The sequence below is a fragment of the Telmatherina bonti genome, assembly GCF_933228915.1.
Source record: "Telmatherina bonti genome assembly, chromosome: 22".
Taxonomy (NCBI): domain Eukaryota; kingdom Metazoa; phylum Chordata; class Actinopteri; order Atheriniformes; family Telmatherinidae; genus Telmatherina; species Telmatherina bonti.
In genome coordinates, this window is record NC_136631.1 from 4277926 (window position 1) to 4422104 (window position 144179).

Genomic DNA, 144179 nt, shown 5'->3' on the forward strand with positions numbered 1-144179 from the left:
ACATCACACGCTGGAAACTGGATAATAAACATCCCGCGCTGAAAACTGGCAATTAATCACACACCAGAAACTGGATAATAAAAATCCCGCGCTAGAAACTGGATATCAACATCACACGCTGGAAACTGGATAATAAACATCCCGCGCTGAAAACTGGGAAATAATCACACACCAGAAACTGGATAATAAACATCCCGCGCTGGAAACTGGATAATAAACATACCGCGCTGGATACTGGATAATAAACATCCTGCGCTGGAAACTGGATAATAAACATCCCGTGCTAGAAACTGGATATCAACATCACACGCTGGAAACTGGATAATAAACATCACGCGCTGGATACTGGATATCAACATCACACGCTGGAAACTGGATAATAAACATCCCGCGCTGAAAACTGGCAATTAATCACACACCAGAAACTGGATAATAAACATCCCGCGCTGGAAACTGGTAAATAATCACACACAGAAACTGGATAAAAAAACATCCCGAGCTGGAAACTGGAAAATAAACATCCCACACCAGAAACTGGATAATAAACATCCCGCGCTGGAAACTGGATAATAAACATCCCGCGCTGGAAACTGGATAATAAACATCCCGCGCTGGAAACTGGATAATAAACATCCCACGCTGGAAACTGGATAATAAACATCCCACACCAGAAACTGGATAATAAACATCACGCGCTGGAAACTGGATAATAAACATCCCGCGCTGGAAACTGGATAATAAACATCCCACACCAGAAACTGGATAATAAACATCACGCGCTGGAAACTGGATAATAAACATCACACGCTGGAAACTGGATAATAAACATCCCACACCAGAAACTGGATAATAAACATCACGCGCTGGAAACTGGATAATAAACATCCTGCGCTGGAAACTGGATATCAACATCCCGCGTTGGATACTGGATGCCAACATCACGCGCTGGAAACTGGATAATAAATATCCCGCGCTAGAAACTGGATATCATCACATGCTGGAAACTGGATATCAACATCCTGCGCTGTAAACTGGATATCAACATCCCGCGTTGGAAACTGGATGTCAATATCACGGGCTGGATACTGGATAATAAACATGTCGCGCTGGAAACTGGATAATAAACATGTCGCGCTGGAAACTGGATAATAAACATGTCGCGCTGGAAACTGGATAATAAACATGTCGCGCTGGAAACTGGATAATAAACATGTCGCGCTGGAAACTGGATAATAAACATGTCGCGCTGGAAACTGGATAATAAACATCTCGCGCTGGAAACTGGATATCAACATCCCGCGCTGGATACTGGATATCAACATCCCGCGCTGGATACTGGATATCAACATCCCGCGCTGGATACTGGATATCAACATCCCGCGCTGGATACTGGATATCAACATCCCGCGCTGGAAACTGGATGTCAACATCATGTGCTGGATACTGGATAATAAACATCACGCGCTGGAAACTGGATAATAAACATCCCACGCTGGATACTGGATATCGACATCACGCGCTGGAAACTGGATGTCAACATCACGCGCTGGAAACTGGATGTCAACATCACGCGCTGGAAACTGGATAATAAACATCCCGCGCTGGAAACTGGATAATAAACATCCCGCGCTGGAAACTGGATAATAAACATCCCGCGCTGGAAACTGGATAATAAACATCCCGCGCTGGAAACTGGTAAATAATCACACACCAGAAACTGGATAATAAACATCCCGCGCTGGAAACTGGTAAATAATCACACACCAGAAACTGGATAATAAACATCCCGCACTGGAAACTGGATGATAAACATCACACACCAGAAACTGGATAACAAACATCCCGCGCTGGAAACTGGATATCAACATCCCGCGCTGGAAACTGGATATCAACATCCCGCGCTGGAAACTGGATATCAACATCCCGCGCTGGAAACTGGATATCAACATCCCGCGCTGGAAACTGGATGTCAACATCACGCGCTGGAAACTGGATAATAAACATCACGCGCTGGATACTGGATATCAACATCACGCACTGGAAACTGGATGTCAACATCCCGCGCTAGATACTGAATAAACATCCCGCGCTGGATACTGAATAAACATCCCGCGCTGGATACTGGATATCAACATCCCGCGCTGGAAACTGGATGTCAACATCACGCGCTCGATACTGGATAATAAACATCCCGCGCTGGAAACTGGATAATAAACATCCCACGCTGAAAACTGGATAATAAACATCCCACGCTGGAAACTGGATAATAAACATCCCGCGCTGGAAACTGGATAATAAACATCCCGCGCTGGAAACTGGATAATAAACATCCCGTGCTGGAAACTGGATAATAAACATCCCGCGCTGGAAACTGGATAATAAACATCCCGCGCTGGAAACTGGATAATAAACATCCCGCGCTGGAAACTGGTAAATAATCACACACCAGAAACTGGATAATAAACATCCCGCACTGGAAACTGGATGATAAACATCACACACCAGAAACTGGATAACAAACATCCCGCGCTGGAAACTGAATATCAACATCCCGCGCTGGAAACTGGATATCAACATCCCGCGCTGGAAACTGGATATCAACATCCCGCGCTGGAAACTGGATGTCAACATCCCGCGCTGGAAACTGGATGTCAACATCCCGCGCTGGAAACTGGATGTCAACATCCCGTGCTGGACACTGGATATCAACATCCCGCGCTGGAAACTGGATGTCAACATCCCGCGCTGGAAACTGGATAATAAACATCACGCGCTGGATACTGGATATCAACATCACGCACTGGAAACTGGATGTCAACATCACACGCTGGATACTGGATATCAACATCCCGCGCTGGAAACTGGATAATAAACATCACACGCTGGAAACTGGATAATAAACATCACACGCTGGAAACTGGATAATAAACATCACACGCTGGAAACTGGATAATAAACATCCCGCGCTGGAAACTGGATAATAAACATCACGCGCTGGAAACTGGATAATAAACATCACGCGCTGGAAACTGGATAATAAACATCCCGCGCTGGAAACTGGATAATAAACATCACGCGCTGGAAACTGGATAATAAACATCACGCGCTGGAAACTGGATAATAAACATCCCGCGCTGGAAACTGGATAATAAACATCCCGCGCTGGAAACTGGATAATAAACATCACACGCTGGAAACTGGATAATAAACATCCCGCGCTGGAAACTGGATAATAAACATCACACGCTGGAAACTGGATAATAAACATCACACGCTGGAAACTGGATAATAAACATCCCGCGCTGGAAACTGGATAATAAACATCCCGCGCTGGAAACTGGATAATAAACATCCCGCGCTGGAAACTGGATAATAAACATCACACGCTGGAAACTGGATAATAAACATCACACGCTGGAAACTGGATAATAAACATCACACGCTGGAAACTGGATAATAAACATCACACGCTGGAAACTGGATAATAAACATCACACGCTGGAAACTGGATAATAAACATCACACGCTGGAAACTGGATAATAAACATCACACGCTGGAAACTGGATAATAAACATCCCGCGCTGGAAACTGGATAATAAACATCACACGCTGGAAACTGGATAATAAACATCACACGCTGGAAACTGGATAATAAACATCCCGCGCTGGAAACTGGATAATAAACATCCCGCGCTGGAAACTGGATAATAAACATCCCGCGCTGGAAACTGGATAATAAACATCACACGCTGGAAACTGGATAATAAACATCACACGCTGGAAACTGGATAATAAACATCACACGCTGGAAACTGGATAATAAACATCACACGCTGGAAACTGGATAATAAACATCACACGCTGGAAACTGGATAATAAACATCACACGCTGGAAACTGGATAATAAACATCACACGCTGGAAACTGGATAATAAACATCACACGCTGGAAACTGGATAATAAACATCACACGCTGGAAACTGGATAATAAACATCACACGCTGGAAACTGGATAATAAACATCACACGCCAGAAACTGGATAATAAACATCACAGGTTCTGGTACTTGTGACCTTTTTCTAGAGTTAACCTTCTGCTGTTAACCTTCCCCAACACACGAGTTTATATTTAAGAATTCGGTAACTGCATCATCACGATTAAGGACTTTTAAAAAAGTTTATGAATAGTCATGCAGTATTTTTTTTTTAACATTTCATCACTTTTTTTTCATGATTTTACTTCACAAATGAAGACAGTTGAGGTGGATCTAGTATACACAGTCTATCATACTCAGCTCTGCTGCTCACGCTTCTCTTTTCTTGCTTTATGTGTGACATTTATTTCCAGTTTAAATCCAGGTTGCAGTCCAGTATAAACTCTTCTCCCTCAGCAGGTTATTAATCATCTGCAGGCTGCAATCAGCTGATATTTGCATCAAACCATGAGTGTGTGTGTGTGTGTGTGTGTGTGTGTGCGCGTTGGAAGTGCATTCAGACTAGTGCAGGCATTCTATTCGGCAGTAACGTGGAATAAAAGTCCTTAAATGAGAATGTGGGAAAGAAGGAAAGCGAAGCGTGCAGCAGCCGTCAGACGAGCGGAATGACAGACATCCTGGCGTCTGTTTCAAGGCCGGTTACAGAGTATTTTTCTGCAGCGCTGCAGGGTCAACTACAACATATCATTATCTTTGTTAAGAATTACCACAGCCAGGAGATGAAGAGCAGAGAGCCTGACAACCTTCATATTAAAACGTGATGGGAGTGACATTCAGCGATGGATGACGATAACTTTTTTAGGTCAACTTCACACACGCACACACACAAACAGTCATTAATTAGACAACACCCTGCCATGGGCTCAAGACGTCTGTTTGAAAAACAAAAGAAAGGAAGGAAGAGTATCTGTCTCCTGATGAGGCCCGTACCTACGAGCTGACAGGCCCGCTTTGATGCCGCCATCCCCCTCTTCGCGCCGCGCTCCACTTCTGCTGAGGCGTCTGCGAAGAGAGACGAAGGCCTTTGTCAACATGAAACGGAGGCATTAAGTGAGCAGAGTCATCTCACATATTGTGACTGAAGACATCATAAGAGCGAAAACCTCCTCGCCACACGTCAGGGAGAAGAGTTCTGCTTTTTAAGGCTGTAGAATATCTGTTCAGAGAACCTGAGAGCGTCAGTCTGCACATCAGACCTGCAAATATTCATGTAAAAAGACAAAAGTAGCCTCCATCACTTCGAACACTTTCCACTTCAGGAGATAAAAAGTCATTCAGGTCTTCAGACAACACGACACACTGCGCCTTGTTTACGAGACCACATCGTAAACAGATGTGGCCCAGGTATGGACCAGATGTGGCCCAGATTAACAGTGTTGACTATGAGTCCAGTATGGTCCACATCACCACCACATGTGCAAAAATCACCACACGTGTAGCTTCGTGTAGCTTCTTTAGCCATAACTCACAACCAGGCCAGCAGCTGGATCTGGGCCACATCTGGACCAATGTCAGCTAACCTGTGCCGTTAGTGAACCGTATGCACCGGATCTGGCCCAAACATGACTGATGTCCTGGTAGCAGCTCTGTGCTGCTGATTATGCCAAGGAGGAAAGTAGGGGTGGGAAAATCGAATCGAAAAATCAGAAATCTGGATTTTTTTCTTCACAAAAAAAATAAATTTTTTTTGTTAAATAAAAAAAAATCGATTTGTCAAATAAATAAAATTATTGCACTATAAAATTTTGGTCATTTTTTTCGTTTTTATTGATCTTTTTACTTGTAATATTGTGCATGATAGCAGCAGAATGACGGTCTGGCTACTGTGTTGTTATTTCCTCATTGAAATGAAGAAAAATGACGAGCAAAAAAAAGTTTTACACATTTTTTTTTTCTTTTCAATCTACAAAAATCAGTAACATCGGAGAATTGTGAGAATCGCATTTTAAATCGAATCGGCACCCAAAAAATCGGAATCGAATTGGGACAAAATCACATCGTCACAGCCTTAGAGGAAAGACATCAGCAATGATTATAGAGAAGCGCCTGCATCGGTCTGGGAAGAGTTTTCATTTTATTTCCAGACTAACTGGACTCCATAGATCTGCAGATCTACATCTCAGGCTCTCCAGGTCTCAGTCAGCATGTTGAAGTTCTCCAGAGTCCAGTTAGAAAGACCGTACCAGAACGTCTCGTTGGAAAGGTTGCAGGAGAAAAGCCAACATGTCGGGACGGTGCAGGTTAGCAAAGCGGCACCAGACTTCAGGAACGACATCCTGCTTCCCAGTCTGGATTTGTTTGTTGCGATTGTTCATTTTCTTTATCAAACTGCTTCTAGTTTCTGCATAAACTTCTGTTCCTCGTAAAGGAATAACTAAATGTGTGTTCATGAAGAAAAGAAAACAACTGGCATTTTCATGTTGACCCACTGCCGTACAGGTATAGATGTTAGCTAGCCTGCGCTGTTTAAGCTAGCCGTCTGGTTTATTAAACTCACAAATAACTTCTGTCATCGAACATTTCCGATGGAAATATGTTTATTTTAGTTCTCGTCTTTGATAGCAAATGCAGCACAAACACCTGAAACACGGCAAAGGCGGTATGACGATCTGGGCTGGTTCTGCAGTCAGAGTGGACACGAACTCCTCTGGATACTAACATACCGTATTTCCATCAGGTTTCCTGCAGATGTTCCCCATCAGGGCAGATACTGACTATCAGAAGGGTCTGAAGGGTCATTCGCTCGTATGACAGCAATAACGTTCATTTCTGATGCATCTGCAGAACCAGAACGTGCTTCTGAACGTCCTGAAACAACCCCCCATCCACATAGCGGCAACATGCTCAGTTTGGTCGCTCGAACTTTCACCGTTGTCTTACTTTATACGTTTATGTTGTGTAGAAGTTGTTGAAAAAGTAAAAACCAATATTTCCAATGTTACATTTTAATGCTGATATCGGCCGATATTATCGGACATTTCTACTTTGAACATCTATTTTTATTAGATTTGCTGGTGTCGTTACTCGTGTTTTCTTCTTATTGTTATTAATAACTTATTTTCACTCATTTTTGCTACTTTAAAGAGGTTTTTCTTCCACCTCCCAGTCTGGAAGGGACTCATCTTACGTGTAACGATAAACCACTCTACATCTTGATTGACGAACACCCCGGCAGGCGGTGTGTTCCTGCAGAGCTTGCAGGCTGCTCCTCTCTCTAGTTTCCTGGTGGTCTGGCCTTAAACGAGCACGTTGTAGTAGAACTGATTTGGTTTAGAGCCGCTGCACACATTTTTACATTTGCACACAGACAAGAACTGAATATAAATAATTTCAGCAGAAGAGAAGCCAGAGGTTAATCAGGCATCTAAGTTAGAGCCTAATTCGTTTTGTTTCTTTCAGCCGCCGACCGTCAGATCCACAAACTCACATGAATTATTTCAGCTCGACTCGACTTCAACTTCTCACAAACTTTAAAGTAAAATGAAGCCTGGTGACAGAAAACGGTTTGTTTTAATCGGAAACGAGTGAAATTTCCCCGAGATCAGATGTATTGCTGGTTGCCATGCCAACCAACAGCCTCCAGTCATGGCGTGGCGGCGGCTGCAGACTCATCTCAGCCCAGCGTCTCTTGTCAGATTAGTGACTGTAAAGTGGCCACAGGAGGTGACGAGGCTCCGCCAGCAGCATTAACCGGCCACTCACAGCCAATTAAAGCGTTTGCTTTGACCTCAGGGGCCAGGACGGCGCCGTCCTACCGCCCCCGCCTCACACCACTGTCCTCTTTGGGGGTTCTTCATTAAAGATGAAAAGTGGTGGATTGATCTCTAAGGACACTTTGGACCCACAAACGAGCAGCACATGTGTGTAAACAGGCAAAGTGAACAATGCAAAGTCAGTTGTGTACCTGTTCTTCCATGATGTCCACAGCGGCCTGCAGGTGGACGCAAACAGGATGTAATTAAGCACGTTCTGCAGCCACGATTGCATCAGCAGGGTTGCATCACTACGACAACGTGTGTGTTTGTGTGTGTGTGTGTGTGTGTGTGTGTGTGTGCTGAGGGTGTGTTACCTGCAAGCGACGACATGAATATGCAGTGTAAGCATCCACCAACATGATGCAACACCACCCAATCAGCTGGAAAGCATGGCTGCTGAGGGGAAGGAGGTGCAGAACCCTCAGGTCAGAAACAGACAAATATCCGCATTTATTCATCATATTTAGTTTTCAGACTCCGTAAGTTTGGATTTTAGACTCACTTCCACAAGATTCCTCTTCAGAACCATCAGAGGGCTTCCAGTAGGCTGCCGCTGCCCTGCCTGTTGAAGAAAAACATCAATAAAAGAGGACAAAGAGCCTTCGTTACAGTTAAACCATATTCAGTAAATAAACCCAACCTGCTCTCCGGTAGACGTCAACTTTCATTTTTTTTCCCCCATTTTGTTAAGATATTCAATTATCTTCTAACATAACAGGTTTTAACAAATTATATCATACATGCATATACATTTTTAGCCTCATAACAATCACGTGTTGTCATGTTTTGGCATTCTCAAGGGCTGCAGTCCGGCAGGTGTTTCCCTGCTGCAACGCACCTGACACACATCAGCCTCCATCAGTAGAACTTGACATCAAACTCTGCTAATTAGCCATTGATCTGATCCAGGTGTGTTGAAGCAGGGAAACCCTGAACACCTGCAGGACTGCAGCCCTCCGGGACCGGCGTCGCCCGGCTCCGGCCCGGGACCTCCCCTCTGGTTTTGCAGCTCACCTGTAATCGTCTGCAGAGGTGGTTCTAGAGGTTTCTGGGACCCTCGGCAACATTTCACAGGGTGTGTAGAGCTTTGTCTTCTCTACACACCACTGCTTCGTCTGGCTGCGCAGTTTTACTGCTTTTCTACGTTTCTTGCACACAGACAGAAAGTTGCTCCATGATAAACTCTCTCCTGTTTGTCTCCACCTGTAAGGAGAGTCCAGCAGGTGGAGGAGGAACGTTTCTGTAGCGGGTAAAGCCGGCCGCCATTCCGAGCGTTTTCCCGCCATGTCGTTTGGCTAACGGTCGTGTCGCCGCCATATTGGGTGTGTTTCCGCTTCAGACCAAACGCGTTTTGAGCGTCAAAAACACTTAAAACGCTGAACGCTCGACACTGGTCACTAAACTGCCACTTTTGTGTCCGACGCCCAAAACGCTCCCAACGCGTCTGCCGCTTGTCTGGAACGAGCGGCAAACGGGGCGGAAATGAGAGGGGGAAAGGCGGAGCTTTCCTTCCGGTCAGTCTGAATGATGGCGGTGCAGTAGAGAGATGGCATGGTTTTATTTAATAAATAAAGCTAGAGAAAGTCGTCGTAGGGCAGTAATAGTCACTGTTAATGCAACAAGAGCTGCACCCAGCAGAGAGCCCCCGCCGCCCCCCCAAACAAAGCGTTGCTAGGCAACGTGTCCTGCTACATTGCCAAATCAGTAACATTCAGCTTTTTTAGCAAGCAATGGTTATCCTAAATACTACACGGAGTAATGGCATCTAATGCAACAGTATATACTGAAAATACAACAATGCCTCCAGAATGTGATTGTTTCTTTTTCATTATATACACGGGGCTACCGATGGAGGCGGAGTTCGCTGCAGCTGAAATCAGCCAGAACTGGCAACTCTGACAGGGTCAGTTAGGGTCGTTAGGACAGCAACGTTTCTGCAAGTAGCCTGCAGCTCTTGTTAGTGGAGAGAACTGCACCGTTGAGGATCATTATGACTTGTTTAGATGCATTTTCAGAAGGCCAGCGGCTGCTTCACGAGCCGCAAGCCAAGAGTCAGTGAGCCGCATGAGGAACGCTGTCGTAGGGCGTCTCAGCCCCGTGTCTGGGTTCACCACAGGAATCCTCCTGGAGCTGCCAGCTGATCGCTCTGATTGTTGACGCCGCGTCAAGCGGCCAAAGTTAAGATTTTCCATCTCTGGCTTTCGACGCGCGTGAACCTAAAAAAAAAACCTCCTTAAATTTTCGGGCGTTCCGCTCAAAACGCGACGCGACAAAGCTCGCCGCCTCCTTGCCGCGCCTCCACATAGACTTTACATGGAAACCTGCCGCTCTTGACGCTCAAAACGCGTTTGGTTGTGTTTGACGGGGACTGTTTTCACCACCGCCAACCTGCAGCGGGGCAGGTGTGTCGTTGGAGGTGAAGCTGCAGCAGACGTTGGTGTATCTGTTGTCATGGCGATCCTAACCCACTACTTCCTGAAGATGGTGTCCAGATGAAGCTGTCTAATACCAGCACTTCCTGTGGTCATAGACTGGATCCTGGTGTGGATGAATCAGCAGCTCCAAGCCAGATGTTGTTTTAGGGTGGATTTAATTAAATAAAAAAAGGGTTGGAGTTGTTTGGGTGGAACAGGGAGGAGAGAAACAGGGAAGACGTTTCGTTTTGCTTTTGGCCACGAGACGGTTTCCAGAACTGAAATCTGATTTGGTAGAATCAGATCGGAACTTTCTGCATTTCCCAGTAGGACTGTTTCATGGAAGGTCTCACCTGCTGCAGGTGCGTCAGCCCTCAGAGCGACCGGAAACACCTCTGCAGACGCATAATTTACACCACGTAACCATGGCAACGGCGTGAAGCAGGCGCTTCTTACTTCCTCTCTGTGAGAAAGTCACATGATCACATTTATAAGCGTCATTAAAAGTTCATGAGTGAACAAACGCTCTCACCCATGAAACACAAAACAAGCAGGAGCAGATAAAAAGCAGCCTGTTGGTCGCCACCGGCCTCTTTGTCCCAGAGGATCGTCCCTCAGACACCTAACACTCCGGGAAACACTCGACCTTTTCAAATATTAACACACTTCTCCTCGTTTTCTCCAGGTTCAGTTGCTGCACAAGGCACCAACGGGAAGAAGCTGTTGTCACGTCTGTGTGAAGGAAAATCTCCAAACTGCAAATCCAGACCGTTGGTCGTAAAGAGAGTCAGAAAACATCTGGTAGATTGTTCTGATTTTTAATAAAACATCTACAAACTTTGTTCATGTGTCGGTGAAGGTGCTGATGACACAGATGTTTCTGCAGTAGCTGCTTAATGCTGCGATCTTCATCTGAAATTTGTTTGATAGATTGCATTAACAGGTGACCAGAAATGATCCCACAAACCTCTGCTTTAAAAGTCCAGAAGCAAACAGAAATGTTTTCCATTTTACAGAAATCCCGATGTTTGGTCTGAATCGGCAGAAATCCCGATGTTTGGTCTGAATCGGCAGAAATCCCGATGTTTGGTCTGAATCGGCAGAAATCTCGATGTTTGGTCTGAATCGGCAGAAATCCCGATGTTTGGTCTGAATCGGCAGAAATCCCGATGTTTGGTCTGAATCGGCAGAAATCCAGATGTTTGGTCTGAATCGGCAGAAATCCCGATGTTTGGTCTGAATCGGCAGAAATCCAGATGTTTGGTCTGAATCGGCAGAAATCCAGATGTTTGGTCTGAATCGGCAGAAATCCAGATGTTTGGTCTGAATCCAGATCTCCAACCTTCCGATCACATTTCTGATGGTGTTGGATTTCAGCATCTGGCAGCTGAAGCAGGCTCCCCTGTCACAGTTCATGTATACAATGGTTATATATAAAACATGGCAGCAGGGAGCATTCAAACAAACTTTATGAAAAAATGTAATTAAAAGAGACAAAACTCAAAGTAGAACAAACAAGTTTATTTTAAAAAACAGCTAAATAAATCTGAAACAGCTGATTTCAGTAGACCCGCAAAGAGAACCTGATTGGGTTTAGTTCTGGATCTGGGACAAGGGTGAAGACCTGAGGACTGGGGTCCCACGATCCAGGTTCAGCCCGGGGTCCTCATCTGCCTTTTGACATCTTCATTTGATGTTTGGTTTGAAATGGGACTTTTTTTGATGAAACATGAAATATTTGGACAAAATGTGCCGTATTTAGATTAAATGTGACGCATTTAGAAAAAATGTTCAATTTTTAAGATGAAATGTGACGTATTTAGACTAAATGTTGCGTATTTACATTAAATGTGATGTATTTAGACTAAATTTGACTTATTTAGACTAAATATGATGCGTTTAGATAAAATCGTTTATCGAGTTTTACGTTTTTTTTTTCTTATTTTGTTTGTTTTCATTCTAGTTTCTGGATCTTTCACCTGTTTTAATGTTTTGCTGGATCGTATCTGGAAGACGACCTGCCTCAGCGCTTCGATGGAACACCTTTCCATGGCTGACACCTGGAAACGAGCCCCAACAGGGAGCTGAGAGTGGACGCCTGCTCGCCGAGCTCGTGGGTTACCCGTGTGTGCGCAGGACTCGGACATGTTTGTGTGTCACGCGGATTCGGTGTAAGTGTGTGTGCTGTTAACACAAAGATGCATATGCATGTGTGTGTACAGCATGTGTCCCTTCTCCCGCAGGAGTCCCTTCAACATGCTCCTAATGAAGTCCCATGGAAAGCATGTGGAGGGAGGCGTGTGTGTTTGTGCATGCGTGTGTGCACTGCCCTTGTTTTTCTCCCCAGTCGCCTTTTGAGCCGTGGCCTTAATTGGGGGCCCGAGTGTCCAATTAACCACGAGCTGCTTGGTATGACGAACACGCAGAGGCCACATATGATGTTTTCATCCCAACATGTCCACCCGACCGCGGGGTTAACACGTCGGTTCAGGCTTCACACACCTTTCCCTGGAAGAGGAGCGCTGTGCTCCAACCTGTGCTCACCATCCTGCATGTAGGTCACATGCGAGGCAGAGGCAGTGGGTGGAGGAAGAGGACATGCGGGGAGAGCGAAGGGGATGCTCGGGAGTCCCTCGGTCCCTACTTCATTAAAACCAAATAAAAACGGGGGGTCATTTATCTCTTTTCCTGCAAAGCCATAAACACAAATAGGCTGGGTGTTGTCCTCCCTCCTCAGCCGGGGGTGTATATCACTGCAGATAACGCCGGCCTGTGATGATAGCTTGTATTCAATTGGAATGTAAGTGAAATTTTAGATTGCTGATATAACTGGAGGGGTGTGGAGCTGGTGTGTGTGTGTGTGTGTGTGTGTGTGTGTGTGTGATAGAGAGAGAGGGAGATTAACCTGCATCTTCCTTTCTTATTTTCTTGTCTGAGACAACATTAAATCACTGCTCCCAGTCTGAATAATAAGCGAAGCTGCTTTTCATTCTGCATTCAGAGGTGTGAGTGATTCCAGCTGCTGGGTCACAACGCTGCAGACGAAGGCAGGACTGGGACACCAGTACCACCAGGATTCACACCAGTTTGGTGTAAACACAAGACTCTTAGTCTTTGATTAGTTTTACTTTGATTCACTTGTTTTCAAAGAACAAGACTCTTGTACGTATTATATTTATGTATTATGTATTTCTTAAAGCGGTTCTATGATGCTATGTCTAGATTTCTGAGCCGTCTACAGTGTTATAGTGATGAATCCTCACCAGACATGTGAGCGGAGCTGGTTTTTTTTATCACCTAAACACATTTCTGAGTTCTTCAGCGTGCTCTACATTTGGTTTCCATGGCGACGGAAACGACTGGTTTTAGTGGGGTTTTTTTTACTTTGAGATTTTAGTGACGTCCCAGGGGAGGGTCTCAGGGATTGGTCATCTTCCCTAGGTTGTGCACGTTCACGAGAATAAAGCCACACCCACTTTCACTGCTCAGTATACCTACTCCTAGCAGCTGACCAATCAGATGCAGCCTGCAGGACAGAGGGCGGAGCTTCCTCTGTTGGCGTGTTTCTGGCTGATCTGAGAGGATCAATACAACATGAAAGAAGAGGTTTGTAAAAAATGATAATTATTTCTTGTCCTTATGGACTTGCAGATTAAAATAAATTAGACTGAAAGGTGCATCATGGAGACACTTAAAGTAAGGACTAACCGATAATCCATTAGACGGTTATAATGCACAAGGCGGAGTCTAGAACACCACGACGGGCAGCAGAGTCCATTATAACCATTTAATGCACGGATCTGAGTTGTTAAACCACCGCAGTCCCACACAGTAAACATTTATAACAAATGTTTATTTCTCTTCACAAAACTTGTTAAATATGCTAAAGCACAGGAATTATAACATGTTGGCCTCCATGTAGTTTTTATGTGAAACAACCACGGTCGAGCTACAGCTCGTTTCTCTCAGTCACCTGTTAGCTGATCGGAACCAGTTGATGAAGGCGTTGCTATGGTGACTATAACGGAGTGATATTACAGTGATTTAATAATGCAGCCAGTTAGGATTAGAATTATTACTGACCAAGTATAATACAACATTAACAGAACCATCTGCAGGAGTTTGGTCACTCAGGCTTCTTCCTGTGCAAACTTTAAACCATGCTGGCTTAAACTTTCGAATAAATACGAAGGATTTCAGTTTTGGCTCCTTCCTGGTCACCCTGACATCTGGAAGAAACGCTGATCGAACCAAAAACACATTGAGTCGTTTTCAGTTGATTCGGTTCACCTTCATGCCCTCAGTGAACTTGTCTGGCAGACGTGTCGCTGAGGTGTCAAACATGTCATCTAGAACATGTCGCTGATAAAATCATAAGGTTTAAAAAAAGCCATATTTATATAACGTCCATCTGGTCAAAGTGTCTTGAATCAAAATCAGACAAAGACTTACTCTGTGAGAAATCTGGACCTGTTTGGATAAACATGGAGCTGCTTATTAGACCAGTTAGCTGAAATTGGATCATTTCTCACGGCACAGTTAAAAACACTGAAACTATGATGGAAGGTAGATTATTGCTGATATGAGATCAATCTGGAAGGTAAATCTTTACACACCTCTGGGCTGGACGGACTGGTTTCTCCTAAACTTCCAGAGAAGTTGGTCAAACTATTGTTTCATCTCCTGTTTGAATGGAGAAAACGAGAATCAGTTTTAACTCCAGGAATCTTTCACACAGCGGAACTGATTGCACATTGATTACAGAGGCCATAATTAACTTTGCATGTTAGCTTAAAGCTTCATTCATCAATATGAACAATAGGTTCAATCACTGCGTGAAATGTGGAAGTGGTGCTTCGTTAATGCTCGCCGAGTTGAATTGTTTTCCTGTTTTCAGAGTGGAAAGCTTCTCCTCCTTCTGGCAGGAGAAATAATTACAACGGAACTACTTCTGTAGTTAGCAAAGGATGCTAATCTCGGTCGCTAATGGCGCCGTTAATGGTTAAACAGATGCTCATTGGTGGACCAGACCGAGACCACACGGCTAAAAAAAAATATTTTCCTGAATCCAGAGCATTCCTGAGCAAATATCAGGTGTGTCTGCATACAAATTTACTCATCTGGAAGTTAAAACGCTGCAATTCAAAGTGTTTTTAATCCCATTTTAATCTGAGGGGCGTTTAATCTGCTGTGTTTTACAGTTCAGGCTAAAATGATGTGATTCTCTCCAGGAACAACCTACAACGTCCAAACATCATCCAGTTTAAGAGGAAGTTAAACAAAGGTTGCAGCCAGCTCCAGAAGTAAACTTGGATGTCTTGTGTGAGTCTAATTAGCGAGGATGGTTTGCTTTGCTCTGCTGCTGCTTCACGCTGTGATTTTGGCTGATGAGACGGCTGGATTTTTCTGGGAGCTGTTATTCCCATCCATCTTCCTGCTTATCTGCAGTCTAGAGCAGCAGAGGAGCGGAGGTTAGCTGGCGAGAGGCCTGTTTGCCGTCCTGGGAGTGCAGGCTTCAACCAACACTTGTTAAACCAACGACGAGCTCGTAGCTCGTTTTAATCATCATCATTCACACGCATCACGCTGAAACCTTTGGAAAACTCCGGTTACGACTGTAAAGCACTTACACAGCATAATATCTCTAGTAAATGTTGGTTCACCGTCGATTGGCTAAATAATCTAAATTTACTTTACCCCGGAGTAAGTCCCAGAACAGGCCTGAGCCTCTGTGGCATGTGCACATGGACACGTAGCAGACACATTTAGAGCTGAAATGAACAAAAATTTCCTCAAAGATGCAGCTTAATGTTGCTTTTTGCTCAGACTTCCAGATGATTCTGAAATATGGTGGCCCTGAAGTTCAAAACAGGATAAATTAAAACACGCGACTCTGTGAACCTACCGGATCCGATGGCGCCATCGTCCAATCAGCGATTTGTTGTTGTGTTATTCAGTTTGTTAATGTGGTTTGCCGTTAAGGACCACCATACAAACCAGTAGCACTAGTATCACAGCATCCCACCAGTGTTAATAAAGTAGCAAAGCTACTTTTACATTAACAATATCGCCAAACATTAAACGGATAAATCCGATTAATATTAAACGAACACCATGTCTGTTTGTCAGCAGGAAACCTGAACAGGTGTGTAGGATGCGTTCTTATAGCCAATCTCAACCATCAATCGATGTATTAGTTTCTAATCGTTTATATGAGAACGGCTGATGTTTCAGATGTTAGCGGCTAACAGAAGCTTGTTTGTTTGTTTTTAACGTTGGCAGTCTGACACAATGGCAGTCTGTGTCCGCCTGATAATAAAAAATCAATAACTCTGGATCACATTTCCAGAAGGCTGCAAGATATACAGCTTTAGATGATCATTATGCTTCTGAGTCTGTTTCTTCCTCTGCGGGTACGGGAGCAGGAGTCGGTTCTTCCTCTGCAGGTACGGGAGCAGGAGTCGGTTCTTCCTCTGCAGGTACGGGAGCAGGAGTCCGGTTTTTCCTCTGCGGGTACGGGAGCAGGAGTCCGGTTTTTCCTCTGCGGGTACGGGAGCAGGAGTCGGTTCTTCCTCTGCGGGTACGGGAGCAGGAGTCGGTTCTTCCTCTGCGGGTACGGGAGCAGGAGTCGGTTCTTCCTCTGCGGGTACGGGAGCAGGAGTCGGTTCTTCCTCTGCTTGTACGGGAGCAGGAGTCGGTTCTTCCTCTGCGGGTACGGGAGCAGGAGTCCGGTTCTTCCTCTGCGGGTACGGGAGCAGGAGTCCGGTTCTTCCTCTGCGGGTACGGGAGCAGGAGTCGGTTCTTCCTCTGCAGGTACGGGAGCAGGAGTCCGGTTCTTCCTCTGCAGGTACGGGAGCAGGAGTCGGTTCTTCCTCTGCGGGTACGGGAGCAGGAGTTGGTTCTTCCTCTGAGGGTACGGGAGCAGGAGTCGGTTCTTCCTCTGTGGGTACGGGAGCAGGAGTCCGGTTCTTCCTCTGCGGGTACGGGAGCAGGAGTCCGGTTCTTCCTCTGCGGGTGCGGGTGCAGGAGTCCGGTTCTTCCTCTGCGGGTACGGGAGCAGGAGTCCGGTTCTTCCTCTGCGGGTACGGGAGCAGGAGTCCGGTTCTTCCTCTGCAGGTACGGGAGCAGGAGTCGGTTCTTCCTCTGCAGGTACGGGAGCAGGAGTCGGTTCTTCCTCTGCGGGTACGGGAGCAGGAGTCGGTTCTTCCTCTGCGGGTACGGGAGCAGGAGTCCGGTTCTTCCTCTGCGGGTGCGGGTGCAGGAGTCCGGTTCTTCCTCTGCGGGTACGGGAGCAGGAGTCCGGTTCTTCCTCTGCGGGTACGGGAGCAGGAGTCGGTTCTTCCTCTGCAGGTACGGGAGCAGGAGTCGGTTCTTCCTCTGCGGGTACGGGAGCAGGAGTCCGGTTCTTCCTCTGCAGGTACGGGAGCAGGAGTCGGTTCTTCCTCTGCAGGTACGGGAGCAGGAGTCCGGTTCTTCCTCTGCAGGTACGGGAGCAGGAGTCGGTTCTTCCTCTGCGGGTACGGGAGCAGGAGTTGGTTCTTCCTCTGAGGGTACGGGAGCAGGAGTCGGTTCTTCCTCTGTGGGTACGGGAGCAGGAGTCCGGTTCTTCCTCTGCGGGTACGGGAGCAGGAGTCCGGTTCTTCCTCTGCGGGTGCGGGTGCAGGAGTCCGGTTCTTCCTCTGCGGGTACGGGAGCAGGAGTCCGGTTCTTCCTCTGCGGGTACGGGAGCAGGAGTCCGGTTCTTCCTCTGCAGGTACGGGAGCAGGAGTCGGTTCTTCCTCTGCGGGTACGGGAGCAGGAGTCGGTTCTTCCTCTGCGGGTACGGGAGCAGGAGTCGGTTCTTCCTCTGCGGGTACGGGAGCAGGAGTCCGGTTCTTCCTCTGCGGGTGCGGGTGCAGGAGTCCGGTTCTTCCTCTGCGGGTACGGGAGCAGGAGTCCGGTTCTTCCTCTGCGGGTACGGGAGCAGGAGTCGGTTCTTCCTCTGCAGGTACGGGAGCAGGAGTCGGTTCTTCCTCTGCGGGTACGGGAGCAGGAGTCCGGTTCTTCCTCTGCAGGTACGGGAGCAGGAGTCGGTTCTTCCTCTGCAGGTACGGGAGCAGGAGTCGGTTCTTTCTCTGCGGGTACGGGAGCAGGAGTCGGTTCTTCCTCTGCGGGTACGGGAGCAGGAGTCCGGTTCTTCCTCTGCGGGTACGGGAGCAGGAGTCCGGTTCTTCCTCTGCGGGTACGGGAACAGGAGTCCGGTTCTTCCTCTGCAGGTACGGGAGCAGGAGTCGGTTCTTCCTCTGCAGGTACGGGAGCAGGAGTCGGTTCTTCCTCTGCGGGTACGGGAGCAGGAGTCGGTTCTTCCTCTGCGGGTACGGGAGCAGGAGTCGGTTCTTCCTCTGCGGGTACGGGAGCAGGAGTCCGGTTCTTCCTCTGCGGGTACGGGTGCAGGAGTCCGGTTCTTCCTCTGCGGGTACGGGAGCAGGAGTCGGTTCTTCCTCTGCTTGTACGGGAGCAGGAGTCGGTTCTTCCTCTGCGGGTACGGGAGCAGGAGTCCGGTTCTTCCTCTGCGGGTACGGGAGCAGGAGTCCGGTTCTTCCTCTGCAGGTACGGGAGCAGGAGTCGGTTCTTCCTCTGCAGGTACGGGAGCAGGAGTCGGTTCTTTCTCTGCGGGTACGGGAGCAGGAGTCGGTTCTTCCTCTGCGGGTACGGGAGCAGGAGTCCGGTTCTTCCTCTGCGGGTACGGGAGCAGGAGTCCGGTTCTTCCTCTGCGGGTATGGGAGCAGGAGTCCGGTTCTTCCTCTGTGGGTACGGGAGCAGGAGTCGGTTCTTCCTCTGCAGGTACGGGAGCAGGAGTCGGTTCTTCCTCTGCGGGTACGGGAGCAGGAGTCCGGTTCTTCCTCTGCAGGTACGGGAGCAGGAGTCGGTTCTTCCTCTGCAGGTACGGGAGCAGGAGTCGGTTCTTTCTCTGCGGGTACGGGAGCAGGAGTCGGTTCTTCCTCTGCGGGTACGGGAGCAGGAGTCCGGTTCTTCCTCTGCGGGTACGGGAGCAGGAGTCCGGTTCTTCCTCTGCGGGTACGGGAGCAGGAGTCGGTTCTTCCTCTGCGGGTACGGGAGCAGGAGTCGGTTCTTCCTCTGCGGGTACGGGAGCAGGAGTCCGGTTCTTCCTCTGCGGGTACGGGAGCAGGAGTCCGGTTCTTCCTCTGCAGGTACGGGAGCAGGAGTCGGTTCTTCCTCTGCGGGTACGGGAGCAGGAGTCCGGTTCTTCCTCTGCAGGTACGGGAGCAGGAGTCGGTTCTTCCTCTGCAGGTACGGGAGCAGGAGTCGGTTCTTTCTCTGCGGGTACGGGAGCAGGAGTCGGTTCTTCCTCTGCGGGTACGGGAGCAGGAGTCCGGTTCTTCCTCTGCGGGTACGGGAGCAGGAGTCCGGTTCTTCCTCTGCGGGTACGGGAGCAGGAGTCCGGTTCTTCCTCTGCGGGTACGGGAGCAGGAGTCGGTTCTTCCTCTGCAGGTACGGGAGCAGGAGTCGGTTCTTTCTCTGCGGGTACGGGAGCAGGAGTCCGGTTCTTCCTCTGCGGGTACGGGAGCAGGAGTCGGTTCTTCCTCTGCAGGTACGGGAACAGCTGAACAGACGTTTTAACATGAATATAAATATTGCTGAGCCCCCCCCCCCCCCCCCCCCCCCCAACCTCTGACCTCTGCAGCCCAGCGATGGAATCGACCTCCTAACCGGACGCCGTGCCGCCACCTTGGCATGCAGCTCGATGTGGATGTAAGTGGGTTACCGGCTACTTCCATCAGGCTCCGCGGGGTCAGCCGGAGCACAGGTCTCATGGAATGTCCTTTTTGAATGACATCCATATTTTCTGCAGCCTGGGAGACGAAGGGAGGGGGGAGGGGGGGTTCGGGGGGGGGGGGCTGTGAATCCTTTGGATTTGAACTCCAACTTGACCCCTGACCCCCGTCTCCCTGGCTCAGATATCAAAACCCTGAACCATCTGCCTCTTACTGGGGGGGGCAGCGCCGAGCTGGGGGTTAATATCATACACTTAGGGAGCAGAATACAGACGGCAATTATCTGCTATTCTCAGACAGAATCCTATTATTTGATCCCGAGTCGTGACAGATGGACAGGGGGGGTCACATCCTCCGCCATACCTCTGCAGGGCTGGGAGGGGGGGGGGGGCATAATGGTGGGAGAGGGCCAAGAAGGCCACGAGGAGGCCAAGAGGGGGCACGAGAAAGTAGGAGGTGGAGGACAGAAACCTGAGCCTCCATCATCTGTCCATCCATCACAATGGGAGAGGAGGCGATACATAAAGGAGGAGGAGGAGGAGGAGGAGGACCAGCTGCTGGAGTCCAGGTCTGATCCTGATCCCAAACATGGCTCCTCATGTTACACATGTTTTACATCCGGACTTTAATCAGAACCAGATTCCTGAGTAAAAACAGAAGACCCGAACCAAATAGGTCCGGTCCAGATGGAGGTTTTCCTTCCTGGTCCTGGTCCAGATGGAGGTTTTCCTTCCTGGTTCTGGTCCAGATGGAGGTTTTCCTCCCTGGTTCTGGTCCAGATGGAGGTTTTCCTTCCTGGTTCTGGTCCAGATGGAGGTTTTCCTTCCTGGTTCTGGTCCTGATGGAGGTTTTCCTTCCTGGTTCTGGTCCCGATGGAGGTTTTCCTCCCTGGTTCTGGTCCAGATGGAGGTTTTCCTCCCTGGTTCTGGTCCAGATGGAGGTTTTCCTCCCTGGTTCTGGTCCAGATGGACTTGCTGTATCTGTAACAGAAGACTTACAGTGTAAATAAAGCTGAATTGAACTGATATAAATTATTCCAGTCAAACAGTTTTTTAGGTTTTCTGCGTATCTTTCGGTAAAATGATGAAAATAAACATTTAGTTTTCTTCAGATAACCAGCGCTGAACTAAGTTAACTAAGTTAATCCCAAATCGGCTGGTTCTGAGGCGGCGGTCTGGATGTCGTACAAACGCGAGGCGACGGCCGCGTGGAGCCCGACTTAAATTAATCATCAACATCCTAAACTTAGAGCACGATCTGATTCGGTTCAAAGAGTCCCCAAATCCATCACTCCCGTGTGCGCACACACACACCGAGGCAGACACACACACACACACACACCGAGGCAGACACACACACACACACACACCGAGGCAGACACACACACACACACCGAGGCAGACACACACACACCGAGGCAGACACACACACACCGAGGCAGACACACACACACCGAGGCAGACATCTGAGAGCACGTCCACCGAGCTGGATCTCCATGTAGTCGCGGCCCAGGAGAGCTGCTTTACAGGCCAGAGAAGACTCGCTCATTTAATTCCTCCTATCAGCGGCATCAGGGTGCGGCTCGCAGCTCAAATGGAAAGTGGGATGAAACGTGCGCAGGCATCGAGCGTGCACGGAGCTGCTGGGCTTGTTTGTCTCACGGCTGCATGGAAACATTAAATATGCAGCGATTCCTCCTCATATCTCCTCGTCCGGGCAAACCGTGAAGATCTGTTGGAGGAAAAGTTAAATATTTATTTAAAAAATCTAGTTTTAGTTTTTTGTTCCGTTAATAAATGAGGCGTTTGACCTCTTCATGTCACATGACTCCATCAGTCAGGTCCTACCAGATGACCTGCTGGGTGGCGTCCAGCGAACGCTTCACCGTCTGAGGACGCGACGGATCTGTTCCTCGGCTGACCGCAGCTCTGATGTTCGCCAAGCCAAAGACTTCCACCACAACCTTGTTCTGCGGCCCCCGCGCGGGACGTTGCCCGAGGCTCCCCACCGGCCCTCGGTGTTTGTTGAACGAGCATGACCTCCCCACGGACCGCCGACACGCTCCTCCACACGTCTGAAGCGGTCCTCCTCTGAGCAACGCCAGCTCGGTGGCGGTCAGAGAGGGCGCCGCCTGGGGCCAGTCTACCAGCCGGACGCTGTCGCTGCTTCCCGACATCAGAAGGCGCTCCCCCAGGACGCACTGACCCCCCCCCCAACATGTAGTGTCTGATGGAAGATGAAAGATGGATGAAAAGAGCTTGACATGAGATAAAGGAGACGTTGAACCTTTTAGTTTGGTTTTTATCAAAACGCCTCGCCAAACCTTCGCCATCTTTACTTCATCCCGGATTTATTCTAATATTTAGTCATAAACAGCTGATTCCCGTCACATCCAGCTGCTGATTGCTGAATTAATATGTCCACAACTTTATTTCCTGTCTCCCAGCGCGGCGCCCATTAGTCGCGGTAAAACGGAAGGTCTCCGCCGTCCGCATGGTCGTAGCGTCCCGTCGATGGAATCCATCCACGGTTGCCATGAAGCGTTGTCGGGGTGCGATGGCGAGCTTCTGCAGCAACGTATTCACCATGTAAAAGGGCCGACAGAAGCAGAGCGCCGCGCTACACGTCCAGGTGGGCGCCCACGCCGTTGCCCTGGGCAACACTCGGTACTGTTGTTTAAAACAAGCGGCATTTTTGCCTGCTAGTGTGTGTGAGGATGGATGTTTTCCTGAATTGCACGACTCTGCCAGCAGAAGTCAAACTAAAGGCCTGCGGACCACACTCTTCTTCTTCTTCTGTAGCCGGGTTTCATCACCGGGAGGGTCTGAAGAAAGCAGATCAGCGGTGACACCCAGCAGACGAACAACAAAAGGGAAAAGGAGCGAAGAGTTCCACCGCTGCTCTGAAAAGAACGATGAAATTAAATGTGTGTGTACATTTTATCATGTCTGCTATCGGCTTTGAAAATTGCAGGTAGCTGAGTGTTTAACATTCTCTTGTCAAGCAGCGTCCTGCTGGGACAATAAATGCCTGTCCAGTTTTGCTCACAGCGGCGGCTGCAGATTACAAACAGCAGGAGGACGCCGGAGTCTGAACACAATACCGATAAGGACGCCTGTCTTCGGCTGGCTTCTCCTCGCGCCAGCAACCCGCTGCTTTCTAATATTTACACACAACTAGAACTGCAAATGTACCGTAACTTCGCCCACACCTGGAACCTGTCTGCATATTTTTGTGTTTTTCCGTGTTTTGGGGGGGGGGGGGTCTGTTATTTCCACAAAAAGAGGAGCTAAATTACAGAGTGAAATTTCTGAGTTTAGGGGGGAGGTGTGGATGATTGCAACGGCTGGAAAGTTTTTCTCCCACTCTTTGGGTGAAATGAAGGCGTAGTGCCTGGTGGAGGTGAGGGAGGAGGGTGAAATGCAGATTTATTGTGGAAGCTGTGACAATTGAAGAGGCAGGGAATGCAGAGAAGACGCAGGAGGCCACTGACACAGCACATTATTCACAAGCGCCACACAAAGAGCTTCATGTGATTTACATTAAAGCACAATGAAAAGAAAAGTTTTGGTTTTAGATGTAATTCTGCAGAAAAAGGCGGTGAAATGTCAGAAATACACGTCGGCTCTTCTGCAGATCAGATAAAACGCTGGAAAATGGCTCGATTTACTGATTCACTGTGTCGCTTTCTGTCTGCAGACCTGAGAAACAAACTTCTGACTGTTCCAGGTCTGTGGTTCCTGGAGGCAAGCCGACCCGACGGTGGACAGTCAGTGTCCGTCGTTCCTCTGGACCGTCTCCCAGAGCGCTCACTTCAGTGAACACGTCTGATCACAATACGATGTATCGATTCATTGGTTAACGGCTTGATGTCTGCCAGCATCATCAGTTCTGTCTGGATCAGTCAGAATATTGCAGGTAATTTAACCATTTAAAGCTCAAACCAGGCAAAGATGGGGAGAAAAGTCAGATTTGAAATCTGCTAAAGTCTTAATTTGGCTCTTTAGATTCATTTCTGTTCTCTTACATATGTAAGTGTCGCCGCTGAAGTGATGGAAAGTTCAGCTTTTTTCACAGATTCGGCTCTTTTGACTCGGTTTACTGAGGAAAGTTGGCTCCAAAATGGCTTTTTTTGTTTTATTTTGTACCTTTCCTTCAGTCTAATTTAGCAATTATGACCAATTCATTAAAAAGCTTTTTTTTTTTTCTTTATAGGGGGGTTATTGGGAATCTTATTATTTATTTTTGGAAAATATGTTAAATGATTGAATCAATATTGTAATAAAACATTTTTTTTTACAGTTTTCTTTTATGTTAATAAAAAATAACCTTTCAGCTTTAATTGAACATAAAACTTCACCAAGTAAAAAAAAAAAATCTTGGACATGAATTTTTTTGCGTTTATTTTGAAAGAATCGGTTGTTGGAGCCGACTCGTTTCTGAACATCACATCATTACTTCACGTTTGGTGTCAACCACAGAGTTTTGTGCCGTTCTTAACATTTTCAGGTGCTTTTTCTTCTGTGGTTTCTGTGTTGTCTTCTTTATTTCTGGTTTGCACCTTTCTGGTGTCCGCAACACAACTCAGCACTGCCCCCACCATGTCTGGTGGTGTTGCTCCATTTTCTGCATCAAGTGACAGATAGCTAAGCTCCTTGAAAAGGGATTAAATCCATCCGTACACGTACGTATCAGTCTTGTGTGCCCAGCACAAATGGACCATTAAACAAAATGTCTAATTAAGTATAAAATCTACCTTTTATTAGTGTGTATAATATGTATAAATGGCTGTAGTGCACCAGGTGTCCACCAGGGGGCAGAAGATCAGTAACAGATTGTTTACAGCACAAAGTCTGAACCATAAAGCGGTGGTGGATGGGGTTGGGGAAATGTATCGGGAAAACTCCGGCATTGGATCTCCTCCAGCCATTCTGTATGCTACAATGCTGGACAGGACAGGGTGAAAGAAAAGAAAAGAATATTTCATAATGTAATAAAGATAAAAATGCGCGTTGTACGATTCTGATTTTTCTTGAAAGGAGTCAAAGTATCAACATGGAAGCATGAACGAACAGTATTGTTCCGAGTAGGAAGATGAGACTGTTCTGTCATCAAAGTGTAAACGGCCAAATCCGACATATTTCTTCAGGTAACTGCCATCATCGCAATTATCACACAAAAAACAGGATTAAAACGTGAATTTCTCTCACAGTGCCGATATAGATCTGATTCATTTAGTCTTTTTACATCTGAAAATATGGAAAGAGCTGCAGCGTTTCGGGCTTTTTAGCACCTTCCGTTGTAAAGACGGAAGCAACGCAGTCACAACGTGAACGGAACAGACAGACAAGAAGGGTAAACGCAGTGAAAGCATAGACTGTATGTAGAAAGATGGGCGGAGCCTCCGTGACGTCACCTGTAGGTTTCTGAAGAGCTGAATTGAAGCTCGGTGGGCGGTTCCTACCATCACCATCTTGGCAGGGACATGCGTTTCGTCTCGCCCAGAAAATATAAATATGGGCAAAGAGGTGGAGCTGAGAGGGGGGCTGTGAGCGTCATGGTGGATGATTGACATCTAGCGAACTCCGAGCTTTCTGTAGCTAAGAGCTAACCGAGCTAACCCGGAGATAACCGGAGCTAACCAGCTAACGGAGGTAAGCGGGCTAAAGCTAAGTCACGTTGTTAACCTGCTAAAAACCGCGGTTGTTCTACGTTCTTCTGACTTGAAGCGGGAGATCGGTACCTGTCAATCAAAAGGACACGCCCCTAAATATCCCAAACTTCGTGATCAAATTACTTTTAAACGGAGTTAGAAAGAAATTCACTCCCCCCACAGTTGTCATGAAGGTAAACCTGACCTATTAAACCTACACCAGGCTGTAAAGATATTTATTTCTGCTGTAGACGTGTTTATTTCTGCTGTAAACGTGTTTATTTCTGCTGTAAACATGTTTATTTCTGCTGTAAACATGTTTATTCCTGCTGTAAACGTGTTTATTTCTGCTGTAGACGTGTTTATTTCGGCTGTAAACGTGTTTATTTTTGCTGTAGACGTGTTTATTTCAGCTGTAAACATGTTTATTCCTGCTGTAAACATGTTTATTCCTGCTGTAAACGTGTTTATTTCTGCTGTAAACGTGTTTATTTCTGCTGTAAACATGTTTATTCCTGCATAAACATGTTTATTCCTGCTGTAAACATGTTTATTCCTGCTGTAAACGTGTTTATTTCTGCTGTAAACATGTTTATTCCTGCATAAACATGTTTATTCCTGCTGTAAACATGTTTATTCCTGCTGTAAACGTGTTTATTTCTGCTGTAGACGTGTTTATTTCGGCTGTAAACGTGTTTATTTCTGCTGTAGACGTGTTTATTTCAGCTGTAAACGTGTTTATTCCTGCTGTAAACGTGTTTATTCCTGCTGTAAACGTGTTTATTTCTGCTGTAAACGTGTTTATTCCTGCTGTAAACGTGTTTATTTCTGCTGTAAACGTGTTTATTCCTGCTGTAAACGTGTTTATTCCTGCTGTAAACATGTTTATTCCTGCTGTAAACGTGTTTATTTCTGCTGTAAACATGTTTATTCCTGCTGTAAACATGTTTATTTCTGCTGTAAACATGTTTATTCCTGCTGTAAACATGTTTATTTCCGCTGTGAACATGTTTATTTCTGCTGTGAAGGTGTTTATTTCTGCTGTAAACATGTTTATTCCTGCTGTAAACATGTTTATTCCTGCTGTAAACATGTTTATTCCTGCTGTAAACATGTTTATTCCTGCTGTAAACGTGTTTATTTCTGCTGTGAAGGTGTTTATTTCTGCTGTAAACATGTTTATTCCTGCTGTAAACATGTTTATTCCTGCTGTAAACATGTTTATTTCTGCTGTAAACATGTTTATTCCTGCTGTGAAGTTGGTCTTTTTAACATGGGAGTCTATGGGGATTTGCTCTGTTTTGCAGCCCCTAGTGGATGAAGGGGGAACTGCAGTTGTATGCACTTCTGCATCGGCTTTATTATTTTTTTTACCACCGATTTAAAGTAAATCCAGGACAGAAGTGATGATGACACCAAATTGTTGATTCTGGTTCGATCAGACTGCAGTAATCTGATTACTCCCCGGTCTGGGATGTTCCTGGTCATGGAAACGTGCCGCTTTCACCCTGGTTTTCCTCAGTAAACAGTTTACCTCTCCCTGTGGATGAAACCCCCCCCACCATCATGCTGCCACCACCATGCGGAGGATGTGAGGCGACAGAGCGCCACTTAGAGGCCAAAATATCTCCACATTAATCTCATCATACTGGAATTTATCCTGCATTTATCGCCTCCAAGAAGCTTTGAGGATTTTTTCTTCATACGTGTACTTCCTAATTTGCGGTATGTTTTAGTCCAACACTTACTCTCTTCCTTGTGTCAGACATCTTCTCTGCTCCTCGTTGCGTCCCTGGAGGCCGCCGACAGGCCAGACGTCACGCCACACTTCCTGCAGGTCTTTCCTTAGCAAAGATGTGAAATGTTTGTTTGTTTGGAGGCGTCGGGGTCGAGTTGGTTGCCTTCGATCCGACCAGCAGACACGCCGGCCGGCCGCTCGCCGTGCGACAGGAAACCTGAACTTGGAAACTGATCCAACCTGCAGGAGAATGAAGTATTTCTGCTGAACTGTCTACGTCCCTGCAGACAGAAACATGGCAGCATTACTTTTCCTTCAACTTCTGGACTCTGTATGCCCCCCCGTCTAAAAACACTGACAATTGTCACAAACACAGGAAAGCTGCTGGGGGGGAAAGTGTTATCGAGTTATCGGCGCGTTGGCATCCATATTGTGGAGCAGCGGTTAGCCCACCGCTGCGAGGCGTTCACGCTCCGCCGCTCTCCAATCGGACGCCGACACACAGGTAACACACTGCCCACCAGTTACACCCCCCCCCCCCCATTCCATTTGCTGCCATTATGTGCCACGGCCCCCCACTGAGGGCCCGCGGCTGTGGAGCCCCCGAGGTCAATGAGTGGGAGGGGGGCTGGGATGTAGTGGGGGCTCTTTACTCCTGAGGAGGAGGAACAATCGATGACGAGCCCCCAATCGCTGCGGGGGCCCTCGGAACCCTCACAACACCAACATTAGTGGAGGTGTCCTTCTCCATGGGGAGGGAGGGTGTGGGGGTTTTTTAGGGAGTTAAAGAGGGAGGTGGGGGAGGGATGTGGGACAGCTGGTGGAAACAAACCCCTGATGATGTGACATGTTTGTGTTGCCATGGAAACCAGAGAAAAAGGTGAACTTTGAGCGTGCACTCATCCCGTCTTCTTTCAACGTGAACATCAGAGACCCGGTGGGGGTCAGGACCCCTCCCTCGGGACCGCCTGGACTCCCCTCAAGCCGCTCGGTCCTGATGCGGAGCAGACTTCCTGTTTCCTGGTCGGTGCGCCTGTTGGAGGCGGTTCGGCTCCAACGTTTCTCTAAAAGCTGCAGAACTTCATGTTGTGACGACAGATTTCTTCCACATGATTTTTATTTTTTAACATATTTATATCATACCACCGCCCAGCGCGGCCCACCTCCACCCACCACCGCCCAGCGCGGCCCACCTCCACCCACCACCGCCCAGCGCGGCCCACCTCCACCCACCACCGCCCAGCGCGGCCCACCTCCACCCACCACCGCCCAGCGCGGCCCACCTCCACCCACCACCGCCCAACGCGGCCCACCTCCACCCACCACCGCCCAACGCGGCTCACCTCCACCCACCACCGCCCAGCGCGGCCCACCTCCACCCACCACCGCCCAACGCGGCCCACCTCCACCCACCACCGCCCAACGCGGCCCACCTCCACCCACCACCTCCACCCACCACCGCCCAACGCGGCCCACCAACGCCCAGTGCGGCCCACCACCGCCCAACGCGGCCCACCACCGCCCAACGCGGCCCACCAACGCCCAGTGCGGCCCACCACCGCCCAACGCGGCCCACCTCCACCCACCACCGCCCAACGCGGCCCACCTCCACCCACCACCGCCCAACGCGGCCCACCAACGCCCAGTGCGGCCCACCACCGCCCACCTCCACCCACCACCGCCCAGCGCGGCCCACCTCCACCCACCACCGCCCAACGCGGCCCACCTCCACCCACCACCGCCCAACGCGGCCCACCTCCACCCACCACCGCCCAACGCGGCCCACCTCCACCCACCACGCCCAACGCGGCTCACCTCCACCCACCACCGCCCAGCGCGGCCCACCTCCACCCACCACCGCCCAACGCGGCCCACCTCCACCCACCACCGCCCAACGCGGCCCACCTCCACCCACCACCTCCACCCACCACCGCCCAACGCGGCCCACCAACGCCCAGTGCGGCCCACCACCGCCCAACGCGGCCCACCACCGCCCAACGCGGCCCACCAACGCCCAGTGCGGGCCCACCACCGCCCAACGCGGCCCACCTCCACCCACCACCGCCCAACGCGGCCCACCAACGCCCAGTGCGGCCCACCACCGCCCACCTCCACCCACCACCGCCCCAACGCGGCCCACCAACGCCCAGTGCGGCCCACCACCGCCCACCACCGCCCAGCGCGGCCCACCTCCACCCACCACCGCGGCCCACCATCGCCCAGCGCGGCCCACCTCCACCCACCACCGCGGCCCACCATCGCCCAGTGCGGCCCACCTCCACCCACCATCGCCCAGTGCGGCCCACCTCCACCCACCACCGCCCAACGCGGCCCACCTCCACCCACCACCGCCCAACGCGGCCCACCTCCACCCACCGCGGCCCACCAACGCCCCACCTCCACCCAGCGCGGCCCACCACCGCGGCCCACCTCCACCCACCGCGGCCCACCAACGCCCACCGCGGCCCACCAACGCCAACGCGGCCCACCACCCACCGCTGCCTCGCACCACATTTGGCACACGGAGCTGCATGTTTTCAGACTGCAGGAAGAAGCTGGACATCCAGTAACATCTTTTATTTCAGTGAATAAAACTTGTGGAGGACGACTACAGACCAGAAGCACCAGTTCTACCAGCTGTGGCTCAAACTGGAACCAGTTTCATTCCTCGTCTTCCTGCTGGGAAGAAGCTACAACCTGCTGGACAGTAAACCAGAGACATGCTGGAGCTGACCTGCTCCAGCATGTCTCTGGTTTACTGGCAGGGTGGAGGAGTGTGGAGGAGGATGGAGGGCATTGGAGCAGGGTGGAGGACGTTGGAGCAGGGTGAAGGACGTTGGAGCAGGGTGGAGGACGTTGGAGCAGGGTGGAGGACGTTGGAGCAGGGTGAAGGACGTTGGTGCAGGGTGAAGGACGTTGGTGCAGGGTGAAGGACGTTGGTGCAGGGTGAAGGACGTTGGTGCAGGGTGAAGGACGTTGGTGCAGGGTGAAGGACTTTGGTGCAGGGTGGAGGACGTTGGAGCAGGGTGGAGGACTTTGGTGCAGGGTGGAGGACGTTGGAGCAGGGTGGAGGACGTTGGAGCAGGGTGGAGGACTTTGGTGCAGGGTGGAGGACGTTGGAGCAGGGTGGAGGACGTTGGAGCAGGGTGGAGGACGTTGGAGCAGGGTGGAGGAGGGCGGGGATGTTCATGGTCTGGCTCTCTTCCGGCCTCTCTGGGCGAGTCCGGGAGACGTCTGGGTTCCCATCTCCACCAGTCTGGATTTGGGGTCTGCCCGCCTCCCCGTCTTCGGGGTCTTCCGGCGTCCGGCGGCAGCTTTGGGACTTTTCTTCACCCCGTTGGCATCTGCAGAGGAGACCCCGGTTAGACGGACCAGCAGCAGGTCAGACGTTCAGTGGGAGGAAACCAACCTGTCTTCTTCTGGACTCGTTTCTTCTTGACGGGACTTCCCTCCGTCTGGCTGTCCTCCGCTTCGGCCGCCGTCTTCTTCCTCTTGGTGGTCTGCAGAAATGAAACCTCCCGTTAGTAACAGATCTGTTACTAAGATAAGTTACGGAGCTTCTTTCCCCCATTTTGACAACAGCTACGTGTCGCCGCCGCGGCGAACAGATTGGTGGGATGATAAACAATAACCAGGATGGAGGCCGTAGCCTTCCGACGGGAGGCGAGCAGGACCCCGACGGGGATGATGGACACTAACCGGGAAGAACTTCTACAGACTGATCTGGTAAACTGGGATACGCTCAGAAAGGACGATCGGACCTGTAGAGGTCCAGGTTCTGGAGAGGATCCGCCCCTCCATCGGACCCTGGTTGTTGGGTCATGTGACCTCAGCCTGTTTTGCCTGTTTCCATGGAGACCTGACCCGGTTAATAGCAGGTTCTGATCCGTCTCAGGTTCTGGATCAGTTTTCTTTTGATGCAACAAACAGAACAAAAGATGCAAACATCCTACAGATCCAGTTTGAACCGGTTCTTGGTGGCGTCGACATGTTTCTGGTTCTGAGTTCAGAGAAAGGGGACAACCGGACCGGGTCGTGATCGGACCTGAACAGCAGGGAAGACGGTTCTGTTGGAGGCCGGGAACTCCAGCCGGCCGTCATCTTTGGCCTTTATGGCCTTCAGCCCGTCCTGCAGGATGGAGCGCAGCTTCTCGTACGGCGGCTTGTCTTTGTAGCCGAGACGCTTCACCTCCTCCAGGAAGCGCTGCAGCTCGTCTGAGGAAACACCACGACAGCAGGAGTTTCACACCACGTGGAAATGTGCCGATTACAGACAGAAACGGCGGTTTCTGGCGCCGCCGCTGGCTTTTTACTCACCGGGTTTGTCCTGAGAGGAGAAACACTCGGACAGAAACTCAGAGATGTTTTCTTGACTCCTGTCAGGAGAAAATCAATCAGGAAATTCTTCCCTTCATGCAACCGGAGGAAAGCGAGTCTCTCCTAGCAGAGACGTGTTCCTCACCTGATTTTGGCGTCTCGGACGTACTGCGGGTCCTGCAGCCGGTCCTCCCAGGGCAGCCGACCACACAGCCACTGCACCATGCAGTAACTCAGGATCTCCAGGTCGCTCCGCCTGCAGGCAGCTGGAATCAACACGGTCATCATCAGACACAGTCACCCCCCCACCTGGGCCTGGCGACCCCCCCAAAGCCATCCTGGAGCCACCAGCTCTGACACCTACACACTCCTTTGTGGGCGTCGATGCTCGTGAACTCGATAGTGCCGTCGTGACATTTCTTGGGGTCTTCCTTGTAGTCTTTGAGGACCCCGTCAGGTGCGTACCTGTAGGCCAGCCCATAATCCACCAGGTACACCTGCCGGGAAGCAGAACCACACCTGCACGTTACCACGGCGACCATTAAGAAGATAAATAAGTTTTGAGTTTAAACCCCGACGGGCTGAAAAGGCTCTTTAACAACAACGATACATTATTAATCTACCAAATGCAACGTGACCCCGCCCCCACCAGCTCGGCGTGACCCCGCCCCCACCAGCTCGTCCTGACCCCGCCCTCCCCAACTCGTCCTGACCCCGCCCCCACCAGCTCGTCCTGACCCCGCCCCCACCAGATCGTCCTGACCCCGCCCCCACCAACTCGTCCTGACCCCGCCCCCACCAACTCGTCCTGACCCCGCCCCCACCAGCTCGTCCTGACCCCGCCCCCACCAGCTCGTCCTGACCCCGCCCCCACCAGCCCCGTGTGACCCAGCCCCCACTAACTCGTCCTGACCACGTCCTCCCCAACTCGTCCTGACACCCCCCCCCCCCCCCCCCCAACTCGTCGCTGCTTTTCGCACACACCCTTCAGGCCTGAGTCTAAGAAGCGGTACGACTTCGGTACAACAATCATGTCAGCGAACACCGGCAGCGTGATTTAACCCAACTGACCTGGTCGGGGTCGGCGTGGCTCAACATGAGGTTTGACGCCTTGATGTCGGCGTGCACGTACTCGTGTTCGTGGATGAACTCCAGGACGTCCAGCTGAAAGAGGACAGTAGTCGGAGTGAAACACACATGAACCCAGAATGAGGCATCATTGATGTGATGGCTGCCTCTGCTGATCGCTCTGAAACCATCCAATCTTCCTCCTCGTCTTCCTCTTCCCGCCGTCCTCACCAGCAGTGTTACGTCGAGTGTCAACGGAACCTCGACGGCTCTGCAACCCAACATGGACGGAAGGTTGAGACGCAACCAGTGGCCGAACCGCCACGTTTCCTCTGGACCAGGTTCAGACCAGTCTGGCCAGAAGAGCCAGCGATGGTGACGTAGCTAGAGTGACGTAGCTATGGTAACGGTTCGGAGCCTCCTATTGGACCATTCAGCTGGAAGCTTCTCGTGTCTTCGACCAGATCATCAGGATGAAGCAGAGAAAACACGAGAAACGACTAAAACAGCTGGAGGACGGCGGGAACCATCATCTGCCTGCAGGACCAGTCCAGGTCCAACCTGTTCCAGACTCATGTGGTCTGACGAGTCCAGGTGGACCCTGATCCAGACTCTAGGTCTGACGAGTCCAGGTGGACCCTGATCCAGACTCCTGTGGTCTGACGAGTCCAGGTGGAGCCTGATCCAGACTCCTGTGGTCTGACGAGTCCAGGTGGACCCTGATCCAGACTCCTGTGGTCTGACGAGTCCAGGTGGACCCTGATCCAGACTCCTGTGGTCTGACGAGTCCAGGTGGACCCTGATCCAGACTCCTGTGGTCTGACGAGTCCAGGTGGACCCTGATCCAGACTCCTGTGGTCTGACGAGTCCAGGTGGACCCTGATCCAGACTCCTGTGGTCTGACGAGTCCAGGTGGACCCTGATCCAGATGGGCATATCAAGGTGAGACATGAAGCAGATTAGGAGCCTGTTGGAGGGGGTGGGGTGTCTATGACCTGGTTTTGCTGCAGGACTACCGTGGACCTCATGTGGACGTGGACTCCTGCTCCGTCTCAACAGAAACAAGGATTCTCTGCTTTCCCAGATCACATCACAGGACCGGACTTGTTGCAGAAAGTCCACATCTTACCGCAGTTCCTCACTTCCTGGTTTAAAGTTTTCCTCCTGAGCTGCTGTGAGACGTTTACTGTGACTTTTATTTAACGGTTTTATCCAGTTCTTCTGGATCTATCCTGCTGAGCCGCTGAACCCTGACCCTAAACCAGTTTCTCAGAACATGTGGAATCACAACCAACCAGACGGAGACCGAGCTGCAGGACCAGTTTTCTGGGGAGCTTCCGTCCGCATTCCTCAAACTTCTTCTGCAGGTCGATTCCAAGTCTGTCGATGACCATGAAGCGGTACCTGTCAGACACAGAAAACACCTTCAGCTCTGACAGACATCAAACTCACCAGCAGCCGAAACCAACCAGCAGATCCACAGGGCCGGTCCCAGTCCAGCAGATCCGCAGGGCCGGTCCCAGTCCAGCAGATCCGCAGGGCCGGTCCCAGTCCAGCAGATCCGCAGGGCCGGTCCCAGTCCAGCAGATCCACAGGGCCGGTCCCAGTCCAGCAGATCCACAGGGCCGGTCCCAGTCCAGCAGATCCACAGGGCCGGTCCCAGTCCAGCAGATCCACAGGGCCGGTCCCAGTCCAGCAGATCCACAGGGCCGGTCCCAGTCCAGCAGATCCACAGGGCCGGTCCCAGTCCAGCAGATCCACAGGGCCGGTCCCAGTCCAGCAGATCCACAGGGCCGGTCCCAGTCCAGCAGATCCACAGGGCCGGTCCCAGTCCAGCAGATCCACAGGGCCGGTCCCAGTCCAGCAGATCCACAGGGCCGGTCCCAGTCCAGCAGATCCACAGGGCCGGTCCCAGTCCAGCAGATCCACAGGGCCGGTCCCAGTCCAGCAGATCCACAGGGCCGGTCCCAGTCCAGCAGATCCACAGGGCCGGTCCCAGTCCAGCAGATCCACAGGGCCGGTCCCAGTCCAGCAGATCCACAGGGCCGGTCCCAGTCCAGCAGATCCACAGGGCCGGTCCCAGTCCAGCAGATCCACAGGGCCGGTCCCAGTCCAGCAGATCCACAGGGCCGGTCCCAGTCCAGCAGATCCACAGGGCCGGTCCCAGTCCAGCAGATCCACAGGGCCGGTCCCAGTCCAGCAGATCCACAGGGCCGGTCCCAGTCCAGCAGATCCACAGGGCCGGTCCCAGTCCAGCAGATCCACAGGGCCGGTCCCAGTCCAGCAGATCCACAGAGCCGGTCCCAGTCCAGCAGATCCACAGAGCCGGTCCCAGTCCAGCAGATCCACAGGGCCGGTCCCAGTCCAGCAGATCCACAGGGCCGGTCCCAGTCCAGCAGATCCACAGAGCCGGTCCCAGTCCAGCAGATCCACAGAGCCGGTCCCAGTCCAGCAGATCCACAGGGCCGGTCCCAGTCCAGCAGATCCGCAGAGCCGGTCCCAGTCCAGCAGATCCACAGGGCCGGTCCCAGTCCAGCAGATCCACAGGGCCGGTCCCAGTCCAGCAGATCCTCAGGGCCGGTCCCAGTTCAGACAGAAAAACGAGCCATAACTCTGGTCAGAGATCAGCTGATGGTGACATTTGTGTTTCTTCCAGTTTGCAAAATCATCTCAAAGTATTAAAGTTCTGAACCTTCTTAAGCCGGATCAAACCGGCATTAAAAATGCGGCGACTGAGTTTGTGGATCAAAACTCATGAAGCAGAATTGGAATAAACATGTTCAGGCTCCGTTTGTGGCATTTATAGGAGCTGAGATCATAAGAAAAGTCTCTGCAGGGTTTCCTCCATAGACCATATATAGAGATGGACGGAGTCTCCGGAGGTTAAAAGTGAAGCCTTGCAGAAATACATAAAACTGCAGTTCCCCCTTCATCCACTAGGGGCTGCAAAACAGAGCAAATCCCCATAGACTCCCATGTTAAAAAGACCAACTTCACAGCAGGAATAAACATGTTTACAGCAGAAATAAACATGTTTACAGCCTGGTACAAAAATCCATTTTAGGTTTAATAGGTCAGGTTTACCTTCATGTGGGGGGAGGGAATTTTTTTCTAACTCGCCCGTTTAAAAGTAATTTAATCTCTAAATTCGGCATTTTTAGGGGCGTGTCCTTTTGATTGACAGGTACCCAATCTCCCGCTTCAAGTCAGAAGAACGTAGAACAACCGCGGTTTTTAGCAGGTTAACAACGTGACTTAGCTTTAGCCTGCTTACCTCCGTTAGCTGGTTAGCTCCTATTATCTCCGGGTTAGCTCGGTTAGCTCTTAGCTACAGAAAGCTCGGAGTTCGCTCGATGTCAATCATCCACCATGACGCTCACAGCCCCCCTCTCAGCTCCACCTCTTTGTCCATATTTGTATTTTCTGGGCGAGACGACGCGCATGCCCCTGCTAAGATGGTGATGGTAGGAACCGCCCACCGAGCTTCAATTCAGCTCTTCAGAAACCTACGGGTGACGTCACGGTGGCTCCGCCCATCTTTTTTATACAGTCTATGGTTTCCTCACACCACCAGCAACTCAGCAAACCTACAGCACCTGAACGCAACGCGGAGAAAACATCCAACTGCTGGACAAAGTGCAGAAGAAGTGGGAACTGGTCGGTGCAGACGGAGCGGTAACAGAGCTGATGTTGAAACACGAGTTTAAACGAAGGAAGTTAACAGCAGGTGGTCACATGAAGAACACCTGACGCCAATCGGCATCAAGCTGAGCTAAATGTTTATTGGACATCATGATTTTGCTCTCAGGACGAAGTTGCTTCAGAAACAACAAATCAAACTTCAGATTAGCTTTTCTTACCAAGCTCATTGGCAGCTTCTGACGGCCTGCTCATACAGCTGACAGCGTGAAACACCTGAACGAGCGACCAAGTGTGAAACATGAAGTTAGCTGTTAGCATTCTGCTGTAAGTCCTGCACGCATCCACCGAACTGAACAGTCAATTAGAGGAGAGCTTTCCCACAGACCTGAAGCTTGTTCACCACATTAAATCAGAAATGTCTTACCTTTTCCCTCCTTTATCGTGCAGCCCAGACCCCCAGTACCTGGGAACTCCCAGGTGTTTCAGCTTGTGAGACTTCATCCAGCTCTGGACTGCAGAAGAAGAAGAAACTGATCAGAAATTTTCTGGAAGTTAATATCAGAGCAGGGCAGCTTAACGCTAACTCCTCACGCCGATCAGAAGGAAGGAAACACGCGTTACGAATAGAGGAAAATGTAGTAACTGTGTAAAACTGAGGAAGATTAACTCTCCTGGCCTCATATGCAAAATGATCTTTTACTCACAGGAGCGAGTTAGGACATAACTAGCATCTTCCAAACTATTAGGTGGATGCTAGTTTCGCATGGTTAAAGGATCCCAGTTTGACAAAGAAGTCATTCACATCCACCCCTTTAGTACTTAAAACATTTAGTTAAATTCTATATAAGCTAATCAAACCCCTGCGTGTTTTAAGGGCAATGAATAAGCATTAGCTAACAGAGGCTAATCAGGCCACCGTATTTCTTGTGTAGGAATGACTTAGCATTAGCTAACAGAGGCTAATCAGGCCACCGCATTTCTTGTGTAGGAATGACTTAGCATTAGCCATCAGAAGCTAATCCCCGCCACCATGTTTCTTGTGTAGGAATGACTTAGCATTAGCCACCAGAAGCTAATCCCCGCCACCATGTTTCTTGTGTAGGAATGACTTAGCATTAGTTAGCATATGCTAATCAGGCCACTATGTGCTTCCATTGGAGGAAGGGTTTAGCATTATCTACCAGAGGCTAATAAGGTCACTATGTTTCCTGTGTAGGAATGACTCAGCATTAACAAGCATATGCTAATCATACTACTAGGTTACCTGTGTAGGAATGACTTAGCATTAACAAGCATATGCTAATCAGGCCACTCTGTTTCCTATGGAGGAATGGCTTAGCATTAGCTACCAGAAACTAATCAGGCCACTATGTTTCTTGTGTCGGAATGACTTAGGATTAGCTAGCATATGCTAATCAGGCCACTATATGCTTCCATTGGAGGAAAGACTTAGCATTAGCTACCAGAGGCTAATGAGGTCACTATGTTTCCTATGGACGAATACTTTAGCATTAGCTACCAGAAGCAACAATCACATCACAGGGATGATCAGGATGATTTTGTATCCTACGAAGGGATTCCAGGTATGTACCTCGTTATATCAGAACGTTATTGGAAAATATGTCCATGTTTAGTTGTATTATTACGACAGCATTGTTAGCATGTATAATAACACACAAATTTGAGGCTAAAGAATAAAATGTGTTTTTTGTACTTTTATCAGTTATTTTGTAAATATATGTTTTTTTTTAGGTTAATTGGTGAATATAAATTGTCCCTCGGACTGCGTGTGAATGGTTGTTTTTGCCCTGCGATGGCCACCTGTACAGGGTGTACTCTGCCTCTCGCCCAAAGATCACTGGGACGGCTCCATCTCCCCTGCGACCCTTAATCAGACTAAGCAGTTCGGAGGACGAATGACTGTATTCTTTTGTAATTATGTGGAAACAGCAGAATGTGGACCTCATGTGTAAATTTAAATAAAACCAGACGTTACAATCATTTTGCAGACGGCTGCTTTGACTTGGAGGATGTTGTTTGGAAGTAACGCTACTCGTACCTGAGGACAGTTTTTGGCTGCTGTACAACATCTGGGGAAGAATGAGTCTGAAATTTGCAGCATGTAAAGCAGTTTGGTTTGTACACACACCGATACACGTGCGTGTGTGTGTGTGCATGTTGGAGGGCGGCTGGCCAGCATGGCCGCCAGCTAATCTTCTGCTGGGACAAATATTTACCAACAACGTGAGACTCCACCATGAATAAACCATGAGTCGCTGGTTCCTTAGTAATATAACAGTTAATTGTCAGGGGAGATTGACATTTGGATTGTTATTATATTAAATGCAAAGCTGCGGCCCCAGGGCCAACGGAGGTGCCACCAGAAGCGCACCCCCCCCCCCCCCCCCCCGAGCCTCCGCTGCAACACTGTGTTTTTAATTAAAAAAGTTGTCCTCCATCTTGCTTTCCTGCTGGGTTGCGACGACAGAGCTGACTTTGGAGAGGACACCAGGACTCACTCAGATCTGGTTTGGCAGCTCTCATGTAGAAATGCAGCTCAGAGAACAGCGGCCCGTTGTCGCTGGGTTCCTGTGGACAGAACAACACTCGGTGAGAACTGGACCTACAGGTGGCGCTACGCAAGCAGCTCTGCAGTCTGACCTCAGATCAGTTCTCAGTTTTCTGCTCTGGAAACAAATCAACAGGAAGTCTGGATCACAGTCAGCTGATCAGGGTCGTCCATGTTTCTGTTCGTTGCCTGAACTTTAACCCCCAAGCTACAGATTCTAGACCACTTCCTGCAGCTCCAAGAGGGGATCCTGAGGTGTTCCAGACCAGCTGAGAAGCTGGGTCTTCTCCAAGTCCTGCTCCAGGTGGAACATGTCCAGAACACCAGTAGATCTGGGGTTTGCAGAGTCCACATCACTGCAGAGGCTGCACCGACCTTCCTGTTGATTTTACTCCTGAACAACCCCCCCGACATACAGGGATTCCTCCACTTGCCTCAAGACCTCATTCCCAACCCGGAGAAGAAACTTCACCCTCTTCCGGTCTCAGACTTGGAATTCGCTGAGCGAGACAAGCGAACTGGAACACCAGTCGTACTGAACAGCTGTTATCACCCAAAGGACTCCTTGTAGGATTCCCTGAGGGACACAGCTGAGACTCTAGACCACAGGTGTCAGACTCCAGTCCTGGAGGGCCGGCATCCAGCAGGTTTTTGTTGTCACCATGCTCCAACACACCTGACCGAAATTAATAAATAGGTCGACAAGAAGCTGCTGGATCCATTTGATTTGAATCAGCTGTGTTGGGAAGGAAGGAAACAACAAAACCCTGCTGGATACCGGCCCTCCAGGACTGGACCTCACTTTAACTCCACTGCCTGTCCTTTCAACACTCCCCCCGCCCAGCAACACTCTACATTTAACTTCTTCAAATTTTCATGCCAAGCGGGTAGAAAACAGACCAGGAGCTTCTGTTTTCCCTGAAACTTCTAGAAAATATGCAGAAGAACTGAATAAACTGAGCTCAGGTCAGTCAAGTGGTCCTTCTGCATCCGGACTGGTGGGAGAAGATGGTCACAATGTGGGAATACCTGAATTTACAGCTGACCAATCAGAGGGAACCACCAGAAAGTCCAACATGTCTGCTCATGTACCTTTAATATGATCACCAGTTGATGAGGTTAAACTAAACCCCAAAGTGTTTAACAGCAGAGGTTAAAATGATCCAGTCTGCTTCATCCTGTCAGAACAATGTGGAACACGGAGGAACATGGCGTGCTGGACTTTCCAGTCCTGCTGGTATTTACAGGAAGGCCGTTTATCTGGCAGTGTTTGTGAGACGTGAAAAATGTTTTTGTGTTTGTCTTACCACTTTGATGACGTACGGGGCGTCAGCGCCAACAGGCTTTTCTGAATTCTGATCAGCTGGGGAGGAAACAGGCGGAGCATGAGGCGTGTGATGAACGATGACGTGAACGTCTCAGGTTGGGGTGTTCTTACCCAGATAGATGAGCCCAAAGCCGCCGCGGCCAATCGGAGAGCCGAGCTTCCAGGACTTCTTTCCGGTGTCTGTCAGGACTTCTCCAGGAGGAAACTCCTCGGCCAGCTTCCTCTTGGCAGGAGCTCTGCCTTTCCCTGCCGCCTTGGCTTTAGGAGGCATCTGGAACGCCACACAGTTCATCCCGTTAGCCACGCATCTTTACCGATAAAAGCTGCTACGGCCTCATTCAGACTGAAAGCTGTTTTCTTCACTAATAGAGCCATGGTTTCCTCATCAACAACTGATCCACCAGTTTAGTTTACTGGTTTCACCACCAACAACTGATCCACCAGTTTAGTTTACTGGTTTCACCACCAACAACTGATCTACCAGTTTAGTTTACTGGTTTCACCACCAACAACTGATCTACCAGTTTAGTTTACTGGTTTCACCACCAACAACTGATCCACCAGTTTAGTTTACTGGTTTCACCACCAACAACTGATCCACCAGTTTAGTTTACTGGTTTCACCACCAACACCTGATCCACCAGTTTAGTTTACTGGTTTCACCACCAACTCGTTGAAGACTTGTCATAAAACCTCCGTAACAAGTTATGTTTATTCAGATTATGAACAACCAAAGAAATATAAAAACATCCAGACATCTTCACGTCGCCTCAGACGTCGTCTGCAGTGACGTCATGACGTAGCGTCCTGAAGCAGTTGGCAGTGACGTCATGACGCCGTGAAGGAAACGCAAACCGGTTCTTAAACTCGTGACGCATTTACTTCACACAAAGTTACGTTTATGTATTCTTTTGTCATTCTTTTCTTACCTTTACAAAACACTAATAAGAACATTTAATAAATAAAGAAAAGGGAGAAATTAATTATTTACCGAAACAAGCTAACACCAGCAGCAGCTTTCAGGTTTTTATGAACAATTACAAGAAGTTTCATTATTATGAATCCAGAGCACAGGGATGGATGCAACTAACAGACTCTTGACATAAATAAAACATATTAATCCGCAGAGTAAGATTACTTAAAGCTGTTTTTAGGGTGAACTGAAGGTTTGTTTAATTCCTCCGTTTTGTTAGCTTCCATGCTAACTCAGCTGCTTCTATAAACCACATAAACTGCGGCGTTACGCTTCATAGCTACAGTATATTCTAAATATTTCTGCCTTTCTGTGTTAACGCGCATTAAATGAAAAGGTATTTCTCACCGCTTCTTGGTTGTTTTGTAGTTTAATTCTGGATAAAATTATAAAAATGTTTCAGAACCAAACTTCCCGCAAACACACCGGTCCGGAAGTTGCGTCACCACAACCCTGCTGTTCTATTGGTCGATCACAGTGCGCAGCCGCATGAGCGCCATGCTGCATTCGATGCAAGTCGGAATTCTGATTTCTAATAAAAAAAGACCGATAAAACGTTGCAAGAAGTCTGATTTTAAAAGCCAGTTCATCCATCTATTGCATTTAGTTTTCATGCTCATTGCTTTAAAAGCAGATTTTAAAAGTAAGTGTCATATTTCTTCTTTCGTTTTGGATTATTAATCATTAAATCGTTAAAAACAAAAAGAGCTGTAGCATTTTTCATCTTGTCAGTCTCTTGAGGAAACTGAAATTAATGTCGTTTTAATTTTTTATTTTTAGAGAAAAGTAGTTAAAAGAAATTAACTTAAAAAGCTGCAAACCCTCATCTTTTTTTTTTTTCCCCCCAGTTTTTTACACCTAAGTGTTAAGGGTGGTTTCACCTTTGGCTCCTGAAGGCATCATTTTTAAGTCCTACTCCAAACCTCTCTTTATATACAGTCTATGCTCCAAACAGAAGGATGAAAAATTTACTGCAAAGCACATTTATTTACACATCACATTACATGTAGAAGGATATTTAAAGTTCTTTGCTAATTTTGAGCTGAAACATATAATGTCAAATCAAAATATGCATCCATGAAAATGAAATGAGTGAAAAAGGAAATCTTTCCTGAATGTTGTTGTAAATGATAATGATGTGCAGACTTACCTGATGTGAACGTGTCATTTGATACAAACATATTAGGTTTCACTTGCAACCTGCTGCACAAATTCATGAATAAAATATTGCTTCAGTGTCTTGTCTATCAGGCGGCAGAGAGCTGGGTCTGTTTGCTGCACACACTCTTGCATCCAGTCAGCAGAACTTCATCTGTGGCCGTGACTCCACAGAGGAGCTAAACTGACCATTTTACATCTTTTTACATTGGTGGAGAGATGACACGCTGTAGCAACAGCAACGAGCAGATCCAGGACAGCGGAGAAAAACCAGGCAAAGGCCAGAAGAAGAGAAATAAAGGAGGCAAACATGTGTCGTTCCCTCCAGATGAACAGATAGTGTCCGGCTTTGCAGAGCATCAGGAAACTGAGCGAGCAGGTACCGTCCACTGCTGACTTCATGATGATGCAACTTGTTTATATTTGTTCTAAGAGAGAAACTATGAAGCACAAGATGTCGCTGCATCCTTCATACTGAAGCTTCATGGTAATAAACTATGAAAACAAAATGACTTAGGTCTTTCATTGGGTTTTTCCACCCAGTTTTCCAGGTTTTTTTAAAAATACTTTTAAGCTACAGCAGACTCTGGGTTGTTAAAGTTTTCACACGAGCTGGTTCAAGTTTCTGGACAGGCTCTGCATTATTTATGCATTAACTGAAAACCTGCAGCTTTCTCTCATTTTAAGCCAGTTCCCCTTTTGCTATTTCTGTCCAGAGTTCTTCATTTTTAATCCAGTTAGAAGCTCTTATAGAGAATAAAAATATGCTGGACCTCTGGCGTCCACGTTGAAAGTTCAGTAGGTTAATATCCTCACCCTGTTGGCATGACCAGGAGAAAATCCAACCTGTGGGAGGTTCTGTGATCAGGGAGGGTGTCAGAATGGAGGTGCTGCTCCTGCAGACCAGAAGGATCAGCTGGAGCAGGTTTGGGTGTGTGGTCCACATGCATGATGAGTGTTGTGTTCTTTCAGCTGGCGGCTCCACCAGCCTGACGGAGGTGATGTTGGCTTACCAGCAGAGCTGCAGCAAGCACCAGGTGCAGCCCATGGAGAGAGTCCTGCAGCAGCTACAGGTACGAATTGCTGCAGATGTTTCTGGCTTTGGTCACAAACGAAGTCTGGGAGTCATGAGAAAGTGTGTGTGTCTCCTCTGAGCGGGTTCTCATCGGATCTCCTCCACACGCACGGATTGTTATCTGTTTATCTGGTATTTCATGTCGTCATGGAAACATTTATCAGAAAAGTCCCATGAGTCCTGGATTATGACTAATCGGATTAAAGGCCGAAGATTTAATCGGAATAATTTGCACTGCAATACTTTTTACCGAATCAAAATCACGTCTTTGTTCACATCAGTGACAAACTTCTGTCCAGAGATTCTTAATGTTCCGACAGAGACGGATTGGACCAATCAGAGACGGCGTGTTGACAGTGTCACCAGAGCTGGTGGCGAGTTATGCAGGCGTCACCGTCGCTGCTGCTTTATTCAGACTTTGTATCACCATGGCAACCATGGCAGAGCATCCTCATGTCTTTTTCTCTGCTTCTGCAAGCTAGCAGCTGAAGAAGATCCTCAGATTGTCCCACAGACATCCTAAAGTCCAGGACCTGAAGCAGCCGCGGTCCCGCTTCAGGTCCTGGACTAAACCAGGGTCTGGAATCTGGAATCCATCTTTGCTTCTGCCACCTGCCTTTTTGTTTTAGAGTTTTCATTTCGTTCTTCCATTTTATATATCTTATATATGTATATACACACACACACACACACATACATATATATATATATATATATATATATATATATATGTATGTATGTATGTATGTATATATATATGTATATGTATATACATATATACATATATATATATATATATATATATATATATATATATATATGTATGTATGTATGTATATATATATGTATATGTATATACATATATACATATATATATATATATATCTATATATATATATATATAGATATATATAAGAATATTTGATCAAACGTGACTTTTGACACAGACGTGAAATAATTTCATTCACATTGTAAAATGGACGCTTGATGTCTGAACCTACATCAGAGAAAATTGCTTCAACAGAAATGTGTGTAAGTCAGCAGCTCTGTTCATAAATAGGCGTACCATGCAATGACATTACGGCGCTCCACAAAGAATCAATACGAGCAGCAGAAGCTGTCAGAGCCGACTGCAAAATGCTCCTTTTATTAAAACAAAGGAATCGGTGCTCGCTCTCAGATGCAGGGAAATACTGGGAGCATCACACACACCCTGACTCAGTATGCAGACTTAAGAGTGTGTTTATACATCAGTTAAATGATTTGGTTCCAGCAGCCTGCATCTGAACACTAACAGCATCTCCACTCTGAATGAGAGGCTGAGAGCAGCTTCACGGCTCCGAATGCAGATAATTCACAGCTGGTAACATGACTGATTCTGCTCTCTCTGTTGTCAGAGGTCTTCATTCTTCAGCCGCCTTACTTAAAGCATCACTCTGGCGTTTCCAGAGGTCCACCGTCCGACTGGAAGAAAAGCATTGTCTCCTGCGTCGGTTACGTATGAAATGTATTTAGTTTTCCAGGAGCTTCGCTGTTCATCACATGAAGCAGAAAACAAAGCGACGCCACCAAATCCACGGTGTCGAGTTGTAAAGCTGACTAACAGCCAGCAAAAGGAACAAACCAGAGAAGAAGAAGAGGAACAGGAAGATAAAGCAGAAACATTGTAGCTTGTTTTTATTCTTCTTCTGGTGTTTTTGGACAGGGAATTTATAGAGATGCATTAACGTCAAAACACAGAAGGGAACTCCAAAGTCAACGCTGCCCGTAACCACGGAAACGTAAAGGACACGTGGAAGTGTGAGACAGGCGATGTAGGACGTAAAGGAGCAGAAATGGATCCTTAGGCTGAAAACATCGGAGCTTGTATGCCGTACGGACTGGCGACCAGTCCAGGCGTACCTGCCTCGCGCTGCTGGTTGCTGGGAGAGACTGCAGCTTCCCAGCAACCCTGAACTGGACTTATGATAAAAAACAGATGAATGGATGTTTGATTTGTAATTTCTGCACATCCTCAGAAATGATGCACTTTACAAGCTGTATTACACAAGTCACCACTAGGGGGAGTACGTACCAACCTGACGGGCGTTCAGTCACACAGTCGACACAAGGAGAAGTGAGACTGTTTGATCCGGTTTACAGGAACCGTGGTGCCGTTTGGTGCATGGTCCGGTCCGTTTGGAGGACTCCGGTGTGGGCCGAAGAAGTGAACTGAGGGGTCTTGGTCCTGTTGGTGCGCAGTGTGAAAGCAGTGACCCCCGTTTGGGAGTTCCAGCGGAGCAGAGACCTGTACGTGTGCTGTGACTGGGTGGAAAACTGAAGTGGGCGTTGTTAACACAGAAATAAGTTGTCACCTCCACATCTCTGCTGCTGTGAAAGGTTCAACGCGGCTGAACGGACAGTTTTTTAACCAACAGCTGAAGGCCGTGGTGGGAAGTATGAAATGTTTACATGTCAGGTATGAAGACACAAACATCTCTGCATTCTGCCTTCTCAAGTCACAGACACCCCCGCAAACGAAGCTTCCCGTGGAGGATGTACCGAGCTAAAGGCGAGCTGCAAACCCTATGGAGATGATGACAAGGTGCAAGAACCTGTCTCTGGAACTCGACAAACGTCCTTACAGGCGTTCAAAGATACTGCCCATGTCAGCAGTTTCTCACACTGGCAAAAACAGCAAGACGTGTGTTTCCGGGGTCTTACGTACCATCTCCATCATCACTTCGACCTGTCAGCGAACCAGACACAAACCCATTGTCGTAACTCACGAACACGTCGGTCGGCAGGCTTGAACCAACCAGGAAGGTCGGAAAGCTGGATGTCCATGTAACTCTGTAGAGATACCAGAACATGAACAGAGATGTTGATGTTTGACTACTGCAGTCGAAGAGAAGTCACGTTTTCACGGCTTTACGTGAAGAAACACCAGCAATCTACTGAGTTCTATCAACCAGTGAAATCCCGTCAGACCAGCAGGAAAATGGCCACTATGCCAGATGTCCCGTCTGTCCCTGTGTTTGGACTTAAACGGGACGTTTTCTTTCTGTACAAGTCGCCTTCGGACGTTTTGGACCAGACGTTCCATGAACACAACAGATAAAAGAGTATTTTCCTGAGTCCAGGTGAGAGGAACAGAAACCGGTTTCAGTCTGTCGATGGAGAGCAGCAGGTCTCTGACGTCCCGCTGAGGCCTGGTCGTCGGCTCCGTCTAACGCCTGGACGGGAAGGCGGCTGGAATCTGCTGCTGGTTGAGGAATGAAACCATCATCAGCGTTCACTGAGACAATACGATGCAGATCAACTTCTGGAGGTCACCGACATGCAGGAATTCCAGAAAGCGTCAGCAACTCGCTCCAGTCTGCGTTCTCTCCGGCGCCCCCCAGAGGAACCCTGCAGTAACACATCCACTACACCAGCTTACAAAGCAAGTTTGTTCTCATCCTGATGGTCTAACTGGAAACTGGACAGTGGTCCGATGATCTGAAGCGGTCCAAGTCAGCCTGCAGGATCCGGACTCCCTACCTGAGGCCTGAGGCCTGAGTCCTGGGAGCTATCAGCAGTTTCTGGATATACCTTCACCCTGCTGGAAGGGATCTGGGCGTCCTTCTGCAGGACTTCCGACATCTTTAACTCTCTTTTTGCCTCATTTGGTGGCAAACGAAGAGAAACGCTTAAACCCCGCCCTCTCTGCAGCTGTAATGACATGCAAGCGTCTCTTCATTCTCAGCTGAAATATGACAGATGGAGACGAATGTGAAGTCCTCTCAGATATTTTTCTGTCAGACTGGCATCAGAAATCCTTCGTTTGTTTTTCCATGCAGTCCTGTTGCGTTGCACACACACAGCCTCACGCAGCATTAGAACTATTCTCCCTCCAGTAAGTTGAAACACACAGTTTGCCATTTATAATTCATTTTATGTACATACTTACTTTACTTGGACGAGTCGTGTTAGAGCCCCGCTCTCCACCCCCGCCCGCATAAATTTCACTTGAGATCAAGGGGAATTATTTGTGGAAAATTAGAGACTTAGCAGTGCTTACATTAAGCATACAGCCGTATTATCTCCGAGGTGCTAATGAACGCAGCTGCATTGGAAGCTAATGTAGGTGGTCCTCCTGAAAGAGTAAAATATGTATGTTAAGCATTAGCTAAGAGGGGCCATATTTAGACCAAAAGGGCTGCATGCCAATGAATCTGTAATAAGACGATGCAAATCGAAAAGACAAACGCCTAAAGAGCAAATTTATTAAATTAGGTCTTTTAAGATGAGGGCGATTCCCTGGAGAAGCCACGCTGAAGACTGTTTAAACCTTTTTTTAAGCACCCGTGGGGCCCTTAGCAGCGCTTTGAAATGTTGTAAGTGGATAAAACCGCGTTGCTGCTGGAGACATCTTCACAGGAGCGGTAAACAATGTTCGGTTGGAGCCGGCGGAGATCTAGTTTCACTGTGCAAACCGAGGCTTCAGCAGCGTAACGGAGACTCTCAGAGCGGCTCCTGAATGCAGGAGGAACTCACTGTTTGGGAAAAGGAGCTTCTTTTAAACCTTCATTCCCTCCTCGGCACGTTTTTTCTGTTTTTCAGCCGTGTTGCAGCTTCCTGCGACGCTTCCTTCTAACTTTGGATCCTTTTCTGTCTCGTCTCTGAGATTCTGTTGATTCATTTCCTACGTTTGGTGACTGACTGTCTGCGCTCGAAAACAAAAAAAAAAAAAAACAGATTCGTGATAAGTTTATAGACATGAAAGTCTCAGAAGTTTCTCACGACACAAAAACATAAATGGAGTCAAATCGGTTTTGTTGCAGATCTTTGACTCATGCTAGTGTGTAAATACAAATACACAGCCCTCTAATGTTCATTATGGGAACATAATTCAGTTGTATGTAATGAATAAGGCAGTGAGTCAGATATGCAAACAGGCATTTAAAGGGTTAAAATCCTAAAAATCATTAGATGTTTGGTATTTCTGAGCAGGACAGAAGTTTTTTAAATAATTCATTAATAGGTGGAAAAATACTCAGACATGAAGATAAATTTTATGAAGGAGAGTTTGCTGGGGGGGGGGGGGGGGGGGGGGGGAACAGAAATACGAGGAAAGACGAGTTTTGGCAGAAGAAGCAGCTCATCGTGTCCATGTTACGCATTCCGGCCAGACATTTGGAAACAAGTCCGAGAAATAAGACTGCAGTTAAAACCAAACCAGTAGGTCTGCAGGAGAAGACCACTGGTTCCACTGGTTCCACTCAGATACTGAAGGAGCTTCTTTCTTCACACATGTCGGGTTTTTTACAAATAATATTCAGCTGATCTGATGTAAGTACATCCAAGGCCGATACCAATACAGATATCCATTTTTCCTGGCAATCTCTCCGTCATTTATGGATTTTTCCTTTAATTATTAATCACAATTATGATCATAATTAAACAGAACACAAAGATTTTTATCAAATGAAATATTTTAATTATCAAACTGGAGGCAGAAATTTATATTTGTGAAAAAATTGAAGAAACAACAATGTAAAAAAAAATCTTATTTTATTCCCTTTAATCACACAACTCCTTGAGAAAATAAATAATTATTAAAAGTTTGGGACACTTTGCTGTTGAATTTAATGTGAAAGTGTCCCAAAACTTATGATCACAGATGTAAATTAGCTAAATGAAAGTAAATCCGACTTTTGGTTGATTCTTGAAATTAAAATCTGATTCTTACCCCGCTGGTATGGATGATACTTAATACACAATACCATCGATATCTGGAAGGATCCGGCCAGCCTTCATGTCTGCAACAGAAATCTGTCAATGTTTCTCAGGATGTTTGGAATATTTTATCCATCTGAACTGGTGATGGACCAGTGGGAACGTTTTCAGCTGCAGAGGAAGTTTTTCCTGTCAGTTGTCTGAGTGCTTCCAGTCTCATCCTTTCTCTCCTCTTCCTCCAGTCAGGATGATGTTAATGTTCAGACCAAATCCAGTTTCTCCAGATGAACTTTTCATGATTTCAATAAGAAGATTTTATTATATTTATTTATTTTATAATATTTATTATATTTATTTATTTTATAATATTTATTATATTTATTTATTTTATAATATTTATTATATTTATTCAGAAATATCGTGTTATTAGCAGCGTGTCTGCTCGCAGGGTCTGACTGGAGAAACAGTCCACTTCCTGTCTTCACACACGAACATGTTTCTGCGCGACGTCGCGGCTGAGGTGTGTGTGTGTGTGTGTGTGTGTGTGTGTGTTTGCTCATCCCGCTTTGTTTGGCGCCTAAACACAGATAACGAAGGAGCAAACTGAACCAAGTCCAAAGAAAAGATGGATGGAAATGGTTTGTTAGTCTGAGGGGATGGCAGAACTTTGCCAGGAGCAGAAGATTGTGGATCAGGTCCAGCGACGGCCCAGACCGTCCCCCGTCTCTGTGGAGACCGCTTTGAGTCCACAATGCACAACTTCAACACAATTATCTGCAGTTTGGGGCGTAAACGATGCTTTTAACTCCTTCTTGGCAGTAAATGTAGCTGATGAACTGTGTTTTATTGTGTCAGAATGATGAGAAAACGTTCCGTCATTCTGCTGGATGTGCTAAAAACTCCAGACTTCTACTTTCCCAGCCTCCAACACACAAAAGGATTCCCGGTGAAAGCGGCTTGAACTGCGGGTTGGTATTCTTTCCGTGATGTTTGGAGAGTAAGCTCGGAATTAGCTGCATGTTGGCAAATCTTCTAATGAATAGCTTAGCGCTTGTTTCCCTTGCAGATTATTCAGTTGAGTGGACTGAGGAGAAATCAATTACCACAACTTAACTTTCATTATTTATCCCACAGCTGAGCGGGAAAATGGCAGCGCTGTACGCCTTGCTTACGTTCAGGGTCAGATTCAAGTCCCGCTAATGTTATTTTCCCCTCCGAGGCAGGAAGGCGGGGGCGGGAAAGGAGCGAACCCCTCCAGGAAGAAAAAGACAAGAGAAAATCTGTTTTTACAGACCACCGCTGCTTTCTCAGCTCTTTTGATTAGCATTAATGTTGCACTGCGGAAGTCTGTCGGCACAACTGTTACAACACACATACACAGAAAGCCTCCCCCCCTCCCCCACAGCCGCCACCCGCCTGGGTGACTCTGAGGGGGAGACTTTCTTCTTTTAAATTAAATGCATGCTGATTGTTATTGCGGCGCCCCTCCCTCGTGTGGAACGGTGGAGGTAAATGTCACTAAGTAAGAGCCACGCTGTTTTCCTCGCTGCATGCAGAATGAAAGCAGGAAAGCCGGAGAACAGGCAGGAAAACCGGACAAATGGCGACAACGTCCTACAGGTGGAGAAACCGAGTGCTCCTGTCTCCATGGAGCAAACTGTGATGGTCATGTGACCCTCCAGCTGGTCTACGGAGGTTTTCCAGCGTTTCTATCCGTCCAGGAGGTTTACAGTCCAGACACAACATGTAGTGTTTATTCAGAGACTCTAGATGGTAAATCCACCGTTATTTATCACATCTTCATCACCATCACTACCATGTTGCTAAGAGACCTCTATTTCCACCTGGACATGATGATGAAGACACTTCCTGTCAGACTTTCCACCAATCAGAGAGCTTAAACTGACGGTAACGTCCAATCAGGAGCAGCCAAAGATCAACAAGTGATGAGAAAAGCAGGAAAATAATGATCCTCTATGGCTGGAATAAAGCCAAGAAGACGTTTGGGATGCAGCTGAGGTGGAGGTGCTGCAGTGAGGACAGCAGGTAGATAGTAGCAGGAAGAAGTGTGGAAATGTGGTTTTAGCCTCCGAACCCTGAAAGCATCATGTCTGCATGCTGACTGGGAGTAAAAGGATGGTGTCGTGTAAAACTTGGTGTTTTAAGGGTTAAAGCTGCTGCAGAACAGCAGAAAGAATAAAAGCAGTCTGTGTGTGAAAGAGGCTCTAATTAAAATGGGAACAGTTGCAGTTAAACTGGGAGGCATGTGTGGTGCCGTACTGGTCGGGAACTATTAGGGAGAATTGAATTTGCACGCTTGGCTGAGCGCACATGTAATATGGCTGCTTTTTTTTTTAAATAAGCTGCATCATTTTCCAGGCCTGGACTCGCCGAGAGGCTCCGTCACCACAATGACCACAATTTAAAAACAGCGTTACATCTGTCAGCTCGGGGAAATGATCTGCTAATCATCAGCTTTTCCTCCTAATGCCGCACATCCTCCGTTCCACGCAGGGTGGAGGCGCCTGGACGCGCTGGTGCTCTGCATATGTTTCAATAACACAAATATGATCGAAATGATTATTAGTCTAATCAGTGTGTCTTTATGAGCAGAACTCGTGACTATTGTATTAATAATAACAACAGCTGTAATAATGATATTAATACTACTACTACTAATAGTAATAATAATAATGACATTATTATCATAATAATGATAACAACAATAATATTAATAAATAATAATAATAATAATAATAAAATAGCTTTCTGTGAATAAAGCTTTTTCATAATAATGTTTTCGCAGCTCGGCCTTTTAGTGGACGCTTTAATTAACAATTAAACATGAAAGATGGTGGAAGTTTATGCATGGCGACATTTGGCGATGTTTGGTGGCGTTTGGCGGCATTTGGCGATGTTTGGCGGCATTTGGCGACGTTTGGCGGCATTTGGCGATGTTTGGCGAGGTTTGGCGGCATTTGGCGACGTTTGGCGAGGTTTGGCGGCGTTTGGTGGCGTTTGGCGACGTTTGGCGGCATTTGGCGACGTTTGGCGGCGTTTGGCGACATTTGGTGGCGTTTGGCGGCATTTGGCGAGGTTTGGCGGCATTTGGCGAGGTTTGGCGGCATTTGGTGGCATTTGGCGATGTTTGGCGGCATTTGGCGACGTTTGGCGGCATTTGGCGGCGTTTGGCGATGTTTGGCGATGTTTGGCGGCGTTTGGCGATGTTTGGCGGCATTTGGCGATGTTTGGCGGCATTTGGCGATGTTTGGCGGCGTTTGGCGGCATTTGGCGATGTTTGGCGGCGTTTGGTGGCATTTGGCAATGTTTGGCGGCATTTGGCGATGTTTGGCGGCATTTGGCGACGTTAGGCGGCATTTGGCGACGTTTGGCGGCATTTGGCGATGTTTGGTGGCATTTGGCGATGTTTGGCGGCATTTGGCGATGTTTGGTGGCATTTGGCGACGTTAGGTGGCATTTGGCGATGTTTGGCGGCATTTGGCGATGTTTGGTGGCATTTGGCGATGTTTGGCGGCATTTGGCGATGTTTGGTGGCATTTGGCGACGTTAGGTGGCATTTGGCGATGTTAGGCGGCGTTTGGCGATGTTTGGCGGCGTTTGGCGATGTTTGGTGGCATTTGGCGATGTTTGGCGGCATTTGGCGATGTTTGGTGGCATTTGGCGACGTTAGGTGGCATTTGGCGACGTTAGGCGGCATTTGGCGATGTTTGGCGGCATTTGGCGATGTTTGGTGGCATTTGGCGATGTTTGGCGGCATTTGGTGATGTTTGGCGGCATTTGGCGGCGTTTGGCGGCATTTGGCGACGTTTGGCGGCGTTTGGCGATGTTTGGCGGCGTTTGGCGATGTTTGGCGGCGTTTGGCGGCATTTGGCGATGTTTGGCGGCATTTGGTGATGTTTGGCGGCGTTTGGCGGCATTTGGCGATTTTTGGCGGCATTTGGTGATGTTTGGTGGCATTTGGCGATGTTTGGTGGCATTTGGCGGCGTTTGGTGGCATTTGGCGATGTTTGGCGGCATTTGGCGATGTTTGGTGGCATTTGGCGATGTTTGGTGGCATTTGGCGGCGTTTGGTGGCATTTGGCGATGTTTGGTGGCATTTGGCGATGTTTGGCGGCATTTGGCGATGTTTGGTGGCATTTGGCGATGTTTGGTGGCATTTGGCGGCGTTTGGTGGCATTTGGCGATGTTTGGTGGCATTTGGCGATGTTTGGCGGCATTTGGCGATGTTTGGTGGCATTTGGCGATGTTTGGTGGCATTTGGCGATGTTTGGCGGCATTTGGCGATGTTTGGTGGCATTTGGCGATGTTTGGTGGCATTTGGCGATGTTTGGTGGCATTTGGCGATGTTTGGCGGCATTTGGCGATGTTTGGTGGCATTTGGCGATGTTTGGTGGCATTTGGCGATGTTTGGTGGCATTTGGCGGCGTTTGGTGGCATTTGGCGATGTTTGGCGGCATTTGGCGATGTTTGGTGGCATTTGGCGATGTTTGGCGGCATTTGGCGATGTTTGGCGGCATTTGGCGATGTTTGGCGGCATTTAACTCATAAAGAATAAGAGCCTGACTCAGGGAAGATGAAACCGGAAAACATTTGGTGTATAAAATCTCTTTAACTTGCATAATTTAGCTGATTTATTCTGATGTAATGAGACATTAATTTATTCTGAGAGACGAGAATAAAGAGTTTTTAATAAACAACTGAGATAATATGTGTTAATGACAGACTTACTTCCGGCATTAAAGTCCTGCTCCGGGTGGGAAAGATGAGTCAGCAGATTCCCGTTATGGACTGGAGTACTAACCAAACGGAGTGAAAGGGTTAATCAGCAGACGTTGAGTGGGAGGGATGTGACACATAGATCCGTATTTCCTCCGTCTGCCTTCCATCCAGCTCCACATGTTCTGCACCGTGTGCGGTGAGGAAGATTTTTCTCTTCATCATGCCTGCAGGTCCAGTAAACACTGGTTTCTGACCAGTTCCACTTTCAGCGCCCCAGCAGCCGTGATGCAGAGATGCTCCTGTTATGTCAGCAATCAATCAACCTGATTGATCCAAAGCGGCTCATCCTGACAGCTGCTACAGTAGAAAACACACCAGGTTGAAATTCAAGCTGCAGTTCCATCATTTTATATAAAACCGTAATCATGTTTTCATCTAAAGTTCCTTTTTCCTTTAGATGCTTTTAATTTGCTGATGTTCCACGTCTTCTTAAAGCACTTCGAGACAAAACGCTGCAAAATTCTGCTGCACAAATAAACTTTAAATCTGAAAAATAAACTAAAACTGTTCAATCTAAAAGATAAACTGCAAGTCTGACATTACAGGTAAACATGTGTCCTGGAATAAACGTCAAAATAACGGAATCACAGCAACCGTTTCATCATAAAACACAGTTGTAGATTGAAATTAAAGTAAATAAAAAGGTTACATGTTAGTATTTTTATATATATATTTCTCTCTGTGTGTGTGTGTGTGTGTGTGTGTGTGTGTGTGTGTGTGTGTGTACAGTCATCCTATAATGTTTTCGTCCCCTTTTATTAAAGACTGAATTTACAAATCAGTCAAAAAACTGGAGACTGAAAACGGAATAATAACTAAAAATGTATTCAATTATAATTTAGTGATATAAGAAGCAGTTGTTTTCATTTAACTGAGCTGAATAAAAACAAACAAACAAACAAGTCGGTCCTGGAAGAATGAGAGCATTTTTCTGATTGTCAGCAGGACAAAACCCCGTCAGCAGCTGCAGAAATCACCTGACTGGAAACATCACAGGATTTATCAACAAACTATTAGTTTATGAGTCACGGAACATTTATTATTTTATCATATTTGTTTGATTTTTAAAATATTATTTCTATTAAACCAGAATTTAAAAATCATGTAATGATCTTTATAAAATTGTATTTATTACTTTTATTCAGTTTCATCTTATTTCCCAGCAGCTGCTTTACTGGGAGGACTGGAACGACCACCGTATGGATAATAAAATCTATTTTATCTGTTTTGCTGACTGAGGACACTTGTTTCAACACAACGGCAAATAGAAAGAAGGCAGCCCCCTACACACACACACACACACACACACCTGTCAGAAAAACAACATCCCAGTCAGTTTCAATCTTTAATCTTTTTAACCCTAAATAATAATAATCATTATCAGATTTTATGTCATCTTATCAATAAGACGACAAACATACAATCAACATCTCCTCTGTAGAAAACATTTTAATATGGAACTAAATGAATATAATAGTCATTTCTGACAACAATACAACATAATAATAATATGATAATATTATCCATGTTATGGTAAATAATAAACCATATTTATAATAATTAATTACAGTGATAATTATTCATATTAATAACTCGTCTACTAAACAGCAGGTCTGATATAAATCTGCAGATTTAATAATAATTAACCTGCAGTTTCAGTAACTTTATCACCTCATCTGAAAAAAGACTCAACACACACACACACAGACACACACACACACACAGACACACACACACAGACACACACACACACACACACAGACACACAGACACACACACACACACACACAGACACACACAGACACACACACACACACACACACAGACACACACACACACACACAGACACACAGACACACAGACACACACACACAGACACAGACACACACAGACACACACACACACACACACAGACACAGACACACACACACACACACACTCCAGCTCCAACGTCTGCATTATTCCTGACATGAGCCGTTTCAGGGCAGAGTGTGTGTGAGACGGCGTGGCGGGAACAAACGGACACACAGCGGCGGTGACGACTCCATTAGAACCCCATCTTCCTGCTCGCGTCTCTTTGTAAATGAGAAATGAACTTACTCATTTCGTCTGAGCTCTTTCTAGACACTGCAGCTTTAATTGCTAATTGTTAACAGCAAATGAATACATTTGCATATTAATTTGCTCCCAATTTACATTTTTAATTTGCCGCCTTCAAAGAGTGTGAGATAAAAGGTTGTGTTATTTTAAATAATTTATCCTTCAGTGCAGAAAAGATGCAGAAAAAAAACGTGGGGGTGATTTTAACCCCCGAGAGCGCCGAAGCGCACGCAGCAAATTCCTATAAATATATATATTAATACATCTCACTAATTTACAGTTTTTGTCAGTTAATTAAAGGGGCAAAGAGGAAAAATGGTGCAATCAGGCAGCTTTAACTGTGCAGAGAAACGCACCAGAGAGGATGGGGGGGGGCATCTCGTCCTCCTTTCACCACCACGAAGAAGAAGTTCAGAATTCATTCAGATGAAAAACAGCTGCTGCTGTTTTCATGTGAGGAAGAGGAGGAGGAGGAAGAGGAGGAGGTGTGTGTTCAGTGTAGAGAAGATCAGGTGACACGAAGGCGTCTGGGCTGAGAGAGTGTAAGGGCTACGACCCGGGTCGGAGTGGCCCTGAGCAGAAACACGCTCCTCCCGCCTGTTTGGCAGGAAAAGAATCTGAAACTGTGACTGAAGTTCTGTAGTTTATTCTGCAGGTTTGGGGCCCCCTGCTGGACCCCCTGAAGCAGCTCAAACCTCCGCTGCTTGTCACACACACACACACACACACACACACGCCTCCTCCGGTGATTGATGCAGTCAAATTAGATGTATGTGGAACGCCGAATGAACACATCCACTGATGACCAGCTGTTTCTAATTATTATACACTGGTTAATTAGGACGCCGTGTCGCCATCAACGGCGGCGGTAAACGCTGTGAAATTCATAATTCATACTCTGCCGTCCAATGAGCCTCCTTGATCAAACCCCGACAGCGTGGTGTGGATGGAGAGGCCGAGTGTGTGGGCGGCTGCTGCTGGAGCCACATCCTGGTGTGTGTGTGTGTTGATGCCTCTTCTCCTCTCTCAGCAGGGTGTGTGTGTCGGCGGCGGCGCTGAGCGTCTGGATCTGAAAGGTAAGCAGAGCTTCTTTATTAGACACAAAGTTCCACTCTGCAGATCCACGGTGGAGGAGCCGAGCGCTGACGGACGACGTTCCACGACTGTCTGCAGTTTCGACTCCGTAAAACATGAATTATTTCCATGTTTATCGACTCAGCAGCGGTTTGACTCCAACGTCTCGCCGCACGTTTTTCTTTGAAGAGGGGATTTCCCTTTTTCACTGTTCCTGCTGCTTAACGCTCAGGGTCACGCGCACGATCTGGGGTCACGTGCACGCTGTCACATGCACGCTTAGGGTCACGCGCACAATCTGGGGTCACGTGCACGCTTAGGGTCATGTGCATGCTCAAGGTCATGTGCACAATCAGGGTCATGTCCACACTCTGGGGTCACGTGCACAATCAGGGTCACGTGCACGATCTGGGGTCACGTACACAATCTGGGTTACGTGCACGCTTAGGGTCACATGCACACTCAGGGTCACAATGCACGCTCAGGGTCACGTACACACCCTGGGGTCACGTGCACGCTCAGGGTCATGTGCACGATCAGGGTCACATGCACACTCTGGGGTCATGTGCATGAGTAGGGTCCAGTGCATGCTCAGGGTCACGTGCACGCTCTGGGGTCACGTGCACAATCATTTGTTTGCTTATGATCAAAATTATTTCCAAACTGATTTTTTGGGTCATGTGCACACTCAGGGTCACGTGCACGCTCAGGATGGCGCATATGCTCAGGCTTCGCGTCAGACTAGGGACTTAGATCACAGGATTTGATCTTTTGGTAATTTTATGTAAACAGTTTTTATGAAACGTGATTATTATCATAATAACTGTTAGTTGTTATAAACTAGATGTAAACTAGTTGATCATGTCTTTAAAGCCTCGTGATGAATGATGTCAACTGGTGCCATGTTACGTGTTTATTAACATGCTTTTTTCACGTGACAATAAAGTTTAGATTTATCTGAAGAGTTTCAGGACGAAACTTTCTGGAAAAACCGGATGATCGCATGTAGATCGCTCACTGATGTTTTCCTGTCTGCCACTAAAAGAATCAGCTTTTTTTTCTTCAGCTTTTTCTCTGATCATTTTGTCGTTAAATCAGAGGAAATGTAGAATCTGCAGCAGCAACAAGAAAACGTTTTCGCCTCGCCACGTCTTCACTAAAACCTCTAACTTTGTTGTGTTTCACTTCAGCTCCACGAAGCTGTATGGATAACGTCCACATGATCACATGATCAGTCTCGCTGTTCTGGACGTTTTGTCATGTTTTTATACACAGAATTTTATTGATTACAAACTGCAAAAAATATTTAGAAGTGGACAAATTCTGACAGTTTATTTATTAAATTACTTCCACACAGCGGTGTGTTGGAGCAGAGATTTATATAAAACCTGCAGGACGTTACACCAAGCTGCCGGTTTACTTGCTGCTTTACCTGCACAGGTAAGTCATGTGATGACGCGGGAGGGGGAGGAGCATCGTGTGACGGAAAAACTTTAAGTCTGGGTTGTTTCTGCAGTGCTGGTAATCGTGCTTTACCAGCTACGTCTATAAAGCAGCAGGGCGCCGCCAAAACACTTGATACTAGCGCTCACCACTAGGGGGCAGTAAACGGCGTAATAATAGGGACAGTGTGCTGGTCACGTTATGTTTCTGAGGCGTTTCGGTAAACGATACCGTCTGTTGTGAACTGCTTTGGTTCTTGTGTTCATGCTTCTGTTTGCATTAGCGCCTCTACGTGCAAGTCAGTTTTGTAACTCTCACATATGACACGTTAGCTCACGTCAACAGTAGCAGCTTTGTGTTCGTAGCGTGCCAAATGAAGGCTAGGTATCCTAGCAACAATATGCAGAAATGCATCCTGCGGAGAGGAGAGGAGCGAGAAACAAGTTTTTCTTGGTCAAGTTATCGTCTACAAGAAGCTTTGTCGGCGACGGGGTGGAGATTATTGTTGGGGGGGGGGGGGGTTTGTCCCTAGCAGGGTGGGTCATGCACATAGACTGTACATAAAAAGATGGGTGGAGCCTCCGTGACGTCACCCGTAGGTTTCTGAAGAGCTGAATTGAAGCTCGGTGGGTGGTTCCTACCATCGCCATCTTGGCAGGTCGTCTTGCCTGGAAAATACAAATATGGGCAAAGAGGTGGGGCTGTGAGCGTCATGGTGGATGATTGACATCTAGCAAACTCCGAGCTTTCTGTAGCTAAGAGCTAACCGAGCTAATCTGGAGATAACAGTAGCTAACCAGCTAACGGAGGTAAGCGGGATAAAGCTAAGTCACGTTGTTAACCGGCTAAAAACCACGGTTGTTCTACGTTCTTCTGGCTTGAAGCGGGAGATCGGGTACCTGTCAATCAAAAGGACACGCCCCTAAATAAGGTGAACTTTGAGATTAAATTACTTTTAAATGGCGAGTTAGAAAAAAATTCACCCCCCCCACAGTTGTCATGAAGGTAAACCTGACCTATTAAACCTAAAATGGATTTTTGTACCAGACTGTAAACATGTTTATTTCTGCTGTAAACATGTTTATTTCTGATGTAAACATGTTTATTTCATCTGTGAAGTTGGTCTTTTTAACATGGGAGTCTATGGGGATTTGCTCTGTTTTGCAGCCCCTGGTGGATGAAGGGGGAATTGCAGGTTTATTCACTTCCGCATAGGCTTCACTTTTAACCGCCAGAGGTTGCTGTTTGGTCGTGCAGCTGACAGGTTCCACATCTTTAATTCCTACATTTTATACGCTGTCACCACCTCCACCAGCGCTGCATTAAAGCCACCTGCTGTGTGCAGCTCTGCTCGGCGATGTGTCAAGATGTCTCCCACCGAGTCCACGAGGACAGAATCACGTCGCTTCATTGCCTCGGGAACGAGAAAAAGTCTCCCTCTTCGCCGCAGACAGAAGAAGCTTCAGAGATGGATTGGAAAGTGGGAAGTCTGCTCACGCCTCCTCGATGAGAAACAGCCATCCATCCATTTTCTATGCGTCTCAGTCCAATCAGGGTGGCAGGGAAGGCGGAGCCTATCCCAGCAATCATCAGGCAAGGTGGGAACACCCGGACAGGCCCCCAATCTGTTGCAGCACAGCTAACTAACCGTCAGATCGCTTTGTGCCGCAACATGGCGGCTTTACCAACGATGTGACATTACTGAGAACGGTCTATATGAGGGATGACCAGCTATCGTCTTCGACGGCCACAATCCTGTAAGTGTTTCCCTGCTCCAACACAGCTGTGGGAACGGGGACAGGGATGGGGACGTAGCCATGGAGGGGGACGGGGACGTGGGCGTGGACGGGGACAGGGATGGGGACGGGGACGTGGAGGGGGACGGGGACGTGGGCGTGGACGGGGACAGGGATGGGGACGGGGACGTGGAGGGGGACGGGGACGTGGGCGTGGACGGGGACAGGGATGGGGACGGGGACGTGGAGGGGGACGGGGGCGTGGGTGTGGACGGGGACAGAGATGGGGACGTAGCCATAGAGGGGGACGGGGACGTGGCGTCTGACTGGAAAAGCGAGACACTTCTGTTTATTAGACCATAAATGAGTTTTCCACGCCAGCATTAAACGCGGCGCAGACGTGAAGCGCGGAAACGAGATGTTGAGAAAGTTGTTGACCTGCAGCCATCTTGGAGCCCGTGCATACGCCTGGATGGGCGTCGCCGCCGTCACGCGCTGATGACATCTGACTCGGGGTGTCGCTGGCGTATTATCTCCCCCACGCAGGGCGGATTAGGACGGCTCTTCCTTCCACCCCTCACGCCCTCTGCCATCGCTCCGTTTACTGATTATTGTTAAAACAGAAGGAGAAAAAAATCAGTTTGGAAATAATTATGATCGTATTTATCATCCCCCTTCTTGGTTGGGGAGATAAGCTGTAACCCAGGAGACAGAGCGAGGGGGGGGGGGCTCTGGGAGTCTGATCAGTCACACTGTGACTTCAGATCAGCAGTAATCTGATTACAGAGAGGTAAGCACTAATTAATCACCCCTCCAGAACAAATCGCTCAGAAGCAGAAATATTGATGTTTGATTCCAGAAAAACGATTAAAAACTCAGTTTAAAGTAGAAGTGATGCAACACGAGCCGCCATGGTGTGTCAGGTGACGTGAAGGAGCCTTGTGATTGGTCAATGCTGCATTAAGGTTCTGTCAGACTGAGACCCACCTGTCAGAACCAGAACCAGGAGGGAAAACCTCCATCAGGACCAGAACCAGGAGGGAAAACCTCCATCAGGACCAGAACCAGGAAGGAAAACCTCCATCAGGACCAGAACCAGGAAGGAAAACCTCCATCAGAACCAGAACCAGGAAGGAAAACCTCCATCAGGACCAGAACCAGGAAGGAAAACCTCCATCAGAACCAGAACCAGAAAGGAAAACCTCCATCAGGACCAGAACCAGAAAGGAAAACCTCCATCAGGACCAGAACCAGGAAGAAAAACCTCCATCAGAACCAGAACCAGGAAGGAAAACCTCCATCAGGACCAGAACCAGGAAGGTCTATGTGTTGGACCAGTTGTGGTGGAGAAGATCGGAAAGAGGGTCAACCAGTAGCAGAACTCAGATCCAGGATCCTGCTGGGATCCAGGAACCAGACTGGGTTCCGGTTCTGCTTCCTGAATCCGGACTGGGATCCGGTTCTGGTTCCTGGAGGCTGGACTGGGTTCTGGTTCTGGTTTCTGAAACCGGACTGGGTTCTGGTTCCGGATCCTGGAGGCCGGACTGGGTTCTGGCTCCGCTACCTGGAGGCCGGACTGGGTTCTGGTTCCGGATCCTGGAGGCCGGACTGGGTTCTGGCTCCGGTTCCTGGAGGCCGGACTGGGATCTGGTTCCGGATCCTGGAGGCCGGACTGGGTTCTGGCTCCGGTTCCTGGAGGCCGGACTGGGATCTGGCTCCGCTACCTGGAGGCCGGACTGGGTTCTGGTTCCGGATCCTGGAGGCCGGACTGGGTTCTGGCTCCGCTACCTGGAGGCCGGACTGGGTTCTGGTTCTGGTTTCTGAAACCGGACTGGGTTCTGGTTCCGGATCCTGGAGGCCGGACTGGGTTCTGGCTCCGCTACCTGGAGGCCGGACTGGGTTCTGGTTCCGGATCCTGGAGGCCGGACTGGGTTCTGGCTCCGCTACCTGGAGGCCGGACTGGGTTCTGGTTCCGGATCCTGGAGGCCGGACTGGGTTCTGGCTCCGGTTCCTGGAGGCCAGACTGGGATCTGGCTCCGGTTCCTGGAGGCCGGACTGGGTTCTGGTTCCGGATCCTGGAGGCCGGACTGGGTTCTGGCTCCGCTACCTGGAGGCCGGACTGGGTTCTGGTTCCGGATCCTGGAGGCCGGACTGGGTTCTGGCTCCGGATCCTGGAGGCCGGACTGGGTTCTGGCTCCGGTTCCTGGAGGCTGGACTGGGTTCTGGCTCCGGATCCTGGAGGCCGGACTGGGTTCTGGCTCCGCTACCTGGAGGCCGGACTGGGTTCTGGCTCCGGTTCCTGGAGGCCGGACTGGGTTCTGGCTCCATTACCTGGAGGCCGGACTGGGTTCTGGCTCCGGTTCCTGGAGGCCGGACTGGGTTCTGGCTCCGGATCCTGGAGGCCGGACTGGGTTCTGGCTCCGCTACCTGGAGGCCGGACTGGGTTCTGGCTCCGGTTCCTGGAGGCCGGACTGGGTTCTGGTTCCGGATCCTGGAGGCCGGACTGGGTTCTGGCTCCGGATCCTGGAGGCCGGACTGGGTTCTGGCTCCGGTTCCTGGAGGCCGGACTGGGTTCTGGCTCCATTACCTGGAGGCCGGACTGGGTTCTGGCTCCGGATCCTGGAGGCCGGACTGGGTTCTGGCTCCGGATCCTGGAGGCCGGACTGGGTTCTGGCTCCATTACCTGGAGGCCGGACTGGGTTCTGGCTCCGGATCCTGGAGGCCGGACTGGGTTCTGGCTCCGGATCCTGGAGGCCGGACTGGGTTCTGGCTCCGGTTCCTGGAGGCCGGACTGGGTTCTGGCTCCATTACCTGGAGGCCGGACTGGGTTCTGGCTCCGGATCCTGGAGGCCGGACTGGGTTCTGGCTCCGGATCCTGGAGGCCGGACTGGGTTCTGGCTCCATTACCTGAAGGCCGGACTGGGTTCTGGCTCCGGATCCTGGAGGCCGGACTGGGTTCTGGCTCCGGATCCTGGAGGCCGGACTGGGTTCTGGCTCCATTACCTGGAGGCCGGACTGGGTTCTGGCTCCGGATCCTGGAGGCCGGACTGGGTTCTGGCTCCGGTTCCTGGAGGCCGGACTGGGTTCTGGCTCCGGATCCTGGAGGCCGGACTGGGTTCTGGCTCCGGATCCTGGAGGCCGGACTGGGTTCTGGCTCCATTACCTGGAGGCCGGACTGGGTTCTGGCTCCATTACCTGGAGGCCGGACTGGGTTCTGGCTCCGGATCCTGGAGGCCGGACTGGGTTCTGGCTCCGGATCCTGGAGGCCGGACTGGGTTCTGGCTCCATTACCTGGAGGCCGGACTGGGTTCTGGCTCCGGATCCTGGAGGCCGGACTGGGTTCTGGCTCCGGATCCTGGAGGCCGGACTGGGTTCTGGCTCCGGATCCCTGAGGCCGGACTGGGTTCTGGCTCCATTACCTGGAGGCCGGACTGGGTTCTGGCTCCGGATCCTGGAGGCCGGACTGGGTTCTGGCTCCGGATCCTGGAGGCCGGACTGGGTTCTGGCTCCATTACCTGGAGGCCGGACTGGGTTCTGGCTCCGGATCCTGGAGGCCGGACTGGGTTCTGGCTCCGGATCCTGGAGGCCGGACTGGGTTCTGGCTCCGGTTCCTGGAGGCCGGACTGGGTTCTGGCTCCATTACCTGGAGGCCGGACTGGGTTCTGGCTCCGGATCCTGGAGGCCGGACTGGGTTCTGGCTCCGGATCCTGGAGGCCGGACTGGGTTCTGGCTCCATTACCTGAAGGCCGGACTGGGTTCTGGCTCCGGATCCTGGAGGCCGGACTGGGTTCTGGCTCCGGATCCTGGAGGCCGGACTGGGTTCTGGCTCCATTACCTGGAGGCCGGACTGGGTTCTGGCTCCGGATCCTGGAGGCCGGACTGGGTTCTGGCTCCGGTTCCTGGAGGCCGGACTGGGTTCTGGCTCCGGATCCTGGAGGCCGGACTGGGTTCTGGCTCCGGATCCTGGAGGCCGGACTGGGTTCTGGCTCCATTACCTGGAGGCCGGACTGGGTTCTGGCTCCATTACCTGGAGGCCGGACTGGGTTCTGGCTCCGGATCCTGGAGGCCGGACTGGGTTCTGGCTCCGGATCCTGGAGGCCGGACTGGGTTCTGGCTCCATTACCTGGAGGCCGGACTGGGTTCTGGCTCCGGATCCTGGAGGCCGGACTGGGTTCTGGCTCCGGATCCTGGAGGCCGGACTGGGTTCTGGCTCCGGATCCCTGAGGCCGGACTGGGTTCTGGCTCCGGTTCCTGGAGGCCGGACTGGGTTCTGGCTCCATTACCTGGAGGCCGGACTGGGTTCTGGCTCCGGATCCTGGAGGCCGGACTGGGTTCTGGCTCCGGATCCTGGAGGCCGGACTGGGTTCTGGCTCCGGATCCCTGAGGCCGGACTGGGTTCTGGCTCCGGTTCCTGGAGGCCGGACTGGGTTCTGGCTCCGGATCCTGGAGGCCGGACTGGGTTCTGGCTCCGGATCCTGGAGGCCGGACTGGGTTCTGGCTCCGGATCCTGGAGGCCGGACTGGGTTCTGGCTCCATTACCTGGAGGCCGGACTGGGTTCTGGCTCCGGATCCTGGAGGCCGGACTGGGTTCTGGCTCCGGATCCTGGAGGCCGGACTGGGTTCTGGCTCCGCTACCTGGAGGCCGGACTGGGTTCTGGCTCCGGTTCCTGGAGGCCGGACTGGGTTCTGGCTCCGGTTCCTGGAGGCCGGACTGGGTTCTGGCTCCGGATCCTGGAGGCCGGACTGGGTTCTGGCTCCGGATCCTGGAGGCCGGACTGGGTTCTGGCTCCATTACCTGGAGGCCGGACTGGGTTCTGGCTCCGGATCCTGGAGGCCGGACTGGGTTCTGGCTCCGGATCCTGGAGGCCGGACTGGGTTCTGGCTCCGGATCCTGGAGGCCGGACTGGGTTCTGGCTCCACTCATCCGGTCTGAAGGTTCTGCAGAACCAGCAGTAAAGCTGTTGGGAAGGTGTGACCCGGTTGAAGCGGGTCTTCCTGTGGCGTTGGCGGTAAAACGGGTCCTCTGGACTCTCGGCGCCCGTCCAGTTTCCGGATCGTAAACCGGATCGCTTCAGCAGATGTGTTTCTGCAGGACGGAAGCGAAGCTTCTCTCTGGAACTTTCTGATTTAGTGTCGGGACTTTATGAAAAGGAAAACACATCAGGTAAAGTCTGATTTCTCCGCTTCTTTCAGCGCGGAGGTTCTGCCTGTTAGCAAACAGCTCCAATTATCTCCCGTTTGATTGCTTTTCTCCATCAAGGTGAGCGATTAGACCACCGCTCCTGTGAAGCTCTGGAAGCCGTCCTGAAATCGCTGCACTTTGATTTCATCAATCTGCAGGCGGCCCAACTGGAGGAAAATGTGAGTTTTATGAGGAAAACTTATTTTCTTCATCTTCGTCTTCCAGTTGCAATACAGTTTCATATTCAGGCCTCGCTCGGATCAGATTAGAGGCTTTTTTTTTCTTCCCAAAGAAACTTCATAACGTTTCTGTCAAATTTAGGCCTTGCTTTCGCCATCTTTCCCTCCACAATGTTCTTTCTGTTCCAGGGAGCCGTGTCCTTGCTGGATATGATTTTGTACTATGAATCTACAACACATCTCGACATTTCTGACAACAGCAGTCTGGGAACGTCGGCTTGGAGGGCCCTCGCTCATTTGATAAAGCAGGTTGGCTGACGCAGGGGAACGGTAATCTTTTCATGTAGGCTTTCTCTCTGGGATAATGTTCATCCTGCAAACTGAGTTTGTGACACATTACATGGCCTGAAGATGCAGGGCCGAGCAGACAGGGTGAGAAGTGCTCGCACCGCGAGCTGGCAGACGGCGGATTACCGGCGCAGATAGACGGATGAAAACTTGCAACCAGGATCAGGGAGCCGAGTTCAGGCGAGTCGTCATGCAGGCTGGAGCCGTCCAACGTGGTCTTCAGCAGCAGTTCTCCGTCTTTCTGAGGGTCTTTTATTCAGCTTCTCCAGGCAGAAAACAGCGATGATGGAACGTCGACACATAACAGAATATTTAATCATTTTCCAACCTGCGGGTCCAGATCCGTCTTGTTTTAAAGGACACGTAGAGACAGAGACTTTCTGTCGTATGAACGTTTGGATGGAAACAGCTGGAGCGGAGATGTGGCAGGAAGCAGCTATGAGTCTCGGACCGCGTCCGCATGTCGTCGGGTTTACATGAAACCCAACATCTTCCCCCTCCGGACAGATAAATAAAAACAGTCCACACATAAATCCATCACCGCGTTGTAGAACACGTCCATCAGCAGATCAAACCTGTCGTCTCACACCTCTTCTGATTCTGTTTACCCACAATGCCGAGCGCTGAACTCACAGTCCACTTGGCTTTGCAGTCCATCACCTGCTAATGTAGGCGCAGAGTCCGGTTCTTAGATCCGAAAGCGAACTTTCCAGGACTTTGGCGTGAACACGCTCGGCGTGATAAAAGTCCGACAACGTGACGTTCAGGTCCGAGTCCAGGACCAGTCCCAGATTTCTGGCCTGATTGGTGACACCACCGCTGGGACGTTTAGGGTGGGGGGGGGTTCTCTCCTCGTATATTTCCTCCCGATATATCCGGGTAAAACATGGTCAAATAAAAATACGGGACGACATCGGGAAACGATACGGTAGTTTCCCGGCCAAACAGGATACTTTCTGTTCTAGAGTCATTTATCAGACGCTTTTATCCAAAGCGACTCACAGACACGCTCATACCCAGATAGGCACATCGGGGGAGACTTGGGGTTCAGTGTCTTGCCCAAGGACACTTGGGCAAGACACTGAACAGTCAGGAGAAGTCTGGAATTGAACTCCCAACTTTCCAGTTGCCAACTGGGAGCGACGTTGCAGAGGCAGACACTTGATAGAAGAGCTTTGGGAAGTCTTGGAGAATCCTGGAAAATCCTGGAGAACTCCTGAAGGCGATGCTGAGGGTCGGTGGGAAACATTTTAACTCATTTCAACAAGAGTGAATTGATATTTTAAAAACTTGTCATCAGTAAACGTTGATTTGCGTCACCGCGGGAAGAGATGTGCATCATCTCCGGTGTCCGCCAGGGGGCGACGTCACTACGAAGCCTGTACGGTAGGGAAAGGTTGGGACCCCTCGGGGCTCAGATGTTTGTATGATGGAATATGTGTAAATAAATCCTTCCTAACATGAATGTCCGGTCCATCATGTGTGTTTCAGAGTGTGTGTCTGTCCAGGCTGGATGTGTGCAACGTGTCCCTGGCAGACTATCCGGTCCAGTCTCTGTCCAAAGCTCTGCTGACCAGCCGGCTCACAGCGCTGCACCTTCACAACGCCCAGCTGAGTGGGAGGCCTCTCTACACTCTGGGTACGGCAAACACACACACGCGTGCTTCACATGAACCTGCACAGGATGTGTGTGTGGAAGCATGGTGTGTGTGTGTGTGTTCTGCGGCCAGCAGGACCAGATTTTGACCTGTGACCGTCTCCGCAGGTCTGGACCAGGATTAGAGGCCTAATCTCTCACTTGTCACTTTACGCTCTGCTGCACATGTCTGTAAAGGCTGTCGCAGCCAGGACACACACACACACACACACACACACACACACACACACACACACACACACACACTCACGCCTGGATCCCATAAACATAAATTCGTTTAAAGCAAAGAAACTCTTCCTCTTCGTCCTCTCTGACCGTCATTGATCAGCTTCTTTACATCTTCAGCAGCCGGTGAGGAAGAGGAGGGAGGACGGGGAGCGTGGTGAAGTGGGGGGGCGGGGGCGTGATGCTGGCTGAGAAGGTCATGTGACCACAACTTCATTTAATATAGAAACTGACTAGTTTGACAAGAACCGGCTCTTTTAGCTTCTAATTTAGACATTATAAATGTTTGTATTTGTTTTTTTTATTCAATGTTTTTATGAAAAAAGCCAAATTTTTTATCTTTGTATAAAAATAAAGTTTAATCGAACCTGTAAATGAACAACTGGCAATCACAGCTAATAAATCAATAAATAAAAGCTGAAGTTTTAATGAAAAATATTTGTTTACCGCAGACGGTAACTGTGATATAATTTAGTCAGGTTTTTTAGTCAGGTTAGTTTTTTATAATATTTCACACGACAGCAGCTGAAACAAAGTGCTGCACATCAGTAATAAAGAGTAAAAACATAAGTAATACAATAATAAAATACAACTAAAATGGAAGTAAACGAAAGAGTCCCGTAAAATCAATGTCTTGTGTTTGAAACATGTTTTATACGTGGAGAATAAAGGGGTCTTTATGTACGACAACATGTTAGAAGATATAGGGTTTTCTTTTGGTCAGGCAGGGTAGTGGATGACTATCATATAAGTGTTACCCAGCCGGTTTTCCTTGAGGACCCCATCATGTACAAACTAAAAGGCCATGGGCCCCCCTCCCCAGCCCGTGCCGAACCGATGCTTGGTTTGTTCTGTCCTTCCATGAAGCCAAAGTGAAATTGACAACACAGTATTTTTGTTCTTAAAGTGCGGACAATGTGTGGAGAATATTTACTGGCTCTGAATATTTGAAGCCCCAGGGACCCCCATGCTCTATGGGCGATCCCCTTGGGGGGTCCTGGACCCCAGGTTGGGAACCACTGTACTAGAGAACAGGGTTAGATCTGGTTTCCTGTCTTTTTGTCTGTACCGCGCCTCTTCCTGCCTTCTGACAGTCTGCCCTACTTCCGTCTTTTAAATAGCTTTACTTCTCCAGTGATTGGCTGCATGATGTGCCCATCAAACGAAAGCCCCGCCCCTTCCATTACTTAGATGTGAGTTGATATGAGAAAAGGTAACAACTCGCATCTCTTCCCGGTGATGAGACGCTTCATATCCATTCATCACGCTGATGCTAACAACCTGCTAAATCTGGTTGCTTTAGTAACTAGCGTGCTAAAGCTAACTGCATTAGCTTGATTCTGAAGGTCCATTTCTGCTCCCTTACGTACGTAAATGTGGACATCCGTTTCAATCGTCGTCATACGTCTCCATCCTCGTGCTTCCAGGCATCTTTTACGTTGCTATGGTTAAGTCAGTTCATCCACCAGGGGGCAGCGCTGAGTATTGACACCGGCTGGTAGCCGTAGTGCATGCTATAAAGTTGGTTACAGAGATCCAAAAACACCAGAAGAAGAACAATAACCTCAGTTTATTTTGCTGTATCTTTGTCAGGTGCTTTTTATTTGGCAGTTTCTGCATCGTCTTCTCTGGTTTGTTCATTTCGCTGGTTGCATGTCCGCTATAAAACTCAATCATTCCCAGTGGTGTTGCTCTGTTTTCTGTGTCAAATGACACAGAAAGGTCCAATGGCATGGACGAAACTGTCCGTCCATCTGCGTATCGGTCTTCTGTGTGAGTTATAAACGGGCTTTAGGACTGGGCAGCCTTCCTCACACACACGATCAGGTATGGATTTAATGCGTGTATAATAACAAATGTTTCTGTGTTGGACAGTTAAGATGAATTCTGCGTACATGCAGAGCAGTGATCATCTACCTGGATGAGTCAGCCAGGTGTCAACGCTGTGCAGGAAACGAGCCACTTCCCTTTTGGAGGGGCTGAAATGAAAGTTTGGGATGCTCGGACTTGTTGGTCAGAGTCCAGTCCTGCAAACTAATCAGGAGAATAAACCCCATGATTAAAACTTTGTTATTCTGAAGCCATAATGTGTTGATGCCATGCTAGCTGGGCCTGTTTCTGTGGATGAGAAAATCAAAGCAGTCGTCTCCTCTCAGCTGGGAGCAGAACAGACCCAAATGGACTCAGTGTGCAGCCCACTCTTCCCGACAGCAACTTGTTCCCTCAATGTTTTCAGCTGCTTCCTGGATCTCTTTGATATTTCAGACTCTGCTAAACCCCCTCCTCCTCTTCTTCCTCCTCCCGCTCTCTACCCCATCATCTCTGCCTTCACCGAGCCCACCGCACACCCCCACCCTTCCCGCACAGCGGGGGTCCCAGCTGAGGATCATTGCCTTCGATCTGAGGGGCTTCTGATTGCAGGATTGGGCGCTCACGGTGGAGTCGACCGGATCAATCCCACCGATTCCACCATTTGGTTCCCACTGGGCCTGATGACAATGTTGGCATTCCACATGCAGCCCGACAGGCTTGATCAAATCTGCAGCATCGATCTGGGTGGAAGGGCAGCAAGGGTCCAGACAACGCCAACATATCTGAACCACAGCACCGTACAAGTTACACAAAGGCCCAAACAATACCCCCGACACACGCATGAACACAAACACACGTGAACCGTCATGAAAAGATGCGTTTAAAAAGAAGGTTCTGGCATTTGTGCTGAAGAACGGCCGCGTTGTTACTGGAATAACTGCAGCAGCTCCTGCTGCGCTGCCATTTTCCTTCCCTGTAATAACTCAGACTCTCACAGAGAAGTTTGAGGAAAACTTTCACATTGTGTGGCCATTTGTCTGACTCGTGCAGCTACTACTGCGCCACTCTGACGACCACATTTCATCCCATTCTCTGTCGCTGAAAGAGACAACAGTCCTGAACATTTGCAGATCTTCTTATTTAAGCGAGCGCTAACGACAGCTAATCTGGCCTCATCTTCATCCCGTCTTTTCTCTCAGACCTCCACCATCGATGGCTGATCTGGCATCGTCTTCTCCTGTCATGAGCACCATTGTAATGTTGGGGATCGTATCTGAAAAAGCTTGGGGAAGGCTGCGTTAGAGATCGGAATATATTCTTACTTCCACGTCTGAGAAACAAGTAAATCTGTATTCTCTGTATTTCTGCTGTGTCCTTGTTAGCATACTTTATTTTATTAGCTAACGGTTGTACATTTCCCATCAGAAAAGTTGGAAGAAATTATTTAATTTTCCTATTTTCTCTCTATCTTGCTGCTGCCCGGCATCCTTTTAAACTTGTTTGGGGTTTATTGTGTTTTGTCACTCATTAATTTGCTTTTGAGGAGCTTAATCCGTTGGTCTCACTGGGTCACCATGATCATAAACAGATCTAGATACAAGTCTGAAGTACGAAGCAAAACCTCGAGCCTCAAAACCAGAGGGAAAAATGATCGGAAAGGTGGCGTGTATTAAAACAAAGTAACCTAAAATATCTAAAAATGCAGTCGGATCATCTGATGTAGTTCGATCTGCTGCCACCTGGTGGTGCATCTTAAAAAAACGTAGGAATAAATATTCCTCATTCATATATCCTGTTCTATTGTTGAAAAGAGTTTTAATTTCTTCTCTTAGCTTCTGGTTGCATCTGCTTCATGTTTTCCTGCCTTCAGTTGGAGCTCTGAGGACGAACAGAACTTTGCGGGAGCTTCATCTTTCCAACAACCTGTTGAACAGCTACCAGGACGCCTTGCACCTGGGAGACCTGCTGCGGTACAACAGCACCCTGCACACCCTGCAGCTCAGCAACAACGCCGTCGCCGATGCTGGTGAGGTGGCAGAAGCTTCATTCTGGTTCTGAAGTTTAACGGAGAAGACAGAAACTCAGATGATTGACTGGTTGTCCAGGTTTGGAGGATTTGTGTGACGGTCTGTCCAGGCAGACCGAAGGCCTGAAGGTCCTACTGCTCAGGAACAACCAGATCACTGAGAGAGGCATGGAGCACCTGGCCAAAGCTCTGGTGAGGAGTGTTCGTCAACGAAGCCACTTATGTCTTCAAATCAAATCAAACTTTATTTATAAAACACTTTTCATGCAATGAAATGCAGCAGGAAGCACTTCACAGGTTTTTAGGCGGTAAAACGTTGACGCTGCCTCTGAAAACATTTGGAAAGAGTGATCTTGTAGACGAGCTGATACCTGCTTTCCTCTTTGGTTTCTCATTCAGACAGTTTCCCTCCTCGCGCCTCCCATGACAACATCCATCCCTTCCTCCCGATGAGCAGCTACACCTTCCTGTCGTGTGTGTGTCGGTTGTGGAGGCTAGAAATTAAAGGCCTGCCTTCTGCGCTCGCACTCCTCTGGTGACTCTGCAGCGCTACCAACAGAAGGAACAGAGTGCTTTAATAACAGCCTGATGGGAACGGGGATAAGTAGACGTCCTTGCAGGCCATAATGATGATCATTAGAGCCGAAGCTGGTCATGTTGAATATGATGAAGAGGAGGGCGGTTATTAACCTTTCTTCCTCTCTCCTGGTGACTTCTTGTCTCTTGTAGGAATAATCCGGCCTGCATGTCGGAGTTTAGGAGGTCATGTCCATGTTTTCCTCCTGTTGCTGTGCAGAGATCTCCTTTTCATGCGTATTTCTTTGAAGACATGCAGTGTTTCTGGTGCTCTCACTCCCTCCTCTTCCTCCTCAGACGTCTCCCTCCGACCCCCCCGTGGTTTACGTTTGACAGCTCTCAACCATGCTTGACTCTCACACACTCTCAACCACGCAGTCGCCTCGTTAATTGTCTGCTATTATCCCTCGTGCATATCCATCCGGGATGCTCTTCCTCCTCTCCTCGCTGCAGAAGCTTGTCGCCTTGGATGTGGCAGGGTGGCGGTGATGGGGGGGGGGCGGGGTTCTCAAGTGTGTTTGTTGTCACGGTGGTGCAAATGAAGAAGACGCTCGGCGGGTCTGTCAGCCGCTGCCTTGGCTTCTTTCCACCCCCGTACTCCGTCTCTGCAGAGCAGTGACCAGAGGAGTTTAACAAGGGTGGCGAGGCGAGAGGGGGCCAGGAAGTAGGTGGGTGACGTGAACCCCCCCCACGGCTTCATGCACCAGCTAATCAACCTTCAATGCTAATGTGACTCAGGAGACAGAAACAGAAGTTGTGTGTGTTTCACATGAGAGGAAACACTCTGAGAAGCAGAAATAATCTGTCTCTAAATCACTTCGTTCACACGGTTCTCCTCAAGTCCTGATCCGGTCCCAATCCACCTGACCTTATCAATCCTGTTCTGCAGCCAGTTCTGAAGGTCCTGCAAGTCCTGGACCTGGGGGAGAACGCCCTGGGGAACGAGGGGATCCAGGTGATCAGGGAGCCGCTGATGGTGAACAGCTCGGTGCTGCAGCTCGGCCTGACGGGAACCAGCATCACCTGTCAAGGTACAACAGCACCGCCTCCTGATGTCCTGCAGATGTCCTCATTATCCGCCCATATCAGCATCAAAATGTGATAACGGAAATGACCGATTTTTACTTTTTTAATGACAACATATCAAACATCAGACTATTCAGCGGCGTCTCATCAGAACGTCCAACTCCGAGACGTGTCACAGAGTTTTTTTCACGTTTTCATTCGTTTGGCAAAACTCGTAATAAATCCTGCGGCTTCCTCGTGTCAGAGCCGACCTCGAACGTTAAGTTGAAGTTGGACAAGCAAAGACGTCCAAACTGGCACCAACCAGACGTCTAAGTTACCTGACAGGGTGTGTGTGTGTGTGTGTGTGTGTGTTTAGAGGGTGGGGGTTGAATATTACACCTTCGGATTACTGGATATTGTTAAAAATATTGAACATTTCTACCTTTCATATAAACAGATTCATTTAGTTTCAATCATTTGCAGTTTTCCATTATTTTAATGTCTGTCTGGAACGTTTTCCATGAGTCCAGGACGGATCCGGAAAGGAAGGTTTCTAGCAGCAGGTTTGAGTTACCTTAGTGTCAGAGACCACAACGCACCTAAACTTTCCCAGCTTTAATGAGAAATATAACCTGAAGCATTTCAGTTTCTAGCAGCAGATGTCTGAAGGTTTTGGGTAAAAAACAATCAAAGCTTCAGCAGAAAAACACAACCCCACAGCACGACTCGGCCACCGCTGTGGCCACTGATTTCATGATGTAACTGTGGCTAAAATGCTCAAACTATAACCTCATTAGACTGAAACACATTTTCCCATCAGGCTTGGGTCTTTACCTCCCGTGGGGTCACCATCTGCGGGAGGAGCCGTAGGGGTCGGGTGCAATGTGAGCTGGGCGGCAGCAAGGGGCGGGGACCCTGGCGGTCCGATCCCCGGCTGCAGAAGCTGGCTCTGGGGACGTGGAACGTCACCTCTCTGGTGGGAAAGGAGCCTGAGCTTGTGCGCGAGGTTGAGCGGTTCCGACTAGATATAGTTGGACTCACCTCGACGCATGGCTTGGGCTCTGGAACCAGAACCCTCGAGAGGGGCTGGACCTTCTTCCACTCTGGAGTTGCTCATGGTGGGAGGCGCCGAGCAGGTGTGGGCATTCTCATCAGCCCCCAGCTTGGTGCCTGCACGTTGGGGTTTACCCCGGTGGATGAAAGGGTAGTTTCCCTCCGCCTCCGGGTGGGGGGACGGGTCCTGACTGTTGTCTGTGCTTATGTGCCGAACAGCAGTTCAGAGTACCCACCCTTTCTGGAGTCCTTGGAGGGAGTGCTGGAGGGTGCTCCTTCTGGGGACTCCATTGTTCTGCTGGGGGACTTCAATGCTCACGTGGGCAATGACAGTGAGACCTGGAGGGGAGTGATTGGGAGGCATGGTCCCCCCCCTCTGAACCCAAATGGTGTTTTGTTGTTGGACTTCTGTGCTCGTCATGGATTGTCTATAACGAACACCATGTTCCAACATAAGAGTGTCCATATGTACACCGGGCATCAGGATTCCCTGGGCCGCAGTTCAATGATCGACTTTGTAGTCGTATCGTCGGACCTGCGGCCACATGCCTTGGACACTCGGGTGAAGAGGGGGCGGAGCTTCAACTGATCACCACCTGGTGGTGAGTTGGCTCAGATGGTGGGGGAGGAAGCCGGTCAGATCTGGCAGGCCCAAACGTGTTGTGAGGGTCTGCTGGGAACGTCTGGCTGAGTCCCCCGTCAGAGCGAGCTTCAACTCCCACCTTCAGCAGAGCTTCGAACATGTCCCGAGTGAGGCGGGGGACATTGAGTCTGAATGGGCTGTGTTCCGTGCCTCTATTGCTGAGGCGGCCAGCCGGAGCTGTGGCTGTAAGGTCGTTGGTGCCTGTCATGGCGGTAATCCCAGGACTCGTTGGTGGACACCAACAGTGAGGGATGCCGTCAAGCTGAAGAAGGAGTCCTATCGAGCCTTCTTGGCCTGTGGGACTCTGGAGGCAGCTGATGGGTACCGGCGGGCTAAGCGGCATGCGGCTTCGGCTGTTGCCGAGGCAAAAATTCGGGCATGGGAGGAGTTCGGCGAGGCCATGGAGAAAGACTTCCGGACGGCTTCGAGGTGATTCTGGTCCACCATCCGGCGGCTCAGGGGGGGGGGAAGCAGTGCTCCATCAATACTGTGTACAGTGGAGATGGGGACCTGCTGACCTCAACTCGGAACGTTGTGGGTCGGTGGAGGGAATACTTCGAAGACCTCCTCAATCCTACCAACACGTCTTCCCATGAGGGAGCAGAGCTGGTGGACTCAGGGGTGGACTCTCCTATCTCTGGGGCTGAAGTCGCTGAGGTGGTTAAAAAGCTCCTTGGTGGCAAGGTCCCGGGGGTGGATGAGATCCGCCCGGAGTTCCTTAAGGCTCTGGATGCTGTGGGGCTGTCCTGGCTCACACGCCTCTGCAGCATCGCGTGGACATCGGGGGCAGTACCGCTGGATTGGCAGACTGGGGTGGTGGTCCCCCTTTTTAAGAAGGGGGACCAGAGGGTGTGTTCCAATTACAGGGGAATCACACTCCTCAGCCTCCCTGGTAAGGTCTATTCAGGGGTCCTGGAGAGGAGGGTCCGCCGGATAGTCGAATCCCGGATTGAGGAGGAGCAGTGTGGTTTTCGTCCTGGTCGCGGAACAGTGGACCAGCTCTATACCCTCTCTGGGGTCCTGGGGGGGGGCATGGGAGTTTGCCCAACCAGTCTACATGTGCTTTGTGGACCTGGAGAAGGCATTCGACCGTGTCCCCCGGGGGCTCCTGTGGGGGGTACTCCGGGAGTATGGGGTACCGGACCCCCTTGTACGGGCTGTCCGGTCCCTGTACGACAGGTGTCAGAGCTTGGTCCGCATTGCCGGTAGTAAGTCGGATCCGTTTCCGGTGAGGGTTGGACTCCGCCAAGGCTGCCCTTTATCACCGATTCTGTTCATAACTTATATGGACAGAATTTCTAGGCGCAGCCGAGGTGTTGAGGGGATCCGACTTGGTGGCCTCAGGATTGGGTCCCTGCTTTTTGCGGATGACGTGGTCCTGTTGGCTTCATCTGGTCGTGATCTCCAGCTCTCACTTGAGCGATTCGCGGCCGAGTGTGAAGCGGCTGGGATGAGAATCAGCACCTCAAAATCTGAGACCATGGTCCTCAGCCGGAATAGGGTGGATTGCCCTCTCCGGGTCGGGAGTCAGGTCCTGCCTCAAGTGGAGGAGTTTAAATATCTCGGGGTCTTGTTCACGAGTGAGGGAAGGATGGAGCGCGAGATCAACAGACGGATCGGTGCGGCGTCTGCAGTAATGCGGGCTCTGCGCCGGTCTGTTGTGGTGAAGAAGGAGCTGAGCCAGAAGGTGAAGCTCTCGATTTACCAGTCGATCTACGTTCCTACCCTCACCTATGGTCATGAGCTGTGGGTCGTGGCCGAAAGAACGAGATCTCGTATACAGGCGGCTGAAATGAGTTTCCTCTGCAGGGTGGCCGGGCTCTCCCTTAGAGATAGGGTGAGGAGCTCGGTCATCCGGGAGGGGCTCAGAGTAGAGCCGCTGCTCCTTCGCATCGAGAGGAACCAGTTGAGGTGGCTCGGGCATCTGGTCAGGATGCCTCCTGGACGCCTCCCTGGTGAGGTGTTCCAGGCACGTCCCTCTGGGAGGAGACCCCGGGGAAGACCCAGGACACGCTGGAGGGATTATATCTCTCGGCTGGCCTGGGAACGCCTCGGGATCCCCCCCGCAGAGTTGGCAAATGTGGCTGGGGAGAGGGAAGTCTGGGCTTCCCTGCTTAGGCTGCTGCCCCCGCGACCCGACCCCGGATAAGCGGCAGAAGATGGATGGATGGATGGCTTGGGTCTTTTTCATGAGAAATTCCTCCCTCACCAACCAGACCAGACAAATAGAGACGACAGGACACTGTTGTCACATGTAGGACAGTCAGTTTTGGAGGTGATTTCAACATCAGGTGAACTTATTGTAGTTTATTTAAGAGTCTTTTATCAATGGCCGATGTGTCAACGAGACGTTGAAAGTTTCATGTAGAAAATAAAATGTTACTCCAGTGGAATGTTTGGTGTTAAATCCAGACCTGTGGAGGTAGAATGAGCCTAGGTCGTGACACTCCTCTCTTCTGGTGAAGGTGCCGTGGCGCTGGCTGAGTTTCTCGCTGAGAGCCGTCACCTACAGAAACTGGACCTCCGTCAGAACCAGGTGAGGCTCGGAGGCCTGATGGCCCTCAATCTGGCCCTGAGGATCAACTGTTCTCTGACGGCTCTGGATGTGGATGCAGTACCTCCACAGGAGCAGGTAGGTGGCACTGCAAACACATTAAGCTCGAGCATGTCGCGGTTGGCTCTTCAGCAGAGAAATAGTCCAGGTGTGTTACACTGAAACATCTCAGGTTTGAAGCTGGACTTCACTGAGCTGACAAAACATCAGCCAATCACAGGGCAGCACTCAGTAATGTAGGCATGTGGAAAACCACAGGAGAACGGGAGATTCTCATGGTGATGAGGTGGAACGGGAGATTCTCATGGTGATTAGGTGGAACGGGAGATTCTCATGGTGATGAGGTGGAACGGGAGATTCTCATGGTGATGAGGTGGAACGGGAGATTCTCATGGTGATGAGGTGGAACGGGAGATTCTCATGGTGATTAGGTGGAACGGGAGATTCTCATGGTGATGAGGTGGAATGAAAGATTCTCATCATGATGAGGTGGAACGGGAGATTCTCATGGTGATGAGGTGGAACGGGAGATTCTCATGGTGATTAGGTGGAACGGGAGATTCTCATGGTGATGAGGTGGAATGAAAGATTCTCATCATGATGAGGTGGAACGGGAGATTCTCATGGTGATGAGGTGGAACGGGAGATTCTCATGGTGAATAGGTGGAACGGGAGATTCTCATGGTGATGAGGTGGAATGGGAGATTCTCATGGTGATGAGGTGGAACGGGAGATTCTCATGGTGATGAGGTGGAACGGGAGATTCTCATGGTGATGAGGTGGAACGGGAGATTCTCATGGTGATGAGGTGGAACGGGAGATTCTCATGGTGATGAGGTGGAATGAAAGTTTCTCATCATGATGAGGTGGAACGGGAGATTCTCATGGTGATGAGGTGGAACGGGAGATTCTCATGGTGATGAGGTGGAGTGGGAGATTCTCATGGTGATGAGGTGGAATGGGAGATTCTCATGGTGATGAGGTGGAACGGGAGATTCTCATGGTGATGAGGTGGAACGGGAGATTCTCATGGTGATGAGGTGGAACGGGAGATTCTCATGGTGATGAGGTGGAACGGGAGATTCTCATGGTGATGAGGTGGAATGAAAGTTTCTCATCATGATGAGGTGGAACGGGAGATTCTCATGGTGATGAGGTGGAACGGGAGATTCTCATGGTGATGAGGTGGAGTGGGAGATTCTCATGGTGATGAGGTGGAATGGGAGATTCTCATGGTGATGAGGTGGAACGGGAGATTCTCATGGTGATGAGGTGGAACGGGAGATTCTCATGGTGATGAGGTGGAACGGGAGATTCTCATGGTGATGAGGTGGAACGGGAGATTCTCATCATGATGAGGTGGAACAGGAGATTCTCATGGTGATGAGGTGGAACGGGAGATTCTCATCATGATGAGGTGGAACGGGAGATTCTCATCATGATGAGGTGGAACAGGAGATTCTCATGGTGATGAGGTGGAACGGGAGATTCTCGTGGTGGAACTGTGATGCTTCATGTAAATATGGAGGAAAATCTTTCATGAACGTTCCCAGTAACAGTTCTGGTGGGAAAATCGGGTCCAAACTGCTAAAAACTGACAGTTTTAGTTGGAAGTTTAGTATAAAAATGTGAAATGATTAATAATGGTTTGAGTGAACTGCTTTGAACATTGTGATGCGTGTGTGGGATGGAAACACTCCTCGGTGTCTCAGTGCTTCAGTGATGAGCTGTTTTTAACGTCTCCACCTCTGATGGCTGCAGAGGCCCGAGGAAAACGATGCCATAACTTTAATACGTGCCCCTGCTGGATTCTCCGAATAATTACCCACACTTGCCATCTGTTTGTCATGATTTTATCTCTGCTAACTTATTTGCATATTAAAACAATAATTAAAATCTCTGAGGACGGGGATGCTTACTTTAAAATGAACTCTGAAGGCGATCCGTGTGCAGCTTCCAGACTTGTTTTATTTTTGTTTGTTTGTCTGCATGTTGTTTACACGATTAAGCCTGATTCTTATGAAACGTCTCCTCTGGCTAAAGTCAGCCACCAAGATGTGCCAGATTCTGGAGGAGCGGCTTTGAAGAGCCACCGTGCCTGTGCGAATGTGTGTCATTAAAGCTGGGATTTCTTCATCTTCCTCTTCTTCAGTGGTTTTCTGCACGTGCACATCAGCGTTTCTGTCTTCGTGCTCTCCTGAGCTGCAGAGGGATGTGATTAGCATTTCCACCGTTGTTGGGAGTTGGTGTGGCCGGGAGTTTGAAGGGAATTGTAAAAAGGGAATTTTTAAGCTGCGGCAGATGGGATTTGTCTTGGCGTGGCGTATCCAGGTGGGAGGAGTGATGATTGTATTAAAAAGCAAATCTTTCCATCAGAAAGCAGCGGGTGGCCAGATCAAGTGCTCCCGCTCCGTCACATTTCCCAGGTCGCAGAGGAATACCTGGAAATAAGTGTGTGAGGGATGGAGGGGGTCGCTGTGTGTCGGTGCATGTGTGTGGTTTTACGGCGACGTGGGGGGGGCATTGAGGATGCGCATATTTAAGAGGCGAGAAGAGAGGTGGAAGGAGGGGAGGAAATCTGGGTCCTCTCGTCTTTGTTTACACGAGTTGGATTTTTCATGTCTGTTGCCACACTGCTGCATTTGATCAGTGGCCTGTTTGCTGTTAATTATTAATTATTTATCCGTTTAAAATATTCATGCAGCCCGGTCCTGGTGGAGAGGCGCCTTTTCTGAGGGGCAGCTTCTCTCTGTGGCCCCTGCATGAGGGACTGTTTATACATCCTTATCAGGGGAGCAGCTAATGAAGCGCAGTCGCTCGGCCCGACTGGCTCCTCGTCAGCGCTCGGACGGCAGAGACGCCTGTTTGTCTGTTTGGTGCTTAAATATTTGGCTTTGGATTTGTGGGACCCGGCGTTCCTGTCAGCTGCTCTCCAGCAGAGGAGCAGCAGATAACGATGAAGAGCGTCCTCTCCTGAATGTCAGGTGCCGCCGGCTGAGCGGAGGGATGTTTGTGCAGGAAGCAGACGCAGCAGGAAGGAGGTTGTTGTTTCAGTGCTCATGTGGAAGTTCAAGGTTCAAAGTTCAAGACATCTCCATTGGTCTGATATCAGTGAGGTGATTGTCAAGGTCATGAGTTCACCTTCCAGGCCCTTCTCATCGACGACCACCCTGAAACTAGCAGCAATGGCCGCCATTCACCAACGTTCTTCACCATTTACGTCCATTTCTGCTCCTGTATGTACATAAATACATCCAATACATTCTTTTACGTTGACATGGTTGTTTCATTGGTTCATCATTTAGGGGGCAGTGCTGACTTCAGAGTTTACTTCTGCGGTTTGATACCAGTTGGTATTAGGGCTGCACGATTCTGGATAAAATGAGAATCACGATTTTTTTTGCTTAGAATTGAGATCACGATTTTCTCATGATTGTTTTCCAATATAAATATTTATTACATGTATGACCGGTACATCAACTTTGCAACATCTGACACTGAACATAAAAACAATAAATGTCTTTCTTGTCTTCTCTTACACACACAACCTTAGAATCATTTTAATAGGAACATTTTTGAACAATATTTTTTTTGTGCATAAGGTGATGAGAGGTCGGTATGTTTCTTAAAATATAAACAGGAGGGTTGGACAGGAAGCTAGAAACTTCACACAGCAGTCCTTTGGTTAAATTTGATATTCTGACATTTAACAATGGAGGACAAAAGTGATTTATGCAATGTGGGTCTAAAGGAATTCAGAATCTACTTTTATTTTTAAAGCGATAGCCTATTTCAATGGCAAAATAAAAGAAAAACTTAAAAAAAAACCCAACAGGAAAGAGTTTATTCATAGTACTAAACATATTTAGGGTGGTTTTGACTCACCTTTTGTTTTTCCCACAACATTATTCCTCTCTCCTACAACGTCCATTACATTACAGCATATGGACAAATATGCAAATTAGGCGATGATGTCATTCAGCGACTTCTAGAACAGCCAGTAGCTGCTTTCTTTACTTTGGACCAGCAAAGTGACCCAAAAGTTACTTCATTTTGTTGTTGTTTGTTTGTTTGTTTTCTGTAGTTTTCTTACTTTTGGTTTGTTTTTAGTCAAAGTAAAATATGAACATATGTTGGCAAAAACATAACTTTTAAACTCCTGACTGGACAGACAGTTTAAACTGGACATTAACAATCTAAATGGACCAAACAGAGACAACACAAATGATGTCAGTTTACATCCCACTCTGTAAGCCAGGGTGGGATTTGCACATGCACTATTCATTGTGACTGTGCACGTGGACTTGTGCAGCCTGGTAGTGCTTTACGATGGGGAGAGGCTCCCACTGCTCGTTCCTGACTGTCACTGCTAAACAATATGTGCTTTCAAGTCAGTCGCCAAAACACCAGAAAAGTCTCTAGTAACTCCAGTAAAAGTCGCTAGATTTGTAGCTAGTCGCTTTTAACAAACAAAAAGTCGCCAGATTTAGCGAGAAAGTCACCAAGTTTTTCTTACCAGCCGGCATCTGCATCACGTGGTATAAGGATCCACCGTTGTCATTTGTTGAGGGAGAAAGTTTTGCATGTTTTCATGCAGGTCATGTCCCAGGTCAAAATGCGGTACATTCGTGGTCTTTTTTTTTTTTTTTTAAATCGTTGTCATTTGAAAATGAGATCGTATACGAGTATGAATCAAGATCACGATTCTTTAACGATTAATTGTGCAGCTCTAGTTGGTATTATTATTATTATTATTATTATTATTTTATGTTCAGCCCTTTGTTCAGCATTAGTTGTTAAAAAGTGCTTTTGTAGATAAAAGGTTTGGCTTGGCTTGGTACTGATACACTACTACAACATTAGCACACCAGAAGAGGAACAAAACTATGATGTCTGATCTGTTCTCTACTTCTGCGTCTTCTTCAGGTGCTTTTTATTTGGTGGTTTCTGCATCATTCTTCCTGTTGCTCTTCTTCTCTGGTTTGCTCCTTTTGCCAGTTGCGTATCGACTGCATGGCTCAACACCGCCCCCCGTGGTTTCCAGTAACATTGCTCCATTTGCTAAGCTCCTTAAAAATGGACAAAAAGTTGATTTCAACCCATTAAATCCCTATTTATCCTATTTAATCTAGTTCTTTTTTGAAACCCAGAACATTGTTTTACATAAACTGACACTTGTCTTCGGCTTCCCGGAGGGTAAAATAATACCACAATGCGCTATAATAATTCAGACATATCACATCCTGATAAGCAAACAACACTTTTACACATTTTAAGGAGAAATATATTGTCCTTATTTGATCTTGTCTGGTATTTTTATCTGGTCTTTACGAGCCACCTGAGATGCTTCAGTCTGACTTCGATCAGCTCGGTTGACCAGAATTCACCTCTCAGGTCAGTTTGTGATGTTTGACTGTGGCGGTCACATGACCGGCTGCTCTCAGCTCTGTGCGGCTGACTGACATGAGATGGGGGGGGGGGGTCTGGGAATGTTTCTGGGCACCCTTCCTGTCACGGTCAGTCCCAGCAGGGTGGCTGGGTGACAGGACGGCCTGACCATGCATGTAGTCGGTACTCGGGTTTCAGCTCGCATCATGATGACACGGCTGCTCCGGGGAGAAGCAGATGGATGACAGCAGCCAGGCAGAACGGAACTCCGAGCAGCTGCAGGGAACAGAGTTCACTCTGCTCCTGGATCGGCCAATCGGCTGCCGGTACGGTGCGGCTCAGAGGGCCGAGCCACTGGGGAATCCACCGGGGGAAACGCTGGGAGACGGTGGTTTCAGCCAGGCATGCAAACATGAAAACTAACATGGAGTCTGGAGACAAATCAGAGTAATGGTCAGAATTATTCTGCGTTTTGCATCAGACGCAGCCAGAAAACAGAAGTTGATGCTTCTGCTTCGTTTGGCTGAAGTTCAGCAGAACATCTGGGTTTAAAAGGCTCTTTGTTCCCCAACCAGTCTGACTAAAGGAAGCAGCCAGAACACGTTTCACAAACTCAGAAAAAGCTCTCAGATTACGTACTTATTCATGCAACTTGTACTACAACTCCTCACAATTCACTGAAAGGGAGCAGATGTAGCGACTACGGGTTTAAAGTGGGAAATTTCTGATGTTTCATCCTGTAAATGTGACAATCTTTAGAAATAAGGAGGGCAAAGTGGTTTTTCCACTGCTGTGATGAGATAAAGCCTGTCAGATTTTTACAAAAGCGCCAGTAACCAGAAAACCCCAGAGAGGTCCTGCAGCCAGGAGCCCATGTTCTGGTCCTACATCCAGATGGATCCACCATCAGCTTCCAGATCCGTTGAGTCGTGGTTATTATTTCATCCAGCAGGAGGCAGAACACATGCAGAACGTGTCAGAAACCGATTGTATGAAATATGATACAGAGTCTGCGGTTTTACAGTCTGATTCAGATCGATGATACCAGCTCTAGTTTCACTCATCGATACCAAACCTTGCAGTCCTGCCAACTCCTAGCTACCTCACCATGAGCCTGGGGCGTCCATGGGACCAGGCTGCAGGCCGCTGTCCACGTTCAGGACCCGTTTGTCGTGAAACTGCTTTTATATGACCCAAATGTCACCGTGTGATTGTTCAGATCCAGTCATGGAGTCCATCAGTGGTACTGGTCTTCACTTCAGACCAGGACCAGAACCCTCCTGGGGCTGGTTCTGACCTTTAGCCCAAACTAAACTCCAAATTCTTTCCCCAGCTTCAGTGAGGCGTTCACAGGCCGTCTGAGAAGTCAGACAAGCTGATTTAAATCAGATCAGACAGAAACGCCTCCTCTGAGCTGCAGGTTCGAGTCCTGGCGCGTGATGACGCTGCAAACCGCTGTCCCACCGTGCCAAACCCCCGTTCCTCTGAAGCACAACACGTCCGCTGGGTCCACTTCTCGTCCCGACGTCTCTGAAAGGGACGGAGCTGGATGAGTCTCTCCAGCACACGGGGAGGGGGGGGGGGTGCTGGAGGCGGCGGGGGGGGGTGATCCCCTGTCTCTCTGCAAACATAACAACAACTGCAGCAACACACTCCTCGCTGCTCTCCTGATATATTTTCAGGCAAAAACAGGCATATTTGCCAGCTGTGTAATTTACTGCAGCTCTCATTTGCATATTAAAGCCTTAATTAGCCCCTATGAGCGTGTGTGTGTGTGTGTTTCTGAGTGTGTGTTTCTGCGTGTTTGTGTTGGGGTTGGAGGTGTAGTGTAATCACTTAGATGAGAAGTCAAGGGAAGAGGAGGCTGGGAGGTCTGGATCAGGGTCGGAGGGGAGCCGAGTCACTTCCTGGATCTGCTCTGAAGGAGGCGGAGCCTAATCGCTGCGTTTCAGCTGGGTAGAAACCGGAAGTTAAAACAATCCTTGCTTTTCTTAACATTTACAGTAAAGTCTGAAGTGACATCTGTGAGGGTACCTCTGTATTGGAGAGCTGGATGGAGGTTTCTATGGTAACTGGAGTTGATCAGCTGGTGATGGATGACGGTTCTGGACTGCAGGTCCGTCTGATGGTCGACAGATCACTGAGTCCAGATTAGTTTTATAATATTCTGACTGTAGGAGGAGAAACCTATCAAACTCGATCCTATGAACACATCATGGATGCTGATTTTAAGCCAAATCATCGTCATTTGTCCCCAAACAAAGTCCTCCAGGCCCCAATGTCCTGCAGGCGTTCGATGTTTCCCTGCTCCAACCGGATCCAGATCAAATTGATCTCTGACAAGTTCTGCATCAGTCTGCTGTTGACTCACTCAAGCCAGGTGTGTTGAAACCTCAAATACCTGCAGGATAGTAGGGCTTAGGGATCCCTGGTTAACTTTATAACCGGTCCTAATGGGCCCCCAGTCCCGGCGCCATTAGGACGCGCTACAGCCTGAAAACGTTGAGAAAAGACATAAAAATCACTAAGTTTTTGGTGTTTTTAGTCTAAATAAGTCAGCGTGTGTTTGTCTTTTTGAACTTCCCGTCGCTGTCTTCGGTTTCGTCATGGTGCGAATCAAACGAAGCCTCCTTGAACTGTGAACTTTATCAAACTGAGTTTTTAAAACTCGGCAGCTTTGCTGACACTCGTCATATCGGTGAGGAGGCTTTTCTCAGTGGTCATAGCCCAGTAAGTCCACATTCCCCACTCAGACATGCACTGCACCCGCTCAAACAACTTGGCATAATGACCAAAACACTGCGAGCTCTGCAATTGAGATGGGCCTCCTCTGCATAAGAGGGGGCGTATGTATATAAGCCCAGCATAAGTGGGGGTATTGGATCGCATCGCCTTCCAACGGGCATGTCCTGAGGCGCTACGCTCAAACAGTCACCCACCAGCAGCTGGCAGCCTCTCATCTGACTACCATGAAGCCCATGCATGTCTGTCTCTCTGGCTCCCTTCATCCAGCAGCCACATCCTTTCACTTCTGAATGGCGGGCTGACTGCAGAAATTGCCCCTGTCCACCATGTGCACTGAATATTTAGCTATGAATATGAAATATCTTGGCAAGACTTCAACCACCTTCAAAAGTGAGAGCCCCTCCGACTCTCTCAGCATTCAGTCCAGACACCCCCCCTCAGTCCACCCCCGCTTCCTTCCCTCTCCTGAATCGATCATCCCGTCCTGTATGGAGGGATGTCAGAGGAAAGGGGGTGACTGAGCCTCTCCGGTTGGGCTCTAAAGTCAGCAGCTGAAGGGAAACCTCCAGACTCTGAGGCTCTGTCGATGATGAGGCGAGAGCTGCGAGGGAAGAGGCTGACGGAGTGAAGGAAAACATGACGGCTGAGGAGTTCTGCTCTTCGCCTCCTTTCCCTCCATCTCCTTCCTGAAGTTTCCTTTTCCTCCACCTGATCAATACCACATAGTGTTGATCAAGTGTTTGGTTTTCTGAGAACAGTAAAAGTTTAAAATGAAGTAAAACTAAACTTCTCCTTCCTTCTGATGAAGCTGACTGTCAGGCAGAGAGGCGAGGAATCAAACGCCTTTCTCTCCACCGACCGCTCGTCCCTCATGACCAGGTGGTAACAGGCTGCCGACTTGCATCTGTTTCCACTGAATAGTGTTTAGCCCATAGGAAAAGGTTTGTCCGCAGAACGAGGTATCCAGGTGGTTGTTTCAGGGTTTTCCATGGTGATTCTCCAGGGCTTTTCAAAGTCCTTTTCCCTCATTTTTCCGTCTAATCCAGTTTCTCCGTTTGCTGTCAAGGATGGAGGTTTGTTTTTTTTTTTTTTTAATCTTAAATTATTTGTAAAAAGATTTTTGTCTCCTCCTCCGACCTTTGATGCTGCGTCATCTTTACTAGAAATGAACTGGTCACTTGACCCCTACGTCAGATCTACTGGCTGTAAACGTGAAACAAGGACATGTCAAAAAGCAGAAAATGGATGAAGTCTTGTCAGAATTTGTTTGAGAAGGAAAACAGAACCTCGGTTCAGGTCAGACTTGGCGGAACGTTTCTGAGGTCCCTCAGGGCTCCACGTTGGCACCGCTGCCATTTTCACCAAGTGTTGCGTTTGGGTTGTAAATAATCTCTTTCTTTGTTTTGGTGGTGATGTTTGTGTCCATTAAAGCATCAGAAACATGATAAAAGTGCTCAGATGTGACTGAGACTTGGCTCCGTCACTTCCAACATCGTCGTTTAGCAGCTAAACACAAACTTGTTCTTTTCACTCCACTACAGAACAGCTAAATGTCTCATTTGTATTGCTGCTGTATTAAACTGTTCAGATTATAATTTATTATTACTTTGTTTAAATATATTTACATGTCATCAAAGCACCATAGTTGAGCTTTGTTTTCAAATGTGTTTCGTGGATAAATTGGACATATTTTTCTGTAATTTGTGTTTGACACAGAACCAGCGCGCTTTAACATGAATTCATTTTAATAATAAAGTTTATTTGTGCTGCATTAACTGCTGCGTGGTCCACACATAAAACAATTAAAGTTTCATTAAACAAACATGGTTTTAATAAAATAAGAAATAATAAGAAATTAGCTCCCTAGAAATGATTAAATACAGAAAAACCCCAGAAGAAGAATCAGATTTAAGCTGCTGTTCCCACTCATCCACAAACGCTCCTTTAGCCTCAGAAATGCAGACTCAGCTCTTCTGCAGGAGGTTCGGATCATGTGACCAAACGGCTCAGGCAGGTAAAGAGTCCGAGTCGTCCAGGTGTGAAACATCCTCCGGACCCTGACCATGAGGGGTGGAACGTTGTTTCATCGGAGCCGGAAGCCTGCAGGGAACTCAGCATCACCAGCTGAAAGTCTCAGGCTGATATTTACGGTTTCAGGAGATTTTCCTGCCGTCTGCTCCGTGGTGATGGGGCGATGAAATGTGCTGAAGCCTGTTTGTCTTGTCCAGAACCAAAAAAAAGAAAAGAAAAGAAAGGAACGTGTGGTTTCCTCTCAGGAAACCACACGTGTCCCGCATGTTTGGAATGATAGGATGGGATGAAGAACATGAAACATGAACATACGTGTTCTTCTCATGTGGAAGTCGGGCTTTTCTGTCCTGCAGGCTACAGGACAGAAAACATCCTGCTGAATGAGCAGAATTTAGCCCCTGATTCTGGCATCGGTTCTGGATCAGACTGCTGGTGAACAGACGGACCGTTTGGACCCAGCTGAAGGTTCTGGTTCTGCTCTCAGTTTGACCTTCTGCAACAGCAGAACCTGCTGCATCTTGCAGCAGAAAGCCTCCACGTGTCCGCCACCTCCCGTCCCTCGTGTCCCACATCCACCCCTCCTCCAGCCAGACTCTGGACCCGGCCCCATGGAGGGGAGGTAATTGGATTTGTTGTCACTTCCTCTGGCTGGCAGGCCCGGCCTGTCTGCTCCGCTTAGTGATGAAGACATCAACATGACAGGGACCCTGGGAGAGGATCAGCTGGAGTCCTGGACGATGCTAATAAAGCTGTGGTCATGCCACCACCACGATGCCACGGCTGCAGCCAGCTGTTACCCGGACCACCTCTCCTCCGGTGCCGCTGGCCGCTCCGCAGCTTGTCGACCGGGTCACGAGGAGGAGGAGGAGAAGGAAGGGCAGCTTTATTAAAGCAGATGTCACCCCCCTTCGCTCTGCTGGAGAGGTCACAGAGACCCTCTCCAACCCCTCCTCTGTGGTTGTGGGCCATGTTGGCACCGTGTCACGGCATTCCCCGTGAAGCGCCGCGTTGCTCGACATCTTATTAAAGCGCTGACGGGAAGCCAATCAGAGCGGAGCTGGGTAGTTCAGGCTTCACTGCAGCTGTCCCCTGCTTCACCTTTACTCAGACACTGATTCTGTCTTCAGTCTCCGTCCACTGAGCCATCAGACAAGACGAAAACCGCCACGGAACTACCGTCATCCGGATGAAGAGAATTACGTAAATATTTGGTTTTTATTCTCCAACCAGCCTGAAGGAGACGAGCTTCTTGTCTGCTGGTTTTACACCTCAGGGCGTCACGTGTCCACTGTGGGACCAAGGTTTAGTCCAGATTTCTCCCAGAGGGGCTCAGCAGCTCCTGAGTCCATTTAACACTGATTACTGTAGTAGCACACCACTAAACCAGCTTTCCAGGATCCTGGAAGGACTTTCCAAAACTCTTCTATAGATGTTTCTGTTGTTTGGTCCGGTCATCAAGGTCCATGTTCTGGAGAAGATCCGTCCTTCCATCGGACCCGTAGAGGTCCTGGTTCTGGAGAAGATCCGTCCTTCCGTCGGACCCGTAGAGGTCCTGGTTCTGGAGAAGATCCGTCCTTCCGTCGGACCCGTAGAGGTCCTGGTTCTGGAGAAGATCCGTCCCTCCGTCGGACCCGTAGAGGTCCCGGTTCTGGAGAGGATCCGTCCCTCCGTCGGACCCGTAGAGGTCCTGGTTCTGGAGAAGATCCGTCCCTCCGTCGGACCCGTAGAGGTCCTGGTTCTGGAGAAGATCCGTCCTTCCGTCGGACCCGTAGAGGTCCTGGTTCTGGAGAAGATCCGTCCCTCCGTCGGACCCGTAGAGGTCCTGGTTCTGGAGAGGATCCGTCCCTCCGTCGGACCCGTAGAGGTCCCGGTTCTGGAGAAGATCCGTCCCTCCGTCGGACCCGTAGAGGTCCTGGTTCTGGAGAGGATCCGTCCCTCCATCGTACCGTAGAGGTCCCGGTTCTGGAGAGGATCCGTCCCTCCGTCGGACCCGTAGAGGTCCTGGTTCTGGAGAAGATCCGTCCTTCCGTCGGACCCGTAGAGGTCCTGGTTCTGGAGAAGATCCGTCCTTCCGTCGGACCCGTAGAGGTCCTGGTTCTGGAGAAGATCCGTCCCTCCGTCGGACCCGTAGAGGTCCTGGTTCTGGAGAAGATCCGTCCCTCCGTCGGACCCGTAGAGGTCCTGGTTCTGGAGAAGATCCGTCCCTCCGTCGGACCCGTAGAGGTCCTGGTTCTGGAGAGGATCCGTCCCTCCATCGTACCGTAGAGGTCCCGGTTCTGGAGAGGATCCGTCCCTCCGTCGGACCCGTAGAGGTCCCGGTTCTGGAGAGGATCCGTCCCTCCATCGTACCGTAGAGGTCCCGGTTCTGGAGAGGATCCGTCCCTCCGTCGGACCCGTAGAGGTCCCGGTTCTGGAGAGGATCCGTCCCTCCGTCGGACCCGTAGAGGTCCCGGTTCTGGAGAGGATCCGTCCCTCCGTCGGACCCGTAGAGGTCCCGGTTCTGGAGAGGATCCGTCCCTCCGTCGGACCCGTAGAGGTCCTGGTTCTGGAGAAGATCCGTCCTTCCGTCGGACCCGTAGAGGTCCTGGTTCTGGAGAAGATCCGTCCCTCCGTCGGACCCGTAGAGGTCCTGGTTCTGGAGAAGATCCGTCCCTCCGTCGGACCCGTAGAGGTCCCGGTTCTGGAGAGGATCCGTCCCTCCATCGTACCGTAGAGGTCCCGGTTCTGGAGAGGATCCGTCCCTCCGTCGGACCCGTAGAGGTCCCGGTTCTGGAGAGGATCCGTCCCTCCATCGGACCCGTAGAGGTCCCGGTTCTGGAGAGGATCCGTCCCTCCGTCGGACCCGTAGAGGTCCCGGTTCTGGAGAGGATCCGTCCCTCCGTCGGACCCGTAGAGGTCCCGGTTCTGGAGAGGATCCGTCCCTCCGTCGGACCTGCTTCCACTGATCTTCATTCCAGTTCTTGGGTCATGTGACTTCAGCTTTTCCTGCCTTCTTGACAGCTCCGTTTCCATGGAGATCGTTTCTGATGAAGCGTCGGCCGACAGCAGGCGGATCAGCTGCATCTCTCAGGTCCCGGCTCTGGTCTTTGCTGGACTTCAGTCCAGGACCAGTTTCTTGAATCCACCAGCTTGTTTCTGCTGAAATCTTGTTTTCTGTCGGGTCTTTGCTGGTTTGGGATGAAGATAAAAGCATCTTTGTGACAAAGATCCAGTTCAAACTGGTTCTTCTTTAAGTTGTCTGTCATGTTTGGACACATTTCTGGTTCATCCGTTGAGTTGAGCTTTTTTTTTCTGCCTGAATGACTCACGACATCACACACACTTCATTTGGTTTAGCCCAAACCGTCTCATGTTTGTGTGGAGTTTCTGCCTGATTTCAGTGTTTAGTGGACTGAATCTGACACCTGTGCAGAACTAATGAGACAGAAGTGAAAACAAAGACAACTTCTTCAGTCATCACGTGTGAAAGTAGAAATGTGAGAAGTTAAACTGTGTGAACAGACCAGGTTTCTGACAGATCGACACAAAAACATCTGAATTCCAGAGGAGTGCTGCGGGACTCTGCCATCGCTTCTGCACCCACAATAAATTGCAGTATGAATAATAAATAGGAGACATTTTAGTGTTTTTCATAAAGCCGGGGTGCTGCTGTCCATTTAATGTCACAGCTGCTTTATTAGAATCACAGAAACAGAAGAAATAGTCGGCTGAACGTGCCGCAGATATTCACATCAGTTCTGTTGCTGCTGCGCATCATATTTCACTGTGGGGAAGATAATCAGGTTTTCTTTAAAATGTGGCGATACGCGCCATTTCATCCCTGTTGCAGCAGCAAACGTCGTCTTCAGGGCTTTTTGCTGACCTAACTGTCTTTTATCATTTAAAACAACAAAATGTTTTGCTCTTTTCCTTATTTTCATTATAAAATCCTTCTGTTTAAAAAGAAATCTGTACATTTTCTGGAATTCTTATGTTTTCATAAAGGAAGACATAAAAAAATGTCAGGATATTCAATCCTAAGAACAAACATCTAAACTAAACTTATCTCAGGTCAAATGTCAAGATCAGCTAAAGAAGTGGGGGGCGTGGGGAACATGGGGGATGTGGGGAACATGGGGGATGTGGGGAACATGGGGGATGTGGGGAACATGGGGGATGTGGGGAACATGGGGGATGTGGGGAACATGGGGGGCGTGGGGAACATGGGGGGTGTGGGGGGAATGGGGGGTGTAGGGAACATGGGGGATGTGGGGGAAATTGGGGGTGTAGGGAACATGGAGGGCATGGGGAACATGGGGGGTGTGGGGGAAATGGGGGGTGTAGGGAACATGGAGGGCATGGGGAACATGGGGGGTGTGGGGGAAATGGGGGGTGTAGGGAACATGGAGGGCATGGGGAACATGGGGGTGTGGGGGAAATGGGGGGTGTAGGGAACATGGGGGATGTGGGGAACATGGATGGCACGGGGAACATGGGGGGTGTGGGGGAAATGGGGGGCGTGGGGGATGCTGGGAACACGAGGGATGTGAGGAACGAAGGGAAAAGTGGGACACGCTAGACGTGGATCTGGGACAGGAGAAACTACCGTATTTACATAGAAAGACTTAATGACGAACGAGATGAAAGCGTGGAAATCAGCAGCCAGAACTCAGGTGAGCAGGAAGTAGGACGAGCTTCTACAAATCAAACAGGAAGTAAAACTAACTAGTGGAAATTAAACAAGAAGAAGGAATCTTCCAAACCCAGGGACACGAGGAAAGAACAGAAGAAAACAGAGAATTCCAGCAAACAAAGGCTGAATCCACAGATCAGAAATATTTAAAACATGGCAGAGAACTGATGAAATGCAGTCTTTCCTGCTCCGGCTGTGTTCTGGTTACAAACTTCTCTCCTCCCAGGAAAATGTCGGCTACAGACACCAATCAGACCCCTTAGTTTAAAGATCTAAACAGTCTATAGTCCTGAAGTCAAGTTATTTTGTCAGAATGGATCTTAAAGTTCTTTATCTCGAGCAGGTTCCTCTGCTGCGGGGATGGATGCTGGTTGGGCTCTGCACTCTGCTTTGTCCTCCATGTCTGATTACTGGTGGGGCGGGCGGCTGTCATCCATGTTCTCCTGGAGCCTTTGCTCTGCAGCTGTGGGGCTCTAGCCGGGTTCTTCCTTTGCCACATAGTCTACCCTGCAGCGGACTGGATTGGTTGGTTGCATTGGTCTTGGGGCTGTCTTGGTCTGCTTCTGATCCTCGGAGGGGGCGTGGTCACATGATCAGACTCGCCACTGAACACAAGTTATTCCTCACATTCTCATGTTCACGCACTCAGGTTTAATTACAGCTATAGGGAGGCTTCTGTTATGCTTTTCTTCTTTCCATTGTTTCCCTTATGTTTCGTCATGTTTTTGTTTTTGTTTTGTTTTGGGGTTCTTGTTGCTGATGTTTCAGGTGCTCTTGATCATTGCCTGCTTTGATTTCTTACAGAGTTCACCGGAAGTTTGTTGGGAGATTATTTAACTCAATAAGCATGTAAAATAGTAAGAAATAAAATATTTAAACTCTCAAAATGTGATTTTCAAACCACATAGAGAGTTTTTGACTCAATTTAAAATTGATAGATGTTTTTTATTCTTGGAGAAAAAACTTAAAATCAAAAGAATTCTTGTAATTTTTTAAGCTATAATCAGCCTTTATTCCCGCAATCTTTTCTAATGATGCATCAAGCCTGAGACGACATGCAGGACTTGTTAAACGTCTTCACACTCTGATCCGGATGTAGCAGCGGCCATTTTCATTTCATTTCCAGTAAAAATCTCCACCAGCTTTAAAACCAGGGGAGATATTTTTCTACCTTTACTGTCGTCTCCCTGCAGAGCAGTCGTCACATCATTGTGCTGCTGGAGTTATTTTTAAGATGTGACCTCTATATTTAATTAACTCAGAAAATATGGCAGCAGGTAGCCAGGTAACAAAGACGTGACATTCTGATGCAGGATGAGTCTGCAGAGAGAAGTGATCCTCTCATATAAGGAGAACTTTTTGATAATCACCAATAAAAAGACTCTAATCAGAGCTAGTTATCAGTACAGATGATTTCGTTTAACTTCTCATAAACCAATCACTTTCCTTCCTGGTTCCCTTTAGAGTATGTGGCTACAGTTGATCAACATGAGCTGGAAGCTGAGGGTAACACTGAAAAAAATTATGCTTCTTTCACAGCTAATATTCATTGTTAAATTAAAAAAAAAAACGTAGATTAAGCAACTGAAACGATGAAGTGGCTCAAAGGATGAAGAAGTAGCTCATGTTTTCTTTACAGAGACATGTTTACTGACCACAATATTGCACTGGTGACGGTAATCCTCTCCCTGTTACCATGTTCTAGAAAGGCCTCTTTACACAGCCTGCAGTTGGGGTCTTGTCCGGTATTGTACACCCCGACTTCTAAGACTTTCCTGCTCACTTCCTGTTCTTGTTGAGCCATGATCAGAGTCTCTATGCTGTCTTTCACACAAGTCTTCTAAAAAACTAGTGCTGTCAGTCAATTGAAACTTTTAATCCCAATTAATCTCAGAGTTAACTCGCAATTAATTGCATATTAATCACAGATTTTGTATATGTCTCTAAATTGGCCATACATGCATATATATGCACACAAAACCCTTTGGCATAGCACTCTAACACCACTTTAATTTAGAAACAAATGAATAAATGGGATTAAATATTCTGCAGGCTCCAGCACCACTTTTAGCTTCTTCGGTTTATCCAGATCAGCTGCTGAAAGGTTTTTGTGTGTAGAATTATCAGGACATTTTTAAAATATTCACCTCTTTACAATGTAGAAATCTGAACAGATGAAAAAAAAAATGCCCACAGTGGCATTTTGCCTGCAAGTAATTAAAACAAACCTTGTGCTACATGAACAATTACATAAGTATATAAATATGATAATACGTCAGTAATGGCAGCCTTATGATGTCCGAATGTCCACTTTAATTCCTACATAGTGCTCTATGTAGTGCTCACGTCATTTTCTAGGGGGTGTCTGAATGTCCAGAGAGAAAAAAGTAGTACACTGAAAATGACATGCAATGCATCTTGAAAAGTAGTGAGCATTGATGATCACTAGACGGGTCAATATAGACAAACACAATTCCTTCTGATTTAAATCAAGCACTGTTTCTGGTATCTTTGTGTCCCATGGACTGTGTTGCAGGTTTCTTTTGGTTTTTGGGGTCTAGTTTTAGAGCAGAAACCCAATCAGTACACTGACTGGTCTGCAACCTCGGTGCAGAGGCGGGCCAATCCCGGCCGGCAGCTTTGGGATGCAGCGTGTTGGACTCGGTGCAGGTGTGCCGTGTTCTCTGGCAGCTTCACACAGAAACTGGAAAAGCGTCAACAACATCCAGCTTTGTCCTGCAGCCAAAACAAGCACTTCTACCTGCGTTGATGTTCAGGGTGGGGTGAGGGGGGGCACTTATAAAAGTGTGAAGATCAATTAAACAGAGTTAAAGCGCTGCTGGCCGGGGGTCTCTGTGGTGGTCTCCTCTGATAATCAGCAGCCCTGGGCCCTCTGTAATCTCTTGGAGGAGTGTTCGCTTTCACACGCCGCCGCTAAAGAGAGGGATTAGAAAGTTACACCGCCTGATAAACACGGCGGGGGGGGAGGAGGAGGAGGAGGAAGAGGAGGGGGGGGGGCACCATGAGGCCAGAGATTCTGCTGGAGCTTCACTTCAGAACAAACCAGCAAAATATGTAGAAAAGCAAAAGATACACGGTAAAATCAGACAGACGAACAACGGAAACATGTTTGATACGAAGAAACGTGGAGCACAGAAGAGTCTGGACTAGAAAAGGTAGAAGGATGATGATCTGACCTGAACCAGAACCTGAGAGATCCATCTGGACATGCAGCTGATCCATCTACTGTTGGCTGAAGCCTCGTCAGAAACGGTCTCCATGGAAACGTGGCTTCAAGAAGCCAGAAAAGGCGGAGGTCACATGACCCGAGAACTGGACTGAAGATCCGCAGAAACAGAATCCTCTCCAGAACCTGGACCTCAACGGGTCTGATGGAGGGTCAGACCTGGACCGCAGCATTACTGAAGCAGTGTGGATCATCTGGACAGCAACGGGAACAAAAGACACAAACATCCGGATAAGAGTTTTGGAAAGTCTTTCCAGGATCCAGGAGAACTGTTCCTGGAGAGCTGATTTATTGTCAGTTATTCAGTGTTCAAGATCAATTATTATTATTATTATTATTATTATTATTATCATCATCATTATTATTAATATTATTATTATTACTATTATTATCATCATTATTATTATTATCATTATTATTATTACTATTATTATTATTATTATTATTGCAGGTATTATTATTATTATTATTGCAGGTTTCATGTATCTACACAATGTTTATATTATTTAAAGCACTTTGTATAAAACAAGCTTTATAAACAAAGTTGGATTTAATAAACAGCAGGAAACATGTAAAACCTGCAGCTGTGGTTCTGACTCAGATTCTGGACTGAGGACTTGGGGTCATCAGTCTGTAAAATCAGAACCGGTTTTAATCTGGTTCTGACTGATCCATTTGTTTATTTCAATCTTCATCTCTCCTGAACATGTTTCCTGTTAATAAAAACCCGGCGACTCTGGTTCTGATGCGTTGCAGTAAAACTGGACCAGCTGGACTGAACTCCAGACCAGGACACTCTTCATGTGAAACAGATCCAGTTTGTGAACGTGCTGAACGTCTCCGTGTTACATCAGATTCTTTGTGTCGTTGCTTCTGCATCCTGCAGACTCCACAGCCGAACATGAAAACACACTCCCTCTCACACACACATTTCCACACCGTGTTGCTGCAGCGATTCGATGAACAACAGCGACATCTTCAGTCTGAACGGTGCAAGTCTGCAGCCCAACGCAGCGGCTGTGTGTGTGTGTGTGCGTGTGTGTGTGTGTTGATAATTACTGCCATTTACAGAAAGACAAAAGGTCTCGCTGAATGTGCTCAGAGTGCACGCATTAACATTTTCAGCAGCGTGAAGCTTCGGTTGTCCTGATGCAGCTGGATGCAGAAAATGTCCTGAAACTGTTGCGAAGCAGCTGCCATCAAACCACCGAGCAAGAAAATGAAAAACAAACCAACAAACTGAAAATGCAGAAATTAATTCTTCTGCTAATAAAATCTGTAAAATAAATCTCACGAAAAATTCACATTTTTGCTTCAGTTTTTATTTTTATTCAATCAAATATTTTCATCCATTTAAATATTTTTATCCAATATGTTAATCTAATAACATTTCTCCATATCTGCTTATTTATTTGTTGTTTTCTCCTGCGTTCCTTCTGCTTCACACACCTGTCAGTATTTTAAGTTATTTCAATTAGATTCTTTTTCATTTATTTATTTCCTTATTTAATATTTTATTTGGATAATTTTAAATTCAATAAATATAATTAATCTGCATTTATTTATTTATTGGATTGTTTATTTACTTTTATTTATGCATTTATTTACCTTCACACAAGTCAATATTTTTTATTCAAACTGCATTGTTTCCCTTTGTTATTTGCATAATAATTTAACCTATTTTTATTAATTTATCTATTTGTTCATATTTATTCATTTTGCCACAAATAATTTATCAGTTCTATGTCAATATTGTAATTTAGCTTCATTTGGATTTTTAATTTAGTCCCAGGATGTATTTATTCTCCATCTCTTGTTTCTCTCTGCGTTTCTTCTTCGTTATTCTAATGAGACGTCGCCTCACCTGTTGGTGCATCAACAGGATGAAGACACCTGATGCAGCAGGTAAAGGCGTGACTAAATCTGTCGAGGCGACTTTTAGACGTTGTTTCTGCCAGAAAACACTCAGATCTGATCGTTTCCACCCAGAACTCGTACGTTAAGCAGCAGTTAGACCACTGAGCAGAAAGCAGGCGAGACGGTTGCTATGGAAACAGCTGGATGTTACGTTATCCTTCCAGGTAAGAGATAACTTTGCGTCCTGTTTGACGGAGCGTTTCTGGAAAATTAAAAATCCTCACGAAAAGGTTTAAAGTTATTTTGAGGATCCGTTAAAGAAAACGAAGCTTTGAGGATTCAAAACAATGAAAAGTCAGTTCCGCCTTCTGCCTGTCGGCGGCGCCACAGAGAAACTTCCTCCAGGAATGCGAGGAAATCCCGTCGGAGATGGAACCATTTCCCACGATGCCTCTGCGGCAGTCGGAGGAAGACGTGTCGGGTCTTGTTTTCAGCAGACGCGTCTTTCTGCCAGACGTTTCTCAGGATGTCGTCGTTTTTCTGATCTGCTGAAGACGTTTCAGGATAGACGTTTAACAAACAACAACAACGTTGTTTGGCAAAATGTTTTCATGTATTTATGGCTCATAAATACAGATTTAATATCTTCTTTTATACTTTAAAGCAACGGTTGTCTTACACGCGCCTGTCAGTAAAAACTCACATTACTGGAAATCTGTACATTGTGAAGCAGAATTTTAATCAATATTATCAATTCTTATTTACATATTTACATGTTTATTGTCATTTATACCCCTAATATTTATCGCTGAACACTCGTGACAACCCTTTTCATTGTTTTATGTATTTTATTTCATGATCTTTTGTGAATTACATTTTTTGTATTTATTTTTCAATTTTCGTATTTAGTGATATTTTATTACAAGCTTTTTATTATAGTTTACTTTTACTGTTTTTTTTCCCCCCAATAATCATAAATTGTTTTTACAGCGTTAAAACATCCCATCACAAACTGATGTTTGTGCTTTTTTTCTTGGAAAAAAAAAATAAAATTGAAGATTTTTCCAAATTAAATTTCATTAGAATGAAATTAAATTCACTTTAATTACTTTACTTACTTAAATTACTTTTTTTTAATGTCAAAATAATATAATTTTTCTTTCTTTTTGTTGTGTAACTCCAACCAGGACAAATGTTTTTATTTCTTCTTTTTTTTTGCAATAAAAATATAAAAAATAGAAATTTCTCTTGAACAGCTGACAAAACAAACCTGATGACTGATTTCTTCTCAAGCTGCAGAATGATCTTTCATTTTCATTTATATTTTATCTAAAAGTCAAATTGTGACAAATACAAAGGATGTTGCTCCTCAAATGACATGCCGCGCACGTGTGTGTGTGTGTGTGTGTGTGTGTGTGTATTCAGATGAAATTCATAACGCACCTCTGAATTTAAAGTGCACGTTTTGCTGATCAGCCTTCAACAATCGGAGTAAAAAAAACAGAGCAAACGCCACTCTGCAGATCCCGGAGACGCATCTGAAGCCTCATTTGCATATATTTGCATATAAAGTAATTGGCACAGATGCCACCGAGAAGCTGCAAACACATTAATTGTCATCGAGACATCGTGGTGACACAGTTAAAAATGAGCTCCTTTTAAAGCTCCAATTATCAGAGAATTTTTAAAGTAATCCCCCTCAAAACACACACACACACACACACACACACACACCCTCCTCTTCCTCTCGTCGTCATCACTGGTTTAGTCTCCGGTATTGATACGCGGTGCTGTTAAACAGATGTGATATGAAACACCTTTTGATTTCTTATTTTTAGTGAAGTTCTGATGCAGAGACACCGACGCTTGTTTGTTTATTTATTATTTATTATCCTGATGAAACATTTCTAAAAAATTCTTCCGGACCAAAAATGTTTATCCCATTTATATTCCTTGAATACATAAAAATATAAAAATATAAATATATTTAAATAAATTAAGTGTTGCTGGTGAAACATCATTAAATTAAATTATTAATCTGGATAAATAAGAAAATAAATGTATCTAAGACATAAAAATAAATAAAAAATAAATTCCTTCTGAGCAAAAAAAAAAAAGAAATTATTTGTCTTTTTGATGAAAATGTATAGAAATTGTTCTTCTGATTGAAAATCAATAGAAAAATTACCTGTAACGTTGTTTCCAGAAAAATCCGGCAAACTGTGACGTTTCAGATGGAATTCTACTTCCTGTTTGGTCCTGCAGACAGGAAGTGGCGTGACGGCGGGACAGCTCTGAAGCTTCGCTTTGCTGGTTGTTTCCTCGTCTCTGAGACGTTCCGTGTGTTTTCCTTCAGGTTCTCCTCCCCACGTCTGTGTGTGTGTATGTATGTGTGCATGTGTGTGTGTGCGTGTGTGTGTGTGTGCGTGCGTGTGTGTGTGTGCGTGTGTGTGTGTATGTATGTGTGTGTGTGTGTGTGCGTGCGTGTGTGTGTGCGTGTGTGTGTGTGCATGTATGTGTGTGTGTGTGTGTGTGTGTGTGCGTGTGTGTGTGTGTGTGTGTGTGTGTGCGTGTGTGTGTGTGCGTGTGTGTGTGAGACTGGCCTGAACAGGCGATGCGTGCAGACTTCAGCTCTAAGGTCTGATGATGATGATGATGATGACGATGAGACATTAAACCTCCTCTCCATCCTGTAAGGTAAACGGCGGCGTGATGTGTGCTTCATGAGGTCGGATCCAGACTCGGCTGGAAGACCAGAAAGCTGGCAGATGAAGACGGGACTCCTGACTGGAGACATTGGAGCCAAACGGCTGATTTTTATGTCATTCTTTCAGAATAATAATAAAACATTTTGGTCTTTTTGCTGCAGAGACGCTCGGCACCAACAGAAGGCTTTAGGTTCATTTTCAGGGTTAAATCTGCTGAACTGAACCAGAAATATGATGATAAATATTTATTTTTAGCTCAGTAATTATCGTGTGACCTTCAGCGGGGCCCCGACCCTCAGGTTAGACACCTTTTCTGAAACTTATGTAGATACACAGACTCTATTAAACCCCTAAAACTCATCTTTATGTGAGAAGGCGGAGTGTGTGTGTGTGTGTGTGTTCCCATGTGTGTTTAGTCTTTAATGACTTTCTAATTCAGGGCCAGCAGGAAGCTGCCGTTATCTCTATTAGTCGAGTAGCCGAACAAACAAAGAGAGTCTGTGTCGGTGGCACCGAGCCAGAGAAAGACTCAGCCGTAAAAGCACTTGTCCATCTGTGTTTCCTCCTCCTCCTCACACTCCTCTTCCTCCTGTTGGGGTGTGAAACGCTCTCCTCCTCCTCGCTGTCTGAGAATGAAAATGTTGGGATTCCAGGTTCTGGTCTCAGTCTGGAGGTATTGATCATTTGATGCTGCTTCAGTAAAAGAAGGAAACAAAACAACTGAAGTCACGTTTCTGGAACGTCTGGTTCTGTTCAGACCCGGTACCAACACGTCCTGGCTGACCCCATCACAGCTGAACAGCTGTTCATGTACACATAGAGATCACTGAAGGAATTTCCACTTGGATGACCCTTAAGACAAAAACCGGGCACACGGTTCACCCAAACCAGGATGGTCCGCTAGGCTCTATTATGATGGGGACTCGGTCTGATGGGGACTTGGTTCAGATGGGGACTCGGTTCAAATGGGGACTCGGTCTGATGGGGACTCGGTTCAAATAGGGACACAGTTCGGATGGGGACTTGGTTCGGATGGCGATTCGGTTCAAATGGGGACTTGGTCTGATGGGGACTTGGTTCAGATGGGGACTTGGTTCAAATAGGGACACAGTTCGGATGGGGACTTGGTCTGATGGGGACTTGGTTCAGATGGGGACTCGGTTCAAATAGGGACACAGTTCGGATGGGGACTTGGTCTGATGGGGACTTGGTTCGGATGGCGATTCGGTTCAAATAGGGACTTGGTCTGATGGGGACTTGGTTCAGATGGGGACTCGGTCTGATGGGGACTTGGTTCTGATGGGGACTCGGTCTGATGGGAACTCGGTTCAAATAGGGACACAGTTCGGATGGGGATGGGTTCAGATGGGGGGGAGGGGCAACATTATTCCAGACTGAAAACTGCTTTTCTTAAACCTATTGGATCTTAAAAAACAGATTAAACTCTCCACCAGATATTATCTGCTTCAGGCTCTAGTGGTCTGGGTGGATCGGGTCCTGGTGGTCTGGGTGGATCGGGTCCTGGTGGACTGGGTGGATCGGGTCCTGGTGGACTGGGTGGATCGGGTCCTGGTGGACTGGGTGGATCGGGTCCTGGTGGACTGGGTGGATCGGGTCCTGGTGGTCTGGGTGGATCGGGTCCTGGGGGACTGGGTGGATCGGGTACTGGTGGACTGGGTGGATCGGGTCCTGGTGGACTGGGTGGATCGGGTCCTGGTGGTCTGGGTGGATCGGGTCCTGGTGGTCTGGGTGGATCGGGTTCTGGTGGTCTGGGTGGATCGGGTCCTGGTGGACTGGGTGGATCGGGTCCTGGTGGTCTGGGTGGATCGGGTTCTGGTGGTCTGGGTGGATCGGGTCCTGGTGGTCTGGGTGGATCGGGTCCTGGTGGTCTGGGTGGATCGGGTCCTGGTGGTCTGGGTGGATCGGGTTCTGGTGGTCTGGGTGGATCGGGTCCTGGTGGACTGGGTGGATCGGGTCCTGGTGGACTGGGTGGATCGGGTCCTCGTGGTCTGGGTGGATCGGGTCCTGGTGGTCTGGGTGGATCGGGTCCTGGTGGTCTGGGTGGATCGGGTCCTGGTGGACTGGGTGGATCGGGTCCTGGTGGACTGGGTGGATCGGGTCCTGGTGGACTGGGTGGATCGGATACTCGTGGTCTGGGTGGATCGGGTCCTGGTGGTCTGGGTGGATCGGGTCCTGGTGGTCTGGGTGGATCGGGTTCTGGTGGTCTGGGTGGATCGGGTCCTGGTGGTCTGGGTGGATCGGGTCCTGGTGGACTGGGTGGATCGGGTCCTGGTGGTCTGGGTGGATCGGGTTCTGGTGGTCTGGGTGGATCGGGTCCTGGTGGACTGGGTGGATCGGGTCCTGGTGGTCTGGGTGGATCGGGTTCTGGTGGTCTGGGTGGATCGGGTCCTGGTGGTCTGGGTGGATCGGGTCCTGGTGGACTGGGTGGATCGGATACTCGTGGTCTGGGTGGATCGGGTCCTGGTGGTCTGGGTGGATCGGGTCCTGGTGGTCTGGGTGGATCGGGTTCTGGTGGTCTGGGTGGATCGGGTCCTGGTGGTCTGGGTGGATCGGGTCCTGGTGGTCTGGGTGGATCGGGTTCTGGTGGTCTGGGTGGATCGGGTCCTGGTGGACTGGGTGGATCGGGTCCTGGTGGTCTGGGTGGATCGGGTTCTGGTGGTCTGGGTGGATCGGGTCCTGGTAGTCTGGGTGGATCGGGTCCTGGTGGTCTGGGTGGATCGGGTTCTGGTGGTCTGGGTGGATCGGGTCCTGGTGGTCTGGGTGGATCGGGTTCTGGTGGTCTGGGTGGATCGGGTCCTGGTGGTCTGGGTGGATCGGGTTCTGGTGGACTGGGTGGATCGGGTCCTGGTGGACTGGGTGGATCGGGTTCTGGTGGTCTGGGTGGATCGGGTCCTGGTGGTCTGGGTGGATCGGGTTCTGGTGGACTGGGTGGATCGGGTCCTGGTGGTCTGGGTGGATCGGGTCCTGGTGGTCTGGGTGGATCGGGTCCTGGTGGTCTGGGTGGATCGGGTACTGGTGGACTGGGTGGATCGGGTCCTGGTGGTCTGGGTGGATCGGGTTCTGGTGGTCTGGGTGGATCGGGTCCTGGTGGTCTGGGTGGATCGGGTTCTGGTGGACTGGGTGGATCGGGTCCTGGTGGTCTGGGTGGATCGGGTCCTGGTGGTCTGGGTGGATCGGGTCCTGGTGGACTGGGTGGATCGGGTCCTGGTGGTCTGGGTGGATCGGGTCCTGGTGGTCTGGGTGGATCGGGTCCTGGTGGACTGGGTGGATCGGGTCCTGGTGGTCTGGGTGGATCGGGTCCTGGTGGTCTGGGTGGATCGGGTCCTGGTGGACTGGGTGGATCGGGTCCTGGTGGACTGGGTGGATCGGGTCCTGGTGGACTGGGTGGATCGGGTCCTGGTGGTCTGGGTGGATCGGGTCCTGGTGGTCTGGGTGGATCGGGTCCTGGTGGACTGGGTGGATCGGGTCCTGGTGGTCTGGGTGGATCGGGTCCTGGTGGTCTGGGTGGATCGGGTCCTGGTGGACTGGGTGGATCGGGTCCTGGTGGTCTGGGTGGATCGGGTCCTGGTGGACTGGGTGGATCGGGTTCTGGTGGTCTGGGTGGATCGGGTCCTGGTGGTCTGGGTGGATCGGGTTCTGGTGGTCTGGGTGGATCGGGTCCTGGTGGTCTGGGTGGATCGGGTCCTGGTGGTCTGGGTGGATCGGGTCCTGGTGGACTGGGTGGATCGGGTTCTGGTGGTCTGGGTGGATCGGGTCCTGGTGGTCTGGGTGGATCGGGTCCTGGTGGTCTGGGTGGATCGGGTCCTGGTGGTCTGGGTGGATCGGGTTCTGGTGGTCTGGGTGGATCGGGTCCTGGTGGTCTGGGTGGATCGGGTCCTGGTGGTCTGGGTGGATCGGGTTCTGGTGGTCTGGGTGGATCGGGTCCTGGTGGACTGGGTGGATCGGGTTCTGGTGGTCTGGGTGGATCGGGTTCTGGTGGACTGGGTGGATCGGGTTCTGGTGGTCTGGGTGGATCGGGTTCTGGTGGTCTGGGTGGATCGGGTCCTGGTGGTCTGGGTGGATCGGGTCCTGGTGGTCTGGGTGGATCGGGTTCTGGTGGTCTGGGTGGATCGGGTCCTGGTGGTCTGGGTGATGGAACATTCTGGGACGTTTTCTAACGGACTGCAGAAAAGACACGTAAAAACCATCCAGAAGCGGCAGGTGAGATCAGGTGAGGTAGCAGGTCGGCCCCAGGTGACACATTTACCTGTTTTCCGGTTTACCTGTTCACCTTCTCTCCAAACGTTCTCCAGTTGGTTTGTGTTCCTGAACATCCTCTGATCCCTTTGGCTCCAGGTTCTGACATCATTGGCATCGCTTCCTCTCGCTGTCTGTCAGCAGAAGGCAGCGGCTGTGAACTTTAACCCCCCAGACACACCATCCCAACCTCATCACACACACACCAACACACACAACACACACACCAACACACACACCAACACACACACCTCTTCCACCAGCAGAAGGTTGAGTCTCTGTTCTCCACATGGCCGCCTCTCACCCACCCTGCAAATCCTCCGCCTCCACCTCACCTACCCTCTGCATTGGCAACGACAACAGTGTGTGTGTGTGTGTGTGAGCGTGTGCATGTGAGCGTGCATGGCGTGCTGCTGCGTGGTGAGCGTGCCCTCTGTCATTCACGCAGAGCAGCTCTGTCCAACTGTCACTTCCTGACAGGACGATAATCAATCTCTTTATTAACTGCTCTGCTGCAGACCGCCGTCACCGTGCGGGGGGGGGGGGGGGGGAGGAGGAGGAAGAGGAGGAGGAGGAGGAGGAGGAGGAAGAGGAGGAGGAGGAGGAGGACAGCAGGCTCCCAGAAGTTCTGACTTTATTTTAGTTGAGAAAAAACGAGCTTATGAAAAGCGTGCATGATCAGAACGATTATTATATGTGAATAAATTTCATATAAATTTCATATAAATTTGACATTGAAACCCGATCAGACGAGCATCACGTGTGTTTTCCATCTTTTTACTGGAATAAATAAAACTTCTGCACAATATTTAATTTAAAAACTATAAATGTTTATGTAATGAATTTGACCATAAAAACAAATATTTTCTGTTTTTTCAGATCATTTTTTCCTTTTGTTTTAATGACGTAAAGAAACTTCGACTCAGAGCGAAGAAGCAACTAAGTTTGTTGTTTTCTCTCATGCTGGAAGTGAAACTAAACGCAGAGAAGCGTCGTCGCCTGCACCTGCAGAATAATCCGCCGTTTAGTGCTGATGTTCGCCGCCAGCGCCACGCCGTTTCCACGGGAACCGCCACCGAGCTCCACAAAGTCCAGAAAATATTAACCGTCTCCAGAACTTGGAGAGAAGTCGGTCCTCGTGACGTGATTGGAGGTTTCCTGCAGCGTGTTCTCACCGCGTGATTGGTCGGAGATTTGAGGTGGGCGTGGCTAACACGAAGTGGAACGTTGCCGTTTTCGTGTTGTGCTGATGCAGGTTGGCGGAGGCGGTGAGAAAGTAGGAACGTGTGGACATCACGTGGCATTTAAAGGCATGGACACGTGTCAAACCGGAAGTAGAATCAGCTGCTGGTTTTTCTGTTTCCTCCTCAGAAGGGAATCACTTTTATGGATTATCTTCTGTCAGAGGTGATGACGTTTATGTTTGTGATCAACAGGACGAGTTTCTGGTGGAGACTCAGGCGAGGCTTCAGTCTGAGATCAGCCAGCGTTGCCACGCCAACGCCAGACGCCTCGAAGCCTCCGAGACCTGAACGGATGAGCCGGCAGACGCGGATCACATCAGAAAGGAAAGAGACATGCAAATAATAACACCACAGCAAATACCGACAACCATAAAACTCCAAATCAGTAATAACGATGGAGGCGATCTCCCTGATGGAGCATCTGCCTCCTTCATGTTCCCACCGAGCCGCTCCACCTGCCACAAAGCAATTCTGCACGGCCCTTCAGACGGGATTAACAGGAAATGAAGGAACCTGAACCACTTCGGGACTGTATGTCTGAAATGTTTCTAACTTGCAAACTCTTCACGCAACTAGCAAAATTCTACACCTTGTTTCGTGTCTTTACGACCTGCTTCTCACTTCGAATGATGCATAAATGACTCTTTGATCAAACCAAAGTTAATTACCAACATAACCGTACTTTACTTTAAATAGGACGAACCATCAGCGCAGAGAAACGTCTTTTCAGGCTCCATGTGAAGGAAACGCAGCAAACACACCTCAGTTCATCTCTATGTGGACACGAACTTTATTTAAATCACACCGGATCGGTACAGTCAAAGCCTCGCGGACCCCATGCCCTCTCTATGACACCCCAGGTCGGGAACCACTGGACTAGTCTCCTCTTTCATTCCCAGTAAAACTCCAGTTTGGTTTCTACAGGATCCGTCTTGAGGTCCATTAGAGCTGGACGGATGGAAAGTTTCGTCCGTTTCCTGCATCAGTTACATAATTTAGTCTGTTTTCAAGTAGCTAGCCGTCCATAGCTTGACACAGAAAACGGAGCAATACCCCCAAAACCACCTGGGGGCAGTGTTGAGTTGTATATCTGGCACACAGTCAGCAAAATGAAGGAACCAGAGAAGAAGAGAAGGAACAGGAAAAACACGACCCAGAAACCACCAAAAGAAAAAACTGCCCGAAAAGTTCAGAATCAAATAAATATTTGTGGCCTTCTTCTTTTGGTGTTTTTGGATGGTTGTAAACAACTATCTGTTGCTAGCGGTGCATTATCGCGGTGCGTTACCGCTACAGCCATGGTCAAAACGTGGAAGTGAGCTGTGAACTCAGCACTGCCCACTAGTGGTCAGACTTAACAACTGGCAACGTAAACGTATTAGGATGTTTGAAAGAGAAATCCCCGTTTACTTACGTAAGGGAGGAGAAATGGACCTTTCAGACCTTTACATCAAATCAATGACAAGTCAACGGGAACGTTCACATCAGTTACAAAAACCAGTCCAGCAATTTTAGTTTTGTGGGACGTTTCTGAGTCGCTAATAAGAAACTAAAGAAGTAAAATTTATTTTTGTGTTTAAAAAGGTAAATACAGATATGATAATTTATTCTGTGATGTGATGATGATACATAAAATGTAAAAATATACAGTATGTTGGGAATCAGCTGCATGTTGGTGTTATAATTCAGCTTTATTATAAATTTTGTTTAAATTTGGTTTAAATGTTTTCACAAGGGGGCTGATTATGTAGCTTTTTCTTCTTTCCGTTCCCTTTTATTGGGCTTTATATTTGTATTGATTGTTGTATGATTTTAATTATGAAGTAAATGAATTAATAAAACTTTGAAATTCCAATATAAACTTTTCTTAAAGGTCAGAGACAAGTGACAAATTTACTACTGGCTACTACCAGCTGCTTTAAAAACAGATTCATCACTTTTCACTTTAATTTCTAATCAAAACTAAAAGAATACATATGTCATCATTCAGGTTAATTTGACCTTTTAAATTAAAATTTGATCCCATGGATATTATATTATGCAAAATTTGGGTCAGATGTGTTTATGAAAGCTCCATAACTGGAAAAGCACTCAGAGAGCGCAAACCTCCTCTAAGGCCTTTAAAAAAATTCCTGGATCCAAACGGAGATCCGGATCACCACCACACTTAAATCAGTTCTTCCTTTTCACATTTCCAACAAGTCCTGAAAACTTCATGAAGATCTGTCCAGAACTTTTTGAGTTATCTTGAACAGAGAAATAAACAGATAAATGGCGGTAAAAACATTACCTCCTTGGCGGAGGTAATAACCTGGTCCTGCTGTTAAAGGGGGAAGAAGATGCACTCTGGTGGGATGTTGATGCTGAAGTCAGACAGAAATGATGGATGTGAGAAACAGAGCTGACTGAAACCTGGTTGCAGAGGGACAGGGTCATGTGACCCACCGTCCACGTCACATGCTTCACCGGTTTCCTGCTACCAGCCAATGGCTGCGTTCACATTAGTTTTAATTCCTCTTAAACCTTTAAAAAAAAGTTTAATTGAATTTAAAGAAATGAAAAGTGACCATGGAAGCACCTAAATCCAAATGGAAATCACTATTCCAAATTAAACTTAAATCCGTAGTAAGTGGCCGGTTGATTCCCGTTTTAAATCCGAACTGATTAATTCCTCCATGATGGAAATGTCTCCTGCCCCCGTCTCCGGTAAATTATCAACCTACTCCTCCTCAGCTGCTGAAAAAACTAAAGTTAAGCTAGTCTTCAGCTGCAGCTTCAAAAATCAAAGCAGAAATGGTTCTTACTGAGTTCTTCCATGTTGTAGCCAAAAGGAAAGGACCATAGACTGTATATAAAAAGATGGGCGGAGCCTCCGTGACGTCACCTGTAGATTTCTGAAGAGCTGACCCAGAGCTAACCAGCTACCGGAGGAAAGCGGGCTAAAGCTAAGTCACGTTATTAACTGGCCAAAAAAAAGTGGTTGTTACGTTCCTCCTTCTTGAAGTGGGAAGATCTGGTACCTATCAATCAAAAGGACACACCCCTAAATATGCCATAAATTTTTATATGAATTTATTTCAAAATCCACTTCCCCCACAGTTGTCATGAAGGTAAACCTGACCTGTTACACCTAAAATGCACCAGGCTGTAAACATATTTATTTCTGCTGTGAAGCTGTTTTTTTTTTAACATGGGAGTCTATGGGGATTTGCTGTTTTGGAGCCCCTAGGTTAGGGTTAGGGGTTAGGGTTATGGGGGGTTAGAGTTACGGAACTGCAGCTTTAGCACCTCTGCAGACTTCACTTTTAATTGCTGGAGCCTGGAGCATTTTGTCACAGAAAAAGTCGCAGAAAGTGGAGTTGTTTTGGGTTTTTCCCCCGATAAATCTAAGTACATCATGTCTGCGGCCTGTCCCATCAGAACCCTTCCCAAACCCACGATCCAAATTGGAATTATGCAAAGGCAAATAATGGTGTATTCCATGTAAAACTCAATTCAGAATTACTATTTCCTTTTAAACTCAAAGGAAAATATTTTAACTTGAATGATTTAATCTAGGATAAGTAATTCCAAACAACAAACATCATGTAACCATAGCCAATCACATGACAACATGTAGTCATGTGTTGAAGCCAACTCGCTGAAGTTCAGCATCAGGATGAGGAAGAAAGGGGAATTAGAGGAACTTACTGATAAAAATGGCGGCGGGTGTTCATAAGCCGATTACTGCTGATGGCTGCAGGGCATCAGAAAATATGAAGAACACTCCATGAACACATCCCCTCCTCCTCCACATCAATGACACATGTGACTGCCTCACACCTGTACAAGCATCCGCAGTTCTGCACACACTCCCACATGACACTCCACAGCCTGAGTGGGAGGTGTGTAGCAGCAGACTGACACCAGCAGCATGTGTCCAAAGGCTTTCCTTGTGAATGTTGCTGCTTAACAATGGCATCGCAGGTTGTGACGCATCTTCTGGCCTCAAGCTCCACCTAGAGGACTACAAAAAAAGGCTGCTAGTTGTGCATCTTTGTGCCATCAAGGCCACAAGACAGCATAAGTCATCAACTTGGTTGAATAGAAATAGTCCAACTACTATCGTCCATGAGCAGCTCAGTTGCAGTCATAGGCTGCCTATAAAAAGATGGGCGGAGCCTCCGTGACGTCACCCGTAGGTTTCTGAAGAGCTGAATTGAAGCTCGATGGGCGGTTCCTACCATCACCATCTTGGCATCCCACCCGGAAAATACAAATATGGGCAAAGAGGTGGAGCTGAGAGGGGGGCTGTGAGCGTGGATGATTGACATTGAGCAAACTCCGAGCTTTCTGTAGCTAAGAGCTAACTGAGCTAACCCGGAGATAACAGGAGCTAACCAGCTAACGGAGGTAAGCGGGCTAAAGCTAAGCTAAAGTGGGCTAAAGCTAAGTCACGTTGTTAACCGGCTAAAAACCGCAGCTGTTCTACGTTCTTCTGACTTGAAGCGGGAGATCGGGTACCTGTCAATCAAAAGGACACGCCCCTAAATATGCCGAACTTAAATTAAATCACTTTTAAATGAGCGAGTTAGAAAAAAATTCACTCCCCCCACAGTTGTCATGAGGGTAAACCTGACCTATTAAACCTAAAATGGATTTTTGTACCAGGCTGCAAACATGTTTATTTCTGCTGTAAACGTGTTTATTTCTGCTGTAAACATGTTTATTTCTGCTGTAAACATGTTTATTCCTGCTGTAAACATGTTTATTTCTGCTGTGAAGTTGGTCTTTTTAACATGGGAGTCTATGGGGATTTGCTCTGTTTTGCAGCCCCTTGTGGATGAAGGAGGAACTGCAGGTTTATGCACTTCCGCATATGCTTAATTTTTTACCGCCGGAGGCTCCGTCCATCTTTTATGGACGCAATGTTGCTTCTCACCGCTTGCTAGCGGAGTGTCAGCTAGTTGCTGAACATACTGCAATAGCAGAAGAAGACACTCAGCCAGCCAATAACATGTACAGAAAGTTATAAAAACGTGTTCGGAAAAACATCAAAATTAAAGCAGACATATTCCCAAACCCTTCCAAATGGCAAAAATATGCCTCAAGAACAATCGACCTCATTAAGTCAGCTTTTGTAACAAAGCAGAACCAAGAGGTGTGTATGGAGTGTCATCTAATGCTAGCTAGTGTTAGCTAATCAAATCAAAGATACTTTAATGATTCCCGAGGGGAAATTCAGAGCTAATGCTAGTTAATGTTAGCTAGCGTTAGCCAGTATTAGCTAACACCATCCATCACTGATCTCTGAAGCTTCCAAAGTAATGCACCATCTAGAAACTAAACAGAAGGAATTTGTAACAAACAAAAACAGATGCAGAAACCATCTGTCATGACTGGTACCTTTTAAAAGTTTACTAAGTAAATAAATGGTTCATTTAAAATAAAAATGCGTATGTAGCCTTTAGCTTGTCAAACTGCAAATTGATTTGGTTTAGTTATTGAATACAAATGAAAACAAGTCAGATCAATTAAACCAGTAAAGTGTTGATGTTGGAATGGGCCACGGTGACAGACCAGTTTGTACTGGAAAAGTTGGGCCATAGTGTAAAAATGATTCAGAACTCCTGGACTAAAGAAAGTGAAAATCTCCTTTCAGTTTCATTTCAACTCCAGAAAATTTATATTAAAAAAAAACCCCAAAAACTTCCACATTTAAATGAGAAAGTAATGAAAATGTATTTATATATGTTATTTAAATGGGAGCTGTAAATATTCCTTTCTTCTACACTCTCCACATAATATCATAAAAGCAGAGTTTCTTCTGGTTTCATTTCCATTTTTAGAGACCTGAGTTGCGTGTCACACTGACAACATGCCTGACAACAGCACAGACGGATTTGATGAAGATTCCAGTTTTTCCTGCAAAGTTTTGGAGCTGCATGGAGGAAAGTGCCAAACTGTGAGTTTGGAGAAGCCATGCAATAAATCAAAGGTCTTCACTGTGTGTGTGCAAAAGGAGGAGGACACAGGACAAGCAGAGAGCACCCAGAGGACACAGCGAGGGGCGGATTGGCCCCCATCGGGCCCCTGCCTCAGGACGGATGGATGAAGGGATTGTGTTGACAAGGGGAAAAGATGAAGAAGAGGAGGAGGAGGAAGCAGCCACACGTTCAGCAGGGAGGCTGAGAGCAGCGGCCAGAAACTCATCAAAGCGGCGGAAACACCTCCACCATCCCGGCACCAGCAGGGCGGTGTGTGTGTGATGGATGAGCGTGAAGATGGAGGCTTGTTTCCAGCGTTGTTCATTAGTAAAGAACACAACTGTCCTGGTGGATTGCTCAGTGAGACGAAGACGAGCCATTACAGCCGCTCTTCATCACTTCCTGAAGGAAACGTTCTCCAGCCAGATTTGGATCTGAGGCAAACGCCAGCAGCTCTCTTTGGGTAAAACCTTCATCACGTCGTCTCCATCAGCCGGTTCAGACCAGTTTGGTCAGCAGGTGGCGCTGTAGGAGGACCAACATCCAAACAGAACCGGACGCTTTGGTTGAACACGTGAAGCATGTTGAGACGCTTCAGGAAACTTTGTTTTATTCACTTATATCAGACTGTTTTCTTCCTCTTAACCACCACCATCATCATCAGTTTGCCAAGACATTCACAAACTTGTTTTATTTTCATTTAACTTCATCAAACTAAGAACTTGACAAATGAAAATGAAAAGTAAGCCAGCTAACTGGGACCCGGTTCGGGTCCAGGTTTGGACTGGATTCAAACTTTCAGACCGGATGGGGCCCAGGCTGGGATCGGGCGGGGTTTGGGCCGGATTCAGACCGGATGGGGATCAGGCTGAGGTCGGGCCGGGTTTGGGCCGGATTCAGACCGGATGGGGACCAGGCTGGGAACAGACTGGGTTTGGGCCGGATTCAGACCGGATGGGGACTAGGCTGGGAACAGACTGGGTTTGGGCCGGATTCAGACCGGATGGGGACTAGGCTGGGAACAGACTGGGTTTGGGCCGGATTCAGACCGGATGGGGACCAGGCTGGGATCGGGCCGGGTTTGGGCCGGATTCAGACCGGATGGGGATCAGGCTGAGGTCGGGCCGGGTTTGGGCCGGATTCAGACCGGATGGGGACCAGGCTGGGAACAGACTGGGTTTGGGCCGGATTCAGACCGGATGGGGACTAGGCTGGGAACAGACTGGGTTTGGGCCGGATTCAGACCAGGTGGGGACCAGGCTGGGATCGGGCCGGATTCGGACCAGATGGGGACCAGGCTGGGATCGGGCCGGATTCAGACCGGATGGGGACCAGGCTGGGAACAGACTGGGTTTGGGCCGGATTCAGACCAGGTGGGGACCAGGCTGGGATCGGGCCGGGTTTGGGCCGGATTCAGACCGGATGGGGACCAGGCTGGGATCGGGCTGGGTTTGGGCCGGATTCAGACCGGATGGGGACTAGGCTGGGAACAGACTGGGTTTGGGCCGGATTCAGACCGGATGGGGACCAGGCTGGGATCGGGCTGGGTTTGGGCCGGATTCAGACCGGATGGGGACCAGGCTGGGAACAGACTGGGTTTGGGCCGGATTCAGACCGGATGGGGACTAGGCTGGGAACAGACTGGGTTTGGGCCGGATTCAGACCGGATGGGGACCAGGCTGGGATCGGGCGGGGTTTGGGCCGGATTCAGACCGGATGGGGACTAGGGCTGGGATCGGGCTGGGTTTGGGCCGGATTCAGACCAGATGGGGACCAGGCTGGGATCGGGCGGGGTTTCGGCCGGATTCAGACCGGATGGGGACCAGGCTGAGGTCGGGCCGGGTTTGGGCCGGATTCAGACCGGATGGGGACCATGCTGGGATCGGGCCGGATTCGGACCAGATGGGGACCAGGCTGGGATCGGGCCGGATTCAGACCGGATGGGGACCAGGCTGGGAACAGACTGGGTTTGGGCCGGATTCAGACCGGATGGGGACCAGGCTGGGATCGGGCCGGATTCAGACCGGATGGGGACCAGGCTGGGAACAGACTGGTTTTGGGCTGGATTCAGACCAGATGGGGACCAGGCTGGGAACTGACTGGGTTTGGGCCGGATTCAGACCGGATGGGGACCAGGCTGGGATCGGGCCGGGTTTGGGCCGGATTCAGACCGGATGGGTCCAGGCTGGGAACAGACTGGGTTTGGGCCGGATTCAGACCGGATGGGGACCAGGCTGGGATCGGGCTGGGTTTGGGCCGGATTCAGACCGGATGGGGACCAGGCTGGGATCGGGCCGGGTTTGGGCCGGATTCAGATCAGATGGGGACCAGGCCTGGAACAGACTGGGTTTGGGCCGGATTCAGACCGGATGGGGACCAGGCTGGGAACAGACTGGGTTTGGGCCGGATTCAGACCGGATGGGGACCAGGCTGGGAACAGACTGGGTCTGGGCCGGATTCAGACCGGATGGGGACTAGGCTGGGAACAGACTGGGTTTGGGCCGGATTCAGACCAGGTGGGGACCAGGCTGGGATCGGGCCGGGTTTGGGCCGGATTCAGACCGGATGGGGACCAGGCTGGGATCGGGCTGGGTTTGGGCCGGATTCAGACCGGATGGGGACCAGGCCTGGAACAGACTGGGTCTGGGCCGGATTCAGACCGGATGGGGACCAGGCTGGGAACAGACTGGGTTTGGGCCGGATTCAGACCAGGTGGGGACCAGGCTGGGATCGGGCCGGGTTTGGGCCGGATTCAGACCGGATGGGGACCAGGCTGGGATCGGGCTGGGTTTGGGCCGGATTCAGACCGGATGGGGACTAGGCTGGGAACAGACTGGGTTTGGGCCGGATTCAGACCGGATGGGGACCAGGCTGGGATCGGGCTGGGTTTGGGCCGGATTCAGACCGGATGGGGACCAGGCTGGGAACAGACTGGGTTTGGGCCGGATTCAGACCGGATGGGGACTAGGCTGGGAACAGACTGGGTTTGGGCCGGATTCAGACCGGATGGGGACCAGGCTGGGATCGGGCTGGGTTTGGGCCGGATTCAGACCAGATGGGGACCAGGCTGGGATCGGGCGGGGTTTCGGCCGGATTCAGACCGGATGGGGACCAGGCTGAGGTCGGGCCGGGTTTGGGCCGGATTCAGACCGGATGGGGACCATGCTGGGATCGGGCCGGATTCGGACCAGATGGGGACCAGGCTGGGATCGGGCCGGATTCAGACCGGATGGGGACCAGGCTGGGAACAGACTGGGTTTGGGCCGGATTCAGACCGGATGGGGACCAGGCTGGGATCGGGCCGGATTCAGACCGGATGGGGACCAGGCTGGGAACAGACTGGTTTTGGGCTGGATTCAGACCAGATGGGGACCAGGCTGGGAACTGACTGGGTTTGGGCCGGATTCAGACCGGATGGGGACCAGGCTGGGATCGGGCCGGGTTTGGGCCGGATTCAGACCGGATGGGTCCAGGCTGGGAACAGACTGGGTTTGGGCCGGATTCAGACCGGATGGGGACCAGGCTGGGATCGGGCTGGGTTTGGGCCGGATTCAGACCGGATGGGGACCAGGCTGGGATCGGGCCGGGTTTGGGCCGGATTCAGATCAGATGGGGACCAGGCCTGGAACAGACTGGGTTTGGGCCGGATTCAGACCGGATGGGGACCAGGCTGGGAACAGACTGGGTTTGGGCCGGATTCAGACCGGATGGGGACCAGGCTGGGAACAGACTGGGTCTGGGCCGGATTCAGACCGGATGGGGACCAGGCTGGGAACAGACTGGGTCTGGGCCAGATTCAGACCGGATGGGGACCAGGCTGGGATCGGGCCGGGTTTGGGCTGGATTCAGATCAGATGGGGACCAGGCTGGGAACAGACTGGGTTTGGGCCGGATTCAGACCGGATGGGGACCAGGCTGGGATCGGGCCGGGTTTGGGCCGGATTCAGACCGGATGGGGACCAGGCTGGGAACAGACTGGGTTTGGGCCGGATTCAGACCGGATGGGGACCAGGCTGGGATCGGGCCGGGTTTGGGCCGGATTCAGACCGGATGGGGACCAGGCTGGGATCGGGCCGGGTTTGGGCCGGATTCAGACCGGATGGGGACCAGGCTGGGAACAGACTGGGTTTGGGCCGGATTCAGACCGGATGGGGACCAGGCTGGGATCGGGCCGGGTTTGGGCCGGATTCAGACCGGATGGGGACCAGGCTGGGATCGGGCCGGGTTTGGGCCGGATTCAGACCGGATGGGGACCAGGCTGGGATCGGGCCGGGTTTGGGCCGGATTCAGACCGGATGGGGACCAGGCTGGGATCGGGCCGGGTTTGGGCCGGATTCAGACCGGATGGGGACCAGGCTGGGATCGGGCCGGGTTTGGGCCGTATTCAGACCGGATGGGGACCAGGCTGGGATCGGGCCGGGTTTGGGCCGGATTCAGACCGGATGGGGACCAGGCTGGGATCGGGCCGGGTTTGGGCCGGATTCAGACCGGATGGGGACCAGGCTGGGATCGGGCCGGGTTTGGGCCGGATTCAGACCGGATGGGGACCAGGCTGGGATCGGGCCGGGTTTGGGCCGTATTCAGACCGGATGGGGACCAGGCTGGGATCGGGCCGGGTTTGGGCCGGATTCAGACCGGATGGGGACCAGGCTGGGAACAGACTGGGTTTGGGCCGGATTCAGACCGGATGGGGACCAGGCTGGGATCGGGCTGGGTTTGGGCCGGATTCAGACCGGATGGGGACCAGGCTGGGATCGGGCCGGGTTTGGGCCGGATTCAGATCAGATGGGGACCAGGCTGGGAACAGACTGGGTTTGGGCCGGATTCAGACCGGATGGGGACTAGGCTGGGAACAGACTGGGTTTGGGCCGGATTCAGACCGGATGGGGACCAGGCTGGTATCGGGCTGGGTTTGGGCCGGATTCAGACCGGATGGGGACCAGGCTGGGATCGGGCCGGGTTTTGGCCGGATTCAGACCGGATGGGGACCAGGCTGGGATCGGGCCGGGTTTGGGCCGGATTCAGACCGGATGGGGACCAGGCTGGGATCGGGCCGGGTTTGGGCCGGATTCAGACCGGATGGGGACCAGGCTGGGATCGGGCCGGGTTTGGGCCGGATTCAGACCGGATGGGGACCAGGCTGGGATCGGGCCGGGTTTGGGCCGGATTCAGACCGGATGGGGACCAGGCTGGGATCGGGCCGGGTTTGGGCCGGATTCAGACCGGATGGGGACCAGGCTGGGAACAGACTGGGTTTGGGCCGGATTCAGACCGGATGGGGACCAGGCTGGGATCGGGCTGGGTTTGGGCCGGATTCAGACCGGATGGGGACCAGGCTGGGATCGGGCCGGGTTTGGGCCGGATTCAGACCGGATGGGGACTAGGCTGGGAACAGACTGGATTTTGGGCCGGATTCAGACCGGATGGGGACTAGGCTGGGAACAGACTGGGTTTGGGCCGGATTCAGACCGGATGGGGACTAGGCTGGGAACAGACTGGGTTTGGGCCGGATTCAGACCGGATGGGGACCAGGCTGGGATCGGGCCGGGTTTGGGCCGGATTCAGACCGGATGGGGACTAGGCTGGGAACAGACTGGGTTTGGGCCGGATTCAGACCGGATGGGGACCAGGCTGGGAACAGACTGGGTTTGGGCCGGATTCAGACCGGATGGGGACCAGGCTGGGATCGGGCCGGGTTTGGGCCGGATTCAGACCGGATGGGGACTAGGCTGGGAACAGACTGGGTTTGGGCCGGATTCAGACCGGATGGGGACCAGGCTGGGATCGGGCTGGGTTTGGGCCGGATTCAGACCGGATGGGGACCAGGCTGGGATCTGGCTGGGTTTGGGCCGGATTCAGACCAGATGGGGACCAGGCTGGGAACAGACTGGGTTTGGGCCGGATTCAGACCGGATGGGGACCAGACTGGGATCGGGCCGGGTTTGGGCCGGATTCAGACCAAATGGGGACCAGGCTGGGATCGGGCTGGGTTTGGGCCGGATTCAGACCGGATGGGGACCAGGCTGGGAACAGACTGGGTCTGGGCCGGATTCAGACCGGATGGGGACCAGGCTGGGATCGGGCCGGGTTTGGGCTGGATTCAGATCAGATGGGGACCAGGCTGGGAACAGACTGGGTTTGGGCCGGATTCAGACCGGATGGGGACCAGGCTGGGATCGGGCCGGGTTTGGGCTGGATTCAGATCAGATGGGGACCAGGCTGGGAACAGACTGGGTTTGGGCCGGATTCAGACCGGATGGGGACCAGGCTGGGATCGGGCCGGGTTTGGGCCGGATTCAGACCGGATGGGGACTAGGCTGGGAACAGACTGGGTTTGGGCCGGATTCAGACCGGATGGGGACCAGGCTGGGAACAGACTGGGTTTGGGCCGGATTCAGACCAGATGGGGACCAGGCTGGGATCGGGCTGGGTTTGGGCCGGATTCAGACCGGATGGGGACCAGGCTGGGATCGGGCCGGGTTTGGGCCGGATTCAGATCAGATGGGGACCAGGCTGGGAACAGACTGGGTTTGGGCCGGATTCAGACCGGATGGGGACCAGGCTGGGAACAGACTGGGTTTGGGCCGGATTCAGACCGGATGGGGACTAGGCTGGGAACAGACTGGGTTTGGGCCGGATTCAGACCGGATGGGGACCAGGCTGGGATCGGGCTGGGTTTGGTCCGGATTCAGACCGGATGGGGACCAGGCTGGGAACAGACTGGGTCTGGGCCGGATTCAGACCGGATGGGGACCAGGCTGGGATCGGGCCGGGTTTGGGCTGGATTCAGATCAGATCTGGACCAGGCTGGGAACAGACTGGGTTTGGGCCGGATTCAGACTGGATGGGGCCCAGGCTGGGATCGGGCCGGGTTTGGGCCGGATTCAGACCGGATGGGGACCAGGCTGGGATCGGGCCGGGTTTGGGCCGGATTCAGATCAGATGGGGACCAGGCTGGGAACAGACTGGGTTTGGGCCGGATTCAGACCGGATGGGGACCAGGCTGGGAACAGACTGGGTTTGGGCCGGATTCAGACCGGATGGGGACTAGGCTGGGAACAGACTGGGTTTGGGCCGGATTCAGACCAAATGGGGACCAGGCTGGGATCGGGCTGGGTTTGGGCCGGATTCAGACCGGATGGGGACCAGGCTGGGATCGGGCCGGGTTTGGGCCGGATTCAGACCGGATGGGGACCAGGCTGGGAACAGACTGGGTTTGGGCCGGATTCAGACCGGATGGGGACCAGGCTGGGAACAGACTGGGTTTGGGCCGGATTCAGACCGGATGGGGACCAGGCTGGGAACAGACTGGGTTTGGGCCGGATTCAGACCGGATGGGGACCAGGCTGGGAACAGACTGGGTCTGGGCCGGATTCAGACCGGATGGGGACCAGGCTGGGATCGGGCGGGGTTTGGGCCGGATTCAGACCAGATGGGGACTAGGCTGGGATCGGGCGGGGTTTGGGCCGGATTCAGACCGGATGGGGACTAGGCTGGGATCGGGCTGGGTTTGGGCCGGATTCAGACCGGATGGGGACCAGGCTGGGATCGGGCTGGGTTTGGGCCGGATTCAGACCGGATGGGGACCAGGCTGGGATCGGGCTGGGTTTGGGCCGGATTCAGACCGGATGGGGACCAGGCTGGGATCGGGCTGGGTTTGGGACGGATTCAGACCGGATGGGGACCAGGCTGGGATCGGGCCGGGTTTGGGCCGGATTCAGACCGGATGGGGACCAGGCTGGGATCGGGCCGGGTTTGGGCCGGATTCAGACCGGATGGGGACCAGGCTGGGATCGGGCGGGGTTTGGGCCGGATTCAGACCAGATGGGGACCAGGCTGGGATCGGGCTGGGTTTGGGCCGGATTCAGACCGGATGGGGACCAGGCTGGGATCGGGCTGGGTTTGGGCCGGATTCAGACCGGATGGGGACTAGGCTGGGATCGGGCGGGGTTTGGGCCGGATTCAGACCGGATGGGGACCAGGCTGGGAACAGACTGGGTTTGGGCCGGATTCAGACCGGATGGGGACCAGGCTGGGAACAGACTGGGTTTGGGCCGGATTCAGACCGGATGGGGACCAGGCTGGGATCGGGCGGGGTTTGGGCCGGATTCAGACCGGATGGGGACTAGGCTGGGAACAGACTGGGTTTGGGCCGGATTCAGACCGGATGGGGACTAGGCTGGGAACAGACTGGGTTTGGGCCGGATTCAGACCGGATGGGGACCAGGCTGGGAACTGACTGGGTTTGGGCCGGATTCAGACCGGATGGGGACCAGGCTGGGATCAGGCTGGGTTTGGGCCGGATTCAGACCGGATGGGGACCAGGCTGGGAACTGACTGGGTTTGGGCGGGATTCAGACCAGATGGGGACCAGGCTGGGATCGGGCTGGGTTTGGGCCGGATTCAGACCGGATGGGGACCAGGCTTGGATTGGGCCGGGTTTGGGCCGGATTCAGACCGGATGGGGACTAGGCTGGGATCGGGCGGGGTTTGGGCCGGATTCAGACCAGATGGGGACTAGGCTGGGAACAGACTGGGTTTGGGCCGGATTCAGACCGGATGGGGACCAGGCTGGGATCGGGCGGGGTTTGGGCCGGATTCAGACCAGATGGGGACCAGGCTGGGATCGGGCTGGGTTTGGGCCGGATTCAGACCGGATGGGGACTAGGCTGGGATCGGGCGGGGTTTGGGCCGGATTCAGACCAGATGGGGACTAGGCTGGGAACAGACTGGGTTTGGGCCGGATTCAGACCGGATGGGGACCAGGCTGGGAACTGACTGGGTTTGGGCCGGATTCAGACCGGATGGGGACCAGGCTGGGATCGGGCTGGGTTTGGGCCGGATTCAGACCGGATGGGGACCAGGCTGGGATCGGGCCGGGTTTGGGCCGGATTCAGACCGGATGGGGACCAGGCTGGGAACAGACTGGGTTTGGGCCGGATTCAGACCGCATGGGGACCAGGCTGGGATCGGTCTGGGTTTGGGCCGGATTCAGACCGGATGGGGACCAGGCTGGTATCGGGCTGGGTTTGGGCCGGATTCAGACCGGATGGGGACCAGGCTGGGAACAGACTGGGTTTGGGCCGGATTCAGACCGGATGGGGACCAGGCTGGGATCGGGCGATCGGGCGGGGTTTGGGCCGGATTCAGACCGGATGGGGACCAGGCTGGGATCGGGCGGGGTTTGGGCCGGATTCAGACCGGATGGGGACTAGGCTGGGATCGGGCTGGGTTTGGGCCGGATTCAGACCGGATGGGGACCAGGCTGGGATCGAGCCGGGTTTGGGCCGGATTCAGACCGGATGGGGACCAGGCTGGGATCGGGCCGGGTTTGGGCCGGATTCAGACCGGATGGGGACCAGGCTGGGAACAGACTGGGTTTGGGCCGGATTCAGACCGCATGGGGACCAGGCTGGGATTGGGCGGGGTTTTGGCCGGATTCAGACCAGATGGGGACTAGGCTGGGAACAGACTGGGTTTGGGCCGGATTCAGACCGGATGGGGACCAGGCTGGGATCGGGCGGGGTTTGGGCCGGATTCAGACCAGATGGGGACCAGGCTGGGATCGGGCTGGGTTTTGGCCGGATTCAGACCGGATGGGGACTAGGCTGGGATCGGGCGGGGTTTGGGCCGGATTCAGACCAGATGGGGACTAGGCTGGGAACAGACTGGGTTTGGGCCGGATTCAGACCGGATGGGGACCAGGCTGGGAACTGACTGGGTTTGGGCCGGATTCAGACCGGATGGGGACCAGGCTGGGATCGGGCTGGGTTTGGGCCGGATTCAGACCGGATGGGGACTAGGCTGGGATCGGGCGGGGTTTGGGCCGGATTCAGACCGGATGGGGACCAGGCTGGGATCGGGCGGGGTTTGGGCCGGATTCAGACCGGATGGGGACTAGGCTGGGATCGGGCTGGGTTTGGGCCGGATTCAGACCGGATGGGGACCAGGCTGGGATCGAGCCGGGTTTGGGCCGGATTCAGACCGGATGGGGACCAGGCTGGGATCGGGCTGGGTTTGGGCCGGATTCAGACCGGATGGGGACCAGGCTGGGATTGGGCCGGGTTTGGGCCGGATTCAGACCGGATGGGGACCAGGCTGGGATCGGGCCGGGTTTGGGGCCGGATTCAGACCGGATGGGGACCAGGCTGGGATCGGGCCGGGTTTGGGCCGGATTCAGACCGGATGGGGACCAGGCTGGGATCGGGCCGGGTTTGGGCCGGATTCAGACCGGATGGGGACCAGGCTGGGAACAGACTGGGTTTGGGCCGGATTCAGACCGGATGGGGACCAGGCTGGGATCGGGCCGGGTTTGGGGCCGGATTCAGATCAGATGGGGACCAGGCTGGGAACAGACTGGGTTTGGGCCGGATTCAGACCGGATGGGGACTAGGCTGGGAACAGACTGGGTTTGGGCCGGATTCAGACCGGATGGGGACTAGGCTGGGAACAGACTGGGTTTGGGCCGGATTCAGACCGGATGGGGACCAGGCTGGGAACAGACTGGGATTGGGCCGGATTCAGACCGGATGGGGACCAGGCTGGGATCGGGCTGGGTTTGGGCCGGATTCAGACCGGATGGGGACTAGGCTGGGAACAGACTGGGTTTGGGCCGGATTCAGACCGGATGGGGACCAGGCTGGGAACAGACTGGGTTTGGGCCGGATTCAGACCGGATGGGGACCAGGCTGGGATCGGGCGGGGTTTGGGCCGGATTCAGACCGGATGGGGACTAGGCTGGGAACAGACTGGGTTTGGGCCGGATTCAGACCGGATGGGGACCAGGCTGGGAACTGACTGGGTTTGGGCCGGATTCAGACCGGATGGGGACCAGGCTGGGATCAGGCTGGGTTTGGGCCGGATTCAGACCGGATGGGGACCAGGCTGGGATCGGGCTGGGTTTGGGCCGGATTCAGACCGGATGGGGACCAGGCTGGGAACAGACTGGGTTTGGGCCGGATTCAGACCAGATGGGGACCAGGCTGGGATCGGGCTGGGTTTGGGCCGGATTCAGACCGGATGGGGACCAGGCTGGGATTGGGCCGGGTTTGGGCCGGATTCAGACCGGATGGGGACTAGGCTGGGATCGGGCGGGGTTTGGGCCGGATTCAGACCAGATGGGGACTAGGCTGGGAACAGACTGGGTTTGGGCCGGATTCAGACCGGATGGGGACCAGGCTGGGATCGGGCGGGGTTTGGGCCGGATTCAGACCAGATGGGGACCAGGCTGGGATCGGGCTGGGTTTGGGCCGGATTCAGACCGGATGGGGACTAGGCTGGGATCGGGCGGGGTTTGGGCCGGATTCAGACCGGATGGGGGACTAGGCTGGGAACAGACTGGGTTTGGGCCGGATTCAGACCGGATGGGGACCAGGCTGGGAACAGACTGGGTTTGGGCCGGATTCAGACCGGATGGGGACCAGGCTGGGATCAGGCTGGGTTTGGGCCGGATTCAGACCGGATGGGGACCAGGCTGGGAACTGACTGGGTTTGGGCGGGATTCAGACCAGATGGGGACCAGGCTGGGATCGGGCTGGGTTTGGGCCGGATTCAGACCGGATGGGGACCAGGCTGGGATTGGGCCGGGTTTGGGCCGGATTCAGACCGGATGGGGACTAGGCTGGGATCGGGCGGGGTTTGGGCCGGATTCAGACCAGATGGGGACTAGGCTGGGAACAGACTGGGTTTGGGCCGGATTCAGACCGGATGGGGACCAGGCTGGGAACTGACTGGGTTTGGGCCGGATTCAGACCGGATGGGGACCAGGCTGGATCGGGCTGGGTTTGGGCCGGATTCAGACCGGATGGGGACCAGGCTGGGATCGGGCCGGGTTTGGGCGGATTCAGACCGGATGGGGACCAGGCTGGGAACAGACTGGGTTTGGGCCGGATTCAGACCGCATGGGGACCAGGCTGGGATCGGGCTGGGTTTGGCCGGATTCAGACCGGATGGGGACCAGGCTGGTATCGGGCTGGGTTGGGCCGGATTCAGACCGGATGGGGACCAGGCTGGGAACAGACTGGGTTTGGGCCGGATTCAGACCGGATGGGGACCAGGCTGGGATCGGGCGGGGGTTTGGGCCGGATTCAGACGGATGGGGACCAGGCTGGGATCGGGCGGGGTTTGGGCCGGATTCAGACCCGGATGGGGACTAGGCTGGGATCGGGCTGGGTTTGGGCCGGATTCAGACCGGATGGGGACCAGGCTGGGATCGAGTCGGGTTTGGGCCGGATTCAGACCGGATGGGGACCAGGCTGGGATCGGGCCGGGTTTGGGCCGGATTCAGACCGGATGGGGACCAGGCTGGGAACAGACTGGGTTTGGCCGGATTCAGATCGCATGGGGACCAGGCTGGGATTGGGCGGGGTTTGGGCCGGATTCAGACCAGATGGGGACTAGGCTGGGAACAGACTGGGTTTGGGCCGGATTCAGACCGGATGGGGACCAGGCTGGGATCGGGCGGGGTTTGGGCCGGATTCAGACCAGATGGGGACCAGGCTGGGATCGGGCTGGGTTTGGGCCGGATTCAGACCGGATGGGGACTAGGCTGGGATCGGGCGGGGTTTGGGCCGGATTCAGACCAGATGGGGACTAGGCTGGGAACAGACTGGGTTTGGGCCGGATTCAGACCGGATGGGGACCAGGCTGGGAACTGACTGGGTTTGGGCCGGATTCAGACCGGATGGGGACCAGGCTGGGATCGGGCCGGGTTTGGGCCGGATTCAGACCGGATGGGGACCAGGCTGGTATCGGGCTGGGTTTGGGCCGGATTCAGACCGGATGGGGACCAGGCTGGGATCGGGCCGGGTTTGGGCCGGATTCAGACCGGATGGGGACTAGGCTGGGAACAGACTGGGTTTGGGCCGGATTCAGACCGGATGGGGACCAGGCTGGGATCGGGCCGGGTTTGGGCCGGATTCAGACCGGATGGGGACCAGGCTGGGAACAGACTGGGTTTGGGCCGGATTCAGACCGCATGGGGACCAGGCTGGGATCGGGCGGGGTTTGGGCCGGATTCAGACCAGATGGGGACTAGGCTGGGAACAGACTGGGTTTGGGCCGGATTCAGACCGGATGGGGACCAGGCTGGGATCGGGCGGGGTTTGGGCCGGATTCAGACCAGATGGGGACCAGGCTGGGATCGGGCCGGGTTTGGGCCGGATTCAGACCGGATGGGGACCAGGCTGGGATCGGGCGGGGTTTGGGCCGGATTCAGACCAGATGGGGACTAGGCTGGGAACAGACTGGGTTTGGGCCGGATTCAGACCGGATGGGGACCAGGCTGGGATCGAGCGGGGTTTGGGCCGGATTCAGACCAGATGGGGACCAGGCTGGGATCGGGCGGGGTTTGGGCCGGATTCAGACCGGATGGGGACTAGGCTGGGATCGGGCGGGGTTTGGGCCGGATTCAGACCGGATGGGGACTAGGCTGGGATCGGGCGGGGTTTGGGCCGGATTCAGACCAGATGGGGACTAGGCTGGGAACAGACTGGGTTTGGGCCGGATTCAGACCGGATGGGGACCAGGCTGGGAACTGACTGGGTTTGGGCCGGATACAGACCGGATGGGGACCAGGCTGGGATCGGGCTGGGTTTGGGCCGGATTCAGACCGGATGGGGACCAGGCTGGTATCGGGCTGGGTTTGGGCCGGATTCAGACCGGATGGGGACCAGGCTGGGAACAGACTGGGTTTGGGCCGGATTCAGACCGGATGGGGACCAGGCTGGGATCGGGCGGGGTTTGGGCCGGATTCAGACCGGATGGGGACCAGGCTGGGATCGGGCCGGGTTTGGGCCGGATTCAGACCGGATGGGGACCAGGCTGGGATCGGGCCGGGTTTGGGCCGGATTCAGACCGGATGGGGACCAGGCTGGGATCGGGCCGGGTTTGGGCCGGATTCAGACCGGATGGGGACCAGGCTGGGATCGGGCCGGGTTTGGGCCGGATTCAGACCGGATGGGGACCAGGCTGGGATCGGGCCGGGTTTGGGCCGGATTCAGACCGGATGGGGACCAGGCTGGGATCGGGCCGGGTTTGGGCCGGATTCAGACCGGATGGGGACCAGGCTGGGATCGGGCCGGGTTTGGGCCGGATTCAGACCGGATGGGGACCAGGCTGGGATCGGGCCGGGTTTGGGCCGGATTCAGACCGGATGGGGACCAGGCTGGGAACAGACTGGGTTTGGGCCGGATTCAGACCGGATGGGGACCAGGCTGGGATCGGGCCGGGTTTGGGCCGGATTCAGATCAGATGGGGACCAGGCTGGGAACAGACTGGGTTTGGGCCGGATTCAGACCGGATGGGGACTAGGCTGGGAACAGACTGGGTTTGGGCCGGATTCAGACCGGATGGGGACTAGGCTGGGAACAGACTGGGTTTGGGCCGGATTCAGACCGGATGGGGACCAGGCTGGGATCGGGCTGGGTTTGGGCCGGATTCAGACCGGATGGGGACCAGGCTGGGATCGGGCCGGGTTTGGGCCGGATTCAGACCGGATGGGGACTAGGCTGGGAACAGACTGGGTTTGGGCCGGATTCAGACCGGATGGGGACCAGGCTGGGATCGGGCTGGGTTTGGGCCGGTTTCAGACCGGATGGGGACCAGGCTGGGATCGGGCCGGGTTTGGGCCGGATTCAGACCGGATGGGGACTAGGCTGGGAACAGACTGGGTTTGGGCCGGATTCAGACCGGATGGGGACTAGGCTGGGAACAGACTGGGTTTGGGCCGGATTCAGACCGGATGGGGACCAGGCTGGGAACAGACTGGGTTTGGGCCGGATTCAGACCGGATGGGGACCAGGCTGGGATCGGGCGGGGTTTGGGCCGGATTCAGACCGGATGGGGACTAGGCTGGGAACAGACTGGGTTTGGGCCGGATTCAGACCGGATGGGGACCAGGCTGGGAACTGACTGGGTTTGGGCCGGATTCAGACCGGATGGGGACCAGGCTGGGATCAGGCTGGGTTTGGGCCGGATTCAGACCGGATGGGGACCAGGCTGGGAACAGACTGGGTTTGGGCCGGATTCAGACCAGATGGGGACCAGGCTGGGATCGGGCTGGGTTTGGGCCGGATTCAGACCGGATGGGGACCAGGCTGGGATTGGGCCGGGTTTGGGCCGGATTCAGACCGGATGGGGACTAGGCTGGGATCGGGCGGGGTTTGGGCCGGATTCAGACCAGATGGGGACTAGGCTGGGAACAGACTGGGTTTGGGCCGGATTCAGACCGGATGGGGACCAGGCTGGGATCGGGCGGGGTTTGGGCCGGATTCAGACCAGATGGGGACCAGGCTGGGATCGGGCTGGGTTTGGGCCGGATTCAGACCGGATGGGGACTAGGCTGGGATCGGGCGGGGTTTGGGCCGGATTCAGACCGGATGGGGACTAGGCTGGGAACAGACTGGGTTTGGGCCGGATTCAGACCGGATGGGGACCAGGCTGGGAACAGACTGGGTTTGGGCCGGATTCAGACCGGATGGGGACCAGGCTGGGATCGGGCGGGGTTTGGGCCGGATTCAGACCGGATGGGGACTAGGCTGGGAACAGACTGGGTTTGGGCCGGATTCAGACCGGATGGGGACCAGGCTGGGAACTGACTGGGTTTGGGCCGGATTCAGACCGGATGGGGACCAGGCTGGGATCAGGCTGGGAAAAGACTGGGTTTGGGCCGGATTCAGACCGGATGGGGACCAGGCTGGGATCGGGCGGGGTTTGGGCCGGATTCAGACCGGATGGGGACTAGGCTGGGAACAGACTGGGTTTGGGCCGGATTCAGACCGGATGGGGACCAGGCTGGGAACTGACTGGGTTTGGGCCGGATTCAGACCGGATGGGGACCAGGCTGGGATCAGGCTGGGTTTGGGCCGGATTCAGACCGGATGGGGACCAGGCTGGGAACTGACTGGGTTTGGGCGGGATTCAGACCAGATGGGGACCAGGCTGGGATCGGGCTGGGTTTGGGCCGGATTCAGACCGGATGGGGACCAGGCTGGGATTGGGCCGGGTTTGGGCCGGATTCAGACCGGATGGGGACTAGGCTGGGATCGGGCGGGGTTTGGGCCGGATTCAGACCAGATGGGGACTAGGCTGGGAACAGACTGGGTTTGGGCCGGATTCAGACCGGATGGGGACCAGGCTGGGATCGGGCGGGGTTTGGGCCGGATTCAGACCAGATGGGGACCAGGCTGGGATCGGGCTGGGTTTGGGCCGGATTCAGACCGGATGGGGACTAGGCTGGGATCGGGCGGGGTTTGGGCCGGATTCAGACCAGATGGGGACTAGGCTGGGAACAGACTGGGTTTGGGCCGGATTCAGACCGGATGGGGACCAGGCTGGGAACTGACTGGGTTTGGGCCGGATTCAGACCGGATGGGGACCAGGCTGGGATCGGGCTGGGTTTGGGCCGGATTCAGACCGGATGGGGACCAGGCTGGGATCGGGCCGGGTTTGGGCCGGATTCAGACCGGATGGGGACCAGGCTGGGAACAGACTGGGTTTGGGCCGGATTCAGACCGCATGGGGACCAGGCTGGGATCGGGCTGGGTTTGGGCCGGATTCAGACCGGATGGGGACCAGGCTGGTATCGGGCTGGGTTTGGGCCGGATTCAGACCGGATGGGGACCAGGCTGGGAACAGACTGGGTTTGGGCCGGATTCAGACCGGATGGGGACCAGGCTGGGATCGGGCGGGGTTTGGGCCCGGATTCAGACCGGATGGGGACCAGGCTGGGATCGGGCTGGGTTTGGGCCGGATTCAGACCGGATGGGGACCAGGCTGGGAACAGACTGGGTTTGGGCCGGATTCAGACCAGATGGGGACCAGGCTGGGATCGGGCGGGGTTTGGGCCGGATTCAGACCGGATGGGGACTAGGCTGGGATCGGGCTGGGTTTGGGCCGGATTCAGACCGGATGGGGACCAGGCTGGGATCGAGTCGGGTTTGGGCCGGATTCAGACCGGATGGGGACCAGGCTGGGATCGGGCCGGGTTTGGGCCGGATTCAGACCGGATGGGGACCAGGCTGGGAACAGACTGGGTTTGGGCCGGATTCAGACCGCATGGGGACCAGGCTGGGATTGGGCGGGGTTTGGGCCGGATTCAGACCAGATGGGGACTAGGCTGGGAACAGACTGGGTTTGGGCCGGATTCAGACCGGATGGGGACCAGGCTGGGATCGGGCGGGGTTTGGGCCGGATTCAGACCAGATGGGGACCAGGCTGGGATCGGGCTGGGTTTGGGCCGGATTCAGACCGGATGGGGACTAGGCTGGGATCGGGCGGGGTTTGGGCCGGATTCAGACCAGATGGGGACTAGGCTGGGAACAGACTGGGTTTGGGCCGGATTCAGACCGGATGGGGACCAGGCTGGGATCGGGCCGGGTTTGGGCCGGATTCAGACCGGATGGGGACCAGGCTGGTATCGGGCTGGGTTTGGGCCGGATTCAGACCGGATGGGGACCAGGCTGGGATCGGGCCGGGTTTGGGCCGGATTCAGACCGGATGGGGACTAGGCTGGGAACAGACTGGGTTTGGGCCGGATTCAGACCGGATGGGGACCAGGCTGGGATCGGGCCGGGTTTGGGCCGGATTCAGACCGGATGGGGACCAGGCTGGGAACAGACTGGGTTTGGGCCGGATTCAGACCGCATGGGGACCAGGCTGGGATCGGGCGGGGTTTGGGCCGGATTCAGACCAGATGGGGACTAGGCTGGGAACAGACTGGGTTTGGGCCGGATTCAGACCGGATGGGGACCAGGCTGGGATCGGGCGGGGTTTGGGCCGGATTCAGACCAGATGGGGACCAGGCTGGGATCGGGCCGGGTTTGGGCCGGATTCAGACCGGATGGGGACCAGGCTGGGATCGGGCGGGGTTTCGGCCGGATTCAGACCAGATGGGGACTAGGCTGGGAACAGACTGGGTTTGGGCCGGATTCAGACCGGATGGGGACCAGGCTGGGATCGGGCGGGGTTTGGGCCGGATTCAGACCAGATGGGGACCAGGCTGGGATCGGGCTGGGTTTGGGCCGGATTCAGACCGGATGGGGACTAGGCTGGGATCGGGCGGGGTTTGGGCCGGATTCAGACCAGATGGGGACTAGGCTGGGAACAGACTGGGTTTGGGCCGGATTCAGACCGGATGGGGACCAGGCTGGGAACTGACTGGGTTTGGGCCGGATACAGACCGGATGGGGACCAGGCTGGGATCGGGCTGGGTTTGGGCCGGATTCAGACCGGATGGGGACCAGGCTGGTATCGGGCTGGGTTTGGGCCGGATTCAGACCGGATGGGGACCAGGCTGGGAACAGACTGGGTTTGGGCCGGATTCAGACCGGATGGGGACCAGGCTGGGATCGGGCGGGGTTTTGGGCCGGATTCAGACCGGATGGGGACCAGGCTGGGATCGGGCCGGGTTTGGGCCGGATTCAGACCGGATGGGGACCAGGCTGGGATCGGGCGGGGTTTGGGCCGGATTCAGACCGGATGGGGACCAGGCTGGGATCGGGCCGGGTTTGGGCCGGATTCAGACCGGATGGGGACCAGGCTGGGATCGGGCCGGGTTTGGGCCGGATTCAGACCGGATGGGGACCAGGCTGGGATCGGGCCGGGTTTGGGCCGGATTCAGACCGGATGGGGACCAGGCTGGGATCGGGCCGGGTTTGGGCCGGATTCAGACCGGATGGGGACCAGGCTGGGAACAGACTGGGTTTGGGCCGGATTCAGACCGGATGGGGACCAGGCTGGGATCGGGCCGGGTTTGGGCCGGATTCAGATCAGATGGGGACCAGGCTGGGAACAGACTGGGTTTGGGCCGGATTCAGACCGGATGGGGACTAGGCTGGGAACAGACTGGGTTTGGGCCGGATTCAGACCGGATGGGGACTAGGCTGGGAACAGACTGGGTTTGGGCCGGATTCAGACCGGATGGGGACCAGGCTGGGATCGGGCTGGGTTTGGGCCGGATTCAGACCGGATGGGGACCAGGCTGGGATCGGGCCGGGTTTGGGCCGGATTCAGACCGGATGGGGACTAGGCTGGGAACAGACTGGGTTTGGGCCGGATTCAGACCGGATGGGGACCAGGCTGGGAACAGACTGGGTTTGGGCCGGTTTCAGACCGGATGGGGACCAGGCTGGGATCGGGCCGGGTTTGGGCCGGATTCAGACCGGATGGGGACTAGGCTGGGAACAGACTGGGTTTGGGCCGGATTCAGACCGGATGGGGACCAGGCTGGGATCGGGCCGGGTTTGGGCCGGATTCAGACCGGATGGGGACCAGGCTGGGAACAGACTGGGTTTGGGCCGGATTCAGACCGCATGGGGACCAGGCTGGGATCGGGCTGGGTTTGGGCCGGATTCAGACCGGATGGGGACCAGGCTGGGATCGGGCGGGGTTTGGGCCGGATTCAGACCAGATGGGGACTAGGCCTGGAACAGACTGGGTTTGGGCCGGATTCAGACCGGATGGGGACCAGGCTGGGAACAGACTGGGTTTGGGCCGGATTCAGACCGGATGGGGACCAGGCTGGGATCGGGCGGGGTTTGGGCCGGATTCAGACCAGATGGGGACTAGGCTGGGATCGGGCGGGGTTTGGGCCGGATTCAGACCGGATGGGGACTAGGCTGGGATCGGGCTGGGTTTGGGCCGGATTCAGACCGGATGGGGACCAGGCTGGGATCGGGCCGGGTTTGGGCCGGATTCAGACCGGATGGGGACCAGGCTGGGATCGGGCTGGGTTTGGGCCAGATTCAGACCGGATGGGGACCAGGCTGGGATCGGGCTGGGTTTGGGACGGATTCAGACCGGATGGGGACCAGGCTGGGATCGGGCCGGGTTTGGGCCCGATTCAGACCGGATGGGGACCAGGCTGGGATCGGGCCGGGTTTGGGCCGGATTCAGACCGGATGGGGACCAGGCTGGGATCGGGCCGGGTTTGGGCCGGATTCAGACCGGATGGGGACCAGGCTGGGATCGGGCCGGGTTTGGGCCGGATTCAGACCGGATGCAGACCAGGCTGGGAACAGACTGGGTTTGGGCCGGATTCAGACCGGATGGGGACCAGGCTGGGATCGGGCCGGGTTTGGGCCGGATTCAGATCAGATGGGGACCAGGCTGGGAACAGACTGGGTTTGGGCCGGATTCAGACCGGATGGGGACTAGGCTGGGAACAGACTGGGTTTGGGCCGGATTCAGACCGGATGGGGACTAGGCTGGAAACAGACTGGGTTTGGGCCGGATTCAGACCGGATGGGGACCAGGCTGGGATCGGGCTGGGTTTGGGCCGGATTCAGACCGGATGGGGACCAGGCTAGGATCGGGCCGGGTTTGGGCCGGATTCAGACCGGATGGGGACTAGGCTGGGAACAGACTGGGTTTGGGCCGGATTCAGACCGGATGGGGACCAGGCTGGGAACAGACTGGGTTTGGGCCGGATTCAGACCGGATGGGGACCAGGCTGGGATCGGGCCGGGTTTGGGCCGGATTCAGACCGGATGGGGACTAGGCTGGGAACAGACTGGGTTTGGGCCGGATTCAGACCGGATGGGGACCAGGCTGGGATCGGGCCGGGTTTGGGCCGGATTCAGACCAGATGGGGACCAGGCTGGGAACAGACTGGGATTGGGCCGGATTCAGACCGCATGGGGACCAGGTTGGGATCGGGCTGGGTTTGGGCCGGATTCAGACCGGATGTGGACCAGGCTGGGATCGGGCGGGGTTTGGGCCGGATTCAGACCAGATGGGGACTAGGCTGGGAACAGACTGGGTTTGGGCCGGATTCAGACCGGATGGGGACCAGGCTGGGATCGGGCGGGGTTTGGGCCGGATTCAGACCAGATGGGGACCAGGCTGGGATCGGGCTGGGTTTGGGCCGGATTCAGACCGGATGGGGACTAGGCTGGGATCGGGCGGGGTTTGGGCCGGATTCAGACCAGATGGGGACTAGGCTGGGAACAGACTGGGTTTGGGCCGGATTCAGACCGGATGGGGACCAGGCTGGGAACTGACTGGGTTTGGGCCGGATTCAGACCGGATGGGGACCAGGCTGGGATCGGGCTGGGTTTGGGCCGGATTCAGACCGGATGGGGACCAGGCAGGGATCGGGCCGGGTTTTGGCCGGATTCAGACCGGATGGGGACTAGGCTGGGAACAGACTGGGTTTGGGCCGGATTCAGACCGGATGGGGACCAGGCTGGGATCGGGCGGGGTTTGGGCCGGATTCAGACCAGATGGGGACCAGGCTGGGATCGGGCCGGGTTTGGGCCGGATTCAGACCGGATGGGGACCAGGCTGGGATCGGGCGGGGTTTGGGCCGGATTCAGACCAGATGGGGACTAGGCTGGGAACAGACTGGGTTTGGGCCGGATTCAGACCGGATGGGGACCAGGCTGGGATCGGGCGGGGTTTGGGCCGGATTCAGACCAGATGGGGACCAGGCTGGGATCGGGCTGGGTTTGGGCCGGATTCAGACCGGATGGGGACTAGGCTGGGATCGGGCGGGGTTTGGGCCGGATTCAGACCAGATGGGGACTAGGCTGGGAACAGACTGGGTTTGGGCCGGATTCAGACCGGATGGGGACAAGGCTGGGAACTGACTGGGTTTGGGCCGGATACAGACCGGATGGGGACCAGGCTGGGAACAGACTGGGTTTGGGCCGGATTCAGATCAGATGGGGACCAGGCTGGGATCGGGCCGGGTTTGGGCCGGATTCAGACCGGATGGGGACCAGGCTGGGAACAGACTGGGTTTGGGCCGGATTCAGACCGCATGGGGACCAGGCTGGGATCGGGCTGGGTTTGGGCCGGATTCAGACCGGATGGGGACCAGGCTGGGATCGGGCGGGGTTTGGGCCGGATTCAGACCAGATGGGGACTAGGCTGGGAACAGACTGGGTTTGGGCCGGATTCAGACCGGATGGGGACCAGGCTGGGAACAGACTGGGTTTGGGCCGGATTCAGACCGGATGGGGACCAGGCTGGGATCGGGCGGGGTTTGGGCCGGATTCAGACCGGATGGGGACTAGGCTGGGATCGGGCTGGGTTTGGGCCGGATTCAGACCGGATGGGGACCAGGCTGGGATCGGGCCAGGTTTGGGCCGGATTCAGACCGGATGGGGACCAGGCTGGGATCGGGCTGGGTTTGGGCCAGATTCAGACCGGATGGGGACCAGGCTGGGATCGGGCTGGGTTTGGGACGGATTCAGACCGGATGGGGACCAGGCTGGGATCGGGCCGGGTTTGGGCCGGATTCAGACCGGATGGGGACCAGGCTGGGATCGGGCCGGGTTTGGGCCGGATTCAGACCGGATGGGGACCAGGCTGGGATCGGGCCGGGTTTGGGCCGGATTCAGACCGGATGGGGACCAGGCTGGGAACAGACTGGGTTTGGGCCGGATTCAGATCAGATGGGGACCAGGCTGGGAACAGACTGGGTTTGGGCCGGATTCAGACCGGATGGGGACTAGGCTGGGAACAGACTGGGTTTGGGCCGGATTCAGACCGGATGGGGACTAGGCTGGGAACAGACTGGGTTTGGGCCGGATTCAGACCGGATGGGGACCAGGCTGGGATCGGGCTGGGTTTGGGCCGGATTCAGACCGGATGGGGACCAGGCTAGGATCGGGCCGGGTTTGGGCCGGATTCAGACCGGATGGGGACCAGGCTGGGAACAGACTGGGTTTGGGCCGGATTCAGACCGGATGGGGACCAGGCTGGGAACAGACTGGGTTTGGGCCGGATTCAGACCGGATGGGGACCAGGCTGGGATCGGGCCGGGTTTGGGCCGGATTCAGACCGGATGGGGACTAGGCTGGGAACAGACTGGGTTTGGGCCGGATTCAGACCGGATGGGGACCAGGCTGGGATCGGGCCGGGTTTGGGCCGGATTCAGACCAGATGGGGACCAGGCTGGGAACAGACTGGGATTGGGCCGGATTCAGACCGCATGGGGACCAGGCTGGGATCGGGCTGGGTTTGGGCCGGATTCAGACCGGATGGGGACCAGGCTGGGATCAGGCGGGGTTTGGGCCGGATTCAGACCAGATGGGGACTAGGCTGGGAACAGACTGGGTTTGGGCCGGATTCAGACCGGATGGGGACCAGGCTGGGATCGGGCGGGGTTTGGGCCGGATTCAGACCAGATGGGGACCAGGCTGGGATCGGGCTGGGTTTGGGCCGGATTCAGACCGGATGGGGACTAGGCTGGGATCGGGCGGGGTTTGGGCCGGATTCAGACCAGATGGGGACTAGGCTGGGAACAGACTGGGTTTGGGCCGGATTCAGACCGGATGGGGACCAGGCTGGGAACTGACTGGGTTTGGGCCGGATTCAGACCGGATGGGGACCAGGCTGGGATCGGGCTGGGTTTGGGCCGGATTCAGACCGGATGGGGACCAGGCTGGTATCGGGCTGGGTTTGGGCCGGATTCAGACCGGATGGGGACCAGGCTGGGAACAGACTGGGTTTGGGCCGGATTCAGACCGGATGGGGACCAGGCTGGGATCGGGCGGGGTTTGGGCCGGATTCAGACCGGATGGGGACCAGGCTGGTATCGGGCTGGGTTTGGGCCGGATTCAGACCGGATGGGGACCAGGCTGGGAACAGACTGGGTTTGGGCCGGATTCAGACCGGATGGGGACCAGGCTGGGATCGGGCGGGGTTTGGGCCGGATTCAGACCGGATGGGGACCAGGCTGGGATCGGGCGGGGTTTGGGCCGGATTCAGACCGGATGGGGACCAGGCTGGGATCGGGCTGGGTTTGGGCCGGATTCAGACCGGATGGGGACCAGGCTGGGATCGGGCCGGGTTTGGGCCGGATTCAGACCGGATGGGGACCAGGCTGGGATCGGGCCGGGTTTGGGCCAGATTCAGACCGGATTGGGACCAGGCTGGGATCGGGCCGGGTTTGGGCCGGATTCAGACCGGATGGGGACCAGGCTGGGATCGGGCCGGGTTTGGGCCGGATTCAGACCGGATGGGGACCAGGCTGGGATCGGGCCGGGTTTGGGCCGGATTCAGACCGGATGGGGACCAGGCTGGGATCGGGCCGGGTTTGGGCCGGATTCAGACCGGATGGGGACCAGGCTGGGATCGGGCCGGGTTTGGGCCGGATTCAGACCGGATGGGGACCAGGCTGGGAACAGACTGGGTTTGGGCCGGATTCAGACCGCATGGGGACCAGGCTGGGATCGGGCTGGGTTTGGGCCGGATTCAGACCGGATGGGGACCAGGCTGGGATCGGGCGGGGTTTGGGCCGGATTCAGACCAGATGGGGACTAGGCTGGGAACAGACTGGGTTTGGGCCGGATTCAGACCGGATGGGGACCAGGCTGGGAACAGACTGGGTTTGGGCCGGATTCAGACCGGATGGGGACCAGGCTGGGATCGGGCGGGGTTTGGGCCGGATTCAGACCAGATGGGGACTAGGCTGGGATCGGGCGGGGTTTGGGCCGGATTCAGACCGGATGGGGACTAGGCTGGGATCGGGCTGGGTTTGGGCCGGATTCAGACCGGATGGGGACCAGGCTGGGATCGGGCCGGGTTTGGGCCGGATTCAGACCGGATGGGGACCAGGCTGGGATCGGGCCGGGTTTGGGCCAGATTCAGACCGGATGGGGACCAGGCTGGGATCGGGCTGGGTTTGGGACGGATTCAGACCGGATGGGGACCAGGCTGGGATCGGGCCGGGTTTGGGCCGGATTCAGACCGGATGGGGACCAGGCTGGGATCGGGCCGGGTTTGGGCCGGATTCAGACCGGATGGGGACCAGGCTGGGATCGGGCCGGGTTTGGGCCGGATTCAGACCGGATGGGGACCAGGCTGGGATCGGGCCGGGTTTGGGCCGGATTCAGACCGGATGGGGACCAGGCTGGGAACAGACTGGGTTTGGGCCGGATTCAGACCGGATGGGGACCAGGCTGGGATCGGGCCGGGTTTGGGCCGGATTCAGATCAGATGGGGACCAGGCTGGGAACAGACTGGGTTTGGGCCGGATTCAGACCGGATGGGGACTAGGCTGGGAACAGACTGGGTTTGGGCCGGATTCAGACCGGATGGGGACTAGGCTGGGAACAGACTGGGTTTGGGCCGGATTCAGACCGGATGGGGACCAGGCTGGGATCGGGCTGGGTTTGGGCCGGATTCAGACCGGATGGGGACCAGGCTAGGATCGGGCCGGGTTTGGGCCGGATTCAGACCGGATGGGGACTAGGCTGGGAACAGACTGGGTTTGGGCCGGATTCAGACCGGATGGGGACCAGGCTGGGAACAGACTGGGTTTGGGCCGGATTCAGACCGGATGGGGACCAGGCTGGGATCGGGCCGGGTTTGGGCCGGATTCAGACCGGATGGGGACTAGGCTGGGAACAGACTGGGTTTGGGCCGGATTCAGACCGGATGGGGACCAGGCTGGGATCGGGCCGGGTTTGGGCCGGATTCAGACCAGATGGGGACCAGGCTGGGAACAGACTGGGATTGGGCCGGATTCAGACCGCATGGGGACCAGGCTGGGATCGGGCTGGGTTTGGGCCGGATTCAGACCGGATGGGGACCAGGCTGGGATCGGGCGGGGTTTGGGCCGGATTCAGACCAGATGGGGACTAGGCTGGGAACAGACTGGGTTTGGGCCGGATTCAGACCGGATGGGGACCAGGCTGGGATCGGGCGGGGTTTGGGCCGGATTCAGACCAGATGGGGACCAGGCTGGGATCGGGCTGGGTTTGGGCCGGATTCAGACCGGATGGGGACTAGGCTGGGATCGGGCGGGGTTTGGGCCGGATTCAGACCAGATGGGGACTAGGCTGGGAACAGACTGGGTTTGGGCCGGATTCAGACCGGATGGGGACCAGGCTGGGAACTGACTGGGTTTGGGCCGGATTCAGACCGGATGGGGACCAGGCTGGGATCGGGCTGGGTTTGGGCCGGATTCAGACCGGATGGGGACCAGGCTGGTATCGGGCTGGGTTTGGGCCGGATTCAGACCGGATGGGGACCAGGCTGGGAACAGACTGGGTTTGGGCCGGATTCAGACCGGATGGGGACCAGGCTGGGATCGGGCGGGGTTTGGGCCGGATTCAGACCGGATGGGGACCAGGCTGGGATCGGGCGGGGTTTGGGCCGGATTCAGACCGGATGGGGACCAGGCTGGGATCGGGCTGGGTTTGGGCCGGATTCAGACCGGATGGGGACTAGGCTGGGATCGGGCCGGGTTTGGGCCGGATTCAGACCGGATGGGGACCAGGCTGGGATCGGGCTGGGTTTGGGCCGGATTCAGACCGGATGGGGACCAGGCTGGGATCGGGCCGGGTTTGGGCCGGATTCAGACCGGATGGGGACCAGGCTGGGAAAAGACTGGGTTTGGGCCGGATTCAGACCGGATGGGGACCAGGCTGGGATCGGGCTGGGTTTGGGCCGGATTCAGACCGGATGGGGACCAGGCTAGGATCGGGCCGGGTTTGGGCCGGATTCAGACCGGATGGGGACTAGGCTGGGAACAGCCTGGGTTTGGGCCGGATTCAGACCGGATGGGGACCAGGCTGGGATCGGGCCGGGTTTGGGCCGGATTCAGACCGGATGGGGACTAGGCTGGGAACAGACTGGGTTTGGGCCGGATTCAGACCGGATGGGGACCAGGCTGGGAACAGACTGGGTTTGGGCCGGATTCAGACCGGATGGGGACCAGGCTGGGAACAGACTGGGTTTGGGCCGGATTCAGACCGGATGGGGACCAGGCTGGGATCGGGCGGGGTTTGGGCCGGATTCAGACCGGATGGGGACCAGGCTGGGATCGGGCGGGGTTTGGGCCGGATTCAGACCGGATGGGGACCAGGCTGGGATCGGGCTGGGTTTGGGCCGGATTCAGACCGGATGGGGACCAGGCTGGGATCGGGCCGGGTTTGGGCCGGATTCAGACCGGATGGGGACCAGGCTGGGATCGGGCCGGGTTTGGGCCGGATTCAGACCGGATGGGGACCAGGCTGGGATCGGGCCGGGTTTGGGCCGGATTCAGACCGGATGGGGACCAGGCTGGGAAAAGACTGGGTTTGGGCCGGATTCAGACCGGATGGGGACCAGGCTGGGATCGGGCCGGATTCAGACCGGATAGGGACCAGGCTGGGAACAGACTGGGTTTGGGCCGGATTCAGACCGGATGGGGACCAGGCTGGGATCGGGCCGGGTTTGGGCCGGATTCAGATCGGATGGGGACCAGGCTGGGAACAGACTGGGTTTGGGCCGGATTCAGACCGGATGGGGACTAGGCTGGGAACAGACTGGGTTTGGGCCGGATTCAGACCGGATGGGGACTAGGCTGGGAACAGACTGGGTTTGGGCCGGATTCAGACCGGATGGGGACCAGGCTGGGATCGGGCTGGGTTTGGGCCGGATTCAGACCGGATGGGGACTAGGCTGGGATCGGGCCGGGTTTGGGCCGGATTCAGACCGGATGGGGACTAGGCTGGTAACAGACTGGGTTTGGGCCGGATTCAGACCGGATGGGGACCAGGCTGGGAACAGACTGGGTTTGGGCCGGATTCAGACCGGATGGGGACCAGGCTGGGATCGGGCCGGGTTTGGGCCGGATTCAGACCGGATGGGGACTAGGCTGGGAACAGACTGGGTTTGGGCCGGATTCAGACCGGATGGGGACCAGGCTGGGATCGGGCGGGGTTTGGGCCGGATTCAGACCAGATGGGGACCAGGCTGGGATCGGGCTGGGTTTGGGCCGGATTCAGACCAGATGGGGACCAGGCTGGGAACAGACTGGGTTTGGGCCGGATTCAGACTGGATGGGGACCAGGCTGGGAACTGACTGGGTTTGGGCCGGATTCAGACCGGATGGGGACCAGGCTGGGATCGGGCTGGGTTTGGGCCGGATTCAGACCGGATGGGGACCAGGCTGGTATCGGGCTGGGTTTGGGCCGGATTCAGACCGGATGGGGACCAGGCTGGGAACAGACTGGGTTTGGGCCGGATTCAGACCGGATGGGGACCAGGCTGGGATCGGGCCGGGTTTGGGCCGGATTCAGACCGGATGGGGACTAGGCTGGGAACAGACTGGGTTTGGGCCGGATTCAGACCGGATGGGGACCAGGCTGGGATCGGGCCGGGTTTGGGCCGGATTCAGACCGGATGGGGACCAGGCTGGGAACAGACTGGGTTTGGGCCGGATTCAGACCGGATGGGGACCAGGCTGGGATCGGGCTGGGTTTGGGCCGGATTCAGACCGGATGGGGACCAGGCTGGGATCGGGCGGGGTTTGGGCCGGATTCAGACCAGATGGGGACTAGGCTGGGAACAGACTGGGTTTGGGCCGGATTCAGACCGGATGGGGACCAGGCTGGGAACAGACTGGGTTTGGGCCGGATTCAGACCGGATGGGGACCAGGCTGGGATCGGGCCGGGTTTGGGCCGGATTCAGACCGGATGGGGACCAGGCTGGGATCGGGCGGGGTTTGGGCCGGATTCAGACCAGATGGGGACCAGGCTGGGATCGGGCTGGGTTTGGGCCGGATTCAGACCAGATGGGGACTAGGCTGGGAACAGACTGGGTTTGGGCCGGATTCAGACCGGATGGGGACCAGGCTGGGAACAGACTGGGTTTGGGCCGGATTCAGACCGGATGGGGACCAGGCTGGGATCGGGCTGGGTTTGGGCCGGATTCAGACCGGATGGGGACCAGGCTGGGATCGGGCCGGGTTTGGGCCGGATTCAGATCGGATGGGGACCAGGCTGGGAACAGACTGGGTTTGGGCCGGATTCAGACCGGATGGGGACTAGGCTGGGAACAGACTGGGTTTGGGCCGGATTCAGACCGGATGGGGACTAGGCTGGGAACAGACTGGGTTTGGGCCGGATTCAGACCGGATGGGGACCAGGCTGGGATCGGGCTGGGTTTGGGCCGGATTCAGACCGGATGGGGACTAGGCTGGGATCGGGCCGGGTTTGGGCCGGATTCAGACCGGATGGGGACTAGGCTGGGAACAGACTGGGTTTGGGCCGGATTCAGACCGGATGGGGACCAGGCTGGGAACAGACTGGGTTTGGGCCGGATTCAGACCGGATGGGGACCAGGCTGGGATCGGGCGGGGTTTGGGCCGGATTCAGACCAGATGGGGACCAGGCTGGGATCGGGCTGGGTTTGGGCCGGATTCAGACCGGATGGGGACTAGGCTGGGATCGGGCGGGGTTTGGGCCGGATTCAGATCAGATGGGGACCAGGCTGGGAACAGACCGGGTTTGGGCCGGATTCAGACCGGATGGGGACTAGGCTGGGAACAGACTGGGTTTGGGCCGGATTCAGACCGGATGGGGACCAGGCTGGGATCGGGCTGGGTTTGGGCCGGATTCAGACCGGATGGGGACTAGGCTGGGATCGGGCCGGGTTTGGGCCGGATTCAGACCGGATGGGGACCAGGCTGGGAACAGACTGGGTTTGGGCCGGATTCAGACCGGATGGGGACCAGGCTGGGAACAGACTGGGTTTGGGCCGGATTCAGACCGGATGGGGACCAGGCTGGGATCGGGCGGGGTTTGGGCCGGATTCAGACCAGATGGGGACCAGGCTGGGATCGGGCTGGGTTTGGGCCGGATTCAGACCGGATGGGGACTAGGCTGGGATCGGGCGGGGTTTGGGCCGGATTCAGATCAGATGGGGACCAGGCTGGGAACAGACCGGGTTTGGGCCGGATTCAGACCGGATGGGGACCAGGCTGGGAACAGACTGGGTTTGGGCCGGATTCAGACCGGATGGGGACTAGGCTGGGATCGGGCGGGGTTTGGGCCGGATTCAGACCGGATGGGGACCAGGCTGGGATCGGGCCGGGTTTGGGCCGGATTCAGACCGGATGGGGACCAGGCTGGGATCGGGCGGGGTTTGGGCCGGATTCAGACCGGATGGGGACCAGGCTGGGATCGGGCTGGGTTTGGGCCGGATTCAGACCGGATGGGGACCAGGCTGGGATCGGGCCGGGTTTGGGCCGGATTCAGACCGGATGGGGAGCAGGCTGGGAACAGACTGGGTTTGGGCCGGATTCAGACCGGATGGGGACCAGGCTGGGATCGGGCTGGGTTTGGGCCGGATTCAGACCGGATGGGGACCAGGCTGGGATCGGGCGGGGTTTGGGCCGGATTCAGACCAGATGGGGACTAGGCTGGGAACAGACTGGGTTTGGGCCGGATTCAGACCGGATGGGGACCAGGCTGGGAACAGACTGGGTTTGGGCCGGATTCAGACCGGATGGGGACCAGGCTGGGATCGGGCCGGATTCAGACCGGATAGGGACCAGGCTGGGAACAGACTGGGTTTGGGCCGGATTCAGACCGGATGGGGACCAGGCTGGGATCGGGCTGGGTTTGGGCCGGATTCAGACCGGATGGGGACCAGGCTGGGATCGGGCGGGGTTTGGGCCGGATTCAGACCAGATGGGGACTAGGCTGGGAACAGACTGGGTTTGGGCCGGATTCAGACCGGATGGGGACCAGGCTGGGAACAGACTGGGTTTGGGCCGGATTCAGACCGGATGGGGACCAGGCTGGGATCGGGCCGGGTTTGGGCCGGATTCAGACCGGATGGGGACCAGGCTGGGATCGGGCGGGGTTTGGGCCGGATTCAGACCAGATGGGGACCAGGCTGGGATCGGGCTGGGTTTGGGCCGGATTCAGACCAGATGGGGACTAGGCTGGGAACAGACTGGGTTTGGGCCGGATTCAGACCGGATGGGGACCAGGCTGGGAACAGACTGGGTTTGGGCCGGATTCAGACCGGATGGGGACCAGGCTGGGATCGGGCTGGGTTTGGGCCGGATTCAGACCGGATGGGGACCAGGCTGGGATCGGGCCGGGTTTGGGCCGGATTCAGATCGGATGGGGACCAGGCTGGGAACAGACTGGGTTTGGGCCGGATTCAGACCGGATGGGGACTAGGCTGGGAACAGACTGGGTTTGGGCCGGATTCAGACCGGATGGGGACTAGGCTGGGAACAGACTGGGTTTGGGCCGGATTCAGACCGGATGGGGACCAGGCTGGGATCGGGCTGGGTTTGGGCCGGATTCAGACCGGATGGGGACTAGGCTGGGATCGGGCCGGGTTTGGGCCGGATTCAGACCGGATGGGGACTAGGCTGGGAACAGACTGGGTTTGGGCCGGATTCAGACCGGATGGGGACCAGGCTGGGAACAGACTGGGTTTGGGCCGGATTCAGACCGGATGGGGACCAGGCTGGGATCGGGCGGGGTTTGGGCCGGATTCAGACCAGATGGGGACCAGGCTGGGATCGGGCTGGGTTTGGGCCGGATTCAGACCGGATGGGGACTAGGCTGGGATCGGGCGGGGTTTGGGCCGGATTCAGATCAGATGGGGACCAGGCTGGGAACAGACTGGGTTTGGGCCGGATTCAGACCGGATGGGGACCAGGCTGGGAACAGACTGGGTTTGGGCCGGATTCAGACCGGATGGGGAATAGGCTGGGATCGGGCGGGGTTTGGGCCGGATTCAGACCGGATGGGGACCAGGCTGGGATCGGGCCGGGTTTGGGCCGGATTCAGACCGGATGGGGACCAGGCTGGGATCGGGCGGGGTTTGGGCCGGATTCAGACCGGATGGGGACCAGGCTGGGATCGGGCTGGGTTTGGGCCGGATTCAGACCGGATGGGGACCAGGCTGGGATCGGGCCGGGTTTGGGCCGGATTCAGACCGGATGGGGAGCAGGCTGGGAACAGACTGGGTTTGGGCCGGATTCAGACCGGATGGGGACCAGGCTGGGATCGGGCTGGGTTTGGGCCGGATTCAGACCGGATGGGGACCAGGCTGGGATCGGGCGGGGTTTGGGCCGGATTCAGACCAGATGGGGACTAGGCTGGGAACAGACTGGGTTTGGGCCGGATTCAGACCGGATGGGGACCAGGCTGGGAACAGACTGGGTTTGGGCCGGATTCAGACCGGATGGGGACCAGGCTGGGATCGGGCCGGGTTTGGGCCGGATTCAGACCGGATGGGGACTAGGCTGGGAACAGACTGGGTTTGGGCCGGATTCAGACCGGATGGGGACCAGGCTGGGATCGGGCGGGGTTTGGGCCGGATTCAGACCAGATGGGGACCAGGCTGGGATCGGGCTGGGTTTGGGCCGGATTCAGACCAGATGGGGACTAGGCTGGGAACAGACTGGGTTTGGGCCGGATTCAGACCGGATGGGGACCAGGCTGGGAACAGACTGGGTTTGGGCCGGATTCAGACCGGATGGGGACCAGGCTGGGATCGGGCTGGGTTTGGGCCGGATTCAGACCGGATGGGGACCAGGCTGGGAACAGACTGGGTTTGGGCCGGATTCAGACCGGATGGGGACCAGGCTGGGATCGGGCCGGGTTTGGGCCGGATTCAGACCGGATGGGGACTAGGCTGGGAACAGACTGGGTTTGGGCCGGATTCAGACCGGATGGGGACCAGGCTGGGATCGGGCCGGGTTTTGGCCGGATTCAGACCGGATGGGGACCAGGCTGGGAA

The 144179-nt window shown here is 52.1% G+C and overlaps 2 protein-coding genes across 3 annotated transcripts; one reads left to right on the forward strand and one right to left on the reverse strand.

The window, feature by feature from the left end:
- Nucleotides 1–30097: 30097 nt before the first annotated feature.
- Nucleotides 30098–41674, reverse strand: vrk1 (VRK serine/threonine kinase 1). 2 transcript variants are annotated; one of them, XM_079262004.1, is made up of 13 exons: nt 41576–41674; nt 40366–40525; nt 40235–40290; nt 38878–38947; nt 36783–36870; nt 34012–34120; nt 32720–32812; nt 32013–32145; nt 31794–31914; nt 31649–31707; nt 31377–31546; nt 30741–30831; nt 30098–30675 (listed from the first exon to the last, which is right to left on the reverse strand). In XM_079262004.1, exons 2-13 carry the CDS (start codon nt 40523–40525, stop codon nt 30518–30520), a joined length of 1308 nt encoding a protein of 435 aa, XP_079118130.1. In that variant the 5' UTR covers nt 41576–41674; the 3' UTR covers nt 30098–30517. The 2 variants fall into 2 exon arrangements, with proteins under 2 accessions (XP_079118130.1, XP_079118131.1); XM_079262005.1 differs by lacking the exon at nt 32720–32812.
- A 930-nt stretch (nt 41675–42604) lies between these two features.
- Nucleotides 42605–107202, forward strand: LOC306772713 (protein phosphatase 1 regulatory subunit 37; the record flags this gene model as incomplete). The annotated part of the gene is made up of 11 exons (XM_079262316.1): nt 42605–42764; nt 43358–43458; nt 57091–57136; nt 65574–65674; nt 65864–65983; nt 67514–67661; nt 71587–71742; nt 71822–71934; nt 73208–73349; nt 77488–77654; nt 105918–107202. 11 exons carry the CDS (start codon nt 42605–42607, stop codon nt 106011–106013), a joined length of 1350 nt encoding a protein of 449 aa, XP_079118442.1. The 3' UTR covers nt 106014–107202.
- Nucleotides 107203–144179: the final 36977 nt, after the last annotated feature.

Excerpts from the sequence above, each read along its gene's own strand:
- vrk1 (XM_079262004.1), bottom strand. The coding sequence starts at position 40,525 with ATGCCTCCTAAAGCCAAGGCGGCAGGGAAAGGCAGAGCTCCTGCCAAG. Across the intron at positions 38,948-40,234 it reads CCCCGTACGTCATCAAAGTG|GAACCCAGCGACAACGGGCC; the intron begins GTAAGACAAACA and ends TTCTGTCCACAG. Across the intron at positions 31,708-31,793 it reads GTCCGAGACGCCAAAATCAG|GAGTCAAGAAAACATCTCTG; the intron begins GTGAGGAACACG and ends TTCTCCTGACAG.